The 142215-nt window shown below is 52.5% G+C and overlaps 1 protein-coding gene across 1 annotated transcript; it reads left to right on the top strand.

Annotated features, from left to right (window-relative positions):
- Positions 1 to 38934: 38934 nt before the first annotated feature.
- LOC123354734 (nectin-1-like) lies at positions 38935 to 136363 on the top strand. Its single transcript, XM_044996900.1, has 6 exons — positions 38935 to 39759; positions 101548 to 101898; positions 102517 to 102819; positions 103302 to 103419; positions 112052 to 112203; positions 127531 to 136363. Exons 1-6 carry the CDS (start codon positions 39678 to 39680, stop codon positions 128070 to 128072), a joined length of 1548 nt encoding a protein of 515 aa, XP_044852835.1. The 5' UTR covers positions 38935 to 39677; the 3' UTR covers positions 128073 to 136363.
- The last annotated feature ends 5852 nt before the right edge of the window (positions 136364 to 142215 follow it).

Below are 142215 nucleotides of genomic sequence, written 5' to 3'. Positions count from 1 at the left end.
AAAAAGATGGCCCTGATTCTGCTCTCACCTGCACCAGTATGAATCAGGAGTTACTCCAGCGAAGTCAATCAGCTTAGAACAGGGACAAATCAAGGACAGCTGGAGAAGACTCAGGGCAAATTAATATCCCTGCTTGTCTGTTGAGATGCCGTGTGCAGCTGGTCAGTTCAAGGGAGCAGGAGCTGAGGCCTTGTCTACACACCACAGTGAAAGGCAGGCTGCCTCCATGCTTGTCGCTGCGGTGTGTAGCTCCATGCAGCACTGAAAGGCTCTGGCAGTGGGGAAAGGCTCTGGAGGTGGGGAGCTGCCAGAGCTTTTCCCCACTGCATTCCCGCTACTGGAATCTTTCTCCAATGCCTCCCATACTACACATGGGGGGCATGGCTTGGGGATGTAGAGAGCTGTGCAGGGTATACCTTGGGGCTTCAGGCATGTGGGGCAGTCCACTCTACTCCCCTAAGCTGTGCCATTCAAACTGCTGTTCATACCCGTGCTAGGTGGGCATGCAGCAGCTGTATTCTACATGCCGCCATAAGGGTCAATATACCTTGAGTGACCACTGTGTGCTCTCTCTTTCCCAGCGCTGAGGAATTCTATTTGTTCGGGCTAGCTACGCTGTTGTTTTTCTTTCTGTCTCTGCTTGTTACTGAAAGGGCCTGCTTGGCTTTCTTGTGTGTGACAAATATGACAAGAGTATTTTGCATTTTCATGGCATCTTTTATCCAAGCATCACAAACATAAATACACAACCCAGGGGTCCTGGTTCCCACGCCCAATCCACGAGATCAGGCTGTCGGTCTCTCAAGGTGGGACTAGAACGCAGCAGTCCTGAAAGCTGTTCTAACCAATGTGTCTTCCCAGTGATAGGAATAGAAGCCAGGAGTCTAACCTACCACATTGCTGTTTTAACCCCAAGACCACACTACCTGGCAGCTATGTGAATAGATTTCAGGAGTCCTGGCTCCCAGGCCTCAGCTCTAACCATGAAATAGCACCCTCCCCCAGGGGAACTTTTTTTTTTCTGCAATCCCACACAGCATAACTTTCCAACATGACAAGGCAAAATATTGCCCATGGTCCTGGAAAGTACATGAGACCCTGCACAGCGGAGTCATCCTGAAGCGGAGTGGGGAGTGTGGCGGGAGGGGGTAGCGTGAAGTGGTGAAAGGTTCATTTCTCTAATCATAAATTCAGCCTCCCATAAATTCAATTCTGTGATGCAGTGTCTGTGACGTCAGTAAATCACAATCATACAGCGGCATGGCGGCGGCTGTGTGTAAGAGGAATGCAAATGCGACTGGGAAGCCAGGGCCATCACTCATAACGAGCTGCTGCTGAGCACAGCCTCCCGCCTGGCAGATGCAGTTTTGCACTGGGCTAAGCAGTAGCATTTCTAGGACTCCCAGTTCGGAGTTGACATGGAAAGGGTCAGGTCTGTGCATCATGAGGTCCTGTCCTGCAAGGGGCTAAGAGTCCTCTACTCCCATTGACCTTGCTGAGAGCACAGGGAACTCAGCACCCTGCAGGTGAAGGCAGCAGGAATGCAGCCCAGCCAGCCTGACTCAGCCGCATGTCCATTCGGGTTCCATACAGTTTGCCTTGTGATTTCCCGTTAGCCTTTAGAGCAAGGCTTTGTGCACTCTGTCATTCCCCATAACTGCTGATGTTTCCTTTGTGTCCTTGACCAAAGCGTCTCCCTGGCAGGCAGCGTTCATGTGCTCCGCTCCGTTGCCACCCACCACCCCCGAGAAGGACGCATTTCAGTGTCTGGCGGGCTGAGCGATCCTTAAAGTCGGTGGCAGATGAGCCTGCCCTTCAGAGAGTAACGCTGGGTCCGCAGCGTTTGGGTTGGGAGCAATTGTGGACATTTGGGGGATAATTTGCCAGTGATGGAGGCAGGGACCAGTGCAATGTGGGTCTGACCCTAGCATGGCCAGGAAGGTGCTGAGCATCCTCCAGCTTGCAGTGATTTGGCAGGCACCAAATGCTCCCCGCACTTTGTGGTGGTGCAGGATTGGGCTCTCTCCCCCTCTGTGCTGATGGACACTCATTTGAAGCATCCAATCCACCTTATGGCCACATAGTCTTACTGCTTCTACTCTACATAGCCACCTAGCTACCGTGCCCCTGGGAAGTGGCCCCAGATGGATCCATGGGGCTTTTCCACCATGAGGCAAGAGCCAGTCTTTCCATCCTTCCCACAATGCAACACATATGCGTGTGAAGCTCAGAGTGATGCTGGCCCTAGATTCCCTTCTGCGGAGACGCGCTCCATGCAGCAGAGAGGTGGCTCTGGCCAGCCTGGCCACCAACCCGACGGTGGCATGCAAAATGAGTCCTAGGGTACCTGTGATTAGCACGGACAGCCAAGCCTGCCCAGTAGGCAGTGCCACGCTCCGTGTCTTCATGGCTCCAGTCCCATCTCCCTCCAGCCCCTCGCACGCCCTCACTCCTGCTGCGCTCGGGAGTCAGCCCTGCTTGCATTTCTATGTTGTTTTTCCTCCTCCTCTTCTTCCTGGGGATGGCGCCGGGAGCCCCCTCAGCTGTCACGCCGAGAACGCCAGCCGCGGCCGCTCCGCTGGAAAGTGAGGCTAATGCAATGTGACATCTCACTCCGAGCATGTGACACGCTGAGGACAAGACCAGCTGAGGCTGCTCTCTGCGTCTCATCCTGGAAACTTTTCTCACCAGAGACCTAAGTCTCTGTAAGGAGCCTTTTGATTGCAGTGGTGGCTTTCGTAATGCCACTGGAGTGCGGGGGAAGCTTGCAGTTTACAGGCCTCTCCCTCCTCCTTTCACCCCAAAGCAGGGCCCCTGCGCTGCCGGCAGTGGATCACACCACAGGTTGCCTCCTGCTCTGGTCCCACTGAGCCCTGAGCTGCAAATGACCACTTGCTTTTTTGGTGGCTAAGGGTGGCCGACCCTGGCAGCTTCATGGGACCTCAGACAGGCACAGCGAAAACCACTCCCACGTCAACAAGGTTCGGCAGCAACAAACGAATGCAAAAGCTGCTGCGAGGCTGCGAGCCAGTGGAATCCTGCTGTTGATCCCCCAGAGTGGGGCTGACTTGTCCTCTGCTTTGTACAGAAGTTGCTGACAGGTGGGGAGACATTTCTAACCAGCACCTGCCCAGAAGCCAAGTTCTAGGTGTGTGCTCCTAAGTGCCCCTCCCTTTTAATGCTGGGTGCTCCCACCAAAAGTCCACCTTCCCTGCACCTCCAGTGACAAGCACGGAAAAAGAACCTCTATGGAATAGAACACAGAACATCTCCCAATCATCATGTGCTTCTGATTGACAGCTCCGGGGAAAGTGCCTGACTAATTACGTCCCCTGGACACATTAGACACAACCCGCCCCAAAGCATGCACTGATGGCTCTACAAACGGACGCCCTCATTCATACTGATTTACATTACAGTGCCACATCCAGCCTCATCAGCGTGGCTTGACCTACTTTCTATCCTGCGTAGGTCAATAACAACACAGCAAAGAGAGCTAATGAGAGGCTGAAGATGCACAGCTAATGTGGACTGTTCCAATCCCACTGGAACACCGGAAATCCGACCCCAGTGAGGAGCAAACAGATAAACCTCTCTGTGAAGAGCCAAAGGAAATCGTTTCATAGGAATTTCATGTTTTGCTAGGGAACGTCACCAGGTTTCTTCCTTTGCTCATGAACCCGCTCTCTATCTGATCCCTCCCTCCCCGGAATGAGTAAGAATTGGTCCCTTCTCTGCCATACACCCAGGAGCCGAGCAATCAAAAAGGGTATGAAGTCAAATGAAAAAAATTGAACGCCTGGCTCCAACATGCCCAAATGAATCCTGGGAAAGCGCCACCCTGCCTGAGTCACGGGCTGAAATGGGGCAAGGAGGCCCTCCTTCAATTGCCTGCATATTCAGGGGAATGGTGCCCACATTACAGACAAAATAACCCTGCATCACAGCACGGTGGCATTTAAAGAAACAACATATAAAGAGACAAGCCCGCAGATGACAGAGAGAGCTTAGAATGAGCAAACATTCATAACCAGATATATACATACAGACATACAAACAACATAAATGCACTTCAGACATACATGCACACACAAACATATCACACATTACACTAACACATGCATGCATTATTATTATTATTATTATTATTATAAATGCACAAATACACAGCACATACACATTTACAAACACTCACAGGGACAACATATGCACAACGCACATTATACACCTGCACATTCAGAATGCAAACTCAATCACATCCACACATGAACACATGCAAGAAAACACAGGAATGCATGAGGCATCCCCCCCCCCCCATATATAATATACAGGGGGATATTTATGTCAATCATATATGCACACATATTCATGCATGTTCATGTCTCATATACAGATCACATCTCCATACAGGTGACACAAACACATAGTCATACACATCCATAAACATATTGCAGGCAGACAGCTACACTTCACACGTGTATAGACACAGTAGGAACATAAGAACAGCCACACTGGGTCAGACCAAAGGTCCATCTAGCCCAGTATCCTGTCTTTAGACAGTGGCCAAAGCCAGGTGCCCCACAGGGAATGAACAGAACAAGTAATGATCAAATATTCATCCCCTAACGCCCATTCCCAGCTTCTGGCAAACAGAGGCTAGTGACACCATCCCTGCCCATCCTGGCTAATAGTACACAGGGCAAGACTCACATCATGCACATGTGCACACACACAAACACACGTTTGTCGCTCCCATACACAAGCCACCTACATGATCATCACACCTATGCCCAGTCATGCACATGCCTAAACACGTTACAGACCCACTCAAGCAGGCTTCTACATTACAAACACATGCACAGGAATACTGCAGTCACCTCACTCACTGCCATTAGTGATGTGTGCACACATAGCGCACACACAGATAGCAACACAAATGCATTGAAATCAAATCACTCCCGGGCATACACACATTACATATGTGCATAAACATCTGTAGTGAGGCAGTGGGATCCCCCACAGCCCCGCGGAGGGACGGGCCTCGGCCGAGCCCTTCTACACATCACATATACAATCTAGAGACACCTCAACTCAGGCAGGTGCGCACAGATATCATGTGAATGCACAATCACTGTTACATATCACCACTCAATGGTTCTCGCTTAGCAAAATACTTGTCCGGCCCCTATGCTGGGATGAATGGAACCTGCCCTGCCAAGGCTTCAAGCTTTCCTGATACCCAACTTTGCTTCAGAAAGCAGCCATGAGAATCAGCAGCAATTACAGCTGTGCTAACAAGGGACTCCACCTTTCCAGAATGCTGTAGAGCCCAGCTATGGAGGGGCCGCTCAGCAATCTGTGCCATCTGCCCCTCTCTGTTCCTTCCAAGCACTGCAAGCTTCATGCCATAAGTTCGTGAGCTCAGGTCTTAGCAATATTCTAAAGCAGTGGTCTGCCACCTGTGGTCTGTGGACCCTTGGGGATCTGCAGACTATATCTAAGATTTCCAAAGGGGTCCGTACCTCCATTTGAAATGTTTTTTTGGGGGGGGCACCAATGAAAAAACGGATGAAAACACTGTCCTAAAGGAGGCTATTGTACAAGATTGCTTGTGGATTATCTCTGGGCAGGGTGGCTGGCAAGTGAGCCCCATGGGAGGCAGCAGGGGGCTAGAGTTGAGATGAACAGCATTTATTTCCATATGAAAATTAATGGTCTCTTCACTCAGCAATGGACATGTGCAAATTCACGTTGCAGCACTGGAAAGGGACAGGATTTTACACCATTTCAGGGACTCCTTCCCCCAAACAGCCGCGGCCAAACCCTGCTGTCCCATCTGCAGCAGCTGCTGATAGTGCTGCTCAGTGCTTTGATGCTTTAATTTTAGGGCGTTTTGGAAGCTGCCTTGTCAGGGGCAAGCCATAGGTTCAAGGTCACACGTACCCAAGGCTGCATGCAAACAAGAGGCGGCAGCACGGAGATCCCGGGGGGAATAAAAAGCTGGAACTGAGAAAGCGAGTGCTGAGAATAACAGCCAGTCACTCACTGCTGCTGGATGAAGCTGCGACTTTAGATCCCGCCTGGAATTGCTCTGAGAAAGGACATCAGTCTCTTCAGACCCTGGGCAGCTGAAAGCTGGAAAGGGGGAGCAGCAGGAATCTCTGCAGGGGGGACAAAGTGACAGGCCAAGGAGAAAGAGGAGTAGGGACAACAAGAGGTGCTGGCACAGCCCTAGGAAGGGCTGCAGGGCACCAAAATGATGTGTTTGTCATATCACAGGGGAGGTGGCAGAGGGATGGCGAAACATCCCTGGGATGAGAGAAAGAAGGGCACTAACATGCACTGGACCGCAGGCCACAGCAGCATACACAAAGCAAGGACACAACCTGTGCACGCATGTGCACACACAGCCAGAGCACAGTGGGGTCCATTCACCACTATGGGCATCTGGCCTGGCAGGGGGAGATGTATAGTCCATGTCTGCAATTCCACCTGCAGGAGGAATACCACTGAACAGCACTGCAGGGCAGTGAGCAGTGCCTCTAGCTCGCAGCATCAGCTCACGTGTGCACACCCCTCCTAGCAGATGATTGTACTTTGGCAATAACGTCTGAATGTTTCCTGTCAAAAGTTAGTCCTGAGCAATTAGCCACAGGAGCCTGGTTAATGAAGTACATAGCACTGTGCTGAGATTCCACAGTGATATGCATAAGCAGTGAGAAAGAGCAGGAGATTATAGTGTTACTGTGTGTGCGTGTATGTGCTACTCCCATCTCTATCTGTGGGTGTGTGTATACACATCTCCTATGTCTATCCATGTGTGTGTGTATACTCTACTCCCATAGCTACTTGTGTATGTGTATATATACATATATACACGCTACTTCCATTTCTGTCTCCCTGGGAGTGCACTCTTCTTCAGGCTAGGCTCTGGGTTGCCCCTCCTAGCCTGGGTCCCTGGCTTCAGCACCTCTGTTTCTCACCAGCGCTCCTGCAGCAGGTCTAAAGAGCCCCCGTTAGAGACTGCCCCTCTTGGGAGCAATGCAACCAGCAGATGTTTGCAGCGACGTAGGACAGACTTTTCAAAACTGGGTCTCATTTATAAGCCAGCTGTAATACAGTGTTTAGGGTCATTAGGTTAGACTGGTAATGCAAAGCCTACGTGTATGCTTGCAGCACACACGTCTTGCCCCAAATGCCCAGGACTAACCCTCCTGCCCTGGTACAGCAGGATCTTATTGCAGCCTCCTCACACCTCTGTTCTTTGTCTCCAGTTCCCTTGTCCTGCTCCCCTGGGCCGACAGTCATTAAAGGTTAGTTGCTGGTCACTGGCCTCAACTGTATTTCAGGGTAGCTCCGTTCACACGTGGGCAGTTCCTGATAGACCATTTGTAACTCACCCACCCCATTCCCAACATGGCACTGCATCACCCGCTTGGTTATCCCCTGCCCCAGAAAAGACGTTAACCCCTTCAAACCCAGTGGGTAACAATACAAAAGTGAGTGGAGAAACTGAGGCAGGCATACTTTTCATAAAAATTCAACAGAAATTTCTCACGCTGTCCGCAACACTACTCCCACGTCTACCACAGTATGTAGTGTCTGTATGTACACTACTCCCATGTCTATCCATGTGTGTATAAACACTACTCCAATGTCTATCAATGCATACATGTGTTTGTATAGATATATACCATTCCCACGTCTACCAATGAATGAGTGTGAGTGTGTTGTGTGTGTGTGAACACTACATCTTGCCTATCGATGCATGACTGGCATCAATGTGTGTGTTTGTGTCATGCATGTCTGTGTCTCTGCTCCAGGTGAGCTTGCCTGGCTGCTGTGATGCTGGCAGGCCAGGTGCCAGCTCATGCCAAAGTCCCCATGTCTGAACTGGACACTGACAGATACATGGCTGGAATCTGCCTGGCTCACTTGTGGGTTAATAGTGATAAAATCGGTATTAGAATTATAAGAAACCATTTAGTGTTCCGACTCAATCAAAGGCTTGTGGGTTGCTGCCTGCATTAAACTCATTTGTCATACCTGTATTCCATACTGAAATGTAATATTTGAGCGGTTGTACACAAAAGAGGAGACCCATTGACTCCGGTTGGATTGTACAACCGGAAACTCCCCACATCTGGATTGAGAAACCATCAACACAAGGACAAAAGACAATTATTGTTGTTCTGCTCTCTGCCCTGTCATGCAAGCAAACTCCTCCCATCAGCTGAGTTTGCACATGGCAGGAGGGGGATAAAAAAGCCCAGACCAAAGGAACTAACCACTAGGTATCTCTATGTTGCTTTCCCTCTTGCGGGGTAGTGGGAAAGCAGAGCAAAGATAGTCCTAGGCATAAGCAAGAGATTCCTCAGCTGCTTAGCCCAGGTTAGCCCTAAAGGACAAATCGAGCTTGCTGATTACAGAACCGTATATTATCTTTTGAAACCTACGACTGTAACTCATTCATGTGTCTCTGTTTGCTTTCTTTAACCTTGTAAATAACTCCCCAATTTTCTTTCCCTATTTAACAAATCTTCATATCGTTTACTATAGGATTGTCTTTGGAGTGAGACCTAAAGTGCAATTGACCTGGGGTAAGTGAAAGTGACTGATCCGTTGGAAGTGGGAGTAACCTGAATATTATTATGATTCTTGGTGTAAGGAATGATCTATCACAGAGATATGCTCGCTTGGGTGGCAAGACAGTCTGGGATACCCAAGGGGACTGTCTGAAACTCCATGCTTAGGCAGTTATAGCACCTGAGGAGTTTGCACTTGGTGCAGTTGGTTGGTGAAATCTAAGTTTAGAACTCACAGCTACTTTGGGGTTTTGTGCCCTGGTTTTTAACAGTCTGCCCTGTGGTTGGCACTCACACTCTTGCGGCATGGTTGGGAGCATCACGGCTGCATATGGCAAGTGTGTGGTTGGGATCAATGTGTGTCGATTTCTCAGTCCACAGTTTGGTGCTGGATTGTGGGAATGTTTCAGCTGACATGGCCGAATAGTGGCAATTCCATTCAACGTTTCGCTGAGTTGGAGAGAGAGAATCTCTGCCTTCATGTTCCTGAAGACAAACAATGGGGAACAAGCACTCTAATGTTTCAGAAGCTGATCAGATGAACGGACAAGGAAGCTGGGAGAGAAGCCCATTCCCTGTGCAGTAGGCTGTGAGGTTTACATGTGTAATAATTAGATAATGAGGGAATGACTGCAGGTCCACGGGGCATTAGAGCTGAGGTTGGAGATCTCCCTGTTACAGCCACTCCTACCGCCGCTTATTATTCACTATTAAGAAATGTCCATGAGTTGTGGCAGCCAGTCATTTCCCCACCTCCAAGAGACCAGGCAGGAGATGTCCTATCCAGACAACTCCCTTCACTGCTGCCTTGTTGCTGGAGGCGCTTCATCTCCCCTGACAGGTCACTGACTCTATTGGTGGGAGCTCCAGAGCGCCTGCTGCAACGGCAGATATCAAAACTCACAGCGGCATTGACTGCCTCAAAGAGAAGGGAAGGACAGTGGGACTGGCATCCTAGACAGATATGGACTTTGTGACCTGGGTGGATTTTTCCTCTTTGTATCTACCTGGAAGGACTGAGGGAGATTTAAAGTCCAGCAAACTCTCCCAATCTCTAGTGGAGAGAAAGGATGGTCCTATGCTTAAGGACCCAGGAGATCTCAATTAAGTTCCCCTGATAGCCAATTTACTCACTGGTTACATCAGCCCTGAATGTAGTGTTGAGAGTTGCTTATGCTAAGGCTGAATTTGGCTTCACCAACTCTGACCCTCCACACCACCTCTAACCACTAGACTGTGCCACCTCTTGGGCAGGCCTCTGTGAAACAGAGCAGAAGCTCAGTGGTGGGGGAGCAGTCCCAGGTGGAGCGAGCCAATTGTCCTGCATTGGCTGACGCCAATGGCCGGGCCACATCCCGTGCTGGAGCACGGATGGGCTCAAAAAGGGCATTTGCCCAGGGGAAGCTGGGTCTCTCCTGGCATGCTGCCAGGGCTCCAGAGAAGAATCAATATTTTTGGAGCAGGCTTCCCCCCCCCCCGACCCCCAACACACACAGACACACACCCTGCAGTGTCCCTCTGAGTCTCCTGTGCTGGAGCATCAGTGTAATGTGATGTGACACCTTCCCCCACACTTTGTTATAAATATCATGCGTCACCGTAACTGTGTCTGACACTCCCTCCAAGGCATTTACTCACGCTTCCCGCGGAGATCTGGGCACGTGCCACCACTGCTGGTAAGCTCCTTCTCCGGTGGAGTGGGGCAGCTGGTAGTGCCCCCTGAACAGAGATAGGTTAGCCTCAAAGAGGTGTGGGCATTCCCATTCAGTCTTGTTCTCCAAGAAACAACATTGCTGGGTCACAGAAAGTTTCCTTTCTTCCTTCCTGCAGGTCACTTCAGCACCGATGAAGGGTCCAGGATCAATGCGCTCTGGTGACAAAAGTTCTCTATTTAGTCATAGAACAGGAACCATACCTCATCTGCCAACCCCATCTCTTCACTAAACCTGCTTCACCACTTAATATGGAGAGACCCATCTTTGCAACATGTGCTTGTAGTTAGATTAATCTGTCACCATGTGTCTCTAGGTGCCATATAGAGTGCTTGACAGGGACTGGCCCTTGGTAAACAAGAGACACAAAGCTGGAACATGGGTTGGGAGGAAACCTGTGTTTGTAATTGTGGTTACCTTTAATAAATGCCTTTTGGTTAAGGAGTGTGATTCCATATAGCATGGCAGCCCTCAAGCACAACAGGGGAATTCAATCTGTATAGTCCACTTCCAGGCCTTATGTGCTGAGATTGTCATCAAGGGGCCAAATTAATGCCCAGTGGAGTGGTGGTTTGATGTGTAGTCACAGTATCTTCCCATAAATTTGTTTCTCAGAGGAAGATACCTGATGGTGAATTCTTTCAGCCTCTAGCATTCTATTCTGGAATGGAGACTAGAGGTTTATGGCCCAGGAGATTTCTATTTCCCTCTCATTTTTAATTATTATTTTATGGTATCACAATGTGATAGGTGCTTTCCAGAGAAACAGGAAGGACGTTCAATCTGATTTCGGGTTATTTATTGGGGCTGGTCAAAATTTTTCTGTCAAAACTTTTTTTTTTAAACGGGAAGTTGGGTTTTTGACTCATCAAAAGTGTCCATGGAAATTGTCTGCTTTCCTGGAAAAATGTGGATGGTTTGTCAGCATACCAAAAACCCAAAAGCAAAATATTTTGGCCAAAATGTCTCATTTTTTGATAAAAAGATAAAATTTTCATCAGAAAAAAAAATTCAGATCAGCTCTGTTATTTATTTCTAGAGCTCTAAGGGGAAAAAATGGAATGTTCCTTTCAAGGGAAATGTTGATGTTTTAATATTATTTTCCATTCTGAATTGGCACAAAAAAGCAAAGAATCAAAGAAAACAATTCTGGAAATGAAAAAAGGTCAAGAAGCTTTGACATGGAAACATCAAAATGGAAAATTTCAGCATTTCCAATCAAGATGATACGTTAAAATGAAATTTTTCCCTTCACATTTCTAACCAAAACATTGTCTGATTCAAATATCAATAGGAAATGAGATTTTTCATTTCCATTCTCCCCACTGGAAAAATCTAAAAATTTCATCAAGTTCATGTTTTCCTTGTGGAAACTTTCAATTAAACCACATATTCCAATAGGGTATTTTTTTAAACTTCAACTCTGTTTATTTCTGCTGGTGAATTATGAAGAAGCTGACTGGCATCGATCCATGTATGATTTTTATTTAGCTCCCATTACTGTGGTATTTGAGCATCTCCTGATCTTTAATGTGTTTCTTTTCTCAATACCCCTATGAGCAAGGATAGACACCTCTGTTAGGACCAATCGAGCCCCATTCGTTAACTTTTTCCACACCACACACACCCCTTCACTGGCCAGTCTCAGCTCTAGTCTGGAAGGCTACTGGCTCCCACGCTGAGGAAGGAATTTGGTTTGAAACCTTCATCCAGCCCGGCAATTCCCCACCACAGAGCAAGGGACCAAAATTCAGATTCGGAGTGGGCAGAAGTGCTTTTTGCAGCTTGGACCTATGGGAGCTGAGGAGACCAAACTCAGTTTACCTCACACTTTCATCACCCACCCGTCAGAGCTGAATTCATCTCCCAGAGCTCTGGGACTGAGCTGGCCTCCTGGAGCTGCCAAATGTGAGAGTCAGTTCCCAGGACTGTGCAGTCCCTTCTCTCATGGCTTCCTCTCAACTCCATCTCCCTGTGCAATTCTTCAAGCAGCTGCAGACTGCTTTCCATTCCCCTCCACCAGGTTCCCTTTCTCCTTGACCCTGCAGAGGCCTCGCTGTTGCTGGGAGCTGCGTCCCCTGGTCTCAGCAGGAGAGATGAATCTGGCCTCACGGTGTTCACGACGCTTCCCAGCATAAATCACAGTGACAGGAGCCCTCAGTGGTTCCTTTGCCATTTATCATAAACCTAACCCCTGCTGCTCAAATGCCCTCAATTCCCTGGAGGGGATGGCAGCTCCGTAGGGTGACAGTCCCCTATGGAAGAGGGGGCAGCAGTGTTCCCGCAGACATGCTCCTTTCCCTGATAGGCTTCTCCCTTCAGCTTGCGGGAGGCTAACCTGGCAGAGGAGCAGCAGATGCTCTGGCTGCGGTGGGGCAAAGGGGTTCAGTGCCTCGCCGCAGAGCTGTGGGGGTTGGGTGGGGATAGAACCTTGCTGATCCCTCTTTGCTGACTCATCCTGGAGCCTGGGGGCAGAGGTCAAGTTGGTGAGTCAAGTTCACTCTCCCAAGTCTCATGGCTCCGCTCTTCCCACAAAACAATAGCTGCAGCGTTATGATTTCACCTCTTGGTAAATATTTCCCGCTGATGTAATGCAATTACTGTGAGAGCTGGTCAAAATGCCAGTTATTGTTCACGAGACAAGGTGAATGAGGTAATCTCTTTTATTGTACCAACTTCTGTTGGTGAGAGAGAGATACAGAGAAACAAAGGTATTACCTCACCCACCTTATCTCTCTAATATCCTGGGACCAACACCACATGCAAGTTATTTTTCAGGGAAATTTTGAGGGGGGAAAGTTGTTTTTTAAATTTTCCAACATCTTTTTTTTTTAATAAAAAAACTTCCCCAATCTCCTCAAAAATGTTTCTCCTAAAAAAAACAATTTTTTACCCAAATATCAAACAAACAAAAAGAAAAATTTAACCCAAACCTGAGTATTTTAAAACCAAAAAGTGATTTTTTTTCCTGTATCTACTGTTTTGGGGAAAGTTGAACCAAAGAGAAATTTTTCTGTAAAAAATTTTACTTTGTTCAAAAAGCCATTTTTAATCAGAAAAGTTTATGATTTTAAAGTTTCAACCAGTGTGATATTTGTAGAGTACTTCTCAACTCAAAGGAAGGTATAAACTATAAAAAGAATAGTCTTCTCCCAACGATGAAAGGCAGCCCCCTGTGGGGTGGAACAGGGCAGGTGTTATACAGCCACACAGCAATGCTGCAGAACAGTTAAGGACAGGAAGTGAAGGGGAAAGTACAATGTGGTAATTCATTCTAGTGCTTAGAGTAAAAAGCTGATTTGCTCCAGATTTAGGGCTTGGTCCTGCTCTTGTTTAAGTCAACGGAATGATTCCCAGTGGTTTGAATGGTGCAGGATCAGCTCTTTAGTGGAAGCGGCCAATACTGAACAAGTTTTCTTTACATATACAGTTAAACCCTGGACCAGGTATGCGGGGGCGGGCGGGGAAGCAGAGCCGGGCGACGCGGGTAACCGCGGGGCTGGGGAGCCGGGGAGCGGGCGGCTGGGGACACGGTGGGTCGGGGACGCGGGGAGCCGGGCGGCTGGGGACGCGGGAAGCGGGCGGCTGGGGAACCGCGCGGCTGGAGAGCCGGGGAGCCGGCGGCTGGGGACGCGGGAAGCGGGCGGCTGGGGAACCGCGCGGCTGGAGAGCCGGGGAGCCGGCGGCTGGGGACGCGGGAAGCGGGCGGCTGGGGAACCGCGCGGCTGGAGAGCCGGGGAGCCGGCGGCTGGGGACACGGTGGGTCGGGGACGGGCTCGAGATATTAGGGTTCGGCAAATCGACATAACGGATGAGAAACTCATAAGCCAAAAAGGGAGTCTGGCGGTTCCACTTGTAAACCGTCGACTTAACAGGATTGGCAAGTTAACCGAGGTCGACATAAATGGGTTCGACTGTACTTCTTGCTTCCAGGGTCCTTCCACAAATAGCGGAGCCTGGCTGCATTGAAATGGTGAGTGGAGATCACACTTAAACCACTGCAAACACCTATACTCTGATTTATTTCCCTTCCACTCTGTCGCTTCCGGGGTTAAAGTACAGGAAGGAGAAGAGCCCTTGTGGACCAGAATAGTATCAAATGCACTCGAAGTGAATCAAAACTCTCCGATCCAGGCCCCACTTTATCCGAACCCCCGAAGTTTGAGGGGGAGGCGGGCAGGAAAGGTATTCTAGATAAATGGCTCCCACCCAGTGAGCAACACACTACTAGTTTTCCACTTCTGTGCCTCTCCCGATTGGAAACTAGCAATCGGGATGAATTTATGCAGCAAATCACAATAATGCATTTAGCCTCATAGCAACCCTGAGAGGTAGGCAAAGATTGCAATAAAGTTGTGACAAACAGGAGTGTGGGCGAGAGACCCTCAGACTTTATTTCCTACCATCTGTCATCTAACACGGGACAGGGTTAAAGTGGGAGGGAGGAGTCAGAAGCATCCGAGGGAATGAGGAGCACAAACCCCATTGAAAGTTCCGACACTTTCTACCAGAAACGACATTGATTTGAAAATACAATTTTCTGTCAAAAATCATTTCAGCAGAAACTGATTGGCTCTGAGGCCTTCTCACTTGAGAACACCATGTACCCCATTTGCAGTGTCTCGCCCCTCCACCAATACATGTGAGTGCTGTTTTCCCGATTTCTGGCCCATCCTCCCTGAGTCAGGCTCGCCCCATCTTTTCTCTCACTTCACTCCCCCACTTCCTCCTGGAGCACGTCCTTCCTGCGTTCTTTTTAAACCACTTGCCCCTTAATGGGCCAATTAGCTCGATAACTTCCTAGCCGCAGTCTGGTCTAGTAATCAGGCACACCCCGGACCAGTTAGGCCTTCTCGGGCGAATCTCACTGGTGCTAATAATGACCAGAGCCCGGGCTCACGCGCCATCTCTCAGCACTTGGTCAAGTATTTCTCTAGCACCTTTCACCCCCTTTGCCCCCCAATCCAGAACAGCTCATGAACACTCACTGATGCAGACTCACCCCCTCTTCCTACCCCCAGGAAGCTCGCCCAGGGTCAGCTGGTCCCTAGGTCAGTATCATTACCCCCAATGCACGGCTGGCAGAAACAGAGGTGCAGCGCTTTATGCAAGTGCAGACAGCTACAGCAGGGGCAGATGCCTACTATTTCTTAGGACAGCATCTGTCCTAGAGGCCCTCAGCTGAGGCTGGAGCGGCACTCGGCTAGGTGGTGTACACACAGTCCCTACGCCAGAGCGCTTGCAGCCTACTCTGACGAGCTAAAGGATTGTTATCCTCCTTTTAAAGGTGGGGAGCTGCAGCCCAGAGAGATTAAGGGACTTGCCCAGGGTCACACATAGAGTCCATGGCAGTGCTGAGAATTGACCCTAGGTCTCCTGAGTCGCAGGACAGTGTTTCAACGGCACGACTGTCCTTCCGCTCTAGAGCAGAGAGCCCCTGCTCTCACTTCTGTAACCACAGTGCACGGGGAACTCGGGATAACGATCCCCATCCCGCTGACAGCTCTGATGGTACCCTCGTGATCCAGAATCAGACACGCTCTCCAGCCTGGGGGGCTCTCTGAGAAGCCCTCCCACTCTCTGTCACCCGCCGTCTTTTCTCCTCTCCCTCTGACTCACAAAAGAATTCAAATCATCCCCACTGCAGCCAAAAGCTTCTAACGAAGCCAGAGCTGTCCACAGTGGGACATCATCCCTGAATGTCAAATGGGTTTGACCCAATGTGCTGGTGCCAGAATTATCTAGGGACATAGTTCACATCTGGCCAGCCCGACACATCTACCCTCTCATACCCACCAGCTGCCTGGCGGACTGGGAGCACAGCTTGTGGGGCTTGGCAGTCCTTTGAGGAAAACATCTCACTCTGCCACAAGGTGCACTTTTAAGTGGCACTTAAAGAGGATGAGCTGAATATCCAGCCAGGGGAGAATCTGCTTCACTCAGTCTGAGAGAGACCAAGGAGCAGGATAAAAAAAAAACAGATGCAAGTTGGGGTCAGCATAGCCAGGATGTTTCTCTATGGGAATCAACCCTTCCCTGCTAGGGATGGGCGACTGTCATTTATTACGTATGTGTGGGATGCACTAGAGAGAGGCTGTAGGTGGGTGTGCCCACCCCATAGCAGCCATCGCTGGTCAAGCATGGCACAGCAGGGTGCTCCCTGCCTCAGTTTCCTTTCCTGAGGTGGCCCTCAACTCTCCCCGCACCAGTCTGCGATTGGAGATGTGGCTGAGCTATTCGGCCAACTCACAAACAAACCTAACCCCATCTGGGACAGCAAAAGTCGAACTAACAAAATCCAAACAAACAAAGAGGTCCTTCTGGGGCTTGTCTTCAGCCTGTTCTCTGGGCCCTGTCCCCAGCTCTTTCCTGAGCTACCTTTGAGAATCTCTTTCTCCGTTTGGGACTAGAGTACTGGCCCCAGGCTGGTTCCCCGGCAGACCCTGGCTCAGGGCCCTCTACATAAGTAGCTCCCAATGCTTCCAACACAGAATGACCTCAGGCTTAGTCCTTTTATAAGATCCAGGTGTCCATGAATCTATCACGTGATCTTCTTAGCCCTTCCCCCTCGGGCTGGGAAGCAGCTAATTAATTATGGCACAGGTGCATCTGGCCCCATCACCTCCCCCTTAAAGGGGCAGTCACCCTGTGACAGAGGCACACAAGTGAAGATGGATTCCCTGCCCCTGGGGACCTCAGCAGAAGGAGGGGGCAAACACAGGGAAGGGTGCAGGGAGGACTGAGCCAACCCTCAACTGGGGTAAATCAGCATAGCTCCATTGATCGTCTGATTTACACTAGCTGAGGATAGGGACCAAGATGGTCATGAGGTTGCTTGGGTGACATGAGAATTGACTCTGGAGAGCACCGTGGGGATGGGGCAGGCTGCACTGAATGGCAGGAGTGTTCCTTAGCGACGACACACACATCCTCCACGTTGCTCACACCCACTTTGCACCAGTGTAAGAGACCTGCACAAGATGTGGATGTGGGAGGAATCAGCCTTGAGAGCGTCATCTCATGGAGCAAGGTCCCAGAGGCCTGCAGCAACACCCTTAATCCTGCTCCATCCTTGTGCCATAAAACTACAGTGCTCCATCTGCAGGAGAGCCCTGCAAAGAAGGGGAGATTTAGCACTGGGTCTGACACAGAACCAGCTCCCCTTCTCTCCCTTCCGGTGTGTCTTTATAGCAGCGCCTCCCGGCTCCATTGCTGGGAGTGGAGAAGTGAGAGGGGCATCTGGGCCCGAATTAACATTCAGAACACACAATCTCCAGAAGGCATGTTAAGCTCAACGTGCACAGAGAGAAATTTCAAAATGCCACAGAGCTCAGAAGATATTGTGTTACTATCCAGCGACCCGGACATGAGCACAGAGACATCTTATACCAGGAGGTGTGAGCCAGCAGACTTCAATTAGCCCGAGAACCGAGTCAGGGTAGATATGGCAAACACCCTGTCCCTTAATGTGGCTGGCTACTCGAGCATCATAAACGATGCATGCATCGGATCAGCGTTTAAAGAGGTGGCAAGCAGCTGACTGCTGAGAAGATCATTTCTTCCCCTCCTCCTCCTTGCAGCACGTCTGGATACCTGGCTATGGAACAAAGGCTACCCAGCCAAAGTCTCCATGGCTGAGCTTTTGCTGGGACTAGAATGTGAGAGCAGCTGAGAATAATAGGAGGGGGTGGGGGATGGAGAAGAAAGAGACACACATAGGTATCTGGTGGCTGAGATCCTGGGATGTAATGAACATAAAGTCTTTGGGGACTTCAGAACTCCCCTTTGAAAAGTTCCCCTGGCTAGCATGTCAAGGAGCTCAGATCTACTTTCAAAAGGCTCTTCTCCCCTGCTCTCCCTTGTTCGCTTTATAATGGGCAGCTGTTTCTAATGATCTGTAAATGTTAAATGCTCCTTAATTCAATCCAAGCACTTGTTCTCAGATGGTAAATCCTTCATCTGTTCTGCTTTCAACTGGGCCTCAAGAACCATTGATACCTGCTCCCCAGAGAGGCCAGGTCGGGATTTGTAGGGGCATTTGCGGGTGCAAGGATAGAGGCGCTAACATCCTGAAATTGAGTAGTTCCAATGTATTTTATAAAGGTTCTTACCCCTTGCGCATCGCCATCATATCTGAGCAGCTTCCAGTTATGCCTTAGGCAACGTGACTAACACTAGCCGTGTGTGGTTAGTTCTTTCTCTCATTCTCTCTCTGGTGATTGGGGTCATGTAATATTCTGCCTCATGCCACATCAGAATGGACCAACGATCTGTTCAATCCAGAGCCCAGCTCCAATCACATTGGAGCAGATGAACAGTCCATTTAATCATCCAAGCTCCTGCCACATTGTAACTAACCAATGGCGCACCTAGTCCTGTATCCCAACTCATGCCAGATCTCCACACACCCATCTAGTCCTGTATCCCAGGTCTTCCTGTCCCACCAGAACAGATCCCGGGTCCAAGATCTAACCTCGTCACCCTTACTATGCCGGAATAAACTGATGGTCTTTCAGATCCCATCTCCATCCACTGCCTGTTTCGTATGTTTGAAAGGGAAGCGCAAAATTGATTGAACACACAGAACCATAGAAATGTCTTGCTGAAAGGGACCCTGAGAGGTCATCAAGTCCAACCCTCTTTGCTGATGCAGGGCCAAGTAAACCTAGATCAACCCTCACAGGTATTTATCCAACCTCCTCTTAAAATCCTCCAATGACGGGGATTCCACAACCTCCCTTGGAAGCCTATTCCAGAGCTTAACTACCCTCATATCTAACCTAAATCTCCCTTGCTGCCGATTAAGCCCATTATTTCTTGTCTTACCTTCAGTGGACCTGGAGAACAATTGATGACCCTCCTATTATCCACATCCAGTGGTACAATATAAAACCGCAAAGGAAGCAGCAGTGTTATCTCTCGACTCCTTCACATTCTCGTTTTACAAACTCATACAAGCATCACCCCCTATCCACTCACATCTTTACCCGTCACACACTCACAACCCCATGTTACCCAACCGCCTGGTCCCAGAAAGCACCATCACTGAAAAAGGACACACACGGGTATCCCATGGAGTTGGACTGAGACAACCACTTGGCTTCCATCTCTTCCATTGCTGCTGTTTGGGAAATTTCTGCGCAGACAGTCCAAGAACTAGAACCTCTGAGAAAACCCTAAACCAGGCATGCCCTCCCCATCAAATATCACTAGATTTTGCAATTTATACCAGACAGGCTGAATGGGGCGGAGGGGAGATTTTCTGTTTAAATCCATAGGAAACGCTCTCTCTCTCTCTGCCAACAATTCTTAATGATTTACTGAAGTATCAGCTCTTCCCCACAGACCTGGGACAGAGCCTTGCCTTCGATCAACCGGGTGACTCACCATCTGGAGTGAGGGTGATATACGACAAATGTGAGCTATTTCTGCACATGTAGGAAAAAATAGTCATCATCGTCGGGAGGGGTGGGCGGAAAACAAGCCACCCACAGGAAACGCCCAGGTTGGGCTGCTCCTCGGAGCTCTGCTGAGCCTTCTGCACCTGGGTGAAGAGCTCTGCTACCCGCAAACTGCTGCTTGTGGGGCGTGGGAGCAGAAGGAGTCCTAGATCTAGAACAAAGGGCACAATGCCAGCCTCGGAATAGAACGGATTGAGTTACAGTCTCCATGCGGCACAGCGGGGCTAGTCCTGCATCGCCCGTCTTCCATGCACAGCTGCAGGAGTGGGGTCAGGAAACATAGCCAAGGCAAGGGCAGTGCCCGTGTGATCGGCAGCCATGTGGAGCCAGCAGCCGCTAGCTCCTGCGCAACTGGGGATTAAGGGGGCATGGTGCATATTCTGCAGATGCTACCACATGCCTGAAACTGCAGGCACAAGAGTGGAGCAGCCCCAATGCTGTTCTGTGCCCTGGCCATAGGATCCTTATGCACCAAGCCCACTTTCCTGGGGTATCAGCAGTCAAGTGGTGGGTGGGGGTGGATTTGCCATTTTTAAACCAGGGGATTGAATTCCCCTCTCAGCCCAGCAAAAACCGGTTCCACCAGGTCAGCACGCCCCCCTCCCCCACAAGTGAGAAGCACATCCTTAACAGCAGGTGGTTTTGGAGGGTCACTGGTGGAGGCACATGGTAGGAAGCTGATCGCCGACTGAATCTAGAGGGCCTAATTCATATGGCTTCACTGGGTGACTATGGCCCAGGGGATGCATCCCTCTCAGGGAGGAGGTCAGTGACTGGGTGCAGTCTAGAGAGAAGCCGCTTTCCCTAGGGTGATGGTCTGCCCAGGGTGTGACACATGGCCCTGGCAGCACCTCTCACAGCTGGTGAGCAAGCCCAGAACGCATTGCAAGGAAGATCATTCTCGGCTGATATGCAGCATGTTTGTGTTCTCTCTGCTAAGGCAGCAGCTCCCCATAATTAACATTTCTGTCCCTAACCTCTCACCTACACATTTCATTCCTGTTCCTCTAACTGCCTTCAGCACAATGATAATTAACGATAGAGAATCTTGCTGCCCGCGCTTTCCTGCTGTCAAACTCTCCAGCAGCATCTCTTGGTCTCCTACTCCTACCCCCCCTCACCCCTTGCCAATCTAGCCTCTTCCTTCATTAGTTTTCTCTCCCTCTCTCTTTCTCTCAGCTGCTTGGGATTCTCTCATTCTGTCTCTCCCCACCCCTGGTATAGTTCCTTCCCTCCCTCATCTACCTCGTACATTTCATTTTGACTTTGCTTCCTCCAAGACAAAGTTAAGTGCTGGGATTAATCTTGGCACATAGATTTGCATCTAGGCTCGAAGAGGACGTGTGGAAAGGAAGCGCTGCAGATTAATGGTGATTGAAAGTCCAGTCGCTCCTTAAATGGATTCCTGGATAGTGAAATATGAGGGTAGGCGGCTTCAGGGAGAAAAATATTCTCTCCCATCCCCCGTCTGCTCCCCCAGCTGATCGTTCTTCCTCTAGGAACAGGACTGGGACTCAGGAGTTCGGGGTTCTATCCCCATCTCTTCTCTGTGACTCAGTTTCCTCTCATCATTTGTCTGTCATGTCTATTTAGCTCTTTAAGGCAGGGACTGGCTAGTACTATGTGTCTGTTCTCAGTTCAGGCACCCCGGTAATACAGACACTAATGAAATGACGATGAAGAATAGCAATCAACCAAGCAGGTGTTTGAGCTGCAGAGATACCAGGAGATGGATAGCCTGCAGGAGGACCATCCCCTAGCTGCATCCTGCCACTGAGATTCCTGGCAGCAGCAAGGAATGACACGAATGGAGCGGAGAGGACCCACCCCGGATTACACTGGCCACAGAAGAAGTGGGAAGGCAGACCCAGAAGGGGCTCGGGGAGTGAACGCTGATCCAGGGCCCCAGCCAACATATTAACTCCGCTGGCTTCAGCAGAATCACTGGGTACAGCTACACTGTAAAAACCAACCCAATCCACAGCAGTGTGTCTCGAAGCACAGGTCAATGGGCTCAGGCTTGCGCTAGGGGGCTAAAAACAGCAGTGCAGACGTTCCCGCTCAGGCTGGAGCCTGGGCTCTGAGGCCTCCCCCCACACACACCGGGTTTCAGAGCAGGAATGTCTATACTGCTGTTTTTAGCCCTGTGGTGGTGTAAGCCCCCAGTCAGTTGACGGGGCTCTGAGACTTGCTGTGTAGACGTACCCTCCATGGCTTGGCCCTCCTGTAACCCAGATCAGAATCTAGCCCATGGGTGGGACCTGTAAGAGCCCTCCCCGCTGTCCTAACTGCTCTCCCATTGAAGTCATTCCAACCCCTTCGAAAATCCCACCTCAGACAAGCCAAGGCAGAATTCCACCACGGATTGCACCAAACACTCCAGCCCCCAGGGCAGAACGCTGCCAGCTGAGGTGATGCATCATCGCATCAGGACTCTGCTCTCGGACGCTTCTAAGTCCCTCAGGGTGAGACTTTACAGCCTGCTCTGACATAAGCCAGGATCCCCTATGGTGGAACTCCTCCATGTCGTGTGTCCCAAACAGCGTCCGGTTCCAGGTCAGGAAACCGTTTCCAGGAAGCTGTTGCAAAAACCTCCAGAGGTCTGGATAGATGAGAGATGCCACTGCTCTTTGGTGCAAAGCCAAAGTTGCTTGGACATCCTTTAATTGTGGACATCCCCTTCACAAGGCCTCCAGCCCTCATCCCAGCCTCCTGACTCCTGCTCTTTGCAAAACACCGTTTCACCCAAGCCCCTTTTTCCTGCTTTCTGTGTTTGTCAGCTGCATTCGCCAACAGTGTCTGGACCACGATGCGAGACGCTCAGCTCAGCGAGCCCTGCAGAATCGCTGCTCCGTATCCCCCTGACAACTGTCTGAGGAGAGGAGAAGTCATTAAAGAGCCTCACCAAGCGCGCTGTGCTCTCTGAAACAATCTGCAGGAAGAAGCTTCGTGCCATACCTCAGGGGGCAAGAGGCTCAGCTGCTCCCAAGCAGCAATTGGCGAAGCCTCGTTAATGAAGCAGATTTCGGTGACTAGGGGCAAATGGAGAGAAAGAGCAGAGGCTTCATCAAATCATGCAGTGTGGGCACGCGGGGGCAGGACTTCAGCTGGTGTAAACTGGCATGGTGCCACCGCTGTACACCAGGGGAGGATGCGGCCAGCTCTCCTACCTACTGCTCCTTTGTAGCTCACCCCTAATTTCCTCCTGTAATGAACGCTGCAGCAGCAGGCAGGCAGTGACTCAGAACAAGGGCTTGTAAGGTAACTAGTCACTTCCCCAGGATTCTTAGGCCTCGGTGGGAATGCCAGAGCCGCAGTGCAGCACACAGAGGGAGCGGCCCAAGGATTGCCCCCCCCCTTACTTCATTTATTGGATAACCCAACATCCCGTGGCTCCGGTGCTCCCCTTCCCCACGCCAAGCAAGAGCAGGACCCTCCAGGCTGACCTGACACCAGATCCTCAGCAGGCACCAATCCACATAGCGAATCTCTGCAGGCAAGTGGCTTAACAAGGTGCTCATGGGGAGGTGGGTGTATATAACCAGGGGGCTGGAAGCAAATTACTATGGAGGACAGAGCGGTGTGATAAAGGAGCTAGTTAACCCAACCAAAGAGGCATTTGGGCCTGATGAGCGGACAATAATTTCCAATTGTTGCCAGAGGAATTTTCCAAAGAGTTCTAAAATTTGGGACAGGAAATTCATCCCCCAGCTATCCCTCTGCCTGCTATATTGGGTACCAGCCAGATTTTCTTTAGCACTGGATCCACACCTGGCCTTTTCCATTGTTGCTATTTGTATTATCAAATCATCTAGGAGTCCCGGTCAGGGTTCAAGCCCCATTGCGCTAGGCGCTGTGCAAACACAGAACACAAAGACGGTCCCTCCCGCAGACTCAGCTCACAATCTAGTCTTATAGAGTTTACAGTCTCCCCTACAGATCCCCTGGGACATCTGGACCACTGAGTGGGAACCTGCATTTTAGCGCATCCTGTAGCTTCTGTGCTGAGCTGCAGGGAAGGAAAGCAGGCTAAAGGGAGGGATAGGCGGGAGAGACAACAGAAAAAGCCTAGGGATGTTTCCAGCTTCTCTACAACCTCCCTTCAGTAATTACAGCCCCTCCACCCCCCTATTCATCACCACAACATCCATTTAGCTATTGCCTGGGACATGTGGCCCTCCTCTCACAGCCCTTCGTCACTCTGAATCGATTTCCAATAGTGACCGAACAGGCCCCGGCCATTAACGAGTTCATTTCCATCACTTAGATGCAGATGGATTCTCCTAGGAGTGGCAGGGTCACTGAAGTTTCATTAACAGACCCTGTAAAAGTATCTAAATAATGTTTTTTTTCAACATGACAAGCCAGCTGAGTGAATCCATCGTGCCTTCTCCTGTATGCTCTTAGATATGCCAGAGACACACAGAAGAACAGGAAAGCCCTTAAGGTTTGCCCCTGCCATTATGTGATTCATAGAGCCTCACCTGTAAAGGAGGATGGAGTTCCCACAGTGTTCCAGAGCCAAAACCCTCTGTCTACTACTCTGGCCCCCATCGTCCGAGTATCTGAGCACCTAATGGATGTTAGCAGCACCCCTCTTAGGCAGGAAAGTATTATCCTCCTTTTACAGATGTAAACTGAGGCACGGAGCGATCAGGTGACTTGTCACACAGGGAGTCTGTGGGAGAGCCAGGAGTTCAACCAGCTCTAGTCCTGTGCTCCATCCACTATAACATTACCCAGCTCTTTCCATCAGTTGATCTCAAAGCACTTTACTATCAGGGTGGGGAAACTGAGGCATGGAGAAATGATGTGACTTGCCCACAGTCATCCAGCAGGCCAGTGCCAAAGCTAGGAATAGAACCTAGGTTTTCTTAGTCCCATTCCTGAATCCGCTAGGCCACGCTGTCTCCCACTAGACCAACTTTCCTACTTTACAGGCATCGAATAAACTCCAAACTTACCCACTTCCCAAGGTTTGGTAACTTAAATACAAAAATTTATTAAGATGATGTTTAAAAAAAGTGAACAGCACAGAATTTAAGCATAGTAGTTTCTGGTTATCAGGGAATAATGTACAGATTATCAAGGGGTGAGAAATTCAGTTTAAGATTGGAAGGTGTAAGGATAATACTACATAATCTGCAATATCCCCAATTGGGGGTAAAAGCTTAATGGGTCAAAGTACAGACATTGAGATATGAGGGTATGTTGTTCATATAATGGCTGCGTTTGGGTGTGGAGTATAATGAGTGGATACAATGATGAGGATGGATTGACCCTCGTTTGGTGAGATTTAACGTTCAGTGAGCTTACGGTTCCAGTTCATATGGTCCAATGGACAAAGTCTCTCAGTCTCTTTCTCGTAGTCAATGCACGATGTTGTTCCAGCTCACGCCTCCTGGTACTGTCGGTGGCCAGTGATGTGTTCCGTGTAGATGTCCCTGGACTGTCAGATGGTGTTTGAGACCATGAGATGCCACATGAGCTGTGTGTAATATTGACCGATCCCGCAGGTCCACAGCACACTGTCGTTGCAGGAGTCCCAGGTGCCCAGGGCTCCGACAATGAAGGCGTCCATCTGCACCTCATAGCCCTTTGCTCTCAGGGTGTTGGCCAGGGGAGCATACTTTTCTAGCTTACGAGCTTGGGCTTCATGAAAGGCCGGGGTCCTGTTCTCAAAGGAGACCATTACGTCGACAAGGATGATCCTTTTTCTGGGCCTCGTTGGTGACAATAACGTCAAGTTGCAGCTGGCTGTGGGTACCGGGGATGGCACAGTTCACGGTGACCTCCCCCGGGCGCGGTGTGATGACTTTCACCAGGCGGTTCTCCACTGCCATAACATCAACTGCAGCCACAGTTTTCTCCCCAAGCTTGGCTGTACGCTGCTTTCAAGTTACAGCTGGCCAAGTTTTCTGAATTCTGCAAGTTCACTGAGAATTTCCGTGGCTACTTGCACCAGTTTCCACCAGTTGAGGGTCTGCCCCCAAAATCTTCCTGTTAAAAATCAGAAATCACAATTAGCCTCAACTGCCCCTCTAGCGAGCTCTAATTAGTCACAGGCCTTGCTGGTGAACTGGGTCTTGAGGAGGGATTTGTGGGAGAAGAGGGTTAGAGCCTGATGGATTAGTTCAGGGGCTGGTTCCATATGCCGGAATGGCATGGAAGCAAGTGGGAAGATGGCCCCCGAGGAAGCAGAGAGGGAATCAAGGCCGATATCGGGGTGATTAGAACTGAGAAGTGCATTAAAGGTGAGGACAAGAAGCTCATGTGAGAACTGCCATGTTGGCTAACAAACGGGATTGACCTGGGGACCTTCAGCACTAAAAGCACGAGCTTGAGCTAAAGAACCAGGCTGCCCCAGGTGGTCCTTTAACAGACGCATATCTTGCGTAGATCAGGCAGCAAGGTGGGATTTGTTACACACACTCCCCTGTACATTACCCTTGCAGTGGATATGGTGAAAGAGCAAGTGGAGGATTTCATTCAAGGAGGTGATGTGCAGGGAGCAAGACACGGTATTAGCAGCCTTTTGCACGCTGCGGAGGGAGGGAGCACCGGACAAGGACTGGAGAAGGGCACGTTGCAGCGATCCAGATGGGCGTGGAGGAGAGCTTTTTGCTACCAGAAGCGGGGATAAAGGGCAGACTTTAGCGATGCTGTGCAGGAAGCAGCAGCAGGATTTGGATATGAAGGGAAGGGGGGACAAAAGGAGGAATCAAAAGACACCCCTTGGCTAGGGGCCTGAGTGACAGGGAGGATGGTGGTGCTTTCAAAAGTGGCAGAGCAGGTGGGGAGTGGAGAGGGTTTGGGAGGAAAGCGCGGGGCATCGGTGTGTCGATGGTGAGAAACGCAGGAGGGGCTGGCCGCGAGCTGATCAGAACTGTGCATTCCTACACACATATCCCCGACTAACCCTCCATAACACAGCTCAGCAACCCCCTCCTTTGTGTTAGACTGAACAATTCCCTGCCCGCAGACTGCTGGGGAAGTTATAATGTGCCACAGCCCTGTGCTTAGCCATACCTTTGACTTGCCCTCTGTTTATGCCTCTCAATTACTCTGTTTACTTCCTTTATTTTTACTGCCTTTAAGCGCAGTGATGAATTTTATCGGCTGCTCCCCACAGAGCCGAGGGTTTCAGAGCATATGGGCCATTCAGGCTCCATTCTTCTCGGGTTTATTTTCTCTTTGCCTCCAGCCCAGCGTCTTCACATGTCTTCAGCGTGAATGGCGTCAGCCACTCTTGCCTTGTGAGTGCAGATTACGATGACGGTGGTGCAGAGAGAGCTCGGTGGAGATCAGGGCCCCATTGGGCCTGGCGCTGCACAGGAACAGAGGGAGAGTTCATCCTGCCTCTGAAAGCTCACGGACTAAAGAGACAAGGCAGAAAGCGAAGCAGAGGCAGAGGGAGGGAAAAAGGCTTGCCCAAAGACATGCAGCAAAGCCAGGAAGAGAATCCAGGTCTCCTGCTTCCCATTCTGATGCCCTATCCACTAGCTTTTCTGAAGGCTCACACTGCTCCACCCACTTCCCTAGCACCCTCCATCTAAAGCTCAGGAACAACTGCCCCCCACCCAGCCAGCAATAAGTTGAACCTGTGGGGGGGAAGGGAAGTAGTGTTCTCATCCCCGTTTTGCAGAGAAGGAAACGGAGGCGGAAAGGGGTAAATTGTGGTTTTGAGTCATAGTTGTCAGCAGGGCACAACACTTCCCTAGCGGGAGCTCTCAGGTGCCCCGGGAGAGACTCTGAAAATGATCCCTGCGTGCTCCCCCACCCTCAGCCAGCTGGCTGGTGTGCGGGGGACGATAGCCGTGCCATCACCCCCTCTAGAATTCCAAGCCCCACTGACCCCCTGAGCCTTGGGCAAAGGTCAAGCATCCTCCTGCAGAGGCAAAGGTGTCCTTGTGAGCCCAGAGGGGGTCAGGTGCTATCTGGCCTTGAACAACATGCTCAAGGTCGCACAGGAAATCTGCAGCAGAGCCGTGATTAGAGCCCAGGAGTCCAGCTGGACAAAATAACTGCCCAACCATCCTTCTGTCCCATTTTGAGGAGAGGAAGGGCCGTGCACACTCACAGCTGTCCACCCCACCCAGACCTGTTTTCAGCCAGTGCCAGCATTTCTTGGCTGCTAAGGGGGACATGCAGCTCCATGCAGAAGGGGCAGCACTTGTCAGTGGAGGGGAGTTTCTGAAGACCCTGCTTGTTATATGGTCAGCAGGGGAAGACATCGCCTCCAGCTGGGCTCCTGCTGGCGTTAGAGTAGGTAACTCCAGCTGCCAGTCATTCTTCCTGTTCCAGGGCTTGAGCCCATGTCCACTGAAGGCAGTGCAAAGTGTCCCCTTGACTTCACCGGCTCAGGCCTGGGGTGACTGACAAGCAAGCTCCATGCAAGTCCCAGTCCTCCTTCACTGCTTGCCCTCGGCAGCCGGAGTGGGGAGCAGGAGCCCTGGAGCAATCTTTTCTGTGTGCTCTGAAAATCACTGGTAACCATACAGCAGGGAGGCTTTGTGCACTGGCATCGGGCTGTGGCATGACTCAGCCTCCTGTGCGTGGAGCCTTCCCCCAGAGCAAGCACTGCCAACCAGCCACTCTTAAAAGCTTTCCCCAGAGCACCTATGCAAAAGAGAGCTACGGTTAACCCTTTGTTCTCTGGGGGCTCTATGCCTTGCCACAACACCCTACTAGGGCTTTTCCCTCTCTAACTTCCCTAGGCCAAGCCCTGAGGCTTTAGTCGCTTCTTGCTCAGGAAAACTCCTTGCTGAAGTCAATGAAGTCCTAAAAGGTGGAATGCACCCACCACTTCAGTGAGGGTTATTTATATCATGCACCTAGCAGCCCCAGCTGAGACCAAGACCCCGTTGAGGCAGGTGCTGGCCTAACCGACAGTAACTTGGCTCCTTGTCCCAAGAAGCTTACAGTCTAAACAGATAACACAGACAAAGGGCAAAAGGACGTGCCCAAGGTCACACCACAGGTCGGTGCGAGAGCCAGGAATAGTATCCAAGTTTGCGGGATCCTAGTCCAGTGCCCAATGGACTGGCCATCGCTGCTTCCCTATGGGAGTGGAAGATGCTCAGAACTTCTCAGAAGAACTTCTTCTTTGCTACAAGCTCTGTGAAAGCCACAACATCCCCCCAGATCAGGGTGTTTTGCAACCCAGAAATGTCACCTGTCACCCAACCTCCACCAAAAACACTCCTGCTGAAATCTCAGGCTTTCAAACAATTTTTGATCTGAGCTCATTTGAGTCGGGAATCAAATTTCACGTTCAAAAATTTGCAAAGGAAAATTTAATATGTTGTTTTTCTCCCTGCTTGTCACGAGGTGATTCATTAAGTCAGTCGATCTAAGGCTCCTGTCTGGCCCCCATGACTGAAGTCTCTCAACACATCACAGTCTTTAAGATATTTATCCATCACTCTCCCAGCCTCCCTGGGAGGTAGGGCAATTCTAGATTATAAACTCCTTGGAGGCACCGTCTTTTGGTTCTGTGTCTGTACAGCACCTAGCACAGTGGGGTCCTGGTCCATGGTGCAGCTCCCCAGTGCTACAAATAAATAATAATAATTATATTAGCTAAGTTCTACAGATGGAGAACTGAGACACAGAGACACTAAGGCCCAGATCCTCAAAGGTATTTAGGTGCTATTGATTTCCATGGGACTTAGGTGCCGACATACATTTGAGGATCTGAGTGACTTGTCCAAGGTCACACAGGAAGTCTGTGGCAGAGCAAGGAGCTAAACCTGGAGTTTTCCAATCCCAGGCTAATACCCTAACCATTGGGATAGCCTCCCTTCTCATGTATGGTCACTAACCACCCCTACTGGAGGTCGGAAGTCTGCAAATCTGAGACTTTCCTCCAGCAGAGGATCCAGTCCAATGGGTTTAACCATCATGCAAACGGCCACCATTTCGCCTTCGCTGCCCACAAAATCCTTCTCCATTCGGTCATCACAACTCTGCCCTTTCGCAAGCGCCGCTCTCTCCGCTGTGGCGAATTTGGTGGATTGCAGGTTGATTAGATGAAAAACCGAGTGTCTCATTCCCAACCCTCTGACTGTAAAACATCTTCATTAATTCTAGCCAAGCCACAAGGGGTGTGCCCCCTGCAGACGCAGGCCTGGGATGTCATCCTCTCTCTGCAGGGATTGGGCCAAATTCTGCTCCAGGCTATACCTGCACATGCCCATGGAAGTCACTTGGGAAGGTTGCACGGGATGCAAAGAGGGCAGAATCTGGATAATTGGCTGGTTGAATTGTCTTTGGAACCCCAGGTAGGTCAGGTAGGAACAGAACCATGGCTGAAGACAGCCACTGTCCCACTTGTGCCCCAGAGGAGGACAGCCCCCAGTCCTGCCAGTGCCTTAGAGATAAGAAGAGGAGCTCATTCACTACTTGTCAGAGGTGGAGAAGGAAGGTCGGCCCACCTACCAGCATCTCAGGGAGCGCAAGAGAAGCATAGATGGAGAAGGGAGATTCCCACTCGCCCTAGGGCCCCAGAGATGGGAAGGGAGACAGTCGGTGGGAGGCCTTTAATTTAGGGCCAGCTCAGCCTTTGTAGGCCCTTGAGATCTGTGGGGTCAGAGCCCTCACACACCTGAGGCTCGCCCCCTTGGTCCTTCCTCCCACAGACTCAGCGGAACACTCTCTGCTGTCAATGCAGCCCAGCAATGCCCACACGTGTCAGCACGGGGAGATTCATTAACTCCAGGGAGGAAAACTCAGGCCGGCTTATTAATATCTGTATTTATCAAGTATTCATGCTAACAGCCTAGAGGACGATAAGTCAGCCTCACTGGGGAGGGCTGTGCTTCCTCTGGTCGATCAAGGAGTTTGTGACGAGGAGGATGACACCTGGCTCTCAGAGGGAACTGGGTCTCCGGAGCTGGCTTCAGAGCGGCAGCTGGTTTGTGACAAATAGAAACTAATTATCTGTTTGAAAGAGGTGGGTGTGGGAAGCAGCGAGTGAAAGGAGGCAGCTCACTGGAGGTGGCTCTGTGATAAGTGGTAGCCAAATTACAGCGAGGCTGCCTGTACAGTAAGGGTGGTGATTTCAATGCACAGCACAGGTGAGGATTCTCCTCTCGCTTACCCCAGATCTGGAGGAAAGGCACTGACCCCACTGGAGTTACCTGAGAGTCACAGCAGTGACTCCACTGACCACCACCCCACCCGGAGTTACTCCAGATTCAGCAATGATTCCATTGGAGCTACTCCCGATTTACAGCAGTGACTCCACTGGCTGCACTGGAGTTATTCCAGAGTCTGAACAGTGAATCCATAGGAGTTACTCCAGAATGATCCCAGTCACTCCAATAACTTCACTGGAATTACTCTGGATTTACATCAGAGTTACACTAGACTTAAACCAATGACTGCAGTGGAGTTACTCCACATTTACCTCACTGACTGCCATGGGGTTACTCTAGATTTATACCAGTGATTCCACTGAGTTCAGTGAATCAGCAGATGAGCCAGGAATACAACTCCCTCCATCTGGTCCCACGATCCAGCCGCTCGACCACAGTTGTCCACAGCCCACAGAGCCTCTATGAGGGAACAAGACTGTTTTCACATCCGAGGCAAATACAAGGCTAATCATGATTCTGCAATAGGTATTCCAGTAAATTTCCAAGTGTAGACAAGCCCTCCGTTACTTTTCTCACAGGAGCGAGCACCCATGTGTTTCCAAAACTCCCACCCTGCAGGCTTTTTAGGGTACCACTTAGGGACTCTATGTCCTGTCCTTAAAGCCTCACAGGGTGTGCCACATCTCTCAGGAAGGCAGCGATAACAGTGGCTCTTAAATAATGTATAATACTTTCTAGTACAACCACCACTAAGTCTTGCGCACTCTCCAGATGAGAAGCACAGGCTTTGCAGAGCATGTGGGACTCACAGCGTCGTGTCTGGGGCTGTATCCTTTCAGGGAAGAAGGCTGTTTTTTCTTTGCAGCACCTTGTGAGCTACCCTGGGAATAGATGCCCTTTGAAATGAGGGGAGAGCTGCTTTTATTTGATTTCCTCTCTCTATATTTTCTCTGTCTGTCCCCCGTGCCTCCTTGGAAGCTGATGGTGTTCTCTGTCTAACATGAGTCTCACTCTCTCTCTCTCGCTCTGTGTGTGTGTCTGTGTGTGCGCATGCGTGTTTCCTGGGGTGCCAGCTCTGTCAACAGCAACCATAGCTCTTTGCATCAGGTGTTTAAACAACTTTCCCTGAGTAAAATTATTCTTTTGTCGTGTTTGAAAGCACACTTGGACAGAGAGAGCTGATATCCTCACAGGGAACATACACACCTCGGCACTTCCAAAAGCAAGTCACTTGGGGCTAAGCAGTGAGAAAACTCCTAGGGACGACAGGCCAGATCCTCAGCTGGTGGAAATCAGCCTGGCTCCATGATATTCTGGACATTTCCATTACCTGCCTCTCTATCCTCTTTCTCTCTGGCTGTCCCTGTGAACAGCAGCTCGTCCCCTGCTGTGATAAATGACTCCCTAGCCCTGAAATCCTTGCCTGGATGGGTGAATCCAGCAGCATAAATGCTGCCCTTCAGTCACTAGATGGCGTCAGACAGTTGTGCTTCTTGCAGCTGTTTTGTCACCTTCTCTCCCGAAAAATGTGGGGGAATTTTAGGGAGAGAGAAACCCCGGCTCTGCCCACCCTTTTCCTAGCCAACTGCTGGCTTCCTGAGGGCCCCTACTGCTCCATCAGAAACCATCCCATCCTCTGTGATGAAGATGTTTCCTTCAGAATCTACCCACCAATTTCCAGCTTATAGCTGGGTACCATCCAAATTAGGCTCCACTAGGGATGCCGGCCTCCAGCTACGTGTGCCCTGGGCAGGACTTAATTTGCCTTAGGCTTAGCAGTTCACAGCCCCGGCACCTCTGGGCTTGCCACGTAAGTTATGAAAGTAAAAAAAAAATGGTGTGTATCCCTGGCACCTCTTACAAATTAAGCTCTGGCCCTGGGAGAAGCAGGGTGCGGCACACATCCATTCACTCCCTGGGCACTATGAGAGGGAGGTGCCAGCCCTGGCCTGGGATAGAGGTACCCTGAAGAGGAGCTGTGATCAGGACAATGTCTGTCTCCTCCCTCCTGAGCTGGCTGTGTGCTGGCAAGGGCAGATCCTCCATCCCTTTCTGGGCCTGGCTCGGAGCCGTGGGAGGAGTCCCGAGAATGCAAAGACCATGTGGCAGGAATTCTTTGCCTCCCTGCAGCAAGGGCAGGGAGAGTCCATTCGGGTCAGAGATGGATGCATCTATACAACCAGCCCAGGAGAAAGCCTGGGACTGGAAGGCAGCTTGGCATAGCCAGCGATTGGGGAGTCCTGAATCTGCTGTGAGACTGGAGCAGAGACAAAATCCAGCCAAAATCGTTCCCTCATTTTGGATGCTGTACTCCAGACACCTGTGGGAGCCTGATTTTCTGAGGTGCTGAGATGTTGATTGGTGTGGTGGGTGCCCAACACCTCTGAAAATCAGCCCCAGCCATATGTCTCTTGCTGGGTCTCCAAAAACTGGGGACCCCAAGTCAACAGACATTGAAAATATGGGGTGAAATCCTGATCTCTTTGAAGCCAATGGCAAAGCTCCCTTCAGTAAGGCCAGGTTTGCCCCTAAGGGCTTTAATCTCCCTGGGCCTCTTTTCTCCTATATACAAGGGGGATTATACTAAAATTCCTTCCTCACCAGGGGTGCTGTGAGCTTTTCAGGGGCTAAGGTGCTCTGACAGCATTGCATAAACACCTAGACCCAGCTCATGTTTGCAGAGAGAGTAGAACATGTGTGAGCGCTGGTAACTGGGGGACAATGTCCCCTCTAATTCGGGGCTGCTTTTGGCTCCGTTAAATGGAGTCATCTAGAGATTCACAGGCTGGGAAGGAATATGGAGATTGAAATGCCCACTCCCTACAGGAGAGGTGGTACAGGAGATCTGGCTCTGTTGCTGGAGGGGTGTGTGTGTGTGTGAGAGAGAGAGAGAGAGAGACAGACAGAGAGGTTGCAATAGGCTAGCTCAGGACTGAAGCCAAGCGCAGAAGTATTTGCAGCTCTGATCCTTCACTGTTGAGTGCATCGCAGACACATTATGTGTGTTTACAGATGAAAAAGCAAAAATAAAGCCAATGCCATCTTAAACATTCTGTGCAGCGCTGCACTCTGCACTGATTCAAAATGTTTATAAACACGGAAGGTAATGTAATCAACTGCTGCAGCAAATACACCCCAGGTACGGGGCGGTGACAAGACTGTCAAATGCGCTCCCTATGTAGAGTGACAGGGCTCTGCTGCGGGCCGTTCACAGAACAAAAGAAGCTGCAAAAGCCCAGTGCAAAATGCTTTAAAGAGCAATTTCTTTTCTCCTTTCAGTCCCTCTGGCCATAATCATCAGCATAATATGACATCATCCATTTCTATAGTGCCGCTCATGTCACAGTGCTCTGCAAACTACATGCATAGGGAACTGCTGGAAAGCTGTCACCTCAAGAGTGGACAGTGGCCAAGCATCATCCAATGCAGGAGAGGAAATGTTGCCAAAAGGTGCCAGGATCGGGGAATTACCTGGTGAAATTCTCTGGCCTGTGTTAGGCAGGAGGCCAGAGTAGATGATCCTAAATGGTCCTTTTTGGCCTATAGTCAATTCAAGCCCATAGTTCTGCAGGCTTTGTAATGTCTGCCCAGAGCAGAAAAGGGGTTAGTGTGTACAAAGGCGTAGCTGAATGATTTCTCCCCTTCCCTCTCCCGTGCATGGATCCACGTTTCTCTGCTTCAGAGGGACAAACAGCTGATTCTATGATTCCAACCTGTGTTCCTGTGAAGCTGAGTCACAGAAAGTGCCCCTGCATGTGATGGAGGCCCAGACCAGTGCTGTCTTCACTGAGACCCGGCTCGATGCCCGTGCAGCAGTCCTCTGTGTTGCTGATTGGCTAAGAGATTGTTGATCTGTCATACCTGTAGGATTGTATGCAGCTGAGGTCTGTCCCTATTGTTTTGATAAACTTTGTCACTGGGCATTTGTAACATCCTCACCAGCTGTTTTCAGCCTATGATGTAGGCAGGGCCGGCTCCAGCGTTTTTGCCGCTCCAAGCAATGAAAAAAAAGCCGCTCTCTTGCCGCCACTTCATTCTTCGGCAGCAATTTGGCAGCAGATCCTTCCCTCTGAGAGGGACTGAGGGACCCGCCACCGAATTGCTGCTGAAGAGCTGGATGTGCCACCCCTTTCCGTTGGCCGCCCCAAGCACCTGCTTGCTGCGCTGGTGCCTGGAGCCAGCCCTGGATGTAGGGAAGGCCCCAAATGACCAGTCTTCAGGCACTTTGAATCCCTCTCTTTCTCTGTGTCTGGTCTCTTGCTAGAGCAGACCTTAGCCACTACCAAATGTGTCCTCCTCAGAGTGAACCATCTAAGCCACTGCATCTGCTCTCACCCTGGTAACTCGCTACGGATTCTGGGGGGGTGCACCAGATGGGATCTGGTTGCAAACGGCTGCCTATAGAGTCAGCGTCCATGAAAAAGTCCTGGATTAGTTTGATGCACCCTCAGCTGACGTGTGGCCAGTGATTCGTCACTGCACTGCAGGGAGCCCGTCCATTCCCAGCCAAATGTTGCATGCTTTAATTGCAATTTCAAGAACATTAGTTGCATGACAACTTATATAAGAGTGGGCCAAGTGACTATGGTATTACTAGTATCTGGGCTTAGGCCAGAGCCCACAAGGAAAGCGGAACTCGTGTCACAGGAAAAGCTCTGATTTGGTGAATGGCTCCCACCTAACATGAATGGCTCCTTTCTACCATCTCTTTAGAGTCCCTGTACATTCAGTGGCAAAGATCACTTCCAGGTGGGACTGGAGAGCTGTTTTCCTTGCTAGGTTTCAGGTCACTGATAACACAAATTCATTTTTCTCTTTGTCTTTAGTGAAATGTACCTAGAGCTATTTATTAATAGGGATGGAGCCTTTGAGGGTTATGAATACTAGTCTAGATGCTCCACAAATGATTGTTCTACAACACAAACAGTTATGATATACTCTAGCCTAAACTCTCGGGTCACCTCAGTCGGCTACATTGAAGTAAGAGGGGAGAGGGGAGATTAAACTGCATCTACATTAGGGAAAAGGCCCTAGTGAGATTGGGGCTAGCTAGCATGTGTTAACTAATTCTGACTGCCTTTTCTAATCTAGACAAACCATTTGCTATGGCTGTTCAGACCTTCACGGTGATAGAATTCACACCCTCCAGCTCCAAAATCACTTGAACTAAAGAAGAGCCATGACTGTCTACAGGCCTGTTAGCAGTATCGTAACTATGCCCCACAGTTAAGCAGTTCTGATTCCATGCCCGTAGGGGGCAGTGGCGCATAGACACACTCGCTAGTTCATTGCAATAAACAGTAGCCCCTCAGAGAAGTGTGCCTCATTTCTGTGCCTTTAACCTTAAAGCGTGATGGATGCTCTAAAAATACCTGGATGAATTAAAGAGCGTAGACAGACAGGGCATGATTTTCAAGGGTTCCGAGCACCTGTTGCACACACTGACTTCTACTGGAGTTGTGTGTGCTCAGTAGCTTTTGAGAACCAGGCCCATACTTGTGTTACTTGGGAATAAATCTTTCTTTCTTTCTTTCTTTCTTTCTTTCTTTCTTTCTTTCTTTCACAACTTTAAAAGCCCATACAGAAAGCTCTAAGTGCCTTACTAATTAATTTGACTTACAAATGATAAGCACCCAGCAGCAAAATAAAATTAAAAGATCTAAATTATGATGCTGTGAAATGTGAGGTGACGATCTCTACAAGTACCTATATGGGGAAACACGTTAAGAACATAAGAACAGCCACACTGGCTTAGACCAATGGTCCATCTAGCCCAGTATCCTGTCTTCTGACAGTGGCCAATGCCAGATGCTTCAGAGGGAATGAACAGAACAGGGCATTTTCAAGTGATCTATCCCTTGTTGTCCAGTCCCAGCTTCTGGCAGTCAGCAGTTTAAGGACACCCGGAGCATGGGGTTGCACCCTGATCATATTGGCTAATAGCCAATGATAGCCCTATGAACTTGACAGTAGATTGCTCTTTAATCTAACAGAAAAAGGCAAAATGAGATCCAATGGCTAAAAGATGAGGCTAGACAAATTCAAACTAAAATCAAGCTACACATTTTTAACAGTAGTTAACCACTGGAACAACTTACTATCACCTGTCCATCCACCACCACTTGTCTTTAAATCAGACTGGTTATGCTGTATGCTGTAGATCTGGCAGAAGACCTAGGCTTGGTGCAGAAATTACTGGATGACGTTTTCTAGCCGGTGCTACAGAGGAGGTCAGACGAGATGATCCTAATGGTCCCTTCAGGCCTTGAAATCCATGAATCTATTAGCTAAACCTCATTACTACGTAATAACCTTCATTATTTTCAAACAAACCTTGTATTTGGCTAATCCGCTTGGTAACAGCCCTGTCCAACCTTCCCTTGAATGGCAATTAGCTTCTCTGGGAAGAAAAAAAGGAAAGGGGTGTTGAAAGAGTCCTCAGAGGTATCTTTTTTTAGCTTCCGCCTTTCCACTCACCATTGTATGCAATATCCTTCCCTACTGATTCTGTCCTTTTCTGTTTGCCAAGCATTGATTTGTTCCTGTGTTGTTTCTAATGGAGCTTGAAATCAACATGACTTTGTTGTTGTTGTTGTTCATCACATCTTTGTTTGAGACTCAGCACCCTTGTAGATGCCAGTGAAGCTTGGGGTCTAGGGCTTGTTGGTTAAATACTGAGTTAGCGGAGGGACCTTTAAAAGCAGAAAAATATTGTTTTTCTCTAGGTCCTAAATACAAGGGTCATTTAAAAAAAGTACATACATGCAAAAAATGCTAATTCTGAATCAGCATGACTACATATAGATATTCACACAAACTATTTTCAAAGCATGGCCTTTGTTTACATTGCACATTGTCTAGGTCCTACACAAACAAGGGACATTTATAAAAGTATGTGTATGTATGTGTGTATATACATAAACCAATTATGAGGTGTGGTGGCCAGTGGCTTGACTGCCGTCTCAGAGGTTGTGGGTTTGAGTTTTGCTTAATCCCACACTAAATCTCACCTCCAGTTCACCCACCTGCAAAATAGGCACCTGATCCATTGGGTTAGGGAAGTCAAAAGCAATCAGATATGATGCCAGCTGTGCCGCTCCTTCTGTACCATTGGATATGGAAACGGTTGCAGCCTAAACTGCATCCCTCTGATGAGCTATCTCTGGCTGGGGGCAGACTTCTACTTGTTACCAATAGTAAGAGTTTGCCTTTATCATCCAAGTGCTTTGCAGACGTTAATGAAGTCTCACAACTGGGCCAAATGAAAGAAAGCTGGAAATTTAGATATGTCCCAGTCCCTCACCCCCACAGTGCAGCCCTACCCTCCACTGAGGTGACAGGGGCTATTATTTCAAGCTCAGACAGGCATATAATACTTGGTTCACATGTTCAGGCTTTCCTCTGTATCCATGAGGGCTAAAACCATAGTATTCTGATTTCATCCAGTGACTCCAGGAGCTGGGAACCTCGGCGTGTAGCCTTCATCCAGCCCCTTTGTGAAGCAAATCCTTATCATGGTTATCCCCTTTGTACAGGTAGATAAAATGGGGCCTAGGGACTCTCAGCCAGGAAAACCAGATCATTGTGTTTGTGTTGCTGGAAGAGGGAAATACAAGGGAAATGCTTGAGGTGAAGGCGGGCATGTGTGGGTGAACCCAGGAATCCTGATTCCCAGGCCCCTGGTCCCACTACTCAAGAGCACTGGAACCCACAGAATCCCAGTCCCATGGGATGACTTCAGGGATGAAATATGCCAAACCAGAACAAAGTAAGTAAGTGTGTGTGTGTGGGGGGGCGGTCTCCAGTTGAAACTAGTGGGCTAATGATGCCTTAGCAGGATCGGGCCCAGACTGGCTGAGTACTGGGCTGGGAGCATGTTAAATCTGCCTTTCCCGGAGGGAACAGCCACTGGAACTCGGGGAGCCCTAAAAAAACCGAGCCAGAGCCCGGTCTGCGAGTGAGGGTCGGTTGCAGGCCACGGCTGGGCGGCTGGGTGGGGCTGGAAAGGGTTAAGGCTGAGCCCTCCTCCTGCTTTACATGGGCTGACATCACGGCGGAGGAGCGGGGTTACGGATCCGGAGCCGCGCCAGTGTGTGCCTGCGCGTTCCATTGTTACAGATCGGAGACCAGAAGGGAGGGACCCGCTTTTCCCGTGCTGATGCTCCAAGGAGACTCCAGTTCTTCCCCGCAGCCGCCGCCGCCGCCGCAGCAAAATCTCGGTGCCAAAGAGTCCTCCGGCCGCCCGCCCGCTTTCTCCCGCTCTCGGTGCCCGGGGACTGCCTCCCCTCTGCTCCTGGAGGAGAGGAGCAAAGACATGGAGCTTGGCAACTTGCACCAAGCTGGGACCATCTGATCGCAGCGGCAACGTGGACTGGAAATTAACAAGCCCGTTCCCCCCTCTTTGCAAAGCCCGGCTGGGCGGCGGGGGAAGAGACCCAGCCTCCTGCGTGGTTGCATTGGGATTTGTTCCCCGGTGAAGGGCTCCGACCTGCCCCCAGGGTCCGGAGGGGGAGGCGGTGAAGGGGAGCATGACCTGCCCGCCGCCTGGTTCCAGGGAGCGGCGGTGCTAAAGGAGGGGACGCCAGGCGCCCGCCGGAGGAAGGAGGATTTGCAGCCCCAGAAAGGAGGCTGTCCGCGACCAGCGGGGGATTTTTAAGGGGCCCCTCCAGCTTTGTGCGGTGCAGCCGATATTTACTGCCCCGGCCTAGGCTGGGTTGGTATTTTCCTTTGGCAGGGGGTGGCGGGGTGCAGACCCCAGCCAGCCGCTCGCCTGAAGCCCCGCGCCGCTGCCGGACCGGCCGCTTTGACTCAGGAACTCTGATGGCTCCGCGGCGGCGGTCGAGATGCCCCGGGTGCTCGTGGACTCCTGGCGTGTGCTTGCTGGTGGCTTCCCTCTTCCCAGGTGAGCGGCGGTGCCCAGCCCCATCCTGCCACGGGCCCGGCTCCCTGCAGCGAGGCGGGGTCGGGGCTGCTGTGGGGCGAAGGGAAGTTGGAGGGGACTGGGGTGGGGGGTGCTGCTGGGGGAGGGGGGGGACCCTGCCTCTTTTTCTGCCGAGCTTTGGAGCCGAGGGGAAGGCAGCCGCGTGGGCTGGGGTACCGCCTGGGAGGGCGCCTGGCAGAACGGGCCGGTCTCCTCTTTGCCTGTATCACAACAACAGGAGGGTTTGTTTTGGCAGCAGCCGGGCCCCAGAGTCCCGGGCGCTGGGGCGGTTTGTTTGCGTGTTGGCTCTAGCGGCGGCTGGCGCTGCCCGGCTGCCCAGAAAAGGGCTGGGCGAGGCGCGCAGATGTTTGGGGCGCGCTCGCTCGCCCCCCCCCCCGCCACTTTTCTGAAAGGGGTCGGAAGCCCCAGCGGCGTTATCCCGCACCCAGGAGATGCTTTGGGGGTTCCGGTGCCGGAGGGAACTTCCCCCAGCTGCGCGGGTCACGGTTCCGAGCCTGATTCGGAGCCCGGGGCCAGCGGTGCCGAGCCAGAGCCAAGCGCTGGTGCAAGTGGGAGGAGAACCGACCCGTGGGCAGCGGTTTGCCAGGCGTGGCTTGGCTCTGCCCCGTTCTCCCCTGGCCTTTAGGGCAGTTCATAGGCTGACCCACTTTCCAGATGGCCCTGGCTGGGCTGCAGCACCAAACGGGTTAATGTAAATCCGGGGTCCTGCAAAGATGGGGCCGTGAGGGGCAGGGACAGTCCCGGTGCATTGTGCTGGAAAATGCGTTTGGGAGGCAACGCCACCAGAGTCCCTCTGTCAGGGCTTGACTCCTTGGGCCCGGGCCTGGGAGTGCAGGTGCCAGCGCCCTCACTGCCTGCCCTTCCCCAGGGGGGCGTGCTGCAGAGGGAGGGAACCTTGCAGCGGGGGAGGAGGCAGAGGAGCTGGATCAGAGGTGGGTGTTTTAAAAGGGGGGAAAGGCAGAGGGCCGGATCAGCAGCTGGCCACAAGCACCTGGGACCTGTCTCCACTGGAGAGCATCAGGGATGGGCAAACCCAGAGACAGGCCAGCTCAAGGGATGTGGGAGAGGGTGAGACTCTGCTGAAGGCCTGGTGCTGAAAGTCAGGAGTCCAGAGAGGATCTGCCAAGGGCGGAGAGTCCAGGGGAAAGGGAAGCCAGAGCTGGATCTGTCCCTCCTTATCCCCCTGCCTGGGAGGAAAAGGAGCTGGTTGTGCATTGCAGAGGAATAAGGTGATGGGTGAAAACAGCCTGGGGCTCTTATACAAGTCACTGTTCTCCACTATTCCTCCAGCCAGGTGGATCAGCTGTTTTAAGAGCTGCTCTGAGCTGTGGCTTCTTGCAGGAAACAAGCTCAAACTTTGCAGGAAATCATTTGCTGTGGATGCCCTTGGAGATTTTCCATTCAGGGCATTGGCTAGGTCACGCTCCCCACGCACAGCCAAGAGGTACTGGAGATGGAATGAGTCTGCAGGAGCAGAGGGATGAGTGGTTTGCTTTTGCAGCCACTGTGATTAATAATTTATTCCTCAAATCACCATTGAAGCATAGGAATTGCCTTAGCAAAACACAATTGCTCTTTCTGTTCGTTGCTTCGGTTCCTGTCCTGCCACCCCTACGCTAGAAGAGACTAGTGCTCCATCTAATCAGTATCCTGCTTCCTGCTATACTTAAGGGTCCATGGGAAGTCCCATCTCCTGCCATATTGCAATAGATCAGTGCTCTGTCTACTCTACTATCCCTCCTCCAGCTCTCCTGGAGCCTACCAGTGGCTAACCTAGTCTGGTAGCCTGGCTCTGATTTGCAGAGAGAAACGTACAGTCAATTCTGCAACACTTTAGCGATATAGTCCTTCCTGACCCCTGCTGGTGACTGCTTTGTGCCCTGAAGCATGGGTGGTTGATAGTTTCAGCTCTGGTAGCAGGTAGGAGTCCCAGCCAGAGATCAGGGCTCAAGTGTGCTAGATGCTGTACAGAAACAGAACAAAAAGATGGTCCCTGAGCCCAAGGAGCTTATGGATCTTACTAAACTGCTCATCTCAGCAACATCGGTTCACAGTGAGTTCTGCAAGGGAGTGAGATGTTACATTTAAAAGCTGGAGAGCGCGTGCATGAAGCTATCCATATATAGCCACTGAGAGCCAGAGAGGCAGAGGTGTCAGGGAAAAGACAGGGAGAGATGGAGAACACAGAATGAAGCTTTTTTTCACTCCTCTGGTAATAAAAAAATAAAAAAATCCCCCACTTTGCTGAAGAGAATGGTATGGGACCCAGTAAGGATGCAACAAGATCAGGAGTCAATTTTAATCTTCTCCCTGCATTCCTGTGCTTCTGTCAGACCTTTAATGCTCATTTGTTCAATGCAGAATTTTTTTCCCCTCTCTTGTGTCCATTTCCCTCCCCTTCCCCCTCTTCTTATAATGTTAGCTTTGTCTTATAAGGAGATAAAAGTTCCTTGCCATAAAAAGCCATAAGAAGTCCCTTATAAAAATCTGTTTCACAAATTGTCTTTAATGCAATCTGCTCAATCGCCCATAACGGATTCAATTCAGGGCTCCTGCAGTCTACCATGCAAATCTGCTTTCCTGTCCGTTTGGAGCCATTACCAGGTATCATGTCAGGCTGTGGTGTAGAGCTTCAAAGATGTTAATGGGAATTGGCCTTTTCAAAACCACAGGTAGCTGGAGAAGAAAGATCCTAAGCAGCTGATTTTCAGAGGCTGGGAACAGTTGTGGTTCAATTTATGTTTAAGAAGTACTAATGCGCTGTCTGTTTATCTGCCATGGAAATTGGTGGCGTTCCGGTCTTGTGCTTGATATGGGTGACTTGGCACCAGAAGATCTGGTTTCTATTCCCAGGCTTTCCTGTGGGACCCTGGGCAATTCCCTTCTCTTAAGTTGGGACAGTAATACTTCTTGGGTTCATAGTGGGACTGGTGTAGCTTGGTTTCTAAGGTGCTTTGAGATCCTCAGATGGGAGGTGCTATGGACATGCTTGATGGCAATTTGCAACTTCAAAGTATTTTGCTGATCACTGACTAAGTCACACCAAAGTTATAGTGTGGCCTGGAGGCCCTAGGTCAGATGTGAGACTTCACTGCAAGTCCAGGGGAAATTTCCTTTCCAAGGAGATCGCACAGCCTTCAGGAGAATCTGTCATCAGACCATTCACAATGCCCAAGCTGTATATCTGTGTTAGAAGCCAAAGGGGACTGGTCCATATTACGGTCTGAAGAGCAGCAATAATATCATGAAGCATCTGTTAAAAGGCTGACACTTGCAAACATCAAATTCATTGGTCAGATTTTTTTTCTTCTGTGCACTCCTGCAGCATGACAACAACTGGATCAGACTATTTTGGGAAGTGAGCGTGTGTGTTTTGCGGCTGTTTTCAGTAAATATCGCTATTGCACTGGAACCTACTGACCGAGATTTGGCCTGGAGTGAATTTATGGGCGTGTGTGTGTGTCACCAGGGTTGGGTGTTTCCAACTGGAATTGGAGCCGACCCAGCTGACCTGACTTCAACTAACCCAGCTATTCTGCGGTCACTGCATGGTGGGAACCACTTTTGACTACTGGTTAGAGCAGGGGGGACCAGGGAACAGGACTCCAGGGTTTTATTTCCAAGCTCTGCCTCTGAGTCTGCATGACTGTAGGGTGAGTCTCTTTACCTCCTTTTGCCTCTGTTGCCCTGATCTGGATAGTGGGGTTATAATAATCACCAGGGTGTTAAAATTAATGGGAAACCATTGGCAAACGCTGTGGGGGCTGCAAAGCAGGCTTAGGAAGAGAGGGCATGATGGGATACTCATCTCAGAACAATGCAAGGGGAATCGCTAGCCAGTGGTTAATAGCGTAAGTGGGCATTGGCAGGGTCCAGCAGGCTTTTCCTCATGGCTGGCTCTCCCTCAGGCTTGATTGTTCCAGCTGGCACCAGCCTAGTTTCCAGGGAAGCACTGGGTAGCTGAGAACCATCCTTCGGACACCTCTCGCTCCTGAGTTGAGTCACACCGGGAACCGGGCGAGCCAGCTCCAGTGAGCTGCTTCCCACCCCAGATGAGCAGGTGGTCCCCTCAGCGGCCTCCCTTTCGCTCTCTTGTTGGAGTGAGTGCATAATCACCACTGGGCGTGGTGTCTAAATCTAGACAGAGAGATGAGATAAAGAGGGAGGAGGTAGCTGGGGAGGAGCAGAAGCGACTGCCCCCTCCGCAGTGACATGTCCTTGCTGTAGCCTAGGGAAATTCACTCATCTCTAAATGCACTGTGTCATTAACAGGCATGGCTTCTGCAGGAGTGCAGCCAGCAGCAGCCAGGCCTGGGGGAAGGGGCCGCTATATAGTGAGGCACCCAGAACGGAGCAGAGAGAGAGCTGGCCCTCTGGGACACAGAGCAGTAGGAAGGAGGCTGTCCATGGAGCTTTGCAGGGATGAGTTTGCAAGTCCTCAGGTGGACACACAAGACCCCTTGACTTTCTCTAGCAAATGGCAGCTATGCATGCTTCCATCTTACTAAGTTGTTCCTCTTCGGTCAGAGCAGCTCTTCTTTGATCTCATTGGCCCAGTGAAGATTTCTGGCTTTAGCTGCCCCTGCCGTGGCTGTCTCTCCTGCTGTCCTGTGGTGGGAGTCCCCACATGGGCTTGTCCTGAGCCCCCACCATCCACTGGGAATTCTTTTGCCCTGATCAGGAGAGGATGTTTGGGAGAGTTTCCTTAAAGGGTGCCCACTCTGGGGTGATGAGATTTGGGCCAGTGTGTTGCTCAGATGAGCCAAAGCTGGTAATGAAAGCAGGCGAGGTGGTAGTGTGAATCCTGCAAATACCCCCCAATAGCTATCCCGGCCTCATATGCCAAAGTGCTTTTTACCAGCCCTGCAGCGGTGACCCCAGGAGAGTGGGTGCGCACACAGACAAGTGTCTATGTGTGTATGTGTATTTTCATGCTTGTGTGTATGCACATATGTACGTCTATGCAAGTGTGCGTACAGCGGTATGTGTGCATGCCCTGTGTGTGTGTGTGTGTATCCAGGGGTGTGGACATGTTCAGAGCTGTGTGCATGTGTGTACAAGAGGTGTGCGCTGGCATGTCTGTATGTCTTTCTGCACAGGCCAGTTGGGTCTGTTGGTACAAAGGGCATAGATGAAATCCAGGGAGGGGCAGATGGTTCCTAATCAAATAATGCCGTGAGAACTGTTCTCTTATTCAAATGTGTCAGCTCAGCTCTAACCAGTTCCCCAGCTCATTGGTGGTTTGGTGCCGGGAGCCAGCGTGCAGTTTGCATCCTCTCCCTCATCCCCTCTTAATGTCAGCTGAGAAACAGGTTTTGCTTGGTCACAGAGCCACGCATTCAGTCCCTGCCCTCCCAGGGTCTCTCCGGCTGCAGTGAAAGCTCTGTAGCCCATATCACCTTTTCAAGTGAAAACCCATCTAACTGAGGAAGGAAACCTCTGACAACTATTCCCCCCCACTTCTCCTTCAGCTGCTTTTAAGCCCAGTCCCCTCTCCTGATGTCCAGCTAAGATGCCCATTGGCCTGTCCTGGCAAAGGTTTTAGACCAGGTTAGGATGGGGCCTGCTCACTTTCACATTGCTGCTGGAATGAAGGGAACCTCTCAGCTCCGGAGCAGAAAAGAAACTCCAGCCTTAGCTGCCGTAGAGGGAGCAGTGAGCTCCTTCAGTCAGCAGGTGAGAGCGCACAGGGGCCAGTCAAACCTCCGTCCGTCCTTCCCCTGCCTCCCCAGTGGCTGAGTGACTCTTCCTGTGTTTTAAGGGCCTGGCTTCCAGCCCTCACAGCCACTAAATGCGCGCTTGTCCCAGACACAAACTGCGGGTGAAGCAGGGAGCAATGCTTGCACATGCGGAGCCCAGTGGGTACGTACCCTGCCGCTGCCCGTTTTACGTGCACCAATCTGCGTTATGGGCGCATGTGCCTGGCTCTGGGGCTGCATTGCAGGTGATCAGGGGGATGGAGTGTGGCAGTTTAACTCCTATACTTTCTTTGCAATTGCTTTTCCCCTCCTCTTCATCTCAGGGGCTGGGACAGCCTGTTGGCACAGGCTAGTCCCAGAGGGGTTGCAGCAACTGCTCTGCTCTGCTGCTACTGTAAGGCTTTTAAGCAGTGAGCAGTGAGTGACTCTGTGGGTAGGACAGGGGTGTCAGCCATCTCTCTCTTCTTCCCTCTTTCCCGATGCTCTGCCCTGGCGTGGCTGAAGCTCCCTGCTCTCTCTGTACCGCGAGGCAGTGGACTTTGGAACAGGGGCTCAGCCTCTGCTGTGAATGGGTTGCTTGACACCAGATGAGGATCTGGCTCATAGTTTCCTACCCTTCCAGATCCCACTGGGAGGGGAATTGTCTGTATCAGGGACACCTCCCCCTTACAAGACGTCCCTTCTGATGCTGGCACTCAGTGAGGAATATATTCCCCTCCATCCAGACAATATTTGGGTGGGGAACACTCTTGTTATCAGCTAGATCCAGGCAGAATGCAGATGAGCCTCATCCCACTCCAAGTGCACCCCGATCCTACACTCCATCACGGCTTGACATTCCATTCCTGGGCTCTCCAACACAGGTCTACCACCCCGGACCTACAGTGCCCATTGAGATTCCATCCTCCCCGCTTTCCACATGCTTGATGCTCCAGGACACAGCTCCAGTGCGGGGGCAGGGACAATGGTCTTTCTGCACCTTGTGCACTAGGCTCCGCCTCGCTCTCCCACTCTGCTCCAGACCTTCCCATTGCTCCTACCCTACACACCATGGCTTAGAGCCAGTCCCGGTCGGGGATGTTTTCAGTGGCTCTTTGAATTCTTGTCAGCCATATGGGTGGGTGGGAGAGATCTAGGGAAGGAGCAATCCACCTGGCAGCCTTGCCCGCTGAGAGAAAGGATCTGGGTCATTTTAAGAAGTAATTCCTGCTCTTGCCATGCCTTGCTTTGCCTTCCTCCTCCTGATAGGGGCTTACGCTGCAGGGGAGGCTGCTGCAGCCCGGGAAAGGAAATGGCTGGTGACCCCACTCTGCTGTGCTGGGATGTTGCACAAGGATCTCGAATCACATCATTGATTTGAAGCAGCAGCGTGTGCCATATAAGCCACCTATCTAGGCAACAGCAGGTGCCAGGAAGCCTCTGTATATTGAGGAGTGGCTGCATCTCTTCCTCTTTCTCCATCCTTTCTTCCCAGCCCCTCTTTACCTGGGTTTACGCATGTTATTGCAGTCCTCTTTCCTGGCCAGCCAAACCATTTAATCTTTCTTTCTTTCTTTCTTTCTTTCTTTCTTTCTTTCTTTCTTTCTTTCTTTCTTTCTTTCTTTCTTTCCAGGAGGTCAGCCACCCACCCTCTCACCCATTTGTTAAACACAGGTGGTTGCCCCATGGAGATGGAACCTTTGGGTCCCCTCCCCTGGTTGTTAGCTCAGGTGGACGTGGCTTTCTGTAGTTCAGTATGTCTGGTGCATATTTGACTCTCCGGACCTAGGGAATTTATTGTTCCCCAGTGAGGGTTCCGTTGTGCTTTTCTTTTCAAGCAGGCTGATTGGAGACACATCCTGGAGTGACAGACAGGTCCAGGGATCCTGCGGGTAGTGGCTAGCGTCCAGCGTTTCTTCTCTGGTAACAGGCGACGGCGGTACAAGATACAATGGGATGTCTGTTTGGGAGGCGAAGGGGCTGGAACCGAGCGCCATGTGGCCACCCAAATGCATAAACAGCCTTGTTTTCTAAGCGAGGCTGAAAACGCAGATCTCAGCCGCTGAGGGGGCAAAAGAGAACCCGTGGCTGTGTTGGGCAGATCCAGGCTGGGGCTCCGGTTACTGTCTCCAGTAGGTTTCTGTCTTGGCATTCTGTGTATTTGCTTTGAACCCCTCAGCTTTTCCCACAGGGATGGGGCACTTTGTGAGTCTGGCTTGGCAGCATCTCTGGGTTCAATCTTAATATTCTTTGCAAAATCCACTGGTGGGACCCCGTGTGGCTGGTGCTCTGTGGCCTAGATACCGTTAATGATGTGCCATCTAGTCACATGCCATCCATTACGCGTAGATGTGGCTCAGGGCAGGAGATGCAGGAGCCAGGACATCAGTCAAGGGGGCTCAATCCAGGGCTATTGGGTAGAAGAGACTAGTTAGTGGCTGTGTGACTTCAGGGTCTAAGCAGAGGCTGACTGGGCCAGGGTATCAGGCATAGAATGTAGGATCCCAGAGATAAGGCGCAGGTTATAATAGACACATAGGTGAGGGACAGAGGACGGAGCCTGGGGGATGAGCCACAAGATAGGGAGCACTGGCCAGTCTCCACAGGGCCTGGAGAACAAAGGGATACAGGCTAGAGAGTAAAGAGAGGCTAGAGAAGGGCATAAGGGATATAAGGGGCCAGCAAGCCCTAGGTACAGAGTAAGGGCATGGGGAATGCGGCTAGAGGGCCCCGGGGACATAGCAGGGGAAGAGGTCGGGCATCTGCAACCCTCTCCCCAGCTGTTCTGTGGACAAACAGAGGATTCCCATCTCCAGGGCAGTCAGTCCAGCACCTTTCACCAGCACTGAGCTCTCTGCGAGATAAACAGTGTCAGCGAGGAAAGAAACAAGGGGAGGAATGATCATAGCTCTGTCCTTGAGCAACCAAAACAAGCCACCCGACTGCTCCCGGGGCTTGGGACGGGTGAGTTATCAGCACATTGTGGAGTCATAACTGACCACCAAACCCAAACCTGCTGTGTACAAACAGCAACAGTGGAGCCATCTCCTGCCCTGAAATTTCTCTTCACCCTCCATTGGGGCTAGGCACTAAAGATCAGATTGTTATTCAGGAACCCCAGAGTAAGAATGGCCCCGAGCTGGCTCTCAGGTAAACTCACAGGGTGGATTTACTGATGTACAAGGGGTGCCGGGCACAGAGGAGGAGTAAGGAATGTATCACAGTGGTGCTTAGAGGCCCTAGCCAAGGTCGGTGCTACACAAAACGAAAAGGGCGTCCGCGCAGAGCTTATGGCTAAGGATGCGTTCTCTGGATCTCACTTCCCCAGTCTGTATAGCCTCATCCAGGGGAACAGGAGCTCAGCCATTTGACAGGTGAAGATGCTGGATGGTGCAGCTGGGCTGGAAGAGGATTTAATCCGCTGGACGTTTAACTGCAATGGAAACAACCGAACAAGCTGTTCATTGTCAGGCCAGAGCCCTCTTCTCTGCAGCCGCCACAGCATCCCATGACACTTTGCATAGCAGCCTTGGCATACTTGTCAAATGCTAACTCGTATCAACTACCACAATCTCCCCTGCAGTGTCCGTGGGATACAAGATCCCTTGTCACTTCCTCTTCCAAACTGTTTGGTAGCATTGCTGGGGGCTGTTAATCAGCTTATGCGCTCCACCCCAGAGCTGGATGAGTTTGAGCTGTGGTTGGAGTGATCTTCTCCCTGCCTCACGGGCTCTGTAAAAGTTGACTAATTCATGACTGTAAAGGGCTTGAGATCCTGGGGCAAAAGGCATTAAAGAAGGAGCAAAACCTTTGACAAATCCAAACCCCGGAGATCTATGATGGTTAGTGACACGGCTCCCAAGCCAGGGGCAGGGTTCCATGTGGCGTAGGGAAGAGGCACATACTTCCCTACAGGAGCCATTAGAAAAGCCCCAGGCTTTGCCCTTTGGGATATTGCTGGGGGAAAGGGAGTCTGTGTGGGTGTATGAGAGAGACAGTGCACAGACATAGCAGCATGCATATTTCTAAATACCACTTTTGTCTCCCTGTTTGCACATGTGCAGGCATGTTTGGGCCTGCTGCAGGCGTGTCGGTCTCCATGTTTGCATATCTTCAGGCATGTACACCCATGTTTCCCATGTGCTTGGCTCTGACTCCTTGCGTGTGTCTGTGCTGGTCCCCATAATTGCACGCATCTCCGTGTTTGTGTGTGTGCACTGCTGCACATCTGCAGCCACTGCTGTTCACACATGTCTATCTGCACATGCGAAGCCTACGGTTCTGCTCATCTCCATGGTCATCACGCTTTTGCTGTGTGCTATTAGAGCTTGTGACATCTGCAGCAGCCCTCTTCCCTCCCACGCCAGCTGCCATGCTCCAGCTGCAGGCAGGGATGTAACAAAACCATGGCCTTTCGGACAGAGGCAATGCAGTCTTTGTAGCAAGCACTGACTAAGGAGCATGTTCTGCTTAGTGAGAACGGGGGAGAGAGAGAGAGACTGCAAGATCCCTGAGTGTGAATTTCCTAGCGATGCTTTTACTGTCCACTAGTCATTAAGCAGAGCTTGCCCAACATGTGCGACTTGCGCTTGACTCCAGAGATGTGAATTAAAGGCACAGGGAAGACTTATCAGCATCTCCTTCCAAAGGGAGGGATCACAGTACACTGTGACTGTTAGAGACATATTGTTTGGGGGGTTGAGTGGTGCTGCGATGTCTGACGAGTTCCTTCGATTCACGGTGGGCAGGACACCGCAGTGGTGAGCATGGGATGGAGGCAAAGGGATAACACCACAGCACACACCATCCCACTTGCAAAGGGGACGGGAGAAGGGGTTCTTGGTGCACGAGGCTGGAGGGGAAATTAGAAATGGGACCACACTCAGGAGGAGAAAAATCTTTGGGATCTCCGGGGGGAACAGTGCTCTGGTTTTGACTGGCTTATCTCTCTCACGATGGGTTGCACATTATAGGAAGAGGAGCCTCTAGACGTCCTTGGCCTGTCTGGTGAGATAGCCAACCAGGGTGCTGAGCCTGGTGCTACATGCATGCACCTCCTTGTGCTGGGAGCTGGGCTGAGACCCACCCCTTCATTACACTCAGTGTGGTCTAGTGAATAGCGGTCCCGCCTAGCTGCTCAGAGACCTGGCTTCCATTCTTGGCTCTACCGCTGACTGTAGGCAGCTCACTTCTGCTCTGTTTCGCCTCCCACCTTTTGTCTGTCTTGCCTATTTTGATTGTAAGCCCCTCAGGGCAGAGACTGTCACGCACTACGTGTATGTACAGCACCTACTGCAACGGGCCTCAGTTTCATTTGGGCGTTCAGTGCATAGCACTACTAAGAACAAGGGTAATATGTAGGCTACCCACCCGCAGTCAGATGGTAACAACTTGCATTTGCTACTGACACAGACTGGAGTTGAATCAGCGATCTCAGTGAAAGTTCCCTAACCCTACCTGGTCTGACAAGGTCCCCATTTTTTCACTCCATTCCAGAGGGAGGCTGGTAGGAGTGGATTTCATGAGAGTAATATTTCCAAGGCATCTAACTGTAGAAGCTGATTTCTTTCTTTCTTTCTTTCTTTCTTTCTTTCTTTCTCAGCACTGCAGGAATGTATGATTTTTAAACACAAATTTTTGCCTGTGGTGTAAATACTAAAATGTGCTTTTCCTTCCTGGAGTTAAAAATATGGCTAGCCCAGGGAGGTGCATCTTTCAGTGCGATTTATAATAGTTGCTTTCAAGTGATGTGGAAAATAAGCTTCCCTCTGCACCCTCCAGCCTGGCACCATCCAAGGATTTATTCCCTTTATTTGTGGGAGCCTAGGAATAATTAGAAGCTGCATCTTGGCCTAAGCAGTCCAATTATTTGAGCTTTGTTTATGGCCAGTCTCTGGAGAGCTGAGTGGTCCAGGGCTGCTGAGCCTTCATTTGTCTTGGAAATTCAGCCCTGCGTAACTGCTATTTGGTAACAATCAGCAAATACCGGGCTCTGTGTCTATCACCTGCCAGGTATCACCCAACCAATGTAAATCGGCTGAGCCTCCTGGCAGCACAATATTGTGATACGGACAATGTTCTACTGGCACAAAGTTAAGACCAACAAACTCATTTCACTTGTGAGATGGAGCCTGGAGTTCTGGAGGTGAAAGGCTTATAAAGCTACAGTCCCGGGCCCCATAAGAAAAAAAAAAGGAAGGAAAAATCAATTGCACAACTACAAAATGAGGAATAAGTGGGTAGGTGGGAGCACTGCTGAAAAGGAGCTGCATGTTTGCAAGACACAGGTGATTGTCCCACTCTACTTGGCACTGGCGAGGTCTCACCTGGAGTACTGGGCCCAATTCCAGGTGCTGCACTTGAGGAAAGATGTGGACAATTTGGAGAGAGTGCAGAGGAGAGCAACAAAAATGATGAAAGGTTTAGAGAACCTGACCTACGAGGAAAGGTTAAAAAAACTGGGCATCTTTGGAAAGAAGACAGATGGGGCGGGGGGACCTGAGAACAGTCTTCAAATACGTGAAGGGCTGTTAGAAAGAGAATGTTAATCAATTGTTCTCCCATGTCGAAGGTAGAACAAGAAGTAATGGGCTCATTCTGCAACAAGGGAGATTTAGGTTAGATATTGGGAAAATGTTCTGCTCTTCAATGGGCTTCGAAGGGAGGCTGTGGAACCCTGTCATTGGAGGTTTTTAAGAACAGGTGGGACACACACCTGTTGGGGATGGTCTATGTTTACTTGGTCCTGCCTCAGTGCCAGGGGTTGGACTAGCTGACCTCTGAAGGTCCCTTCCAGCCCAACATTTCTACGATTCTGCGATAAGGAAGAATCCATGCGCTCTGGAAGCCGCACAGCTGCCGTAGCCTCTGCTCCCGTCACGCTCCATGATAAAGAGAGAGCAAGAGAGATTTTGATTACATTATGACAAGCAACAGAGAGTTGGAGCGAGAGCTGCAGTCTGCCTGTTGTAATACCAATTAGCAGGAACAGCGCAACCATAGCCTGACAACTGCATTGTTCCCACTTTTATATGGGCGATCCAATAACACCATCTCCAGAGGTCCCTGGAGCGTGGGGCTGAGAACGTGGACAGTTGAGGAGCTGGAGAGAGGTGGAAGGGCTTCTTTATATCTGCAACGCCCAGGAAGGGATGCTGCCCCCATGTATGTAGAAGTCACCCTCCTGGTTCAAATCCCGACCAGGGCATCGTGGTTGAGTTCTGTCCAAACACCACCCCTGAACTTTGGTGGCATTTGGATCCAGATGAGAGTTTGTGGCTCAGACCCATCTCCAGCTGTCACCGTAGAGAGCCTTTTCGGTGGCTTATGTGAACTGAGCGTGTCCGGCCACAGTTTGCTTTCCAATCAGTCTGTGTCCAGAGCCCAAACACAATTGCCTCCTGTGTTCAGGGCCCAGAGGCCAAATACAGAAGGGACCATGAGGGGGAGAGCTTCCCCTCATGCTTCATGGCAGCCCCTCAGTGAGGCGTGCAGGCAAGGGACCCTACTGGGAGGTTGTTTGCACAGATCTGTCTCAGCCGTACCCGCTCAGTTTGTAGTTTGCTCCAATTTGTAGTTTGCTGTGCTATTGATCTGAGCCCTTTCCCCAGCACTCCGGAAGTATGAAACTAACTGCCTTATTTTGAAGTATATTTTTCGTGCTTCTGACATCCAGCTGCTGCCCTCCCTGCAAAATGATTGCCTGGCATCCTAGTGCTCAATGTATTTGCAACGCCTTCTGCTCCACACCAGCTGGCATCATGCTTGAATCAACTTGTATTCAGAGTGGAAAGCTAGCCTTGTGGTTAAAGCCATGCCTTCGGACGCAGAAGATTTGGGTTTAATCCCTGCTTTGCTTGACTCCCTGTGTGAAATTGGACAAATTACTTACTCTGTCTGTCCCTCATCTGGGAATGGGTTGCTGATAAGAATCCTCCCCCACCCCCTTGTTGTTAGAAGCTTGTTGGGGCAGGAAGTCTTGCACACTTAGCACAAAAGGACCTTGATCTCAGTTGGTGCTAGTATAATACAAATGGGAGGAAATTTGTAAAGCATGGAGACAGGTGATTCTTTTCGGTACCACAAATAAGCTGCTAAAATAGTTTCTCTTTTGAGACATGCAAAGATCAGCCAGCTCACTGCAGAGGGAATTCCCAGGGTTGGAAGCTGTTTAGTGCAGGTAAATTTGCAAATGTTCTCAAACAGAGCAAATATTTCTTTCTGGTCTAACTCTACTGTCTTTGCGGGGGTTATGCCAGGGATGAACTTGGTCCATTATATTTCTCCTGTGTTTCATTGAAAAGGGTCTGTTGATTTTACACTCAATTGCTTTGCAGCCAGCTCATTTGTGGTTTAAAGTAAATATTTGATGGGAATTTTTAGGGCTGGCGAAAGGTACCAGCCGTTTAACCAAGGAACAGGCAGCAACAGGGCCAGCTTCTGCCAGCCGCCCACTGACCCTCAGCAGGAGAAACCACTTGGAGGGTTGAAGGGGGAGTTCATGTCCCATGCCCCACTCAATCCTGGGTCTCTCTGTTGAGAATGCCAAAGCAGGAAGGATGGCCTAGTGGTTAGGTTGCTAGCTGGAGAACTGGATTCAATTTCCTCCTCTGCCACAGACTTCCTGTGAGACCTTGGGCAAGTCGCTTAGCCTTTCTCAGCCTCAGTTTCCCACCTGGAAAATGGGGACAGTAGCCCTGCCCGACCTCCCAGGAGGGTTCTGAGGGTAAATGCATCAAATCTCATGCAGTGCCCAGCTGGTAATGGGGGCTAGCTCGTTACATAAGGGGAGCAAGTAGCACTGTAGGTGCCTGTCTGAGACCATTACCCTCAATGCATACGCAGGCGCTCAGCTGGTAAATGGTATCTGCTGCTGCAAGCTGGAATTGAGCTCACAGCGTGGTGGTGGAGGAAGGACTTGACATCCCATTGCCAGTGTGGAGCTGTGTTTGTGCCCGGGTCTTTGCAGCCTTCCAGGGGAAGGCAGGGTACGTAGAAGCTGGCAAACCCTTAGGAAAGCGTGTGCTTTGCAAAGCTGGGGTTGGAGCCATTTGCTTTCTGCCAGAGGGAGTCACAAATTGTTGTCAGGATGCACGGAAAGGATATTTGTGTCCTAGCTCCCCAGGAAGCTGGAATTAATACATCCAGGCTCAGTATTGGAGTAAAGAAGACGCAGCTTTATTGAATGCACCCTCCCTGGGTGGAGGTTTCCATAGGACTGCCTGCGCTGCTTAAATGTCCTGCCTCAGCATGCTGGGTGTCTCCTGGGAAATCTGGGATGGTATTGTTCCGAGCTGGTTATTGTGAAACCCTGGTGTGGAGATGGAGGGGAAGAGATTTAAGGTGCATTAAGAAAGGGACTTTTTTGAATGGTTGTTTCCTTTGTGAACTGGTTTCAAAGCATATTAGCCCCTGTCCTGGCCTTGCTGAGCTGTACAGGCCTTGCATTCTCCTCTCATTTCAGCCTTCCGTGGGATTAATAAAGACCTGCTGGAGAGTTTCTTATCTTCCAGCTGAATTATATTTGTAATACAGGGAGCAGAGGCAGCTTTGATCTAGGAGGAGCGATGGAGGGGAGAGTTAGCACAAACATGAAAGGAAAAGAGGAACATGAATGGGACAATGAAGAAGGAGGGGGGGTGGGTCAAACTGGGTTAATTTTCTGTGTGGGAAGCCTGCACTGCTGCTGTCCAGGCCGTTCCTGTGGCTGGAGGGCGTCAGTCTTCAGGGCCGGTCCCTTTCCCCAAGAAGGGAAATTTGCACTGGGGTCACTCCATTGGTGAGTTATGGGGGAAAAGACACTCGTGCCAGCCTGGATGTGCACTAGCGCAGTCCGTCTACATTTGGAGCGTGCCCTACAGCAATGCAAATTTCCCTAATCTAGACAAGCCCCAGGGGACGCTAGGATGTAACTTTATCTTCACAGGGAACCAGAAGTACAGCCAACATTTATTAACCGGGATGGTCTTGTGGTTAAGGCACTGCAGTGGGACCCAGGAACTGAGCTATGCTGCAAACCCGTGTATAACAGGGCTGAATGCTCCAGAGGAGCTAGGCTCCAAATGTCGATTGGTTTGAATAGACATTCGGAGCACTCGGCCCATAATCTCTCTGCCCCTCAGCTCCCCATGTGTAAAAGGGCAGGGGCCTTTCCCCAGCAGTGGAGGGGTGGTGAAGGCTATGGACTGGGACTCTGGAAGTCTGCTAACAACCGTGCGTTGGTTCGCCATGTGTGCCAGTGAGGTGTGACAAGTGTGAACCTGCATCATTGTACGAGAGTTTTCCTATTGGTATTGATCTGAGTAGGATCAGGCCCTGTAGAAACACTACCTAAAACAGCTGAGTTTAGAGAGAGGCTGGAGAGGTTTAAACCTGCGTAGGTGAGGGAGGTGCAGGCACGGGCAGCAGGCAATAGGGGAGGTGAGTAGGAGCAGCCCCATCTGCCAAGGGTTTGAATCGAGTTGGATCTGTTTTCCATGGCTCCCCTGTTAAGCAGCTGCTCTGGTCCAGGAGGATGCAAGTTGTTAGTTGCTGCAGCCTGAGAGCATCTTGCTTCGTTGCTCTCCTGGCTTCCAGCAGCACGGAGGGAGTTTGGCGAAGCCTGTCTGAGCTGCCTGCAGCAGCCTGGGGTGGGGAGGTGGATGGGAGCAAATGGAGAAGGACACGTCTGAGCATGAATCTGACAGGAGGCAGCGGGCCCGTTCTGGACGGATCCTCACCAGGATGCTCCAAGGTCAGAGTCTCCCATTCACACAGGGGCTGAAATGAATGAACCGTTCACTCCTCAGCCTCCACGCGCCCAGGTGCTGATAACGGGACTGTTGGAGAGCTCGACTGCAGTCCGAGCATGGTGGAAAATTACATGAGACAACCTCCTCCTAGCGAACAAATGAGGGTGGAGGGGGAGGAGGAACTGCTAATAATAACCCATAATCAAAAGCCAGAGGTGGCAATTCTTGGAAGGCTCTTCCTGGACTCCCATGGGGCAGCCAGCCCCTGTGGTACATGTCATTGTACAGCTCCTGGTTTCCTCCTCCTGAACATGAAGGTCGTTGGCTCCAAGCTGGCTTTCAAACCCCCCTCGACAGGAGCTTGCAGGGCAAGAGAGACAGCTGGGAGGCTGGGACCAGCTTTTGCTGTTCATGTGGGGCGTGAAATGGCTGGGCCGCCTGGTGCCCTGAGGGCGTCATCTTTGTGTTCACTGGGCCAGAGATGAGGGAACAGCTCCAGCGGCGGGGAAAGATGAGAAGAGGGAGATGGGTCAAGTCCCATTAGCTCCCATTCCCCATTCCAGCCCTTGGGCCCTGTGGCACCCTGTGCAGTGCTTGCTCCCGACTAGGGTTAAACGCCCCCAGGACATTGCAAGTGCAGCTGTGTGCTTGGTGCAGAGGAGGAGACTGGCTGCAGAACTTGGCTGCACTCTGGAGATGAGCTGGATGCTGCTGGATGATGATGAGCCACTCCAGGGTATGGCTACACTGCCATCAGGAGGTGTGATTGTCACGTGTGCAGCTATACCGCAGCAAGCTTTGAGCTAACTCCTAGGTTCTCAAACTTTTGTACTGGTGACCCCTTTCGCATCCCAAGCCTCTGAGTGCGACCCCCCTTATGAATGAAAAACACTTTAAAACGTATTTAACATCATTATAAATGCTGGAGGCAAAGTGGGGTTTGGGGTGGAGGCTGACCGCTCACAACCCCCCTATGTAATAACCTCGCGACCCCCTGAGGGGTCCCAACCCCCAGTTTGAGATCGCCTGACTAGATCAAGGCTAGCTTGAGTGACAGCAATGGAGCAGCAGCTAGATCAAAGCTACCTTGAACATCTGCACACGATGCAGCCACGCCTTCTGACTGCAGGGTAGGCGTCCCCCTGGAGCTGGCTCTGGAAAGAGATTGTTGCCCCAATTTGTTTTGGAGAAAATGGATCCGCATATCCAAGGGATCCCCATTGTCCAGTGTTTGAAATTAAGATGGATAATGAAAAGTCAGCATTTTTTTTCTTTTTTTTTCTTTCCTGAAACAATGGCCCTTTGAGGCTTTACTGTCAGGGTTGATCATTTACCTTTATATATATGATGCTTTGCAATGCACGGGAGCCTGGGAGGCTTTATAGACGTTAGGAAACTGATTATGTGCTGTAAATATACATGAGCACCACTTTTGTCCACCCCTGAAATGCAGCCATTTCTGGAACGTAGCAGCTGTTAACAGCCACACAGCCACTGTTGCAAATCCGATTAGGCCCGGATGTGCGGAAGAATCCCATGTCTGACTGACACTGCGCTCTCTGAAAGAAATGTGGCAGGCCCTGCAATATCGGTTCCAGCCCTGAATACTTGCTGCGGTTTGTGTGAGTCTCAGAGACGTTTTGCTGCTTCTTCCCCGTCTCTTCTCTGATCCAAAACACTACCCTGGGGCCCCCCACCGACTGGGCTAGCAGCTAATCCATGAGGAGATTAGTGACCTGGTTTTCCTCCCCCCTCCGGCCCCCCATCTGCTCTGATGAATCCATTTGAGGCAGGCGCCTGTCTCCCCTGCTGACAAGCGGTGATCACTGCACTGCCGACCTGGGTCTCAGGGATTGCCTACAGGCTGGGCTGTCTGGTCCCCAGCCCCTCCCCCCCAGTATGAGGAAGACCCAGCTGCACCAGCATGCAGTCACCCCAGAAGCTGGAGGGGACAAGCTTTGGTTCAGGGAGACATGAGAATTGTCTACACATTGAAGGAATTCTTGGCTTGCCCAACACACCTCACCCAGGCCTGGGCAGTTCCCTGCCAGATCATGGAGATCAGATAAATTCAAGATACTCCTTTGGCATCCTTCCTGGCAGAGTCCCCACCGGGTTAAAGAGATTGGGAAGGTTTTCCATTAATTGTTTCGGGGGCGGGGGCAGGGAGGAGGAGGCTAGTCCTTCTGCTGACAGTAGGGTTGCCAAGCGTCCGGTTTTCAACCAGAACGCTCAGTCAAAAAGGGACCCTGCTGGCGGCTCCAGTCAGCACCACTGACCAGGCCGTTAAAAGTCCAGTTGGCGGCACAGCGGGGCTAAGATAGACTCCCTGCTTGCTCTGGCTCCACGCGGCTCCCACAAGCAGCGGCATGTCCCTGCAGCCCCTAGGTGAAGGGTGGCCAGGGAGGCTCTGCATGCTGCCCCCCCACCCCGAGCGCCGGCTCTGTAGCTTACATTGGCTGGGAACCACGCCCAATAGGAGCTGCGAGGGTGGGGCCTGAGTCATCTGGCTGCGCCTCCACCTAGGGACCTCAGGGACATGCCACTGCTTCCAGGAGCTGCCTGAAGTAAGTGCCGCCCGGAGCCTGCACCCCGAACCCGCTCCCACACCCCAATCCCCTGTCCTGAGCCCCCTCCCACACCCAAACTCCCTCCCAGAGCCCGCACCCCTGCCCACACCCCAGCTCTCTGTCTCAGCCAGAGCTCCCTCCTGCACCTCAAACCTCTCATCCCCGGCCCGAAGCCCCCTTCTGCAGCCCGAACCCCTCATCCCTGGCCCCACCCCAGAGCCTGCACCCCCAGTAGGAAGCCTCACTCCCTCCTGCACCCCAGCCCTATGCCCCAGCCCAGAGCCCCCTTCCACACCCTGAACCCCTCAGCCCCACCCTCCAGCCCGGAGCCACCTCCTGCACCCCACAGACCTCATCCCCGGCCCCATCCCAGAGCTTGCACCCCCAGCCGGACCCCTCACCCCCTTGCCCCATCCTGGTGACAATGAGCAAGGATGGTGCAGAGCAAGTGAGTGAGGGGGGAATGGAATGAGTGGGGGCGGGGCCTTGGAAAAGGGGCAGAGCCTCAGGGGAAGGGCTGGGGGTGGGGCAAGGGTGTTCGGTTTTCTGCAATCAGAAAGTTGGCAATCCTAGCTGACAACCTCCATTCCCCTGGTCTGTTTGGCGTCCCTGCTCCCAGGGATGCACTGAAGGCCCCACAGTTGTGGGGTGGGCGCCGTGGGCGTCAATGGGAGTGTAACCACCTGTGGTGGGAGGAGGAAGGCGGGCTCTGCCCATGTCTCTGTGCGTGTCTTACCCGTGGGTGTGATGTCAGTGTGTATATAAGTGCCTCTGTCTCTCTGGGTGTCTGTGCTGTGCTGCTGCCCATGGCTGTGTGTCTGTGTGGGCCTCTTTCTTCGTTTGCATCCGACGAAGTGGGTATTCACCCACGAAAGCTCATGCTGCAAAACGTCTGTTAATCTATAAGGTGCCACAGGATTCTTTGCTGCTTTTCCAGTCGGCTCGTGTATCTGTCTCTCTCCCCGTGGCAGGGTGTGTCGGGCACCCGTTTTTGTGCCCTCCTCGCCATGAGACCCTTTGGGCCTTCCCCCGAGCCCAGGGATCACTCTATGCCTCTTGAGTCTCCTCCTTCGCTGAGGGGGGCCAGGGAGCTGCTGGCCCTGCTGGGATGACGCCGCATGCTCGGCTGGGCGTGGGGCGATGGCCGGGACGGGGTGTCTGTGTCACCGAGCATTTCACAACTCCCCCTCTCCAGCCAGCGCCTCCCCACTCCCCTCCTCCCTCTTTAACTGGAATTTGGCTCATTGAGACCATCTGTTCCTTTTCGCCCCGTTGTCATGGCGATGGAGTGGCTTGAGACAGAGGTTTAGCGAGTGGTGGCCTGGGGAATGCTGGGAAAACTCGGCGGAAAGGCATGGGAGAGGGAGGGATCCTGTGTGGGGTGGGACCTTCCTGCCCCGTCTCATTCCTCCCTGCCCAGCCTTGCTTCTCCCTTCCCCTCCTGCTTTCCCTTCTGTCTCTCCCCTTCGCTCGCTCTGTCTCCTGTTGGTTTCATTCTCTCTCTCACACCCACCTACCCACTGCTGGGTCACGGCTTGGAAACCCTGAGCTGCACTCCGAGTGCAATGGAGTGCAGCAGGGATTCGCCCCCTGCTCCCCACGGACCATGCTCGGAGGCATCCTGCACTGAGGCGGGCGGGGGCGGTGCTAGAAGGCATGGCTACAATACTTCCTTTAAGGAGGTGCTGTTAGCAACACCCTCGTCCCCACCCACCCGCACCCCCTCTGGGCTCTGCACCAACTCCGGCTAAGCTAAAGCTCCCCCACATCTTGCCTGAAAGGCTCATGAGGAGCAGGATTCTGGGTGTCCCCCCAGCTAGATTCCCACTTGTACCCACTCCCCCGTCCTGTGCTCCTGTACATACAGAGAGTATGGACTGAAATCCCCAGCCCCCTGCCCTCAGCAGAGAGCCCAGACAGCACAGGAGAAACTGGAGCAATCTCAGTGACCTGCCGGTGCATAACCCAAAGCAGAATCCAGGCCAGTTTGTTTGTTCTTCCCTCTGTTTGTTTTTATTTAAAGAGTCACTTGTCAGGCAAAGCTAGGCCCACGTCCTATTTCTATTCAAAACAAGCCTGTAATGAATACTCAGGCCAGTAGAAATGGTTCCCTGCTATTTGTATTTTCTATTTCCAGTGGAAGCCGTTGAAAAAACAAACAAACAAACATAGGAGAGAGAAACAAATAACGGTGTGCCTGCAGTCTTTGCAACCTCCACATCGCAGCTTTGTGCTAGTGCATGAGAATCAGAAACTGAAACCAGCCAGAAAACGACTTGTTTAAAAAATCGAGCAGTCTGTCATTGCCACACAGAGAATCTACCTATCACCATACATACCTGTTGATTTAGTATTGTGTTTATTTCTGTGTCCTGCGTTAGCCCCCAAAAGCCCCGATCCCTTTTGGAGCCGCACTGTGCTAGACACTCTCTCTGTCGCAAGAGCTTACAATCTCATGCCCTGCTCCTGCCTTGGAAATTGCTAACTCTGTATCTGTGCCCCTGGTGGAGAGCGAATCCGAGGCGTGCCAGGGTGTGGGTGAGTGCACTGCCCTGCAGCTATTCTCTGCTTCTTAAGACCCAAATTGGGCCGTGGGAAGCAACGTGTGAATTCAAGCAACGCTGAGACTGCTCTGACTTACACTGGGGGCTGGGTTAGGCCCATCTGAATGGCCCATGGGAGCACCAAGATAGCTTAAAGCTCTCTCTGTCCCTTTGCCTCTGTCACACCATTAAGTGCAGGAAGAGAGTAAATGCAGTCAGACATCTTGTGTTCAGAGATGCACGCGTCTTGAGCTGGAGCCCTTATCTCGGTTCCTGCTTGCAAAGAAAATGTTATTTTCGTAATGACCCTAAATCCCAGCCCCACTGAATTGCCATCACTGGTTTGTTTCGTTTTGAGGCTTGCTCCAGCTCACGTTTCTTGGGAGCAGGGCCCGTCTGTTCGGATGTAGATTTTAAATGCCTGTTTTAGCTCTGCCTATGTCAGAGCCCAGCACAAGAATGGCAAACCGAACCCAAAACGTCATTGATGAGGTAAGCCAAAAAACAAAACAAAAAATCATCCAGAAAGATTTTTTTTTTTTGGCAGATGTGTTTTTTGCCAAAGCAGACAGGAAGCCAAAATGTTTTGAGAAAGATTGATTCGATTTTAATGTAGCTCATCGATAGCACTTAAATAGAGCAATTTCTCCTTGCCAAAACCAATAACAACAACAAAAGCGACCCAAACATTTATGTCAGATCCTTGTTCCCCTTGAAAAGCCAAGTTCTTTAATTGGCTTTTCATTCGGGAAGCCAAGCGCTGTTTTGGTGTTTGCATTGAATGGTGCTAGGGGATAATATCTTTCCTTTCAGTGATAGGTTATTTGATCTCTGCATGTCAGGAAACCTGCCGTGCCTGAGAGTTGGGGAGGGAGGGATTGGCGCTGGCTCTCAGGCCAAACAGGAGCACAGCTACTTTCTTATTCCCAGTAATAATTAGAAATAAGATGAGGAACAAGCATCTTTTGTCTCTGTGCTCCGGGCTATCCTGTGACTCTACAATCCTCAGGAAAAGCCTTCAGAGATGGCATCTAGTGTACAAGGATGTTAACATTTTGTATCCAGTTAACATAACAAGCCGGCACCAATGCTACAGGCCAGTATGCCTAAGCATGAATTTAGTTAGGCCACAATTTGGCAAATCACTTAAGTATGTGCTTAACTTGAAGCATATGAATAAGCTCATCCCTGTTCAGCAAAGCATATAAACAGGTGCTTAATGTGAACCATGTGATTGAAGGCAAGGGGACTACACGGGTGCTTAAGGGTAAAACACCTGCATGCGTGTTTTACTGTATGGGGGCCAAAGCACAGAGTAGAACTAGGTTAAATAAAGCAATGAGCTTAAACTAATTTAGCTAAACCGACACAACTTTGAGTGTGGACTCTTTTACATCAGTTTAAACCTGTCTGCTATCAGTTTAGCTTGCCCCGAAGCCAGGTTTAAAACAACGGCGCCACGCACAAATTTGCACCAGTTGTACCAACTCAGTGTAATGCCGCACCTGGAGTGAAACTGGTGCATCTTCAGGATGGAATTTAAGCCTTATATTGAAGAGGCTGATCATGTGGCCCTTTGTGCAGGAGGCGAGAAGTCCTGAGTTCAGTTTCCCACACTGCCACAGAACCTCCCTCAATCCTGTGTGAGCTTGAGCAAGTCACTCAGGCCAGAGTTTTCAAAAGAGCTCAGAATGTTACAGGCTGATCTTCGATAATCTTGGACAATCAGGCCCTGAGTCTCTCTATGCCTCAGTTCCACCTTGATCAGAACAGGAATAACCACATTTCCTTTGTCTACCTTGTCTCATTAGACGGTAAGCTCTTGGGGCAGAGACCATCTCTAAGGGCTTGTCTACACTGGCACTTTACAGCGCTGCAACTTTCTCGCTCAGGGGTGTGAAAAAACACACCCCTGAGCATAGCAAGTTTCAGCGCTGTAATGTGCCAGTATTGACAGTGCATCAGTGCTGGGAGTCGCGCCCCTCGCGAAGGTGGTGTCGTGATGACACAAGCCATGTTAAAGCATTGCTGCTAAATTAAAGCTAGCCAAGGTATGTCTACACATGCTGCAGTCATGCCTCCTATTGCAGAGTAGATATCCCCTTCGGTGGCCAGAGATTTGTTACACTGGGACTGGACATCAAAGCATCGTTGTATTAAGCTAACTGGTGGCATCGCGGGGCTCTCTCTGGATCCATTCAGGCCCGTTTACACACCAAAGGATGATTTGTCTCCGTGCCGGTGCCATGGACATGTTAATCCTTGCAGGAGAGTTGACTTCCTCGTGGCTGGGAATGGCGTAGCAGGCTCTCCTGTCTAGTGACCCTGCTGACGGCCGCTGCTCCCCGGTGTTGGTCTGCCTCTTCTCATGACCTGGCCAGGACACGTCTAGTCCTGTTCCTTCTGGGGCACCAGAAAGTCCAACATGGACACATACCCGGTCCTTCCACACTCAATGTCCCTTTTTCTCCGGGCTCCCAGGAGTCCACATCCCCTTCTCAAGGGCTACCTTCACCTTCCCTGTCTTCTACAGCAGGTTCCAGCCCAGGGAATCTAGGACAGGTGGTCAAGGTTCACCCCGCCAGACTCTGTGCTGCCACCTCCCTGGACTTCTTCCTACCCATGCCTGTCGGCAGGCCTCTCCCACAGCCTGCCTAAGTTCACCCTTCTTGAGGCCACAGAGCTCCTCCCTGGAATTCCCCACTAAGTCCCCAGCCAAAAGTATAAACGTAACCCAACTCCTGCCATCCTCAGTCTTGACTGTTCATCCCTCTCTGGTCCTCAGCTGAATGCTTCCCAGGGCTCTCTCCCTGGAAAGCCAGATCCTGCCTTACAATCAGGGCTCATCACCAGAGTTTGGTGCACCCCCAGTGACTGCTCCATGTCTCTCCTTGCCAGACTTTGCTACGCAGGAGGATCCCAGGGCTGACTCTCAGGCAGTCTCTCCGCTCTCTAGTCCCAGAGAGTGATTGCAGAGATCTTCTCTCTTTCTCTCCCTGCAGCCCCTTTCTGCTCCAGACCCCCTGCCTTTTCAGAAACCACCCAGCTCCTCTCCCAAGTGGGACTCACTTTCATTGGGGCTGGCCCACCTTCCAGATGGGTTAATTGGCCTCTCAGGCCCACAGTAAAGCTTTTAAAGCAAGATGGGGAATATACCCCGTTACAGCTGGCTTTAAAACAACAGCTAAGCCACCTGAGTCATTACCCAGGGTCCCGGGTGGGCTTGTACAGCCTGCCCTGAAACCTGCTCTGTCACAGCATCACTGCCACTGCGACCTGAGCAAGCTTTAATTTATCGGTGACGGAATGTGAAAGTGTCATTTATGTTCAGATAACTAGTGAGGTCGTGGGGCTCTCTCGGGATCCATTCAACCCTGTTTACACATCACCAAGTGATTTATGCTGCAGCCCTGTTGATCCAAACAGGATCTGAAAGGGTTCTGCATTTGGCGCTTAGCAGGAGAGGCATGAGGCAAATGAGGGACCAGTTCACCTTCCCATAGCTATATTGGCTCTGCGAGCATCACAGGTATATTGGAACCTGGCCTCAAAGCCGTTGAAGTCAGGACTATATTGACTTGGTGAGCTGTGGGGCAGACCCTTGGCCAGTTATGTGAGCAGATCTTGTCATGTTCTACAGGCCAGAGCAAGTGCCGCAGAGAGGCACATGTGTTGACAGCAGCGGTATACAGACAGCACTGCTCTGAGAACGGGGAGACCTGTGAAGTGCACTCTGTAAGTGTCTCCCAGAACAGATCTGACACAGACACAGACTTGATGAATAAGTTGGCACTGTGTGTCCCTGATTATTTTTCTGCCTGCAATTCCACTTTGAGCAATAAATAGTAGCAGAGCTTGCCTGTGGTCTGTACAGAGGAGTTAATAGTTAATCAGGGGCCTGCAATGGATTTACTTTGGCTGGTAAATATCTGTCTTCCTATTTTAAGAGCTGGCCAAGTGGGGCCAGATTTCCCAAAGAGCTCAGGGTCACATTTTCAAGGTTTCAACACCCACAGTTGGGGCCAGGTTTTCGAAAGAGCTTAGCTCCCACTGAGGCACCTGCATCAGGGCCAGGCTGTCAAAAGTGCTCCGCTCCCAGCGGGCGCCCAGCGTGCAGAGCTCTTTAGAAAATGCCGTGCGCGACGTGAACATTTTCCACCCAGGTGCATTAGAAATGTGTGATGCGACTGGCCCAGCTCGTTCTGCTCCCCCGTTGGGTTCTCCTTCCACAAATGTTCATGCGCTTGGGTTCAACCAAGCTCCAAGGATTGCAGGAGGCAAATCTAATATCCCATCCTGCAGAAGCTTCCAAACTTCTGGGAATGGCCCCACTTGTGGCTTTCTCCACAGTGGGGATTTGCCCTGATGTAGTTACCCCAATGCAAACTCCAAGGCGAAGCTTCAGCTTTCCCCAGTGCAGGTTAGCCCAGCGTCAAGCAGGGATAAGCTGCCCCAATGCAAATAGTGTCTTGGAGCAGCTTCGCTTTGTCTGCCCTGTCCCCAGCGTGGCCAAGCCCTGAGCCTCAGGACAATTGTTTCATGTTTCCCCAGTGATGAGGCTGGAAGTTTTAAAATCTGAACTGCACGAAGGATCTTATTAGTATTATTATTTTCTAATGATTTGTCATATTATAGCACCTAGGAGCCCCCGTCATGGACTGCTAGACGCTGCACAAAGAGCAAAAATATGGGCCCACAGGAGACAACAGGTGTATACAGACAGACGGGGGAGTACAAGGAAACAATGAGATGATATTGGTCGATAAGCCTTGGTATCGGCACATCGGGGTCATAGTAGTTGTCAGGTCTCCCTGTTGTCTGTGCAGTGCAAGGTCTCTGGTCTGGTATCCCAAGAGAACAAGCAGTGGAATGGCCAGCTGGAGTTGTGAGTACGTGTGTAGAAAGGGGGTGGTTTATTGTCAAGATGGATCAAGCAGCAGCATGTCAATTCCATTTCCAAGTGATTAGAAATTTACGCCTGCTTGAAATCAGCTCCTGTATTAGAGGGTCGAGTCCACTACCCCAGGGGCTGGCGTCTTGGCCAGATTTGTTTTACAAGGGGCAGGAGTTAACATGCTGCCCTGCTGCAGGACTGATCGAGGTGTCAGGAGACCTGGATTCTAGTTCCATGTGGCATAGACTCACTGCATAACAGTCCCTCCACCTTGCAGTTTCCCCAGTTCTCCGTCTCTACAATGGGGCTGACAATGTGTGCAAATAACCCTTTGGAAATTGCTTTGAGACCCGTGGGTGAAAAGTGCTGTGCAAGCAGAAAGTGTTTATAATGAGCCGGACTGGAACTGCAAAGGAGCTGTGAGGCCAGGACTGTGCAAAGAGGGACCTCAGGCTAGAGAAGGGGCTTTTAAAATAGGCCTAGGGGTGTTAGTCCAGTTTGACTTTCAGTGAGTGCTTAACTCCCTTAGGTCCCATTGAAAATACCAGCCCAGGCATCTTTGATGGGGAGGGGAGTAGCCAGGGGAAAAGCATGCTAGAGGCCTTCTAGCAAGGGTGACCAAAGCTTGGCCCGTAGCCACCCTGGCCTTCTATAGGAGTTTCAGCCCAGAGAGACCACAGTGCTCCATCTTGATTTAAATGAGGGAGCAAGACAGAGCACTGCACATAGGGAACATGTGTTTGTAGAGGCAGTACATGCAGGCAAGGAAGATGTTTGCAACCGTCTCCGTTTCTGGCAGATATGGCTCCGATGCCCCGGCGAATTGCCACCGTAGCCTTTGGGTTGGGCAAAATGCGAGCATTGTGGATAGATTTGGATCTTCATTCGTAAATGTTAGCGGCCCTCTGTCCCGTCTGAAAACCAGTGCAAAGACTTATCCAATATTATAAGAATCAGGATATACAGCGATAACAAAAGAAGGCTGGAACGTATTTCTGGGGGGCTATTAAGTGCGTGTGGAGCTGATTCTCGGTGCATGGCCCCTTGTATTGTCATTTAAATCTGGGTAACATGGGTGGAAAGCGTGACCTGGTCAAAATGGTAGCATGGCGTACGCACATGGCACAGGTAGGAAGGACGGCACGATATGGGTGGATCATCTGGCTCAGTGCATTTTCATGGCTCTCCCCAGGAATTCTTCCTTCTCTGATGGTTCAGAAACAGAGTCGGAAGGCCTGGGAGTATTGGGAAATATTACGATTGCACTTTTCTGGATGCTGCTTCTGAAACGCGACAGCTGCACCATTGGAAGGGATGCCAGTGGGAGCTGGCTCCCGCAGGAACATAAGTCGATTCAAAATAAACCTCGGGGCTCAGTATCAACATTGGGATCCAGCCCCATTCTGTGGGCGGAAAGGTTGCCTCCGTCTCCGCCTAGAGTTTCCGCTCTGACTTGCTATGGGATTGCAGGGGGCGCCACAGGGGCAGGATCTAGTATTTATTTAGCTAGAAATGTCTCTAGCTACACTCCAGAGCTCTGAGATCCATAGCTTTGTTTTACCCTGAGGGACAAGCAGTAATCAAACCTTCCCCCTACCCTCCAATCACAGGCTGGCAGTGAACAGCTGTGTAGAGAATGGCTCCCTGGGCCATTCATCTTTTTCCTGGGTCTCATTGTGCGCCTTGGGCTGAGCTGGAAGCTGGAGTATGCAGTGGGCGGGTGGAGCTGGGGAGGAGGATCCCTTTATCCTCCTGCAGTTCAGCACTCCCCGTGACCAGGGCAACGAGGCATTAGCGGTGACCACCTGTGTGGATTATACAATGGACAGCATGCATAGGGGGGAGGAACGGGGAGGCGGGGTTTGGGTTATTCGGCTTTTCCTCTGAATGTGGTCGTTGGGTGTTTTTTTTTTCTCATGGCAGCCTGAGCTTCACCAGGACGGCAATGGTTCAAACAGCAAGAGAAGTCTTAGGGCTGCAAACCTGCCCTTTGACCATAGCCGGTAGTGAGGGAAGGCAAGGCAGAATGGTGTACTGGTAGGGCACAGGAGTGGACATTCAGACCTGGGTTCTCTTCCTGGTTCTGCCGATGACACCGCCCCCCCCCCCACACCTTTGTTACCCATCTACCTTGTCTATTTAAGTTATAAGCAATTCGGGGCAGGGGCTGTCTCTGACTCTAGGTCCGTCTAGCGTCTCAGCTGGGAGGCTATTGTAATATCAGTCAGATTGGAAAAGATCTGCTGGAGTGGTGAGTCCAAGGGGAATGACCAAGCCCCCCAATTAAATAGATGGTCCGCTTGAGCGGTTTTGTCTGCTAGCAGGGTACCCATCCCCAGTGCTTCAAGAGCTCATGCAGGTAGCCGAGCAGCACTAATCCCCTTCCTACCATAAATACAGCTGCAGCTGAGATGCCGTGGTACACATCCTTCGGTCGCAGAGCTCACCAGGGCCACGCATCGCTTTACAAGGCCTGGATTGAGTGCCAGGCCGAAGCGCCTCGTCTTTCAGGGATGAGCCAGAAACTGGATCCTTGGGCAGCATCAGCTTTCATGGTGGGGGATGGGGGAGGGAAGGTGGGGAGAATCCAAGGTAAAGACTTAGCTAGGAATAAATATCCTCCAACAGGGCTCTGGAGAAGAGAGCTTTGCCGTTCACCTGGTGCTACTTTCCATAAGTGACCCGTGACTCTGGGCGCCCAATTTGAGGCCTCTTACAGGGCGGTGCTTTTCAGAAAGCAGGTGCTCAGCTTCCCTTCGCGGTGTCTCAGGTTCAGCAGCACCCAGAACCACTGTGTTCCTCCTTTCACTGGTCCAGTGAGTGGTTGAGGCTTCTTGTCTGGCAGACGGCCACAGCCATCCTTGTCTGGATAGACTTCAGTCCCTGGTTCTGTGGCTTCTGAAGACAGATTGCCTGGCAGAAGGCATTCTATCCCCACAGCCTGGCATGCTTTACGCCCAAGTTGCTAAATGCGTCTTCTCTTGTAGAAAGTCGTCCGTGTCTGTGCCATGGCAGAATGTGGCCCCATGTTCCATGACTGATGAGGGCTTTTGTCTGGTAGAAGGCCCATATCTGGGCGTAATGTTGCCCGTGATTCCATGGCTGGTGGAGGCAGGTGTCTCAGTTTCTCTGACCCAGTGACTGGAGTTCACGTTGGCTCTGTACTTTTCCATCAGGATCTCTCTGTGAAGGGTGGCTGTGGTGCCAGTCTAGTCCCTGTCACCCATCCTGCCCTGAGGCGCCGAGGGAGATCATTGGGAGTGGTTTTGATGGCTTTGCATCTGAAGTTCCGTTTCCTGGAAATGCTAACAGGGTGTGCGGGGCAGGGGTTGACGGCTTGCTTGACAGTCCACTCCCCCCCTCCCTTTTTTTCCCCTCCAACATTCCTGACGGCGTGCGGTGTGACAGGGAAATAAAACACAAGGGAAGGAAATTAGATCTGGAGGATAAATGAGGGCTTCCCCTCCCCCAATGTTATTAATTTGTCAGAACTAATTAAGGTCTCGCCAAGATTTGTCTCCTTCCTTGGTCCCCTGTGACTCACTGACATCGCCCCCAAGGGCTCCGTTACTCTGTGACTCAGAGAGGCTGAGGATGGCTTTCTGGGGAGCTGGGAATGAGATGGAGCTGGCTCAAGGTGAATGTAAACCCTGGTGCTGTGGTGTTGCACACCGTAAAAAGGCTTAAGGTAGTAGCTAGAAGAAGGACACAGTGAACAAGAGCCAAGCCATGACCCCCCTCTGCCCCTGGCAGCTTCTGCTCACCAGATGAAATCAACTGCATGAGGCCTGTAAGTGGGATTTAAGTGGTAGCTAGGCCAGCTTTGGGCCTTTGTGGTGAATTTCAGAGTGACGCGAGTGCACTGCACGAAGGGAGCCCAAGGAGCAGCTGCACAGAAGGCATGCGGGCACCAGGGTGGCATTGGCTACAGAATTATGATCAAGAAGCTAAGCTTGCAAAGAAAACGTTAAACTTGGGAATTGGCTACAAACGGATGCCTGAATCTGCAGACAGCCTGAGCCAATAGCCCCGAGAGGTGTGAGCGGCCCCCTTCCCCTCAATTGCACGTTAACTCTGAAACTTAATGATGGAATTACAAATGTCAGCACTGTTATCTCTTTCACTGCTGATTTTGATAACATTGATTATTTAATATTTGTATAGTAGAAGTGCCCAGAAGCCCCATCCAGCTAGTGCAGTTATCTCACAATCCCAGCCTGCCTCTCTCACCCTACCAGATGCCAAAAGTCCTAGCTGTCCCCTACTCAGTGGCTGAATCCTCCAGCTTCAGCCTCTGACAACAGTCATGCATTTTCACTGAAAAATTCTGCAGCTCTCAGAAAGTTAAAAATGGAAGGGCAGCATTCAGTGAATGGTATTGAACATCCAGTTAAATAACTGAGGGTTTACTCTGTCGTGATTGGTTAACTCAGCTGTATACGTGAAACAATACACATCTCCATGGTTTTGATTCATCTGCCATGGGATCACCAACCTGCTGCACTGTAAAGCTGGGGAATGCAGGGCTCTTCCCACAGAAGTCAGGTCAAGCTTGACACAGAGCCCCTGGGTTACCCTGCCAATGCTGTGGAGGGTAGGGGAGCCCAGGAAGGAATATGGGTGATCCAAGCTTGCAGGAAATGGCTCATGGTACATAGAAACTGCCAGACTGGATCAGAGCAGGGTTTCATATAGTCCAGTCTGTCACTGACATTAGCCAGCACCAGCTGCTTCAGAAGAAGATGCAAAAAAACAACAACTGTAGTACATGGTTATGTAAAAAAAACCCGCCACCGGGGGAAATGTCCTGACCCCTAACAGTTAAAGATAGCATTACATCCTGAACCAGGAGCTTTCAGTCCCTTTTAAAGCTCCTGTTTTCTTTTCCTCCTTATTTTTATAACTCTGGATAGTCTTGCTATCCATATAAATGTCTGCTCCTCTGTTTTTCACCCATCTGAGCACTTGGTCTTGAGCATACCTTGTGGTGGTGAGTTCCACAGGCTAACTATGTGACTTTCCAGCACATCCAGCCTCAAAGAGGAGAATATGCAGTGGCTTTCTGCACTCTGTGTAACTGGGGGCGGGGGGGCAGAGGGAGAGGGCTATCCTCACTTTCTGCCCCTTTATTAGAAACCATGGGCTGCGACTGGAACCTCAGATCTAAAATCTTCCTCCCCAGCAAACTATGGGGAAGTCTGGATCAGAGCCTTCCTTGGTGCCCAGTCCAAGCAGCAGTAGCAGAGAAGAGGAGCGAGAGCTGTGGTGTCCTTGCTGTGCTGCAGATGGAAATTGCTCACACGGTGCCTTCAGCTGTTGGAAATCACTGGGCTTGAAGTCTGTTTGATTAAGTACAGATGTTTCGAGGTGGGGTCGGCAGGAAAAGTTCCTACAGCGAGTGGGGTCAGGTAATCTTCCCCCCACCCCTGCTCCTGCTTTCCGAGGCTGGCATGCCGGAGCGCATCGGGTCTCTCAGCAGCGCCGGGAAAACCGCAGCAATCAGCGCAGGTGGCTGCGTGCTGCTGCAGAGATGGCAGAAGGGGAGAACGAAAGCAAGAGGGTAAACAAGAGGGCGATGGAAAGAATGAGAGACTGGAAACGGTGAAGGAGAAGTAGGAATAGGGGAGAACTGAACAGAGGCGCAAACAGGTGTCTCCAGCCCTTTAACAAGTGGGTAACAGAATCCAGATTGGTGTTGCCAATTGCATGCATGCAGTTGCGAACATGCACTCAGTGCAGTGCTTTGCACCGCCCTTCCCCGACTGCGGCAGTACTGTGAGCTCCCTGGAGTCCCTGCGCAGGTCCAGCCTTGATTTCCAGGGTGTTTGAAATCCAGTTATTAGGCTTGGGCCCACCTCTAGCTTTAGGTGAATCCAGTTGGCTGCCCCTCAGTCTAGCTGCTGATGGACAAACAAACGATAACATAGGAATAACCATATCGTTGGACTGTTGTTCCATGAAGCCCAGCATCGTGTCTCCAGCTGTGAGTGTAGCTGCACCAGAGGATGATACTTATTCATCAACATGCCCAGCAGTGGTAGTTTCTTCCTGACCCATGATTGGCTTATGCCCTGAAGCATGAGGGCTGAGATCCCTGACACATGTTCATCCCAGCTAGTGTGGCTGTGGATGGAAGATCTAAACTGAGCGATCCCCTACTGGTGGTGAATGTTGTTCTCTGGGGATCAGTCAGCAGCAGTCAGAGAGTTTGAAACTCTACCCCCATTTGAGCCAAGCTGCCCCCCCCAGGCATGGGAGAAATGGGAGGGGGTAACTGGAAACAGTAACCGGCCATAGGGTGGATAATTCCTCCCCAAAGCTTGTCCCTTCATCTTCCTTTGGGCTGCAAAGCAGGGAGGTAGAGTGCAGTGCCCTGTTGTACGTGCAGAGAGATCTCGCTCTGGAGCTGGATGGTGGGACCAGCATGACCCAAGTGCTGGCTGCGGAGCTGCACTCCGTGCAGGCCCCCAAGGAGTTTGTGCTTAAAGCCAGAGTCCTGCGATGCTCAGTGACCATGCTGCCTCCAGATCATGCCGCCTACTGGGTGCCCTCTGGGAAGGGGCAATGCTGGCTTTGCAGTGTCCAGTGGTGCAGGAAAGGATTCAGTCGCGGGTGAGGGGAGATGGGAGTGTGTTTCCAGTGGTGCATATGCCCCTTGAGACAAGCACTGTCTTGTTTGTATAGTGCCTAACACTGTGGGGTTCTGGCCATGATTGGGGCTCCTCAACCCCATTGCAATACCAACAATAAATTACAGTGCTGGCAGCGTGCCTCTTGGGGAAAACCGTCTCCTTGCTAGAGAAATGTCCCCTCCCTCAGCCCTTGTTGTTGCTCTCCTCCCCAGAGGTGGCTGCGTTTCAGCAGTGGGATAAGGTGCTCTGGCCTGTGAACTGTCTGCGAAGGGATTTGGATCCTTCAGGACAAGAGGCAACAAATGATGCTGGTTTTGAAATGTCCCTTAGGGTTTGGGCAGGTGATACCTGTCGGGCTCCCAGCACCTGCCTGGCCTCTGGTGCTGTGGTTAAAGAGCAAATCTCTGCTCCATCACCAGCACACGGCCCTCAGGAAGATTTAGACCCTGCTGTAATTGCTGTAATAAACCGACCCGGCCCTCCTCTGCCTGTCTGGCACATGCATGGGGAGGAATGTCGCAAGGATTTATTTCATTTACTTTTTTTCATTGGTTTCAAGGAGGGAACAATGATGCAAACAAACAGCCCTGATCTAGGAGGTGGGCCCAATCCTGCGGGGCTCCGAGCATCTGTTGCTCCTGCTGGGATCAGCTCCGTAGTTCTCAGGATCAGTCCCCCAGAGAAGGGGATGCAGCGCCAGACCCTGAGGCTGTCGAAGTTAGGAGGAGCAGTTTCAACATTGACTGCAGTGGTTGCAGGGTTAGGCCGTGTCCTTCATGTGTGATCTGTTACAGCTGAATAGATCATGGTAGACAGATCCCAAGTGTCAGCTTCACCCCCTAGTACCCCACACACATACCCATGCCCCTCTCCTGCCTTCCCATTCACTTAAGGATCGAGTTGTAAACTGCTCTCTATGGACTTGCTTGAGGCAGCTTCCCTGACCTACCTCGGTCTCCACTCCCTTGCACCGTCCCTTTGCTCATCTAGCACTGCCTTCCTCCATGCCCTGCCGCCTAGTCTCAGCCCGTTTGGTGCAAGAGCCTCTTCCTGTGCAGCTCCCCAGCATAGGGAGCCTCCTCTCCAGCTCTTTTCAAATCCCAGCTGAGGATCTCTCTCTGCTCCCTGGTTCGTGCCTCTTCGTTTCTCTCTCCGCTGGCCATTCAGTATTATTTAAGGGTCAGATTTGCAAAGGTGTTTAGGCGCCTAAAGATGCAGATAGGCGCCTAGTGGGATTTTCATAAGCTCTTAGGCTCCCAACTCACTAGGCGGCTATCTGAATCTGTAAGGACCTAAATACATTGAAAAATCTGGCTCCAGCTCCATAACTATAACTTAGCTTGGTGCAAACAAAGCAAATAGGGTGAGAGCATATACCAAAGGCCCCGTATGGAGCAAAGAGCTGGCAAATATTCGCTTGACTGTAAGAGTCTTTTCCCAAAGCCCTGGGGCGAGCACCTAAGTTGGTAAAGGAGTTATGACGGGCGCAACAAGGTGAAACTTGCCTGGTTGTACAGCTTGTCTCAAAGGGGGATGGGGATGATCCCCAGACCCTGGGAAAGTCAGGAGCCGGAACTGAATTTGGCAATGAGCCGCTGTCGCTATCATGGATCAGACTAAATGCTGAGGATGTGAGGGAAAGGCAGGTCCAAGCTGATCCAGGATCAGATGGTGAACTTTACACCCCGCCCTTATCTCTGTAGTAGATGGAAGCAAAAACCCGGTTCCGGGCTACCCAGGACTTGGGGAAAGTTTGGATCTGAACTTCCTGGCGCGGGCCCAGTTCTACTTGCAAACTCGAAACTCAGACCCAGCTCAGCAGAGGTTTCTCTGCGGTTTGCAAGCCCGTCAAGCTCATCTGGGCTCACTTTGAAATGAACCTGGGACTGATTCATGGAGCTAGCATAAAATCGGGTGCCATCCAGTGGTTTCAGTAGCATTTGGGGGTTTGCACAAATGCAAAACATCAGCCAAAGCTTGGGAGGTGAGGGGAGGAGAACCCAGCAGTATGGAAACTGGAGGGGAAGTTCCCTCAATAGAGAAACCCAAACGAGCCCCTGGAACCTGGGTGATGTTCAGCTCCCAATTTCACAGCTGACTTTTACCTCTACGGTGGGCTGACTGGGATCCCCTAATCCAACCCCCTTCGCCACCAAGCCCAGCTCAGGCCCCTCTGTAGCTTGCCTTGAACTTGGGTGAGTTCTCATGCTATGGCGCTCCCTCCGCATGAGTCGGGGGCTGAGTCAGGGGCAGCTGGCACCAAAGCTGCCATTGTGTTGAGCGTGTCCAGTGTTGGCGAGAGGCAGGGAGGAGAGGCAGAGGGCACAGTGGTTCTCTACCAACTGGTGAATGTTAAACCAACCCTCGTCATCTGGTCTAGGCGCTGGAGCACATTCCTCAGCAAGCCAGAACAGACCCTCCTCCCGCCTGACACGCAACCCCCTTGTTTACCAAGGACCTTATCTGGAAGGCCTCAAAGCACCGGGCCTGATTCACATTTCCCAGCCGCTGCTTTCACGCCGACATTTCTGATTGCAGCTGTGTTTCTGGGGCAAGTCGGAGCAGGAAAGCCAATTACTGGTTGGACTAGCTTTGTTCCTGCTCTGGGGAGAGAGAGACAGAGAGATGCTGGCTGCAGATCTTGGCTGGGAGGGGAGCTGCATCCGTGTAGCCTGGGAGAGAGGGGATGTGTTGCAACCTGCTTCCCCCATGCCTGGGGCTTGAACATTGGAAACAGCCAGAGAAGGAAGAGGCAAATGCTCCCGGAGCATGGTCTGTTGGCCATAGGTTTCCCCTTGGGAAGGAGGTGGTAGGAGGAGAAATACTTGGGAGCTGTTACCCTGCTTCTCTGCGCAATACTAGCCTGCTGACCAAGGTCCAAGCAATGTCTGTAAATGCCCCTTCCCCATTTACTCTCCAGGGCCTGGACGGGCTGGGCGTGGAAGCCACAAATCCTGGGCCAGGTTTTCAGAAGAGCTCAGCTCCCATTTTAGGCACCGTGAAAAGGGCCCAGGTTTTCCAAAGAGCTCAGCGCGTTGGATATGAAAACCTAGCCCCTGGCGACTGTATCAGCCTGAGCCCACTGCCTCTGGTGTCTTGAGCAGGGTCTGTACCAAGTCACGACCGAACTTAGGGCTATTGGTGTGTCTGCCACCCGGCTATACCAAGTAGGGATTGGATCCCGGGCTCTCATGTCTTGTCTCTCGGATCTGGGGATTGACTCCACACCCCTGGCCTTGTTATCTGCGACTTTATCCGCTGACAGCTCTGCACACCCTGCCAGGCTCTCTCAGCCAAAGCTGTACACATCAAACAGCGGTGCTGAGGCCACCACTGGCCTTCCTGTAACAGGGCTGGGGAGAGAGCCAGGCGGAGGGCTTGCGGGGAGAGGCGGGATGATGGAAGGAGGCAGCACCTTCCCCTGGAAAGCTCTGCTGGGAGACTGGACTGATCACTGGAGAATGGGATGAAAAAACAAAATCTGGATCGATTCCCAGTGGGCCGAGCTGCCAGTGAGCGTTTACAGGGGCATGATGGTCTCTGAGGGATTAGGGGTCATCCAGTAGATGCCCTGCTAAGAGGCCATTTAACTTCCCATTCCACTGAACCTTTCCTGCCCTGTGCAGATGAGTCTAGAATGGGCTGGACTGAGAATAGATTCATAGATTCCAAGGCCAGAAGGGGACATTGTCATCAGCAAGTTTGACCTCTGGTATAGCACGGGCCAGAGACCAGCCCCAAATAATTCCCAGAGCAGAGCTTTTAGAAAAACATCCCATCTGGATTTAAAAATGGCCAGTGATGGAGAATCCACCCTGACCCTTGGCAAATTGTTCCAGTGGTTAGTTATCCTCACTGTTAAAATTTACACCCTATTTCTAGTCTGAATTTCTCTCACTTCAACTTCCAGCCATCGGCTCGTGTTCTACCTTCCTCTGCTAGATTGGAGAGCCTGTTATTAAATATCTGTTCCCCGTGTAGATATTTTTAGACTGTAATCAATTCACCCCTTAACCTGCTCTCTCTTAAACTACATAGATTGAGCTCTTTCAATCTGTCATGATAAGGCAGGTTTTCTAATCCTTTAATCATTCTTGTGGCTCTTCTCGGAACCTTGTTCAGTTTATCAACATCCTTCTTGAACTGTGAGCACCAGAACTGGACACAGGATTCCAGCAGTGGTCGCACTAGTGCCAAATACAGAGGTATAACCTCTCTACTCCCACTCGAGATTCCCCTGTTTATGCATCCGAGGATCAGGGTGGGATGGGATGGCTGTCTCTCTGCCTCCTTCCTTTGCTCTTTCCCGCTCCTTCTCCAATTCCTCTTTCACGCTCCTCTTTTCTCTTCCATTCTCTTTTTCAACCTTGTTTCTTTCATCTCTTTCTCTCTCATCCTTTGTTTTTTCCACCACTCTCTCTTCCATTTACTCTTTCATCTGTTTTTTCTCTCTCTCTCTCTTTCATCCCTCTTTATCCGTGTCTGCAGGATGCCTCTGCCCAGGCTAGAGACACGACAGGCGCAGTGGGGCATGCCCAGAGCCCTGTTTCAAGCATCTCCATTTTGCTCGATGATCATTAATTACCTTGGCCATTAAATACAATTTAAGATCCGGGAGACCTTTCTGCTATCAGAGCCATTAGCCGGGATGGGTTTTGGAACCTTCACTGGCAGTAAAACAAAAGCTGGAGACGGACCGGTAAATCAGGGAATCCCAATTACAATCCAGATTTAGCTCATTAACCTAATTACAGCCTCTGCTCCAGTTGGGAGAGGTGGTGGGGGAAGGCGAGTTACCCATGCACTGGCCAGTGCGGGGAGGAGGCAGGTAATTTCTGGCTGGCTGGTTTCACGTCTTTGGCTTTGAAGGGTGAATTTCCTTCCTAGCTGTCAGCTCCAGGAGACTATTGAGGGGGATCAAGACAAGACAGTGAATAGTTGCAGGGGGGCATGTCTCCGATCCCCCCAGCAGCTGCACTGATGATCGATCACTTGTGCATGCTGCGAAACCTGCATGAGCCCCCACCAGCATGGGAGAAGAGCAGGGAGCTGCTATTGCCTGTCGCTGGTTAGAAGCTGGGCAGGGTGCTACAGGCTTCCCCACAGAAGTGGCAGGGCACTCTCTCCATTCAGGCAGGGGCCCTCGGTCAGCTGATGCACGTGAAAAATAGGGAGAGGTATGGGGCCGAAATCGGAGGAGCTAAGTAATCCCTGGAGAAAGGGGGAGAGACTCTGAAGACAAGAGAACATGAGCATTGGGGAGGGGGCACATGGGGGAGGAGGGGATATAGGGCGGAGGGGAGGGAGGGCTGAGGGAGGAGTCGGGGGATCAGAAGGGAGCCCTTCCCCAGACGGTGCACAGGACAGTGACTCTCTGTTCATGAGCTGGGGCTCGAAGGGGAAGTCTGATGAAAGCCGGTTGCATCTGGTCCCATGGGCTTGGATCGTGTCTGTGCAAGGAGCCATTATTGCTCCCTGATCTAGTCATCTGCTCGTGAGGCTATCCCTGCTCCCCAGCACCCTGCCTCCCTTCCCTGTGCTGCATGTGGGGAAGGCGGCAGGCATGGGTGTCCGGCCACCTCCCCCAGCGATGCAGGCCTCTGGGAAGACAGCCACACAGACAGCGCCGCAACCATTGCTGGAGTATCCGGAGCCGCTGCTCCCGCCGGCCCAGCCGCTAGCGGCCACTTTCACCTTTTTGCCCTCTGCTCCAGAGTCCCATCCCCAGAGCATGGCAAAGACCAGTGGCTGCCCCGCAGGAGCCCAGTTCTGGCACCCTGGAGCCCAGTTCTCCCAGAGACGTCAGTGGGGGAGGAACCACGGGGAGCCGTCCCTTGGGGCTAACCCAGAAGAGCCTGTGCCCTGGGACCCTGGCTGTAGAGAGGAGGTGTGGGGCAGAGGAGGACGTGGCTATTCCGGGCCCAAGAAACAAGGTGACTCACAGGTTGTGGGGAGTGGGGAGGATTAGTGGTCCGAGGGCTGGCTCCTGCGTGTGCAGCTGCGCTTGACACACCTCACCGGCTCTGTGTCTCTGTTCAAAGGGAAGGCGAGGAAGAGGCGGCAGGCCCCAGCTTGTTCTGCCCTGACCCAGCCAGGATCGGAAAGCGGGCAAGTCAGAGCTGGAAGGGGCAGGGTGCGGCTTCCCACAGCGGGAACCAGAAGGGGTGGAGGGGGTGGGGAGAGGGAGACGCGGGAGCGTGCTAGAGACCCCAGGTCCCGTGGGACCAAATCTGTGACTCTCCTGGTGCCTGAGGGAAAGGAGGGAGGAGGAGCCGGGGTGGAGGAGGAGAGCGAGCCCTGGGGGCCTGCTGCTCTCAGAAAGGTAGCCCTACATGGGGCCCACCCGACGTGGCCTGTTCTAGCCGGCCTGGGGAAGGTGACCGTAGGCAGGAGGGGTTAGTCGCGGGGTCACCACTGGCAACGACGAAGCTCAGTGTGCTGGGACTTAGGGTACGTCTGCACTTGGAGCTGGGGGGAGGGGGGCTCATTCCCAGCTGGAGGGGGCGTCCCCACGCTAGTTCCCGCTGAGCTACATGGCAGCCACCCCGAGTGTGTACCTAGCACCTCAGACAGGATTGTTCTCCGGGTCGTTAGCCCCTCCTGCTGCTAGCTCCGCTCTCGTTTTAGGGCAGTAGCTGACGAGGAGCGCCAACAGGTCTGTCTCCTCGAGCTAGTCGTCAAACCCCAGCTTGAAGCCAGACGTCCCCTTAGGGAATGGCTGAGATCTGAGCGAACAGCCATGGAGCAAGGTGGGAGAATCGGGGGGCACGTCCAGCCTCCCACTGACCCTTTGACTGCCTCCTGCAGGCCCCAGGACTCTGCCCGTGAGACTTGGGGAGCTGCCATAACCTTATATGGGGACCCTGACTGCCAGCGCTGCGGGGAACTGCCAGTCCTACTGTTTCATCTTAGCACTGGCTCAGATCTTGGCTTCTTGGGAGATGTGGCCTCCCCATGGTTCTCTCTCACCGGGAAAGCGGGAGGGAATGACAGTGTGTTGTGAGCTGGGTGATCCGTGGGGATTCAGGGTGGGGCAGGGTGTGGGTGGGCACAGGGAAAGTTTGGTGGGGCTGTTTTGGTGGCCCCAGTGCCCCGTGGCGGTGCCAGTCCCAGCTGGAACTGTCCCCTCATTTGTCCAATTGTCCATGGTAATTGGAAGCCTGTTAATTAGTCTGTTGTGCTCCATGGAGTGATGATGGAGAAGCCCTTGGCAGAGCCCGTGTCTTGCAGGGATGTAGCAAGCCCCGGCCTAGCTCCCTGGGTGCATTTCCCTTCCGGCGAGTGCTCTCTGCCGGGCTGGGGGTTCACGAGGGATGAGCAGCAAGTCTGGCTTCTGTGTCCCCGGGGGGATCCTAGACACACTCTCGCCATGACACGAGTCCCCTTACATGCGGGGTTCCCTCGAGGCAGCGACTGGAGATGAGGGAATGATACTGTCACGCTGGGATGGATCTGTCCGCAAGGGTTGCTTAACCCAGGCGGTTTCGGTGTGGTGCGGTGCGAAGCTCCGTAGGGCTGGATCGCAAGGGGTTGTGTGATCTAGAGATAGGCTCAAGCTAGAGAATTCTCATCCAGGTGCAGGTTTCAAAGGCTCTCAAGTCGGGGGGTGTTCGGATGTGGGGGTTTGGCTTGAGAAAACAGGAGCCATTTGCAGAACCCACCTCTGAATTTGCATTCAGATCTTGAGCAACATCTGTGTCTGGGTGGTTGGACTAAAGAGAGTTTAGCTTGGACCCCGTCTGTATGATAACAGCTATATTTTTATGATGGTATCGTGGCGCCTCCGCTCCTGGTGCCAGGCCAAACCTGGGACTGGGGAGGCAGCAAGGAGAAATAAAGGGGAAAAGGTAAACAGGATCCTTTTAACCTTCAAGAAAAAAAAGTTTGGGGGGAGGGAGGGATTCAACCTGTGTCTCTGATTCTGGCTGATGATTTTGTGTCTGTACAGAGTTTCAGAACCAGAAAGCTCCATCGACGTGCTGAGGATCAGCCATTATGGAGGTACCGTGCTACTTCAGCCGATTCACCCCGGCCTCTGTTCTGCCCCCTGGCAGTCATTGTGCTCACCTGGGTATAATGTAGAGTTAGCCCAGATCTCCTCTCCTGAAACTCTGGGGGGGTCGGGGAGTTCGGATCTGAATCTAGTTCTGTCACTGCTGAAGCCAAAATCGCCGCCCCATTCTCAGTGCCCCTGGTTTTGCAGAGGGATTTGAAATCCAGACCTGAACGTTGCAGCTCAGAACCCTGACTGGTAAACAGGCTCTGCCGTGGGCCCAGCGATGGGCTCTAAGGGTCTCAGATAAGTTCTCCCCATTGGCGTGTTGCTGCAGGTCAGAGACTCCCTTGCTCTCATGTAAGAATTTAATCAAACACAAAATCAGCAGGCAGCTTTTAGTGAGATATCCCAGCCCTGCCGAGGCAGCTGGGGTTGCTTTAAACACTGACCATTATTCCACGGGCTCTCTGCTTCCAGGTGATTAAAAGGGCTTAATAGCCACATAACCCAAACAGCTGCCTCCAGATAACGTGTCTGTACCCAGGGGTCCTTTAGCTCATGGTCCTGTCTGGAGATTCCCATTGTTAGCAAGAAGAACACAATCTGGGAGTCAAAGCTGGGTGTGGGGGGGCAGTATTTCTTTGAAATGTCGAGGGATATGAGTGGCAGTTAGTTGGGGAATGCAAGGGTTTGTGGGAAATAGTGAGAGACAGGGTGTGTTTGTGTGGCAGAGAGATTCAAACACCCAGTTTTTAGAGTGGCGAAAAGAAGGGGACAGGCTAGAAAAGCGAAGAGGCTAGCCAGCTCCTGGAAAAGGGGAAGGAGAGAGTATGATTTTGAGATCTTAGAATGGCGGCGGGGGGAGGGGGGGAAGAGATCAAGATCCAGATCTCAGCTACGTGGGGGTAAATCTGGAGTAACCCTGCTGAAGTCAGTGGAGTTACTCTGGGTTTACACTGGAGTAAGTGAATCAGGTGTTAGTTTTCAGGTGTAAGGTGCAGAATTCCCAAAGCCCCTCCCGGGGCTGTATATAACCCATCCCCGTCTCCTAGCACTCATGGCAGCAATGAGAGGAAGGAGCTGCCTTCACACTTCTGGTGGCGACTGGAAACTACACTTCCCTTTTGGGCTTCCTATTGGTTTCCCATCTGTTTCCTTTGCCTGAAGAGCTCTGAAGGTCGGAGCCAAAACTGCCCTGAGCAAGACACTCCCCACCCCCAGGTTTGAAACAGGCTGGGGGAGAAGTTCCTTAGCCTTTGAGGCTGGGTTTCACCTAACAGAGGAGATGGAAATATTGTCCCTCTAGGGGTGGCTGTGTCTTGCTGGTCGGATCTTTCCCTGCGTGAGGCACCTTCACTTTCCCACTGGCTGTGTCATTCTCATCAGTGCAGGATTTTCCTCACATGGCTGAGTGTTTGGTATGTCTGATATATTTCACTAGATATAGGCTTTGGGCTGATGTCACATTCAGTGCCCACTGGCTTTGCATTCCTGGAATGTTGGTTTAAAGTTTGGGCTGATGCTAATCCAGTGAGATGAATGCAAACCCCATAACAAAGCCAGTGAATTTTGTTAGACCCTTGCATGGGCTTATGGGGTCGTGCTGTTTGTTCAGGGGAGACCTGTTACTGCCCCAGCTATTGCGAGTTTTGTGCTGAAACAAAACCAAAACCACGAGACTTGCTCTGTGCTTGTCTAGAGAGAGCAAGAAATTTCACTTGGCATTTCAAAGAAATATTTTCCCCCAAGGTTTGACCCCCCGATTGTTCTGTTCTTCTTGTTAATGCATGGAGATCTTGTTTCTCTTCTCCACTTTGCATTCACCTAAGAGCATGCAAACCAGAGCCTGCTCCCAGCGGCAGCGGGCAGCTCTCTGTTCTGATCAGCCATCCCTGAACTGCTCGGTGAAGGGTGACCCTTCGCCTCTCCAATTCACTCAATGATAGCAGTGAATCCTGTTGATGTATGTACACGTCCGGCCCCCATCACCAGTGTCTGAGCATCTTGCAACCAGGCAGGGAAGCATTATCCCCATTTTACAGATGCAGCATTTAGCCACCCAGAGGTTAAGTGATTTCCTTGTCTGTAGGTGGAGCTTTTCTTTCCAAGTCAGCACTGAACCAAACACCCCTGCACCGGGTTTGCAGGTCCTGCAGATGAGATCTCCAGTCAATGTCCTGAATGTCCTAAAGATATTTCAGTATGGCTGGTTTTCAAATACATCTACCTCTAGATCTAATCTCTGAGGTGCTCAGCCGTCTAGCTATGGTATTTCTCAGGAGCCTGTCACCTTGGTATCTCAGCAATGAGTAGGGAAGCTTCTAAACTGTTGAGCAGCATCACCATGTACAGTGGCTGCATTCCGCCTTAGAGGTGGCCGCACTTCAGTGGCAGGTAAAGACTGTGTTTAGGCTGCATAGTCTGTGGAGTGCTTCTGCTGCAGTGTCCCTTTGGGTAAGGGTGCTAGGGGAAGGGTCATTTTTATTAGCACCTCTGATCGCTTCTAGTTTAGAGGGAAATGACTGGCGACACACCGCATAGCCATGGGGCAAAACTCCAGCTCACTTCGGAGACCTTGATAACACGCCCGATGCCAAGCAAGGGAGGCCGGGTGACCTGCTTTTGCTCCTCTGAATCCTGAGCAGTGGAATTAATTCAGGCAAAGCTTTTCCCTCTTGGGGCTGATTAGCCTGGTTGCTAAATCAACACTTGTAAATAGCTTTTTTTCAAAAATAAATATTTATTGCCTGATCAAATGTTTTTGTCATAATTAGGCACTGCCGCGTGGAATGTAGAGACTAATTAGCCAGCCCCATGCCCAGCCCCCTGCCAGGTGCGGGGCAGAGAACAACCTGGATCACACCTGCTGGGAGCAGGCAGCTGCCAGGGTAGGTGGCGGGAGGGCCTGCCTTGCTGGGAATTCTGTGGTGACTGCCTGAGTGTAATGTATTAAGCACAGTGGTGGTGCACTGGGCATGGAGCCCTGTGGGTTTTGGCCCTGTCGTTGGCAGGGGAGTGCCAGGGAAGGGGCGTTCACTAGCTGTTGGGTGGCATGGGATGGGGCCATTAATATACTTAGAAGGCACTGGGCATGATATAGGGAAAGGGACATGCCATGTGCATGGGGGATGCCATGGGATGGAATCACCCAGGCAAGAGATTGTCCTTGGGCATAAGATGCGGCTTCAGAGGGATGGGGACATCAGCAGGCAGGGAGGATGCCACAGGTTGGGAGCATGTGGGAAGAGGGTGATGTGGAGTAAGGGGACCGCATTGCACATGGGGTGACATGGGGTTGGAGTGACATAGGTAGGAAATGCTGGGGGATGAGGGTGCCCTGGGCATAGTGGTGCCAGGGATAGAGACCACTAGGTGCTGAGGTTTTCAGAGTAAAGTGGAGAGATGCCATGGGCACTGTGGTATTGGTGTTCCAGGGGCAGGGAGTGATAGGCAGTGCGTAGGCCAAGGTATGACAATGCTCACCCTCAGCCGTGCCAGGAGAAAGACAGAGAGACCTGCACCACTTGTACCTTTAACAGGGAAGTAAGTGTCACTAATTAAGCACAAACACTTTGCTAATGCATCAAACACATGGGGTGGATTCCACTTAAGCAGGAGACAAGTGAGGTGCAAATCTGGCTGAATCCACAGTGCTGTGTCAGCATCAGGCTGTATCACAAACCCTCTGTATTAGATACTTATCCGCTCTACCTTGGAAAGCAGCTGCCTCACTCTCTGTCCAGGCACTTTTAGAGGCCCCTGGTGAGAGTGTGGTATAGATCCCCTGCTGTGCCTGATCCGCAGAGGAGATGAGTCTGTTACAGCACCCGCCAGGGAGGTGTGTCTCTTCAGCTCAAACTGGAGTAGCTTGTGTTTTTAGCTCTGGAGATCCCACTTCAATCCCCGGTGGGTCAGCCCAGATGGCAGCTGTCACAGTAGCATCCCTGCTCTTGGGATCGGACTTCCCTTTCGGTCATGCTGAGGGTTCTTTGTCGGCTTCCTCTTGAGAGCTGAGAACTTATTGCACGGCTGTGCTGTGATGCGTGGGGCCGGCTGTTCTGGCATTGGAGTGGAGGGATGTGACAGTATATGCAGCTTGCTTTTGTAACAGGGCACTGCTGTGAGGCAGCTCACAGTGCTGGAATCCTGTCTGGCACTGGGGGCACTGCTCTGAGGAAGCTCGCAGTGCCGTAATATTGGCTAGCTGGAAGCTCACAGCTGCCTGCCTGAGAGCAGATGCTGTGTGTTGTGGCCAAACACACAGCCTCTAGACTACACAGCCAGGTGCTGAGAGATTTCATCCAGCCGCACGCAGCTTTTAAAAAAGTTCTCCTGGAAACGTGAAGAACCCTTTCCCTTCCTCATTTCCTCACCGCTGTGGGAGCTGGCTGAAATTTCCTTGGGTAAAGCTGATCATTAAAAATGCAGAATTGCTGCAGGAATCGAGTCCATATTGCAGTTTCTGCTAAAAAATGTAACAGTTTGGTTTGTTCTTTTTTTAATCAGCAAAGAACATGAGTTCTTTTAAACAGCCTCCGTGTACCAGTTACCGCTAAGAAAGAAGCAAACAACAGACGGAGGGGAATGGGGGCTCGCTAACCAGGTGGGTGGGAAGAGCAGAACCTTCTGTACAGAAAGAGGGAAAGACAGGGACCCTTCTGGAGGGCAGACAGCTGGAGGTTGAGAACACTTCAGAGCCAGAATCTAATGGCTGGATAACCGTACTCAGAGAGTAGTTATTAATGGTCCCCAATCCTGCTGGAAAGGTATAACAAGTGGGGTTCCGCAGGGGTCTGTTTTGGGACTGGCTCTGTTTAATATCTTCATCAACAACTTAGATATTGGTATAGAAAGTACGCTTATTAAGTTTGCAGTTGATACCGAACTGGGAGGGATTGCAACTGCTTTGGAGGATGGGGTCAAAATTCAAAATGATCTGGACAAAATGGAGAAATGGTCTGAGATAAACAGGATGAAGTTTAATAAAGACAAATGCAAAGTGCTCCACTTAGGAAGGAACAATCAGTTTCACACATACAGAATGGGAAGAGACTGTCTAGGAAGGAGTATGGCAGAAAGGGATCTAGGGGTTATAATGGACCACAAGCTAAATATGAGTCAACGGTGTGATGCTGTTGCAAAAAAAGCAAATGTGATTCTGGGATGCATTAACAGGTGTGTTGTGAGCAAGACACGAGAAGTCATTCTTCTGCTCTACTCTGCGCTGGTCAGGCCTCAGCTGGAATATTGTGTCCAGTTCTGGGCACTGCATTTCAAGAAAGATGTGGAGAAATTGGAGAAGGTCCAGAGAAGAGCAACAAGAATGATTAAAGGTCTAGAGAACATGACCTACGAAGGAAGGCTGAAAGAATTGGGTTTGTTTAGTTTGGAAAAGAGAAGACTGAGAGGGGACATGACAGCAGTTTTCAGGTATCTAAAAGGGTGTCATAAGGAGGTGAGAGAAAACTTGTTCACCTTAGTCTCTAAGGATAGAACAAGAAGCAATGGGCTTAAACTGCAGCAAGCGAGGCTGAGGTTGGACATTAGGAAAAAGTTCCTAACTGTCAGGGTGGTTAAACACTGGAATAAACTGGCTAGAGAGGCTGTGGAATCTCCATCCCTGGAGATATTTAAGAGTAGGTTAGATAAATGTCTATCAGGGATGGTCTAGACAGTGTTTGATCCTGCCATGAGGGCAGGGGACTGGACTCGATGACCTCTCGAGGTCCCTTCCAGTCCTAGAGTCTATGAATCTAATCCACTTTGCGGCTGCACAGGCATGCCATGGGCTAGCTCTTGTGGCTACTACTCTACCTGACCCGGCACCCATCCAGAATGGGGAGGTGTGATCTAAGGGGAGGGCATGGGGATGGGCCAGCTGGTTCGGCTGAAAGGAGGACAGATAAGAATGGAACCCAGGAGTTCTGTAGTTACATAATACAATGATGGAAAATTCTAACAGGGATGGATAGATAGATAGATAGATAGATAGAAGGTGTATGTCGGATTCAATAGATGGAGAGGTACACAGAAGGCATTCTCTGTGTGTGTTGTATAGATTAAATATAAAAGGTTAATATATATTTTTAACACACCTTCCATTTTTGTGGCAGCCTCTTTCCCAGTTTCCGTGGGGACTGAACATGCAGAGATCCCAGGCTGAGGTCATGATGTTTTGACGCTGGGAGGAATCACCTCCAGACACCCTGTTCTGGGATTCCTTGCCCAGCTTTGCAGTTTGCCCAAAGTTTCAGAGCCTGGCCGAGGAGTTTACTTTTCCCATCCCATCCCCAAACCTTCCCAGCATCGCTCATTGCTGTGCGAAAGGGAAATATGGAGCCAGATCCTGAGTTGGTGTAAATCAGCATCGTTCCATTGAAGTCAAAGAGATACACCAATTTGCACTAGCTGAGCATCTGACCCTGTATCTGTGGACCCATTTCTCCAATGTGGGCCCTGAACTGGGACAGTGGATTTGACTCTGTTCCGTTGGCTGATCATTAAGGAAGTTGAGATCTGAATGTCCTGACTATGGCCCATCTATGTAATGCAAAATGGTTGGAAAATATAAGGGAAGGTCACAAATATTTGAATGACAACTTTTTTTGGCTAAAATGTTAATTTTTTAAAACCCTCCTGGCCTCTCTAAGGGACCCTGCCTCCAGACCTCGCCTGCTTCTGGGCAGCTGGGGTTTGGAGCCAATTCCAGATCTGACCTTTGTTACTTTGCCTACGTATCATGACTCAGACTGGGCCACCAGCTGCCAATGGCCTCCTGGTGTTGGAGACCTTTGGATCTGGATCCAGATCCGAGCTTCATGGATCCAAACGCAACTGGTCTTTGGGGATGGTCAGATTCCAGATCCAAACTTTGTGCCTCGGGTCTGCCTCCCTGGAACATCCCGGGCCTGTCGCTGCATGGTCTGATCAAGGCTTCAGCTACGAGGCGGGTATTTGTGATCCTACCTACCCACTCAAGCATCCTGAGATGGGATCTGGAGGCCATGGTGAGTCTCCCATGGTTGAAAATTGGGCTCCTCGGTCCAGATGCTTGAAGGTATTTAGGCACCTGACTCCTATTGCTTTCAATGGGAGTTAGGTGCCAAAATATCTTCAAGGATCTGAACCCCCATGACTATTCAGTACTGGATTTCTCCACTGCTGGTACGTAACCTTGGGAGGCACCACTGGACTCTCCCACCAGACCCTGGGAATCAGTGGCTGCATGACAGTGTAGATGGTGGATGGTTATTCTCGTGGAGGACCGATGCTATGGTGCACTGCGTGTCTGGCAGGCATCCCACCTATTGTGTGTTGTTGCACAAAACCCAAGCTAGCGCCTTACCTGGGCAATAATGTGCCTGTTGAGTCACACTGTGCAACCTGTAATTCCAGCCCTAAGTGCTGGTCTGGGTGATGTTTAGCATCAGATCCCCCTTGCGTTTTGTTTGCTGTGTCTCACCTGCCGTCTCCCTCTGGGCTCCAGACTGCCTGGGAGTGTGAAGACGCCTGTCTGATGAAGGGACCGTGGGTCACAGGGAGGTTCCCGTCTCCCCTCATAGCTTTCCAGGCCTGCTCCCTGCCTGCTCACAGCCTCTTAAACGCTAGGCATGCAAATCCCCTTAGCCTAACCCCACATTATCTGCATTTGCCAATTTTCCTCACCTCAAAATGAGGGCTTGTGCCCACTGCAGGCGTCTCGAAGGGCAAGTGGGCACAATTCGCTGCCTGGCCTGGGCTGCTGGGAGGACCGGGCATTAAATCCCTGCGTGGAACAGAAGCCTCGTTATTGCACCTTGTTGCAGCAGAGCTGCTGTGCTCTCTCCCTCCCAGGCAGCCAGCTGAGTGCCTCAGTGTCCCATCAGACCATGGGCCCCGAGGTGGGGCTTGCGGGGAGCACCTAGCAGGCTGGAGAAAGGGGTTTCGATTTCTTTTCCTCGGCGTCTAGAGGGGAGGAGACTCGTCCCTCCTTTTTCTCCTTTTCTCTCTCTCTCCTTCCCCCTCTTTTGTTTGCTCTGCCTCCCTGCTCTGTTTGTACAAAAGCATGGCATGGGCCCCAGCTCCAATGTTCTGGATCCACATCCAGATCTAGACTGCTCCCCCCCGCCCCCCCCCCCCGCACCTTCCCAACCACATCGGGAACTGTTTGGATCTGGGGAGTTGGTTCTGGTCCCTCTTGACACCCCAGGGCCAAGCAGAACCAGAATGTTCAACACCCAGGAGCTCCCGTTAAGACCAATGGAGAATCCCTCCCTCCCACCTCCCCACACCCCATTGAGAAGAATGGGAGCTGCTGGGTGCTGGGCACTTCATATACATGCCTGGCTGGGCGCTGAGCAATCTGACCCCTGGATTGTACCCCCGTCCCCAGGGGCAAATCATCTTTCCCTTTGCTGGAGAGAAAGACCTCCCCACCCGACCCCTCCCACCTTGCAGCCTGTGTCTGGGAGGAGCGTTTCTGGGTTGGGACATCTTTGCCTTTTCGGTCCTTTTCAGGCAATCAGCTGGGAGGGATGAAGCAGACAGACCCCTGCCCTTCAGCTCCAGTAGACATGGGGGTTGAGCTGAGTGGATCATAGCGACTCTTGTTCTGAGTGGATCAGTGACTCCCAACGGCAAAGCCGCGTTCCCACCCAGCCCAGGGCCGCGTCTGTACCAGACAGGACAAGGCGGGCCCCTCAGCCAGGCTGCGCCCCTCACTCGGCTCCTCCCCCGAGACTCACTGTGTGATTAGGGCCATTGCAAGGATCCTGTAGTGGGTGGTCCCCTGGCTTGTTTACAGTCCTGAGTCTTAGGAGCACGGCAGGCTCCCTTAAGCCCCCATCTGTGCAGCTGCCTCCTAGCCCAGCGCTCATTCCAGCCACGGCCTGGCCCTGGTGGAGGCTGGGAGCTGATTAGACAAAAGAGCAGAGCAGCACCTCCGTGCAGGGTCGGGCAGCATGCATGGAACGAGGGGATCCTCTCCCTGCTCAGAGCTTGGGACAAATCCGGCTCTGATCTCAGCTGTTAAGTTCTGTGGCGTTTCAATTGCTTGGACCAGAGCTGAACTGGGACCTTGATCTTTAACTTCCGGGGGGGACCCCTTTATTCCCAGATAGCTCTCTGGGGACCCTCCCTCTGGACTCAGCTTCCCTCAGGAGCCCCCAGATTGTCCATCTCGGTGGGATTCTTCTAGCCGAGCTCCCCAGAGCCACTCAGCGGCGAGACAACGGCTCATGCTGGTGAGGTGGAGAGGCTCAAGGGAGCCAGAGGGTCTGTTCACAGTTCTCCGCCCTCCCAAACAGCAGCTGATTTGGAGTCAGCTGATCAGGCCAGGGATTGGTGGAACCATTTGTCAGAACCCCATTTGTGTCCGTCCCTAGTCACAGAGGGGTCTAGTGCTGAATGCTGGGAGTCGGGAGACCTGGGTTCTCTTCCCAATGTGACCTTGCACAAGTCGCGTCCCGTCTCGGTGCCTCGTTCTCCCCATCGGTAGCATGGGGATGACACTTACTGCACAGCAGTGGGGACTGTTGGGCTTAGTCCATCCATGTCTGTAAGTGCTTCCTTGGACGCAAAGTGCCAGTATCATGTCTGAGCCCTGAGCTTGGGATCAGAAAACATGTCAAACAGCAGCCTCAGGTTAGAGCGAGGGGACACAGACGTTGTTCTCCCACTGACTCCCTGGGTGGCCATGGGCAAGTTACTTCACCTCTATGTGTCTCCGAGTTCCCCATCTGTGAAACCGGGACAACAATTCTCACAGGCTGTTGGGAGGAGGAATTAGTGTCAAGCCCTTTGAAGATGTAAAGCTCTGTCTAAACACAAAGTATTATTCTTACAGGTGGGGCCAAGGTAGGAGGGATAGGTAGTGTCACTCGGTGCCTTAGACTCGGCCAGTCTGTGCCCAGAGGAAGAGGAGGAGTTTGTGAAGCTCTGAGTCTAGATTAGATGAAGGCTGAGCAGGAGGCTGGGAAGCAGGCAGGGGGGTAGCAGACTTGTTTCTGGTGCACACACTCATGCAAAGGCACATGCTCCCCTTTGCAGCCTGTTTTTCCATGAGCAGGAATTTTATAAACAGCCCTGGTGGCTCCAGGGTTGTGGAGATGCAAAGATACGTATCACCTTTCCTGGAGTGACTATCCCTCCAGCTAGAGAAGGCGAGTTACATTTGGAGAGGGGGAGGCACCAGTGAAGAGTATCTTTCTTTCTCAGTCACTTGCCCCACTCCCCCATCCATATTCATGTGCCCTCTTTCTTTCTGACCAGGGGAGTTTGCAGGTGCTTACAGGTTCCTCAGAGAGTTTCCAGCCTCCATCTGTAGTGAGCTATCAAACTTGAAAGCGACCTCATTCTGCTTGCAATCATGCATTCTCCCTCTTCTCCCTGCTTGACGGACAGAATTTTAGCTGTTGGTATCTTGGGAAGGATTAGCAAGCAATGCCTTGTATCATCGAAGGGTTCAGAATCCCAGCTCTCAAAAGGCACGGAGCATCCGTGAGAGATTAGTTGGTACATTCATTCCAGGACCACAGCTGGTGTAGGACGGGACGGAAGCAAGACTGTAATCAGAATGACATGAGGTTAGAATCTGCCATCTTGCAATCCGACCACATTACTATAAGGCACAGCAAAGCAGGGGCCCCGAGTGATCTAATGGCACAAAGATATCAGCTCTGGTTGATGAGATGTCCGTTGGGGCTGGCATTGATTGGTTTGTTTTGACACTCGTCTGGTTTCCCATCCAGAACATAACACCAGGTGACTCTCTAATCCCTTGTGATTCCATATGCCTGGCCAGCTGCCCCTTTGGTGACAGTGTGTCTAGAAGAGGCCAGGTTTAACTGCCCCGCTGGGATCAGGAGGGGTGGGGACATGGAGATGGCAGCCATTAACCCGGTCTGCTGGCGCTGAGCTCAGAGCTGAGTCAGCAGAGTTTCGGCTTTTGTCATGTCCCCATTGTGCTGCTGGGTGAGTCATCTCCCCAGGCCGGGCACTCCACACTCTCTGCTTCCTGCTCCTACTTTAATCCGACAGCTCGGGGGATATTTTTTCCATCGGGTTTATTTGTGTTTTCATTGAAGCTGTTAGGTCTCGGATTCCTGTTTCGGAAACGAGACGGTCTCACGGATTGATCCCCCCCGAATGCCTCGCTGACCCTCTCCTGCACAGAACTCCCCGAGCTACCTCCAGAGGTGACCTTGGAGAAGGTGGGTAGGAGGGAGGCTCCCATACATTCAGGGGGATGCCCGGCAAAATAAGCTACCGTCACTCCCAGCACCCTTTATCTTTCAGCTGTACTGTTCTCTTCCACCCAGTGCTCTCCTGCACCCACGCAAATATCTGCTCTGAATCTGGCCCCTGCTCTCAGCCTCCGGGAGGGATGTTCCCACAGAGGTGATAGCAGGGGCGTGTCAAGGGTGATGTTCTACCCAGTAGGGGGTGCTCTTACCAGACCCCGTGTTTGCTCATCTGCATTGCCTTCCCTGCATCATCATGGCCGATGGAATCATAACGGAGGGCATCTCGCTTCAGCTCACCTGCCCAGACTCCACCATCCCCTCCTGCGTGCAGTTCAGTGGAGAGCTGTCAAGAGAGCGATCCCCGTGAGCAGCTCATCGGTAGGCCCAGGGGACGACCCCACCTGAGCCCGGGTGCTACCTCTTCCCTGGCCCTTGTCCACACGTGACCCGGTTTCCTTGGCAAAGACAGCTCCTCGAATAGAGTTCTGGCTCCTCTGCACCGCTGGGATCCCGCTACCCAGCCACGCTCCCTGGTAATAATTATGCCTCAGAGGAAATGACCCCTGGAGATGGGTCGGGGAAACTGAGGGGACAAGGTGTGGCGCTAGAGACGGGAATACGCCAGAGGAGAATGGGAGGGGGGTGAGGGGTACAGGGCTGGTTGAGGGTTTGAGGGGTGAGGGATACAGGTCAGTGGAAGGGAAATGTGTCAGTGTCAGTCTGAGGGGCACCTTTCAGAGGAAGCCTGGGGCTGCTGTGGGGGGCGAGGAGAGACAGAAGGGTTGGGTAAACATGCGGGATATGGAGTCTGGGGAGGGCAGAGGCAGCACGTCAGCGCTGAGGGGTGCAGTTCGTGTGGCATGAAGGGGTGCAGCAGGGGAGTGAGACGAAGAGGCTGAGTGGGAACTGGTAGATGCCGGGCACAGGAAGCCCCGGGCAGCGGGGTTGGGTCGAGCGGTGACGCTCAGCACGGGTCAGGCAGAGGCAAGGGGCAGAGCTGCTACCCGCTGTGGGGTGGGAACTGGCAGAACTAGCTGAGGGATTAGCTGGCATGCTCGCGGGGCGGGGCCGGCGCTGGGAGCGGGAGCGCGGACTGAGGAGCCTTTGTGCTTTGCTGCTGAGCTTTGGCTTTCGTAGCTTTATTGCAGGAAGGCCCGTCCCAGTGCTGCGTCAGCACTTTCACCTGGAGCCCTGCTCTGCCAGCCTTCCTGCTTCTGCCCGAGGGAGCATTCGTCTCCCATTCACACTGGGCGATGCGGCTGCTCTGAAGTCAGTGGACCCAGAGCAGGGGAAAAGCCATGGGAGTGGGCAGAGAATCACTATAGTGAGTCTAGTCTGCAGTTCATTTTCTAGCGGGATGCCTTTTGCCATTCACAGAAATATGAACCCTGAGAGGCTATGTGGCCTAGTGGATAGGGCTGGTTCTCAGGAGACCTTGGGCGTGTTTCTAACTCTGCCACTGACCTATTGTGTGGTCTTGGGCAAATCACATCCCCTCTCCCTTTGTCTGTTTCCATCCTGTATATTTAGCCTGTAAGCTCTTGGGGACGGGGGCTGTCTCTTACTGTGTGTCTGTGCAGCGCCCAGCACAACGGAGCACTGATCTCGGGCAGGTCTGTAGGCGCTACCATCAGACCAGTCATCATAATAGTGCCAGGAAAGTTATTATAAAGCCTTGAGGGGAATTAGTGGGAAAATCAAAAATGGTCCAGGGCAGATCTTCCTTTCTGGATTCAGTGTTGACTGATGGCATCCGGGCGGAGATTGAAGTTTAGCCACCAGGCTGGGCCAGCCTGGGCAAGCTTCCTCTCCATTGTACCTCAATCTGGGTCTCTTTCCATTATCCGCTACCATTAGACTGCCAACAAAGGGGCCAGACGTGGGACACTCCTTGGAACTAGACAGAGAACTACCAAAAAAATTCACTTCACTACAGGCCGCTGGCCAGCCATCAGCTGGTGACATCTCTGTCGTCACTACGGATCTACTCTGGCTATGAACTGGTGACCTCGAGTGAAAGGGGCTGTGTATCCCATTAGCAATCCCAAGCCAAGATTGGTCTTTCTTTTCTGAGAGGGATTTGAACTGAAGCCAGAGGCGGCATTGTAAGCCATGCCACTGAATCCCCAGCGCCTTGATGTCATATAGCTGTGGGAGGGGATGCCTTAGCTTGCAATTTTCTTGACTTGTCCCTGCCATGATCTTAATGTTATTTCAACCCAGTCTGGACATTTTGCATTTGTATGCCACTGTGTCACCTTCAGTGGCAATCTTGCCACACTATCTCACTAGCTATCTCTCTGTCTTATTACTAATGCGCCTCTTGCATGGCTGTCTAAGCACTACTATCTAATCCCTCTGGTATCTGAGCTCACATGCTAAGCAGGGTTGAGGCAGATCAGTATTTGAATAAAAGACCTCCAACGAAGGGCTGGTGTGCTGCAGGAAGTGGTGCATTGGTGATTCATTAGGGAGCACTCTCCTTTCTCAGCCAGCAACCAGCTAGTGACTAAGCATGGCGTGGTGAGAGCGGTGCCTCTCAGAAGAGATGTAGAATGAAGTTTCTAATGCCTAGTGATCAGTTAAAATCTCTTGGGCGTTTTTTTTGGGTACTTTTTTTGCAAGAGGAAGGGTGTTAATCCCAGCGTTTGGCCATGTCCCAGCTCAGGTAATTACACCCTGCCTCTCAAAATTCCCCACATGGTTTCAGCTGGATTCAAGATTCTTTATTACTTCCCATCTTCCCTAGACCATGTGCAGTGTTGCTGTGGGCTGTTAAATGCCTCTTGCGTTCTGCTCCAGAGGTGGCTGCATTTCAGTGCCAAGTGACTTGATCTTTGTGTATATATAGGACAAGATCTACTGAAGTCAATGGGAACTGTGTACAGAGCCTCTCAGGAGCGGATACTAGAGAAAAGTAAAAAATTAATGCATTATAAATAAACATAGACTGTAGTGTAGACATAGCCTGAGACACAAGGGCTTTTGCATCTCTGACCTATTACAGCATTTGTGTCAGCAAGGTACACAGCGATATTGCCACACCATAGGGGAGTCTCACCAGGCTGATGCCAAGGGCTGTTTCAATGCCTTCGGGGCAGGAAGGATATCTGGGAACGGGCGGGAGAAATCCATGGTGGGTTGGGCCAATGTGAAGTTGTGCAAAGCAGCGTGGAGTTCACATGGTTCTTACTAAGAAAGAGCGATCGATTGGGTACACGACGGTGCAGCAGAATGTCAATCTGCTGTCTCCAGCGATTGCTGGATCGTCTACAGCCGTGGTTCCCAAACTTGTTCTGCCACTCGTGCAGGTAAAGCCCCTGGCAGGCTGGGCCGGTTTGTTTACCTGCCGCGTCTGCAGGTCTAGCTGATCGCGGCTCCCAGTGGCCACAGTTCACTGCTCCAGGCCAGTGGGAGCTGCTGGAAGCGGCGCAGGCCCAGGGACGTACTGGCCGCCACTTCCCACAGCCCCCATTGGGCTGGAGCAGCGAATCGCGGCCACTGGGAGCAGCGATCGGCCGAACCTGCGGACGCGGCAGGTAAACAAACCGGCCCAGCCTGCCAGGGGCTTTCCCAGCACAAGCAGCGGAACAAGTTTGGGAACCACTGGTCTACAGAGCTCTCTGAGTGGGAGGCAAGACTCCTGAGGGGCAGGACGTTAGGCAGCCATGTCCGTAAAGCACCGTGCTATCCCTTTCGTTCAAGTGGGAGATGCTCTTGTTCTTAGCAATGACAAGCCCAGGTTCCAGGTGACCGTGCAGGGCTTGGCAGGCACCAGAGAGCAGTGCTGGTGTCTGCTAAGAGAGATGTCTCGTGGGAGGGGCTGGGGGAGGAAGGAGTCCCTTGGTTAGAGGGTGGAGGTCTTGGTGCAGCAGAGGGATGGGGGTAGTTCAGTGGGTCTCTTAGAGCCTGTTCTTCTATCCTAGCCCAACACTCAGGGGCCTCATGAGGCCAGATCCAGCCAATGCCTGGGCTTCGTGTCCCAATCCGAGACGCAGGGGAAGTATGAGCCAGGGGACACCTGCCCACATCCTCCTCCCGCCACGCCCCTCCTAGCTCCCTGCCCATGCCGCAGGGTGCAGCCGGCTCTGTGCTGAGCACAGCTGCCAGAGCGCTGGAGCCTCACACGGCCCAGTGCGTGTCTGGAGTGAGGAGCCGGGAGAAAAGGCTCCACACGAAGCACTTTGGAAGCCAGGGCGGAGAAGTGGGGCTGAGGTCTCCGCTAATGAAGTCAGGGCACCGGCATGTCTCCAGCACTCAGCTGGGGCTTTCTGGCCCTAGAACTAGGCAGGAAGGTGCAACTGGGCACGCTCTGATGTACAGAGCTAATGCTGCTCAGCGCTCTGGCTAGCTAGCTGGCTGCCTCCCGGGCAGAGGCAGGGACAGGTCAACGGGCTCTTGGCGATCTGGCACGGGAGCAGCGGAGCTGGACATGGGCCCACCCATCTGGCTCCCGCATCACACACACTCTGGGCTCTTCCAGGCCTCTCCAGAGGCTGATTGGGGGCTTTATCTTCTCTCCTGCGTGCGCGCACGCTCTGATTCCCATCAATAATTTGTGCATTGGCCCTGATGAATTATTGAGTGTGCACTGGGCCAAGGGGAGAGAAGCCATCAAGTCTCAGTCACCTTGCAAGCAAACGCCCTCGAGGGCAGCCGGCTGCTCCGTGACAGCCAATCTACACTCTGGCTGCAGGTTGAGGCTGGGGAGCTGAGGGAGGTCGCTCATGTTCGCTGGTAACTTGCAAAAAGCCTTGGCTCCGTCTGACCTCGTTCTCAGTGATGTGAGCTGGGATTTGGTGTCATGGCTTGGAGGTGGGGGTGGGGTTGTTTCCCCACACGGGATCTGGGGCGCTGCAAGCCAGGAGGGGTCATCAGAGGTTTATCCCCTCTCCCAAAGCAGCCACCAGCGTTCAGAAACCTTGGGAGGAAACATGATTTCCGTGTGCTCGTTGTTTTCTTGTTATATTTTTTCCCCCTGCAGCCTCAAAAAGTTAGGAATGTGGGTTTTTTAAGCAGCTGCATGTAGAAGCCTGACTTCCAGCCGGGCACGGTGCCTGGCCGGATCCTCAGCTGGCCTCAGTCAGGGTGGCTTCTTTGGCGTGGCCACACTGCTTTCCGCCAGCCGTGGATCCAGCCCTCCGTGTCTGGGAGGTGAGGGGCCCCCCTGTCACGGGGGATCTGGCGGCTGCTTCTTGTTTTACACACGTTGGAGATCAGGATCAAATTTAACATTATCCAGGTCTCCGTCACCTTGCTGGGCATGTGTGCAGCCATCATGTTCCATGTCCCTCTGCCCTACCCCCTGGTTCTCTGCGGCCTGCTACACCATATCCCTGTATCCTAGGACCTCATGCTCCATGACCCTGATTCCCAGCCACTCCAGCTCCATTTCCATGTATCCCAGCCCTTGCACTCTGCCCAGTGCTGTTTCCCTTTATCCCAGCGCTCCTTCTGCTCTGTTTGCATGTCTCTGCGTCTGTTCCACTGCCATGTGCCCGGGACCTTGCTGCTGTCTCTCCATGACCCCAGGCTTGGAAAGATCCGGGCAGGGGAGAGAAGGCTATTTTCCGGGGCAGAATAGCAAGCCAGGCTGAATGCCCCGGCCTGGGGTAAAAGCGGGAAGTGTACTGCAGTTCCAGCTCTTCGAAGAACCTGACCAGTTTTATAAGGATCCTTAATTAGTTTCCTCGGACATTGCCGGGAACAGAGCTCGGGGTAATGGAATGGAATTAACATAGGGAACATTGAAGCTGAATATAAAGAAAAACTTCCTGAAGGTATCAGCCTGTCTGTCTGTCTATCCTATTCCTCATCATTATCATCATCCCAATGATATTTCTAAGGTGCCTGTCACCTTAGCATCTGGCCTGTGGAAAAGCATCTCTTGGCAGTGATGGAAACTCCGTTTCTTTAGGCCACCCATCCCCTTGCCATTGGGACATCGCTCCTCTCCCTGTAACTGCATTGGCAGGGCGGTGCCCCAGAGAACCCCGGAGGGTTCTTCTGTCTCTGACTTCCAGGATTCTCTGGCCAATCACTCGCTTTTCTGGCCCTCGTGGTAAGGAGTCCAGCCTCGGCAAGGAGCGGGGTTTTCTGCTGTCCATTCGCTGAACTGAAAGTGAACACGGCCTCTTCCTCTTCCTCTTCCTCTTCTATTGGCCTTTGTAAAGCTGGGCTCCTGGGGAACAGCTGAAGCCTGTAGGGTCACAGAGCTTATGTGGAGCCGGAGCCAGCTGCACCATCGCCCAAGCCCCGGAGCCAACAGCTCACTTTGAGAACCAGAGCTTGTTGAGGGAGGTTTCTCACTGGTGGCTGAGCCTGCCTGCCTGTGCTGGCAGCACTTCAGAAGAAGGTGGGGCTGGGGCTGATGAATCCATCCTCCCCAGGCCTTGGGAGAGAGAGGGAGTGCTTAGCACACCTACATGGAGGCAGCAGTGAGCCGTGCAGGCGTCTGTTCCCAGGAGCTTTGCTACGTGACTGTCTCTGCTAGCCGGCAAGCTCTCACATGCTCTCCGGGGCTGTAAACACTTCAGAGCTGGGGTGCTTGGCAAGGCTCTGGCTCACCTCTGCAGGTGCAGCCAGTTCTGCAAGAGGCTTTCTCACCTGCAGGGCAACAGGATCCTAGCATGCAGCTCGACGAGTTGAATGCGCCGCATTTCCCCCTCTCTCGAATCCCGGCCTGGTATTAGGAAGCACGGTGTTGCTCCTTGCCCTCTTAGCGTGCTCCGTCACCCAGTGCTCCTTGTGCTGCTAAGGGAGCCGCTGTTCGTAACAGGTCCCAGATCTCTGCCCCCTCTTAGGGGGTGCTGTGCTGAGAGCTTCATTGCCCAGACATGCTTCATCCATCTCAGTCCTGCTGCCGTTCCCTTCCTGACTCAGGCTGGTCCTGTCTGTCATTGCCCCAGCATGGCATCGGGAGGTGCCGTGCTGCTGGGGGTGCTCTGCTCGACATCAGCTGGCTCCGTCTCCTCCCACACCAAAGGGCTGCTGGGCTGCTCCCAAACTAAAGCGACATTTGCAGTGCTGCTCTGCGGGGTCATTAGCTGCAGCTAAAGGCCAAGGGGTGCGCGGTGGCACCTCACGTCACCAGTGCCTGGTGCTCCCCAGCTGCACACTCCCAGTGCCTTTCAGTGACTATTAGCCGAGCATTAGGCAAGCACCTGTTCCCTGGCGGTGCTGAGTGACTGGCCGGGGCACGAAGCCTGGCTGAAGGAGAGAGCCCGTACTCAGCCCAGAGGAAGGGTATTGAGGCTTCGTTGTTGCCCTGCTGTGGTCTACGGGTGAAGTGTCAGTGCTGGGCAGGTTTTGTTAGGATCCCTTCTGGGCTCAGCTGGGCCGCGGCGAGGGCTGCAGACTGCAGGAGGGAAGCAAGTGCAGCAGCCTTTAAACAAAATGCTGGGAGTGAGCCCGTGCCTGAGTGAGGACGTGTGTGTGGATGTGTGTTTGAGAGGGGGAACGCGTGTGCACCCCTGTCTGAGGATGTGTGTGTGTGTGTGTGCCTGCGTGTGAGAGAGGAGACGTGTGTGCCTGAGTGAGGGTGTGTATGTGGGAGATTGGAAATGTGCGAGTGAACATGTGTGTGACAGAGGACACGTGTCCATGCGGGATTGTATGTGGAGGGATAGATGTGTGTCTGAGGACGTGAGTGAGAATATGTCTGAGAGGACACTGGGTGAATGTACACGTGTGTGTACTTGGGGTGGGGGCCCGTGAGGAGCTAATTCAGGTTTGCACTCACTTGGGCCTAGCTGGCCATTAGAGGAGCGGGAGCACAGAGGCCAGACTGTTTCTAGCCTTGGCTCTGACAGCAACAGTATTGATGCCCGTGCACTTAGCAGCAATGGCTTTGAATGGCTGTGTGCGCTGACCATGAAGATACTCTGTCTCCATTTCCCCTACATCCCTCCCTCTCTGTCTCCTGACCCTCCCTTCCTCTCCGTCACCCTTTCTTGTCCTCCTCCTACCTTTTCTCTCTTTCCCTGGGCTCCCTCTCTCACACTCTGCACACATGCGTTTCAGCCTCCTCCGTAAGGGAGTGAGCAGAACCAGCTTTTCCAGTTCTCAGCACCTTGCTCTTCCAATACATTTGTAATATAAATACCAGCTGTATAATTATTGGAGCGTTATCTCTAAACACACAGATGTGGCACCAGCCATAGATGAATTTAAATGTTGATCTTGTGAGAGACTTTATTTCCCACTCTGTAGAGGGAGGAATCACCTGGGACAGAAGAATAACTATTAAGAATATGCTACCCTTCTGCTGAGCGCTTTTCATCTCTGTGTTACAGAGCCTGTGTCTAGGAATGGCTTCATCTGCCTCTAAAATGCAGCCACCTCTGGGGTGGAACGAGGCATCTGATTGCCATCCGACAGCAACAATGCACAACAGGAAAGGAAAGGTCAGGAAGTGAAAAATAGAGTATCTGGATGGAGCAGCCTGTGTGTTCTCATAACCCTGTTCTTCAGATTTGCTCTGAAAATCACAGTCTAGGCCTCAGCGCGCGCGCGTGTGTGTGTCTTTGTGCACACACACGTGCACGTATGTGTCAGTTTGCTAGTGTCTTTTGCACCCTTGAGATGTATCAAATGCTGCCAACAAATCCTCCCCCTTGCTTTCAGTGAGCCACCTGCAATGTCCTGAGAGCGGAGTTTGGCCAAGCGTGTAGCTGCGTGCGCCCATGTAAGTTCATGTGTGTACAGCGGGTGCCTGGTGATGTGGTTCCCTGCGTGCCTAGAACAGTCAACGTGTCGGTGCGTGTGTGTGATGGCGCAGGGTGTGTGGATGTGGATGTGTGCATATGTGTGCTTATATAGCCACATGTGTGCTGTATATTTGCAGTAATGACTTCAGTAGCATGTGATATATTTCTCAAGTGTAAAAGCATTAGGCCGTCAGGGGATGGTCACAGGGCACCACGTTGGCCATTGGGCACTAGACCTTACTCAGTGGCTCCGGGGGGGAAGGGAGCAGCAGACCTCAGTGGCCGGCATGGCTGGGGGGTTTCTCAGCCCTTATCAAACGGCTGTTGTAGGTGGGGTTGCAGTTTGTTATACAACAGCAGTGGAGCTGGCTCCCCCAGAGGCTGACGTGGGTCCCAGCCAGCCCTGGCTGAAGCGGGCTCCATGGCGTTACATTGGGGTGGATTTGGCCCGGAGAGTTTTGTTATGTGACGCTGTGACCTGCGCTGGGGACGGACCTCTGGGGTCCGAGAGCTCTTGGCTAACTGGAAGGCAGGCAGCAGGGACCATAAGCCCCCAACATCCATAGGGCGGTGCGCTCTGCAATCAAATGCTGTATCGACTGCCTGACAAATTCCTGGGGCAGCTGAAATTCAGGGGGTGGTCGCGGAATTTCAGCTCCTTGCCTGCTATGCACCAGATGCGGCTGTGGTGCGGGGGTTCCAGAGACCAGGATCCCTTCATTCCTCTCTCTCACTTTCTCAATCTCATCCACGTCTTCCCTGCTCTGTCGTTGCAGGGCTCCGGGCTCAGACCGTCCTGGTCAATGACACAGTCTCGGGGTTCATCGGGACGGACGTGGTCCTTCACTGTAGCTTCACCAACCCACTCCCCAGTGTGAAGATCACGCAGGTCACGTGGCAGAAGGCCACCAATGGCTCCAAGCAGAATGTGGCCATCTACAACCCCGCCATGGGGGTCTCCATCCTTTCCCCCTACAAGGAGCGCGTGACCTTCCGTAACCCCTCCTTTAAGGATGGCACCATCCAGCTATCCCGGCTGGAGCTGGAGGATGAGGGCGTCTACATCTGCGAATTTGCCACCTTCCCAACCGGCAACCGGGAAAGCCAGCTGAACCTCACCGTGCTGGGTAAGATATAGCCATTGCCTTGGGCCAGATGCTCAGCCCGTTTCACTGCCCTGGGTCAGAGTCACCCACCGAGCACCCACTGGAACCTGGGACCAGCCACCTAGGACTCTCTGAGGCTCTGGTGGGGGGAATCCCTTGGTTTAAATTGCACCCACGATGCTCTTTCTCCATAATCTGACATTGCCAGGAGCATGGGGAGGCTGAACTAGTTTGCAAAGTGGCTTGAGCGTCCCAGATGAAAGACACTAGAGCGATACAAAGCATTAGTAGGGTTCCTCCCTGGAGCTCTCTTAGCCTGGGTTTGTGGGTAGAGAGACCTTGGCTTAGGATTCCCCCACAAGGCTCTCTCTAGCCTGGGCTTTTCAGGGAAGGAGAGAATTCAACTGTCCATCCAATGTATCACCACCCTTCTTCATGACCTGCAGCCTGGAGGGCTGGATCCCCAGTGGCTGAGGTTCAGAGTAGCTCTGCTGAGACTGCAGGAAATTTGCTCGAGCTCTGGATCAGGCCAGGGAGAGCCCAGCTATGGGGCTGCACTGCTGGCTGTCCCGGGGGTTGGGAGCCGTGGGGATTGGTGGTGATTTTATAACCTCTCCCTGCTCTGCTGTCTCTTTGTAGCCAAGCCCACCAACCGGATGGAGGGCACCACCCGGCCCCTCGTAGCCAGATCCGGCAAGATGGAAAAGATCCTGGTAGCCACCTGCATGTCCTCCAATGGGAAGCCGCCCAGCACCGTCACCTGGGACACCAAGCTCAAAGGGGAGGCGGAGTTCCAGGAGATCAAGAACAGCAACGGCACCATCACGGTGATCAGCCGGTACCGCCTAGTGCCGAGCCGGGAGGCCCACCGGCAGCAGCTCATGTGCGTGGTCAATTACCAGCTGGACCGTTTCACCGACAGCATGACCCTCAACGTGCAGTGTAAGTGAGAGAGCAGTGGGGCCAGGCCAGCTGCCAAGGCCTGGGGTCTTGATTGAACATCCCCAGGGCAGGGAGGGTCACCAGCTTGCTGCCAGGGTGGAGACCAGTGCCGCGCCCTCCTTGGGGTAGACGAGAACAGAGTGATCTCTTGGAATAACCACTCACCCTCCCTCCCTCTCTCACCCACTCCTTCCTTTTGCCTGTTCTTTCTCTCCCTTTCCACCTCTCCCTTCTTCCTGTCTTCCTCTCCGCCTTCTCTACTCCTCTCTAATGTTCTCTGTCCCCATCTCTCATCCTCCTCCATTCCCACTGCTCCTCCATCCTTCTTTTCTTTCTTTTCACCCCCATCTGTCTCCTTTTTCCTCCTTTTCCCTTCCTCTCCCATTTCCTTCCCCCCTCCTTTCTCCATCTCTCTCTCTCTCTCTCTTCTGCCACCCCCCACCCCCGGCCCTGTTTCTTGCCTTCCCTTTCTCCCCTGACAGATGAGCCAGAAGTCACCATCGAGGGCTTTGACAGCAACTGGTTTTTGAACCGGAAGGATGTGAAACTGACGTGCAAATCCGATGCCAACCCCCCCGCTACCACCTACCAATGGAGGCTGTAAGTACCCCCCAAGGCATCCGGCCCTGTAGCAGCACACACCACTTCCCACGAGAGCCAGGGAGCCCTCTTTGGAGAGCTAGAAGACTCCTACCAACTGGTACTTGGACTCCGTAAGGCCTGGCTGCAGAGACACAGGGCCTGGCTCTGCTCTCACTGATGCTGCTGTGAATCCGGAGTAACTCCATTGCCGTCAGTGGGGTTGCACTGGGGTAAAACCTCTGCTCTTGAGAGGAGAAATGGGGCCTGAGGGTCACTAGAGACCGAAACCATTTTCCCACGGGGAGTTCAGGCGGCAGAGAGAAATCTCTCCTTCTGTGGGGGCTAAATGGGCTGTGTATAGAAATCCTGACTCAGCCGGGATTGAAACTAGCTTTCTACAGGGGACTCAGGCCTGCACCTGTATGGGGCAGCTCCTACACCAGCTGGGGAGCACGTCTATAAATCCTGCCTCTCTATGGATTGCCTCTACGTAGAACTCTGGTGCCCATATAGAAGGGTCTATCCATCGGGACTGAAACCAGCTTTCTGGGGTGGGGCGTCTCGCCGACATTTCAGGGGGTCTGGCGTCGCTTCTGTCCAGGACCCTGACCTTTTCAGCTCCCCCCCACCCCCCATGGAGCCTGGCCTGTCAGACGCAGAGCAACCTGCTTCCTCTGCCAGCCGTGCCTGCAGGACAGCCTGCGGGGGCGCGGCTGCAGACCGCGCTGGCGGGGGAGGCACCGGAGCGTTCCAGGCGGCTGGGGACAGCAGTGCCTTTCCGGGCAGATGGACTCACGTGGCCTGTCAGCTGAGATGACACGGATGGGGCTGGGGTTTGGTCTGAGCTCCAGCGCGTCTGCCTGGCATGGGCAAAGGCTTCCAGGTCTGCTCACAGCTCTGCTAACAGGCTCTGTGGGGGATGGGGCACGGTGGGGAGCTGGAAAGGTCACGGTCCCCTTCTTAGGGGACCATGATCCCCTTCCCCCAGGATTACGTCCCCTCCCTGCTCTCTCGGGTTATTCTCCTGCCCACGGCCTCCTCCAGGCTCAGCACGTGCCACGGGGAAGAGAATTCAGACCCAGTGGGCCCTGCCATCTCCGATGGAGGGGATCAGGCAACAGGCAAGGAGCTAGCAGCTCCCTCCCGCCCCTCTTGGCCCCAGTTTGCATTAATTAGGCAGCATTGCAGGTCAATCTGACAAGGACCCGAGAGCGGGGAGAGCTGGGCTGCGAGGGCCGTTGAGCTGAGGCAGCAGGAGGATCCCTTGATGCACAGGAGAAGAGCAGAAAATGCCGCTGCCCTGCCCATGCTGTGTTCATGGTGGCTGGGAGATTGAGCCCAGCACAATGAGCCGTGCAAGCTGCACCCGGTAGTGAAGGGCTGCAGGTGAGCACGCTCCCCCAGCAAACCTGGGTGCATGGTGCCAGCTGCAGGTTCCATTGGGGCATGAAGACTCCATCTGCCAGCCCCTTTCCAGTGCGGCCCTGCCTCGGAGACGGAGCGTAGCTGTGACGTGTCCAGACGCACACAGACATGCTCTCCAGGGCCCCAGGAGGAGAGACGCCCTTTGTTGCGTGGAGGTCGAGCAGGTGGTGGGACACACATAACTCCATGGCTTCCCCTCAATCTTGGAGGCTCTAGCTCCATCACTGGACCTGACAGAGTAACCCAGCTGTTACTCCATAACCTCTGAGTGTGCATATACGGCAGTGGCCCTTATACAGACCTTCGGATCTCCAGGAAGCTGGACAGACATCCAATAATCCTCCCAACTCTCCTATAAGGAGGGTGAGTATTATTCGTCCTGTGCTGCAAGTGGGGAAACTGAGGCACGGAGTGGCATAGTGACTTGCCCAAGCTCACTCAGCGAGTCAGTAGCAGAGCCGGAAAAAGAACCCAGGAGTTTGGCAGTGGTGCAGGGGATTGTCATGTGTGCCTAAAGGGATTAAAGAGTTCTGTTGACTTTATGCACCTTTGAAAATCTCTCCCTGCAATGAACCCCATTCTAAACAACCTCCCTTTGGCGCACCCTTCCCCACATTTCAGTCATTAAATGGAAGCAATTCAGCCTCCTCCGAGTTGTCAGCTTTGGGCTGAATGCCCTAAAGGGAAGGAGGAGTGAGCCGGAGCCGTTGGGGGCTTAGATGAACATTGACGGAACCTGGAGTGGTTATTTCTTTTTGCATTCACGGAGCTTAAAAACCGATCAAACGGCGCTTGTCATTGGGAAAGCAGCTCTCAAAATGTCTTTGCAGGGAGCCGGAGTTATTCTCTCTCATGTCGCTTCCCGCATCAGGCTGCTTGGCTTACAAGCCTGAAGAGGATTCTTCTGTCACCGCTGCCAGTTCTTCCCCTGTAAACTCCATGTGCCTCTTGGCACCTCCTGCACCATCACCCAGAGCAGCGCAGAGAGAGGGTTTCACGCATGATACAGGAGGCTCCAGCACCCCCTGAAGAGTGGCGTTGACTCCCCTTTGGGCAGTAAGGCCAGCTTCCTGGTGTCAAAGGTGGCCCTGTGGAACAAGGACTGGCCAAGAACACAGGAGACCAGGGATCAATTCCTGCCTCTGTCCCAGGCTTTGTCTGTCACATTGGGCAAGTCACGTGATCTCCCCATGCCTCAGTTCCTCCTGTGTAAGGTGGAGACAATAATACTCCCTTGGCCTGTTTAAATTATAAGCTCTTCAGGGGCGGGCTATCCCTTACTATGCATGCGTACAGCACCTTGCGCAGTGGGGCCCTGATCTCAGCGTGGGGCCTCCAGCTGCTGCTGTAACGCTAGAGAGAGGCAGACAGCCATGGTGTGAGTAGGACGGGGCCATTTTTTCTCAGCCCGGTGAGATTTCCTAGCCCAGGCCAGGTGGGAGGGGCAGTTATGGGATGCAGGGTTCCACACACTCTGCCTGCTGCGTTTTCCTCAGCAGGACCATTCAGGCGGCGTATTGGTTGGCAACTGGCATAAGCGCTCCCAACTCCCAGAAGGAGGCAGCGCCCTGGAGAATTGTATCCCCCGATGCCAGGCCTGGAGTTAGCCCTCTGTGGCCATGCGTTTCGTTTCAGTTTTAAAATCTAGAAAGACTAAGGATTCTCCTATCGTCCGTGTGTGTGTGTATCTGTGGCCCCCGGTCACGAGGGGACCATGGGTTATGACTCAGCCACTGGGGGCACAGGCTCGTTGGCTGCAGAAGGAGCCGGGGAGAGGAGAAGGGAGACAGAGAGAGCAGGCTACTGCGATCCTGTCCTCAGCACTCCCTTCCCAGAGGCCGTACTGGTCCGTGAGGTTTGCGTATAGGTTTGGTAAACGGAGAGGCAGTGCTACAGGGGGAGGAAGGGAAGGGAAAGAACAGAGAAGTAGTGAAGATAGAGGGAGGGGCACAGAACGGAGAACAGGGAGATAGGAGGGACGAGACGGGCAAAAGCAGCTGTTTGCTTTCTCTTTCTCTTCCTCCTTGCCACAGACTCTGCTTCCCCGTCAGCTCAGGGCTGCCTATGAGCCTGTTCCCCTGGGAGAGACACAGGCCAAAGGCTGGGGTTGGAGCTCGCGAGCTAACTCTGCTCTTCCCCAGCAGCCAGGCCCTGGGAGCCGTGTGTGCACGGCAGGAGGGATGGGGATGGTGAGTGATGGGGACAGGGCCACATTGCCAGCGGAGCAGCAGCGCTGGAAAGAAATTCACTCTGACGTGTCCCCCCCCCCCGTGCTGCTGATTAACATAGAACTGATTCCCTGCTCCCACGTCAGAGCCCAGCCGGACAGGCTGAGGAATCTCTTCCCAGGCCTTTCGTTAACCTGCGAGTCGCATTTGCCTGCTTCTGTTCCTGAAGGAGAGGCAGCAAATTACTGGTGGTGACACCGCAGCCCTTCCTGGAATGGCAAATCAGCCCCTCCCCTTCCCTCGCTTTTGTGCGGCGGAGAGCGGCTGCTGATTCCCTCACTTGCTCGTTACAGTAATCAGCACAGGCTTGACCCTGCAAGGGGAGCCCATCAACTCAGCGGGCCCCTTGCCTGGAGACCAGGAGGTGCTTAGCCTCGGCCCCACCAGGTTCAAGAAGCCAAACCTTTCCTTTCGTAGCAAGGCTGTCCTCCATCGGGCTGGCACTGCTTACTGGCTCTTACCCTCCCAGGACCGCCGGTGGGACCATCACCCTAACAGCAACACCCACCGTATGTCACCTCCCAAGCAGCGCATGAACACTGAGCCCTCTGAGACATTTTTATCCCTGTTCTACCAGAGAGAGCCGGCCACATGGAGGCCAGGTCTCGGGGAATCCGTCTGACCATTTCTGGGACACTCTGCAAATCTGAATTACGTTCTCCATCTGTATCCCCCTATAATTGCCACCCTTTTCTTCCTATCCAACTAGATTAAATTGGAGTGGAAGTACCGTCAGCTCTAGGGCAGCCCGTTCCTTGTATTAGGGATAGAAAAGCCTCCCTCCCTGCAATGCTGCATGCAGCGACTCGAGAGCACGAGTACCAGGCTCAGAGCAGACAGTTCAACACCAGCATATAAACCCCAAACTGGCTGGGAATACTTAGATTTCACCAACCAAGTATCAAGTGTCAATTCCTCAGGCACTGTAACAGCCTTTACACGGAATCACAGACAGTCCCCTGGGGTGCTCTGATCTATCTCGCCGTCCAGGTGAGCCTACCTTTGTGATAGCTGGTCCCTTACACCAGGAGTAATATTCAGGTTACTCCCAGTCCCAAAGGACCATCACTTACACCCAAGTCAGTTGCACCTTGGATCCCACACCAAAGACAACACTTGTAGCCAATCCTATAATAAAACATTTACAAATTTATAAAATAGGACAAGGGAGTTATATACAAGGTTAAAGCAGGTGAACATACACACACAAATGAGTTACAATCTTAAGTTTTAAAAGGTAATAGAAGCTTTTATAATAAGCAAACTCTTCATGCCCTTTAGGGCTAACCCAGGCTATGCAGCTGGGGATCTCTTGCTTATTCCTAGAAACCCTTGTCCCCCAGAGTCTAAGCAGCACAGAGATACAGTATCTTCTTGTTAGGGGTTTTTTTTATTCACCTCCTGCCTTATGCTCTGAGCTGCAAACTCAGCTGATGGGAGAATCCACTTGCATGGCTCCTCTTCATGGGGAGGGGAGGGTAGACCAACCAATGCCTTGTGTCCTGTTTAACGTTGCCCACTAGTCCATCTGGTGTTGATGGACTTTCCCTGTCGGGCAGGATGTAATGCTTTCTGTTGGAGAACAGCACTTCACAATAGTTAATGTCTCTCTCCTCTCTGGCGAGTTACACAGTCACAGAGGCTCACCATGCAAGCACTCAAATATTACCTTACAGTATGGGATACAGAAGGTGAAAGTTGGAGACTAATGCATGCAGCAGCTCACAAGCATTCAATACAGTCTAAACTCTGAACATATTCTTATAACTCTAATACCCCTGTTAACAAGACTAACACACAAAGGGGCCAGACCGATCCCAGTCATGTGTTTGTCAGTGTTCCATTGAGACAAGGGGACCTTGGCATGTGCTGGCCCCTGGTTTGCCAGCCTCACACTCACCAGCTCTGCTGGCAGAAGTGTTTATTTTTTCACTGGGATCTTTTCTCCTGCATTGCAAACCCAGTCTCACTGGGTCTCAGCCCCACAACTGGGTTTGGAATTAGGCCACATTGAATTAGCCCAGCCCTGGTTTTAACAGATGTGGGAAACTGAGGCATAGAAATAGTAACATCCTGCCAGAGAGTCTGCATGAGGGCTGAGACTTTGGGAGCCAGGGCACAAGCCTCTCTTTGAGCTGCTGTAGCAGAACCCCCGGATAGTACTTCAGGATGCTAGGCTCGAAAGACTGGGAATGGGGGGCGGGGAAGTGACTAAGCAGGCACACCTGAGCAGGGATCAGCTGATTCCCCTATAAAGAGCAGCAGGACGCTGCAGAAAGGGGATTCTCAGAGAGCCCTAGCAGGAGTACGGAGGCTGCTGGGAGTGACAAGCCCCAGCAGTGAAAGCTGGGACTTGGGGAGCAAGGTACAGGCAGGCAAGGCCTGGGAGTGAGCCGATAAGAGGCTAAATAGATTTGAGAACTTTATTTTGGATGCTGCTAATTGAATAAACCAGAATTTGAGAAGGTCTGTGAATGGGATAATGGGGGTGTGAGTGATTGAAGAAGCCCCATGCAGGAGCTCACTGAGGCAGGGGGTTCAGGGCTGGCCTGAGGCCATGAGGGGATGAGTGAGAGTGGCCCCCTGACACCAATACCCAGCCCTTTATCCAGATTCTTCCTAATGCCCCATTCATCTCTTTGCCCATATTCATGAGGGATTCTGTGTTACACCAGAGCTGACCATTGCACCAATCAGCAGCCTCCCTCCAGCAGTGACCCAGGGGGATGCTGAAGTAAAAGGTGGGAACCCTGCATTATGGGTCTGGTCGGTTGTGCAGCGCTCCCCATTGTGGGGCTGGAGGAGATGGACAGGACTGTCCTGCCAAGCTCTGCAGGAATCAGCTGACACCCTGGAGTAGTTCTCTATCTGTTCCATGGGGATAATAGCACTTCCCTGCCGCCTCCTGGGCTTCTGAGGGGTGCCAGGGTGACTGGCCCCTTTAAGAGGGAGGGGGATCCAGTGCACCAGAGTCTTGTTACCAGCCTGGCATCTACTCCCGTCTCCCTGCGGCCCAGCTGGGCAGCAGGAAATCAGTCACAGGTGCACTGGACCTGGCGCCCTCTGAACGGGGCTGGTCACCCCTGAGGATAAATGTATTCAAGTTGGAGGCGTTTGGATCTTCCTGTAACAGGGGCCACGGGGAGGCTGGCTTCGGTGGGCGCAGGATTAGGCCAGTGCTGAGCGCTTGGGGAAATGCCACCTTTGGGGTGCAGATTTCCAGCTCCCAGGGCCAGGGTCCCATTTGGACCCACAGGCATCAAGGTCGTTGCTGGGTTCTTCTGGGCCCACATAAAGGCTGAGAGGCCGAATGGCTGCCAGGCTTGAGGGAGTGGGTTTCCTGCCGGGACTGACTCATGATTACATAGGATGAGCCAGGAAATGGCAAGTTGAGGAGATGGAGGGTCCTCAGCAGGCATAAACCAGTGCAGCAGCTCCACTGAAATCAACAGAGTGTGGCGGGTTTACCCCAGTGCGGGGGCTGGCCCAGGGTGTCTGTTGGAAGTAGACCGGGATTCCCCCCCCAAGGTGCCAGCCCATTGGGAGTTGGCTGCATGACTGCCTTCGCATCCCTGCTGCAATGCTAACAGTGCAGGCCACCCACCGGGCCCAATGCCTCTGCTGCTCAGTGCCTGGCAGAGCGGGGCCCTGATGCACCCAGTGGCACTGGACCAGCAGCAGGCCTGTGTATCCGCCACTTAAGTGGCACATAGCCCATTCGCTGGCTCTCTGCAAAGGGATGAATTTCACCCTTCCTGACTAATGCATTCTCTTTATTAATGGTATTCATGGTCACCCCTTGCCTTATAGATATTGTTATTTATATCCATTTCCTATACTAATGCAACCAAGGCACCACTTCGTTCCTCTTTTCTACTAAGGATTACTTACAGTTAATGCATTTTTTGTAGGGGGGCGAGATTACTTAGTAAATGTAATTGCTTAATAAAAGTAATTGCTTTACTTTGTAGCGGTAATTAAGAGTGACTGGGATGTGTATTTCTTTCCTCGGCGTATGGATTTTTGGGGGTTGTTTGTTTCACGGCTTTTCCGAAACTTGGTGCCTGACTCAGTGCTGTTGTTCCAGTTTCACATCAGTGGGTGAGATCCTTTGCTGGTGTATATCGGCAGAGCTCCACGGAGGTCAGCATTGTTGTGCTGATTGTCACCAGCTGAAGATCTGCCCAGTGGGGTTACACTGGCATGAAAAAGGAATCATGCAGTAGCGAATCAGTATCCTTGTGTCTGTTAGTTGCATTGAATGGAAGGCGAGGGGGGTGTAAGTGGGTCGAAGGCCTGCTAGAGATGAGTCTATGAGATAAAATGAAAATCTAACTGCACCCACCCTCAAACCTAACCACTCCCCCCCACCACCACCAAATCGGCACCTATTTCCAGAACCACACTGGAAACTGATCTGTTTTAGGCTCTGAAATATTTTGCTGATTCTCCACCCACCCCCACCTTCTGGTGTCTGGCTGGAACTGGGAGTGCCCCAAATAAGGATGGTCTAGAAAGATTTGCAGACCCAAGAGGTTTGTCTATGATAGCTCAGCAACCAGGTGGTCAGATCCAGCAATAACATAAACGGGGGGTAAGTTCATGCAAAGGGCTCGATTCTGATATCACAATGGTTTTACCCAGGCGTAGCTCCATTAACTCCTGATTTATGCCAGTCTGATCCAAAGCAAGTCTTCCAGCTAACTCTCTTCGGCTTGGGGAGCCCTAGGTGAGATGGGAATCCGTGCTCCAAGCAGGTCGGGGGACAGGTGGTAGTGACAGAGGAGGGTAACTCACGCCCATTTGCTGTGTTTGCAGATGGAGAGGGATAGACATGCAGAGGTGGTGGAAGGGAGTTGGTGAACGCTGCTCCCCCTCCCACTCACACCAGGGGCTCTGTTGAAGTCAGTGGAGTTATCTAGGCATTCATGAGGGCAGCAGCCTTGCCTGAGCACCGCAAGACCCTGGGAACCAACCCCAATGCTCTTCCCCCGTAGGCTGAACGGCTCGCTGCCCGAGAACGTAGAAGTCCAGAACAACACCCTGTTCTTCAAAGGGCCCGTCTCCTACAGCCTGGCAGGGACGTACATCTGTGAGGCCACCAACACCATCGGCACACGGTCAGGGCTCGTGGAAGTCAATGTAACAGGTAGGAAAAACTCAGCCTATCCGCAAAGGGGCAGATTGGGGAGACCTAACCTGGTGGCGAACAACCAGCCACATGCTCTTCTGTCGTTTTTTCTAGAGCTAGACTCTCTCTCTCTCTCGGGGTATAACCGATAAAGCAAACAGGATCTCCGCTTTGCTCTGCGCTCACGGGGTTTGTTTTCTGAGTGATTTGGGCTTGGATTTCATTTCATGTTTTCTTGGTCTCGCTTCCTTTTATACACGGTGGCTTGTTTGATCTCACCTCCCTTTGTTTTCCTTTCCGCTTCTGATTCAAAGCAAGAGTTGAAGCTGGGATGTGTGGTGAGAAGTGTTGAAGGAGAGGCTTTCTGAGGGGGTGGGAAAGAGGAGTGCCTCCCAACAAGGCAGTGGTCCGACAGCTGCAGGCGACTGTTTGTTTCCCGGGCTAGTCAGTTTGAAGCAACTCAGCAATTTTTTCCAGTTGTGCTGCTCCATACAGCCGCTAACCCTACCATCGCACACGAGGCTGAGGAGACAAGCTGTAGGGAGAGGGGCCACTTTCTCTAGGCTCCAGGAGGGAGTGACATCAGAGGGCCAGGAGTTAAGGTGGTGATGTCATACAGTGTCATATGAGAAATCAGGCTAGCCACTGAGAGAGGAAGTGGCGTCTGGAGATGTTGGGTTAACATCAAGAGACGAGATGACATCAGGAGGCGTCATGATGATGTCAAAGGGAGGAAATGGCATCGTGTGGCAGTAGATTAACGAGGGAGGAGAAATGACATCAGAAGTTGTTGGTCTGACATCAGGGAGAAGTAACCTCTGGCAGTGACAGGCGAATGGCAGATTAAGGAAGTATCATCGTCCAGCACTGAGCTAAGGGTTCGGGCGGTAGGCAGAGCATCTGATTGCTCTCGGGTCTTGGTGGAGATAGCAAGGAGTGGCTGCCTGACAAGCAGCCCTGAGGGCCTGGGGTATGTTGCGCTGCTGATGGTGTGTGGTTGTGCTTGTGACGTGTGTTCCTCTGGTGGCCGATCTCCATCTCGGATCAACTCAGTCCATGGTGGTTATAAAAAGACAAATGACCCAGTGTTGTTCCCAGCATCTGCGAGGAGACCATGTGGCACCCGGTGCCCTGGAGACAAACCTGCTTAGCTACCAGGATGAGAATAATGGTATGAACATCTAGATAGGCAGAGCCCAGCCTAATCTCTCTCAGCTGGCTTAATACAATGGCTGGATGCCTCTTGCCCTGGGTTTAATCTTTTCCACAATGCAGGGGCACTCTGAGGTTTTCCCCACCCAGTGACCAGGCTGCAACGCTGCTGGGACAGAGAGAACTGGGAGAGTATACTAAACCATGCCACAACCTAAATATGACCCAAGATGCCCAGCACTCTAAGCCCTGGGCTTAGCAGGGCATTGGTTCTGTCACCACGTGCCATAGCTGCCCAGCTGCTTGGTCTCTCAGCTTGCCTGGTTTCCATCTCCACTGGGGAATTTCCAGGCAGTGAAAAACTCTATCCGAGGGACTGCTGCCAATTGGCCCTGCAGAATGAGGCAGAGGACTGATCTGCAGAGGGCTACTTCTCAGGCTCTCCTATGACAGGGGACACTGGAGACTTGTTTTCCAGTCCCTGAAGCAGGCATGACTCCCTGGTGGGGATGGGTGGGGAGACAAGCTCCTGGGGCCAAGGCGGCTGCTGTCAGGCAGGTTGGGGAACCATCGTGCAGTCTCCTTTCTCTGACCAAAGTCCCAAGCGCTGCCATATTGTTCCCTCTGAGGCACACGGCTAATGAGACGCCCTGCAGGCTGCGGGAGCTTCCAGGGCACAGGATGTTCGGAGCACAAGTGGAGAGCGGGGACGGGGCCTCCTGCACTCGTTGGGCTAGACAAGGGGCTGCGTGGAGTCGGGACACCGGGGTCCCATTCCCAGAGCTGCCACAGACTCATTGTGGGACCGTGGGCACTTACGGGCAGATTGTCAGCAGGGGCCACTGTCCGAGGGCAGGGCTGGGAGCCCCAAGGGTGCAGGGTTCTGGTTCCCGCCCTGCCAGCCCCTAGCGAGATGGCTCAAATCATTCTCAAAAGAGGGCCACTCTTTCCGGATGCCTCATTCTTTGGGGAGGTGCCCGACTTGAGACATCTCAGGCCTGATTTGAAGAGGTGCTGAGCACCCCTGGCCTCCATTGATGCCCATTGCAGCTTGTGGGTGCTCAGCAGCTCTGAGAACTGGACCCAGGGTGCCTCAAACTGAAATCAGTGATAATGTTGCTCTGGGCACCTCCCCCCCCCCCGTGCCTCAGTTTCCCCCGGCTAGCACGTGGGGACAGTCATGTTAACTTTCCCTTGTGAAGCGTGTGGAGGTCTGTGGGTGAAACAGTGATGCTACGTGTCATTCACTAATTTGCTGTTGGGGTGAACCTGTGGTGCAAACGATTTACTTTGCCTCTATCTGTTGAGCCGGGACTGGTTTCTGTTTCCCTTTGTGGAATATTTTACTGGTGAAAGGAGCTGGCATCCTGGCAGCCTGAGCAACTGGGGAGCTCTGCCTACAGGCGAGATACAGCCTGGGCAGCTGGGGGGCGAGTAGCCCTGACTCAGCGTTGACCCGGGATCATGTCTAGGGGCCAGAGAGATGAGCATCTCCGAGATCCCTTCAGCCACATTTGTGAGTACCACCAAGAGGGCTGATCAATTCCAGCCACTGTGCTCCTTTGGCAACGTGGGCAACTGCCCTCTAGCAACCGGGCTGAGACCCTCTGCATCTTATTTCATGTAGGCCCAAAGCCATCAAATGGTAACGACCAGTAATCTGGACCAGACCGGGAGGTGGAAAGCTCCCTGTTCCCAGCACAGGAGAGTAGATTCACAACACACACAAGGGAAGAGTTTGGGGGAGACAGGGTTTCTTCATAGCGTGTTTCATTCTAATCTCAGATCTCTCAACCGTTACTGTGTCGCAGTCGAAATATGCCCCAAGATGTCCGGTGCTGCGAGGCCTGTAATAGTGAGGCCCTGTTTCTGCTCCCATGTCTCTCAGCCGGCCATGCGCAATTGCACAACCATGTACAATGACACACGCACATCTGCCTATCTAAGGGGCTTACGCTGCCGCCCATCATCACCGTACCCGGGTACCTTCCCTAGCAATAGTGACGTCTCTAGTGGATTTCCTGGCGTCTCCAGCACACTAGGGTGTGGGGCTCATTGGGCAGATGGTGGCAGGGTTGTGAGTGTGGTTCTTCTAGTGGAAAGGAACCACGAACCCATGGGAGTTAGGTGCCCACTCTCATTGACTTCCAGGGGGAGTTGGGTGCCTAAGTGCTCTTTGTGCCTAGGTGGATGGTCCCTTAGCCCATGGAGTGAGCCATCCGGAGGGAATGGAGAACAGAGCATGGGAGGGAAAGGGAGGGAAGGGGCGTGTGTCGAGCAGGGGGAAGCAGAAATGGGGATAGCAGGAAAAGCTTTTGGGAATTGCTGTTTACCAGGCAGCTGGGGCCCAGGGGACGATTAGCACCGAGGGCAGGGGAAAGCCATCGTTAAAATCAGGGGTGTTGGGATAGGGCATCAGTGATAGTGCTGGGGAATGAGGGCTGGTACTGCCCTGGATGCCAGATGCATAAATCTGGAGTCACACCCCACACCCTGTTCTCAGTGGAGTGACTCCAGATTTACACCCGCATGGCGGAGATCAGAATCTGGACCCTGAGGTGCCAGCGTGTAGAACAGTATCCATGGTGAGGTGACCAGCTGCAGCAGGCATGGGGGGGTAAGAGCATGCACTGAAGGGGGCCGCGTTCGAGCCGATTAGCAGCTGACTCGTTAGACCAGGGATACACAAAGTAATACCCTTTTAATAATTCATGGGATCTGAATATGTTTATCCAGCTCTCCCCAAGGGCTGATTAGGTCGGCGCTGGAGAGGGCTCAGCCGGCCTCGCTCGGCTATTACAGGTACATTTGTTTGGGGCTTGCAGGCAATTTAGGGATTGTCAGCAGACCACGAAGCCTCTTTCAAGAGCCGTGCGCAATAAATGGTGCTCAGTCGAGTGAGCTGCTAGCCTTGGGTAAAATAGAGAGGAGCCCAGTGCGGAGCCAACCCAGCCCAGCTCCCCACTCACTCACACACGCGCCTGTCCCCCTCTCCTGCCATCACGGCAGCCTGCTGTTAGCCCACTCCAGACCTGAACGAGGAGGGGAATCACCTGGCTAGTTTGGTCTCCCTCCTGAGCGAACCGGGGATTTGTTCTGGGGAAAGGCTGAAAGCTGCTATTAGAGTTATAGCACATTAAAAAGATTGATAAGTGGAAATTTAATATTTTATCCCTGCAATCTGTTCACGTAATAGCTTCTCCTGCCTTGCAGGACGTTTGTCAGTTGAGGCAAATCCATGTAGTGAGGCATGTAACTATTTATTACAGCTGGTTGTGGGAAATAATAAGGGACTCTTATTATAGACTCACTGTGTCTGCACATGTGTCCCTGCGTGTCTAAGTGGGCTCTAGGGCAGGCAGGCTTCCCTGCAGGGGAGCACGCTCCATCATGCATGCACACGCTCACGTGCACTGAGGCTCAAAGGCACATTTGTGTACAGTCAGGCACATGCCGATTCGGGCACAATTGCACATTCGTGAGCAGTTGTGCACACGCATCTCTGTACGATTGTACCTTCAGACACAGCCAGGCACAATTGAGCATCCATGTACAGTCACACACGTGCCCACCCATTTGGCCCCCCTGTGCATACACACACGCTCGGACACGCCCATACACCGTCACCAGCATGTGTACACAAATGCACCAACCTGCGCGCACAGACATCCCTGCATGCAGAAGCACACAAACATGCCTATGCGCATGTAGGCACAGTCGTCCCTGCGTGCCCATCTTCAGACACACGCAGCCTGTGCACATGGATCCCCAGCCTAGTGCATGCACACGTTATAATGTGCAAGGGCAGGCGTGTATATTCACAACTCCCTGCGCCCACCCACCTGCACACTCATGCAGAGGGCGTACACACTCCCATTGGAAACGGCAGGGAGGGAGCTGAGGAGATGTGGTGGAGAAGGAGGCTTAGAATCCTCTCTGAACCCCGCTCAATGGCAGCTGCATTTCGCAGAGGCTCCAAGGAGAAGCGGTCGTCATTCGGGCTCGGCTTGTTGTTTGGTCCAGAAGGTCTCAGCTGGGCTCCGCCTCTGCATGCAGGATGGGTTGCTCCGCACATAGTCTGGCAGTGTGTGGGTATCTATAGCAGTTCTCTCTGCACCCCACGGGGCTGGAGCAACGCAGCTGCAGGAGAGGAGTGAGTCTTTGTGGGGGAGAAGCAGGGAGGCCGGAGACCGTGTGTATTGGCTTCGCTCAGCGCAGGCACAGGGTGAGAGACCTCATTAAAACAAACCCTGCACAGGCCTGTGAGCTCCGGGCACACTTAATCAGAGCTAGTGGAGATTAGCAGAGCGCTGGGAGAGCCTGGCAGCCCTCTCCCCATGTCTCTTTCTCCCGCGCGGCAGGGCCAGCACGGGGGCGCTCCCTATGCCGCTCTCCCCGGAAAATCCCTCCTTCGCCCAGCCCTGACTGCTGTGACTCCCGAAGGAGGAGCTCGTGAAGCAGTGCCTGGCCCTAAGGAAACATGGTTCATCCCAGAGGCCAGGCCGTGTACTCAGCACGTGCAATGACCCGCGAAGGCTAAAGAGGATGGGGAGTGGGGTGGCAATGCTGAGACGGGACAGGGATGAGAGAGGATGGGGACCCGGAGGGAAAGAGGGAGAAAGGCAAGAGAAGGAGCCAAGCTCCAGAGAGGTCATCAGCCACAGCCAGGGCAGATTTAAATTTGTCCCAGTCCCTGACTGTGCTGGGTCAGTCCAGCTGTTCCACCGCAGGAGGACCTGGCAGGGCAACCCTGCTCTCTGCAGGAAGAAAGAGGCACGGGAAGGAGGGACAGGCTCCCCTAGCAGCTGCTGAGCTGTCACGCATCTCCCTCGGGGTCTGTATGTGAGGGCACCTCCCTGGAGGTCAAAGCCTGCTGCCCAGCGGGAAGGAGCCAGGAGAGCATGGGGACATCTCTGTTGCGCTTGACTTTCTGGGGAAGGCGCTCAGATACCACAATGAGGGGCAGCAGGATAAAATGGGCTGGTGGATGGAGAAAGGAAGCTGTCCCCTGCTCCACCACCCCCTCCCTGTGTGACCCTCAGTAAATCGATAAATTGAACATCTTCCAAAACTGCCACTAAACTGGGGCCTCTTGTTTTTATTTGTTTTGGGGGGTGTCTGCCTGAGATGCCTCAGGCCTGGCTTCCCTGGGTGCAGAGCACCCGCCAATCCCGCTGATCGCAAAGGAGGTTGAGGTGCTCAGCATCTCTGAAAACCCAACCCACGGGTGTCTCAAATCAGAGGCCTCCAAAACCAACGGCCCCTCTGGAGAACGTCGACCTCGTCCTTCTCCATGGAGTGGGAGGAACTGGTAACCTCGGTGAGGGGCTCTGTGAGTGCCAGAGGAAGGGATGTGCTCCAGAAGGGTGGAGCTCGGGTGCCCAGTGTTAACTCCACACCCCTGCCTACTGGGGGCTCAGTCCATCTCCCGGTGGCTACCCCATCACAGTGGGGCTTTTCCTCGTCTCTCCTGTCACTGGTTGAATTTCACCCTGCCCTGCCCTGCCCTGCCCTGTCCTGCAGTTCGTGCCCAGCAGATTCATGCCCCCAGTGCATTGGCGCTCCTGTGCATCCCTGAGACGTCCCCCGAGCCCCTATCAATTTGTAAGTGGCCGATGGCGTTTGATAAATGTGCCGTTCTGCCATTGGCTTCTGGCCTCTCCTCCGCGGTGAGAGGGGCCGTGGCTCAGCAACACGGGCGGGAGGGGAGCAAGCGGAGACGAGAGGGGTCCCTGGTTTGCTGTGCTACCTGGAGAGTTATTTACTCACCCACCGTGATCTCATCCCAGCAAGGTCACTGCAAACAGACTGAGCACGGCCTTGTGTGCAGGTGAGAGCGCAGGAGAGAGGCCTTTCCAGCAAGCGTTTAACTGCAGCTGAGGAGCTTGGGGGCTGTGCACCCGGAGCCTTGTGGGCTGATGGTGCATCGCTCACGTCTGTGCAAACCACTTGGGCTCTGAACCCAGGGCAGTGGGCTAAAGGGGGCTCAGAACAGGTGCAACTGGGGGACCTGGTGCTGTAACCTGGCCGCTGGATTCTCTGCCAGAGACCTGCTGCAGGGTAGTCTTTGATTGACAAGCAGTAGGTGACCTGGCAGAGAGATTAGAACCTAAGAGACGTTTGGCTTCTGTCCTAAAAGCCGTCACATTCTGAAATGCCAGCAGCAGCTGCTGAACTCCTGGATTAGCTTCCAGTGGTTTCCTTCCCACCCCTGCACCCCCCTCCAGCACGAAGAGCAGGGAACGATGGAAAGGGGCGGCCAGATCCTCCGCTGGGGTAAAGTGCCATTGAAGGCTTTGGGTCCTCACTGACTTACACCGGATGAGGATCTGCCTTGTATTTTCTAGACAGCTACCACGACTGGCTTCATCTCCCGTCCCAGCTCTGTGCTGCTCTGCTGGGATCCTATTGTCAGCAGCCACAGGGTACGTGGGTGGATGTTTCACTGCGAATGGGCAGGGGCAGGCCAAGTGTTCTGGAGAGAATAAGAGTTTCTAAAATCAAAGCCCTTTACAGAGGGTCTGGACTAGAATGCACCGGTCCACCCGACCCCGATGGGGGTATCCAAATGGAGGTCTAAGCTCAGAATTTCCCAGTGCACACAGTGAAATCTCAGGGGATTCTGGCCCAAGATGACATATCATCTGAGTGGGGTTTGGTTTGGTTTGGGTTTTTTGCCACTCAGGGAGAGAAATCTCATGGGAACAGCTCACCAGATCTGGGCTCTATCCAACCCTGAAGCCCAATCCAGATCCCAGGCCAAATGGGCTATCTCCTTGGGACGTGCCTGGAGCAAAGAAGAACCAAACTCAATCATAGGAAAACTGACCCAAACTCTAAGCAGAACATTTTTGTTATAAAAAACCAGCCCGCCCACCCCTGACACACACACGCTTTCAGTACAGCCAACCAAGACATTTGGAAATTTGGACTAAATTTTTTCATGAAAATAGGTCAGTTTTTTCCACTGGGTCTAACTTTTTTTTTTCTTTTTAAAGCATGATTGTCTCTGTGCTCACAGAGTCCCGCTGGAAGCTGCCAACCCCCAGAAGGCAGCCAGCTCTTGCAGTATTCCCAACCTTCAGCAGGAGCTGGGGGTAACAGGAATCTCATGAGTTTCATTGACCCTGCCAGTTTCCCAGCCTGGTTTTGCAGACCCCAGTGGTTTGTTAGGCTCAGCAGCTGAACTTCATCCAAACAGAATAACCAGGATATTGAAGACCTGCCAGTTGCTAGGAAAACATTAGCTGAGCTCCAACCCCTTGCCTGGCATCTTGTGTCTTTATTTACTCCTCTTGTGCAAAGCTAATGCACAGTGGGTGTGAAGTGCTCCACCAACTCATTTCACTCCTGTTTTGCACAGATCTATATGGCAATGCAACATGCCACGCACTGGGAAGCAGGGGTGGCTAGATTTATCTCCATCAGTTTCCTCAGGGATCAGCTTGGCCAGAGACTTCCCTCGGGGTCTGCTTCTCCTTTGTCATGCTAGCTGGTGGGGTTTTTTTTCCTTAAAGCCCCAGAACCTGGAGTCAGGTGATTGCTTGAGAATCTTGGCTTTTGTTTTAAAAATGGAGCAAGTTTCTAGTCCGTGTGGTTGCAAAGAAAAGCTTGGAAAGGTGAATCCTAAAGACTGAAAGACCAGAAGGAGGAAAAAACAGAACCCGGAAAGTTGTGTTTTGTTTTTAATCTCATGATTGGCTTGAAAAAGATCCTGATTTGCAGGCGCCTCACTCCTGATATGGGAAAGCCTGAGACTGTTAAGGCCTCGGTGGGGTTATTCCTGATCTCCCCCAGAGTGGCAGCCCTCAGAGCCATTCATTCCCATGCACTTTCCCATGCTGTGAGTCAGCAACAGGTGAAACCTGCCATGAGATGTCTGGCTCCCTCCACCCTGGATCTGGGGAAATGTGCTCCAGGCTGGCTACCCAGCCAAGCCTTTCCAAGAGGGGAAGAAAGCGCCCCAGAGGCCAGAGCTCCCTGCAGATGGGGCCGGATTGTCCTTTTCTTTGGCGGGATCAAAGGGAAACTGGGCTTGGCTTCATTCCAGGGCGAAACCCAGAGCGACCCCTCATCTCTCTCTCTGCTCCCAGCTGCTGCCCCAAGAGGCCTGGCTCTTGGCACAGGGACAGGAAGCCGTGGCTGAATGCAACAGCTGGCAGAGAACAGGAGGGGGAGAGTGGGGAGATAGTGTTGCTCCTTTAACTCCTATGCATACAGCGCGCTCTGTTTCACTGGGGCTGGAGCGGGAGGAAGAATGTGTTACACTGTAGTAAAAGCTCAACTTATCCCTCCCCCCATCTCCCATTTCTCTGCTGCTCCCCTTTCCACGGTAGCTTTAATTCTCTCCAGACTCTTCCTAATGGATTTTACACATGGGGCCCAGCATGCTCCGCTCCGGGCAGTGGGATTCTCGGTTTCCAGGACCCTCACGGGCACCGGGGTGCGGGGGAGGAGACAGGCCGCAGGATTCCACAAGCACCCAGGGCTGTCATTTGGTGCGTTTCATCCTGCCCGTGGAACTCAGGATTGTTCAACGGCCAGTACTCGGAGCCAGATCCTCAGCTGGTGTGAATCAGCGTCGCTCCATTACCCACAACACATCCATCAATGGCAATGGATCCATGCCAAGTTTCGCCAGCAGAGGATCCGGCCCATCCTAAGTCATTAGTTCGCTTCAGAGTTGAACGGTTGGGGCAGTGGAGGGAGAGGAGACGCTGAGGCTGGTGCTTAACTCTCAGCCTCGCTCTCCCAGCTGCTGCCAGGCGTGCCCTAGAAACGCCCAGGTAACAGCCACTGTGTGAGCCCAGCTCCCAGGCGATTAGAGACCACGCCGACAGCCGCCAGGTGCAGCAGCCCCGGTGGGGTGAGGGGGCAGGGGATTGTTTGCACTGAGCGCTTGGCGATAAAGCAGGGCGTGGCTGGGCTGGGTGGCTCTTGGAGAGGAGAGGGAGAGAAGCCGGCTCACCAGGAAAGAGCCCTGCTCTGGGTAGGGATGGAAGCTGAGATGGGCTGGCTGACGCCTTATCCCCACTGCTGTTGGAAGAGGCTTGGTGCTGGGAGTTCAAGTGGAACAGGTCCAAAGAAGCCCTGGGGCCAAGCTGCCCCGCCCAGCCCCCTCCCTTCAGTCCTGAGCCCGTATGGCCAGGCAGGAGCTGGTAGGAGGAAAGCAGGCAGTGAGGAGCAAGGTCTAGGGTCACAGCAGGGCCTAGGAGTTGGCACTCGACAGTTTTGTTCCTGGCTCTGCTCTGTGCCTCGGTTTCCCAGTCTGTCTCTCAGTGGGGATAATCCCCTTTCCCTGCCTTTTGGAAAGTGCTCCAAGCCCCTGACAGGGAATGGGTGATCCAAGGGATCTCTGTGCGGTAGATCCGCCCACAAGGCACAGCTCTGAGGTGGAAATAAAGACCAGGCCTTTCATCTCACCCCGCTACGTCTGTTCTTCATCTGCTGGGGATGGGCCAGGGCCCTGCCAGCATTACTCTCCCCCTGCCAGGCATGTGGGGGGCACCCAGAGAGTGGCAGTGATGGGGAGCGTGGGGTACCATGCTGGGGCAGCAGTGAGTTTGCAGGTCTCTGCTGAGCGAAGGCACTAAGGGGTGCAAGAGGCCGTGTTTGGGGCAGCCGTCCCTGGGAACCCCCAGTCGCCCTGCTTGGCAAGAGGAGGGGCTGCTGGGTCGCTCCTGTGAGCAGTGGTGGGAGGGGATGGGGGGAAGGGGTGCAAATAGCCGCCGCAGTAGGTCACTAGCCCTGCTCCCCTCCAATCCTCTGGAGGACAGAAGTGGTCTCTCCCGCCACCCAGTGGCAGTGCTGGGAACGGCCTCATTCTTGGCTTCCCAGTGAGCCCTGTTCCCCTTCTCTGCTGTGTCACTGGGTTTCCTTCTCTTGATCCCGCTGCCATTCCGCAATCCCCCTTCTCTCCTCTCTCTCTGTCTCTCCTCTTCCCTTCCCTGTATCTTCCCCGTCTCTCTCGCTCTCCCTGGCTGACCAGTGGCAGGGGAAATTTCAGTGCTTTACCTGCTGATTCGCAGTCACGCCTGGTTTTACATCAGAACTGGCTTTGGGGAGGGAACAGGGCTTATGTTTGAGTGAAATCATTTCCTCCATGTGCAAGGTGCGAAATCTGACACTCTGACAAGTTAGTTTTTGTGTCCAAAGTGTTGGGGGGGGGGGTGAGGAGGTTGATGAAACGTCTCAGAAACGTGACATCTGGGGACTGGAGGAGAGGAACCGAACATCAGGAGATCTTGCAGGGTGGGAGGGTGAAGGAGAATATCCCATTTCCTGCCTTTGAATCACGGGGCTAACAAGACCGTTGGCGAGGAGACAGGCGCCAAACTCCCCTTTGCTGCTCGACACAGAACCACAGTCTCTCCACCCCCTGGAGCCAAGAAGAGGGAGGAATCTGTAGAACCCCAGAGGTTGTTTCACCTCCTCACGCGGTACCATTCTAGCTGACTTCAGTGGGCAGCTCCAGGGGGAGAATTGAGCTCCCATGTTCCACCAGCTGCTTGGGCCTGAAAACACCTTATGACATCACTGAGCAGGAAAGAGAGGCACCAATTCTGAACTGCAGCCAAGCTGAGTTTAGGACTGGGAGGGTGGGGGCAAAGATCCAGCCCCCAGGTTCTGGCATTGGCTGGCAACCAGTCTGGTCAACTAGCATCAGCTAGAGCCGCTGGAGGGCTGCTCTGTCTTATACTCAGCTGCCAGAGCCCCCTAATTAGCCATTCCCGCCTCTGAGAACAGTCCGAGATCAGCAGCATTCCAGCCGCATCCAGCCGGAAGCTGTGAGGGGAGAAGAGGGTGGTGTAGAGCATCACACCAGCTTTGTACCCCCTAAAGATTCACCAGCGTTGGGGTTACTCCCAGGGACTGGCCCCACCAGCTGAATGGGGCCATGGAAGAGGCTAGAACGTGCGTGCGTGTGAGAGAGAGAAGCTGAGCCATCAGCAGCTAGCATTATCCAGTTTCCATTAGGGATAGATGTCGCATTTTTAGCAGTTGAGCCGAGAGGTTTTTAGTTTCGTCTGGCTGGCTTTTCTGGACGGACACACACACGCAGAGGCTTCTAAACTGGCCGCCTTTTAATGTAGCATGTCCGTTTTTCCTCTGCCTTGTGCTGGAAGGAGCAAATCGCCCCCAGCTGCGTGCACCTGTCCCATTCCGGCTGGCATTTTTCACTGCAAAACCCTCTGCTACGATCAGTTTCATTGCCCTCCGCTAACAACACTCCTAATGCGAAAGAGTCGGCAGTGTCGGTCTGGGACAGTGCAAAGCAGGAGCAATTTTTGAGGAAAGGATGGAGATTTTAAATGTCTCGTTCAACAGCACAAACAAAACCTCTATCTCAGGGGCTGGGGAGGGTTTAAAATGTGGGACTAGGCCCCCTTGGGTACATGGGAATAGCTGCACTGGTGCTCCATCCAGCCCAGTATCCTCTCACCAGCTGCTTCGAGGAAAATTGCTACATCTGGGATAACCTGCCCCCAAGGAAAGTTTCCTTCTGAGCTTGAGGTTGGGTTAAGCCCTGAAGCATCAGGATTCCTGTCTCTTCCCAATCTCTAGTTTGTTTGATGTTTCCTACAATCACTCATAAATGCCTGATCCTCCTTTGCCACCCTGCTAAGCGCTTGGCCTCTTGTGGCCATGAGTTCCACAAGCTCATCATGATTGGTGTTGGGGCGGGGCGGCGGGGGGGGAGGCATTGCCTTCTATCTGTTTTTGCTTTGCAACCATTCAGTGATGGAAATCGTCCATCATTCGGCTGGTTCTCTGCCCATAGTCCTGGCTTCTATTTGAGAGGGAAGTTTGGTGTTTGATTGGCAGCTTCATGCAGCAGGAGATGGGAAGGCAGCTGCAGAGCTATTCAGCAGTGAGGAGCAGCCCCAAATCTCCATGCTGGGGAGGCAAGGCAAGAGAGGGGCTGCTCCAGTGTGTGGCCTGGTCGCCTCATAGTGGGAGATGCTTAGCACCGGAGGGGTCAGACCGGCTGGCGAGGAGAGAGCGTGGAAGCCAGCAGGCCTGAGAGCAAGGGCAATGCAGCTGAGTGTGGAGGGGAGCGAGGCAGTGCTGGGGGGGAGCAGCAGCCTTGGGAGCATGCACAGGCAATGCTCTGCTGCGGGAACAGTGGTATAACGTCTTGCTTCTTTCCTCAGAAGATCAGCGAGGCTGGATTCGGCTCTCGGCTTGGCCGGTGTAAATCCAGAACAATGCCACTGTAGTCCGTAAAGTTGCTCTGGATTTTCCCCAGCTCCCCAAGAGCGTGTTGTGAGTGTTCGCGTGGAAGGAATGTATCTTGACGTGTTTCCAGACGGCTGGCTGGTGTGTGCGTGTCCTTTCCTGATGGGACATTGCTGGATGTGTTCTGAGCCTGGCAGCGCCAGGAGAGAAGAGGGGCTGCTCCCCTGCACTCTCTCTCTCTTTCTCTCCTCTGTCGAAGGCACTACTAGACGATGGTTAAAGCAGGGAGCTGGGAGTCAGGACACCTGGGTTCTATTCGCTGCTTTGCTACCGCCCTGCTGTTTGACCTTGGGCAAGTCCAGTCCGCCGCTGCATGCCTCAGTTTCCCCATCTCTCAGATGAGACTGGGGATAATGGTACTGACCTGCAGCGGAGCAGCGGGTTTGGAAGTCTTGTTAGTAATTAGCTCATTTGATTAACGAGTTCCTTGGATTGGAGGCTCTATAGAAGGGCATCAGATGACCCTCCCTCCCTCCCGCTCTTGTGAACCCTGGAGCAAAGAGTAGGCACACAGTACCGAGTCCACAGGAGGCGAGGCCGCCCCGAGGCAGTATCATGGCCAAGGCGCAGCCGGGACCGCTGGGGAAAGCTGGCCCAGCCTGGCATTCCCCTTCCCATGTGCATTGAGGGCCCAATCCTGCATCGTGCTAAGTACCTCCAACTCCCATGGGCTCCACAAGAGGTGGAGCGTGACCAGCCCCTTGCAGGATTGGCCCTTAGGGGCTACCCTTGGCAAAGTGCCCAGGATTTCCAGGTGAGCATTAACCCCGTCAGTGCACCACCCACGCCAAGGGCATTCCAGAGCCTTTGCCAAGGACACAGGCACATTCCAGGCAGATGGCTGTTGGCCCAGTGACAGGCTGGGGAAGGAAGGATACAGACCCAGCTTTACTATGGCACTACCCTGCAGGCACCCATGGGACTGGCATTCCATTGAGGGGAGGGCTAGCTTTTTGCTAGGGGATTTTATTGAGCCTAGGGGCCTAGCAGCTCGTCCTGCTCTCTCTTGGCCCCAAACCGCTGTCTGTGGTAATATATAAAATAAACACGGTGACAAGGAAAATAACTTTGTTTTGATTTTCTTTTTCTTGAACTAGGCCAGGACCTGTGTGTGAACAGGATTAGCAACTGCAGTGCCACTGTACCCGCCAGAATAAAAAAATAGAGGTTATCTATCCTCATGCTTCAGAGTGTAAACCGATCAGCAGCTGGGGTCAGGCAGGAGATGGCTCCATTGGATGGCATTGAATTACACAGATGCACCATAGGGTTTTCCATCTTCCTCTGAAGCATCAGACACTGTTGAGCAGTGTCTGAGACAGAGGGTTGGATGGGCTGCATTTGATACAGCAGGGAGGAGGGATATCAGGTTAGATGGCTCATTGGTCTGATCCAATACCAGTAGATGGCCGGCTGGTCTGCTCCAGTGCAGTGCAAATTTCTGTGGCCACACTTTTGCAAAGCAGCCTCCCCGGTTTGTCTGCCTCTGTTTTCAGTCGCCCGACCGGACATGCCTCAGGCCTGATTCTTGAGGAGCACTGAGCACCTGGAGTTTGTCACCAGGAGCCCATCCCAAAAATCATGCTCGAGGCATCTCCAGGTGGGCAGCCGAAGCACAGAGGTGGCCTGAATCTGGGGCCAACTTTTGGAAAGCTGGGTGTAGACGCTGCCGGTGAAGGGGGCTGAGGTCTGTCGCCTGCTGGGCTCCTGCATGCTGCTGCTGGTGGCGGCTTAACCTGGAAAGCTTGCAATGGTGCGCGGTCCGCCTGTGACTAACACCTAGACCCCGAGCGCTAACCCTGTGTCGCGGCCGCCGTACGTAGGCTCCTCCCCTTCCCCGATTTTTCCCTTCCTTGTTCCTTACCCTCATCTTCCAACCAATAACCAATTGAAATGCAAGCCCGGAACATGGATTGACACTGTTCCCCCTTCCATCTGTCTTTTCCTACCCAGAATTCCCCTCCACCCCGCCTCCAAACGATGACCGCAAATCAGTGGCGCAGCCGAACATCCCCACGGCCGTGATTGGGGGCGTGGTGGGCGGAGTCTCGCTGGTCCTGGTGGTGGCCGTGGTGCTCTTTGTGTTGCTCCGCCGCCGGCGTCACACCTTCAAGGGCGACTACAGCACCAAGAAACACGTGTACGGCAATGGGTACAGCAAGGCCGGCGTCCCGCAGCACCACCCCCCCATGGCCCAGAACCTGCAGTACCCCGACGACTCGGACGACGAGAAGAAGCCGGGCCCGCTCGGGGGCAGCAGCTACGAGGACGAAGAGGAGGACGCCGGAGGCGAGCGCAAGCTGGGCCTCGCCAACAAGTACGAGGACGACTCCAAGCGGCCTTACTTCACGGTGGACGAGGTCGGGGCCCATCCGGAGCCCTACGGCGAAAGGACACTCGGCTTCCAGTACGACCCCGAGCAGCTGGACCTGGCTGAGAACATGGTCTCCCAGAACGACGGATCTTTTATTTCCAAAAAAGAGTGGTACGTGTAGCTCGCTCCCTCTCCAGACCCCCACTCACGCTCCCCCCCCCGCCCTCCAGACCCCTGCCGAGGGCCGTTCGCACACGCATCGCACACGCGCGCTCACATCCATGCACGTCCACTGCTGCCCGGCCCAAGGACAAGACTTGAGACACCTGCCACTCACTCGGAGGCGACGGGGGCGGGGAGGGAGGGGCTGGTAGCTTTGCTTATGGATCGTTTTTTGGGGGGGGGAGGTTGTTTTGGTTGGTTTGTTTGTTTTTTTTAATTTCTCCCACCGACTTTGTCCCCTTCTGTGGTGTTTGTATTGATCAGTGGCTTCGGTGTGACTATTTGCTTTAACTACTACTGCCCACCCCTGTATAATATGCCTCGTTTGTGTCTTAGTGTCTCGAATCATCCTTCCCCAAAGATCCCTCCCACTCCATGCCCCCCGAAACACTGGAATTTGTTTGTATGTTGTCTTATTTGGGGGTGAGGGGAGTCCATGGGAGGGCAAAAAAAAAGGAGGACCAAGGAGGGGAAAAGCACAAAGCAATGAAGACCTAGATGCCATAGCGGATGATTTTTTTTCCCTTTTGTTTGGTTTTTTGGGGTGTTTCCGTTCCCCACAATGTGCCTGTGACGAGCGAGTCTCAGTGTTAAGCGTGTAAGGAACAAATAAGAATCAAAGGAAACTAAGCAAAATCCAAGGCCCATGAGGCTGTTATTGGCACAGGGAAATGGAGCTGCCGTATTCCTCCTACCATTTATTATCCTTTTACAGTATTTAAAAACAAACCAACAAAAAGAAAAGGAAAAGAGAGGGCCATGGTGATGCCGCTGGTCACTGCTGGGGTGTCCATATTGTTTAAAGACGTGAGGGGTTTTTCGTGTCAGCCAAGGAGCAGTTAATTTCACCCTGTTTCTGACACGCGCCGTGTCCTCTGCACGTGCCACAGTGACGGGGAGGGTTCCATGAGACACCCCTGTGCCCTGCCTGCAGACATGCTGCTGGTTGGCATGGTGCCACCCAGCCCAGTGGGCGGTTTCTGTAGGGGAGCTCCAACGCCCTTTGCGTTGACTTCAATGGGCATCAGGCCGGGCCCTTTGTATTTAAACTGCTAGGTCTTCGCAGTCATCAGTTTACATCCTTCCCCTTTGTGAGAGTGTTGCCAGCCACGTCTCCCGTAGTAATGACCCTGGCCCTTATGGCCACTGATAGCCTGCATCGAATGGCCCCTTCGGAGGCTGATAGGCCAAGGACTGATTGAGCCGTGTGCTGATCTCCTCTCCCCCCCTTGAGATGTGATGGGGAGCTTGGAGGGAAGCTTGGATTGCTGCTACCCCTGCTGTTCTGTGGCTAACTAAGATTTCAGTCTCCAAGGCTGTCGGTCTGACACTGAGGCAGGATTCACTAGGTGTTTGGTTTTTCTGTTCCTTTACCAAATGGCTAAATGAATGAAAAAGAGATCTCCGTTTTCAGAGGTGTATTGTAATGGGTTTAATTCTCCCCCGGTGCCATACACGTGTTTCATACCATAGACCTAGCCATACAGCTGGGCAGCAGAATGGAGGCTCAGACCCTTTATAATAATCCACACCAAAATCTCACATCCAGCTTCAGCCAGACTCTGTTCCAAAGCCCCGCCCCATGGTTTCTGGCTTGAGCCAGGTACAGTTGGACTTGAAACCCAGACCATTCCCTTGGCTGATTGATTTTGTTCCTGCTGTGGGGATGGGAAATCAGATAACTCGGTTGTAATTAGGGTGACCAGATGAGAGGAAAAAAATATCGGGACACATGGGAGGGGGGGTTCCGCTGGTGGAGAAAAAAAAAATAAAAAAGCCGAGTGCTGCCGGCGGAGCGACCAAAGATCGGTGGGGACGCAGGACAAACACCTAAATATCGGGACAGTCCCGATTTTATTGGGAAGTCTGGTCACCCTAGTTGTAATTGTTCTGGCTTTTCCTGGTGTTTTTTGTGTTTCCTGGTGGAAACACCCTAAGAGTGGCTGTTCTTGGGGTGCTGCTGTCTCTATCGAAAGCAGGATGTCCTGGAGATCTCGAGAGAGACTCTCTCCAGAGGTCCGGCTCAAGGGGTTCAGAGAAGCCAGTAAACTTTAGGGGGCCCGTCCATCGCTGTCAGGTGAATCCATACCCAGGGAGACCGAATTCTACTCTCACTTCAAGATAGGGATTTGGGGATCTTGGTTTTCTCTTTTCGTACTACTGAGCACATGCCCCATCGAAGGAGATGAAATCCCCAGCATCCCTCTGATTCGGTACCGATTAAAGGGGCTTTGTAAACCCGCAAACCCAAAGGGAGTCAAGGCCTCAGCCGGTCCTGCCTAGGGATAGCAACACAGATCGGATGAAGGCGCACCACCGTGATATGGGACTCCCAGCATGTGGTGGACACATGGGGTCCTGGGATAAAGACAGAGCAGAGGAAGTAACATTATATTCCTGCTGGATCTCAGTCAGTCACTTACCCTCCTGCAACCTTGCTGTCACCTTGGGTGGTCTGGTGGTTCTGTACTCTGCGGTGCATCAGACATTAGAGATGGGCCCTAGCCAAGTTCCCACTCCTAAACATATGGGCTTTTGGAGCCAAATCTGACTCCAAAAAGGGCCAAACCAAAATCCCAGGCCCATGCTAACCCCAAACTCCGGGACATCCAAACTCCAGCTGCAGCTGTGAATTCGGTGAATTTGGCCCACCTCTGAATGTACCTGCCCACACGGGCGAGCCAGAGCTTCATGCAAAACGCCCAGGCCCAGTTGAGCTGCCCTTGTGTCCTGGATTAACAACCCCAAGCAGCAGGAGCCCCCAATCCACGGTCTGGCAAATTCTCTCACTGCAGAATGCTGCAGAGTTGCCTCAGGGTAATCCCAGCTCATTCTCATGTGTTGCTTATCAGCAATACACCCTGTTTGCAGAATCTCTGATGCAGTGAATCCCCAGTCATCCTGTTTCCTTCCCTTGTTCCCTTCCTGATCGGTTTTCCCGGCTCTCTAGAGCGGGTTGGCGTTCGTCCCTTGTCCTGCTGAGGAGATCTCTGTTTATAGCCAGAGGGAACATGGATACAAATTCTCAGTGCTGAGAGGCAGGAGGTTCAGTAGGGTGCATGGAGCCAGAGCCAGGGCAGCAGGGTTTGATTCCTCTTTGTAATGGTTTGTTTGCCCGTATTTGAAAGTGATACGTCCCCTGTTTCCCAATGACATGGGGATGGGATGGAATGTTCCTTTTGCACGTGGCGTGCAAATGTGAAGTGAGGAGATGTGCCCAAACTTCCATTTGTACGCTCATGTGTGAAAGCAAATTAAGTCACCACAACAGTGCATGCATCCTTTTTTAGACTTGCGTGTAAATGTGAACTGACCAGACGCAGGAGGGTGTCTCGTTTGCACACTTGCAGGCGGGAGGTGAGGTGTGGTGTGATGCAGGGAGCTCCCATTTGCACACTTAGACGGGAATCCTGCCCTCTCGTTAATGATCCAGAGTGTGTGTTTGTGCAAGACTCTTGCACCCATAGGCAAATCAAGGGTGTTTTACAGCTAGGGAGACAGACACATGGCGATCCAGTGTAATGAGGAGCAAGTTTACAACCTTGGGCAGATCGAGCAGGCTGGCTCAAGGAGAGGATAGGGAAGTAAATGTGATAGATCGTAGACAGGTGGGTGGCCATGGGGGAGCAGGGGCTCAGGGCAGACACCATGGTCATTGGTAACACCACTGTAGTGCCACACCACCTCCCCGGGGTTAATGGCTCACTCACCCACACACCCCCTGCAGGGTGTGATTCATAGATTCCAAGACCAGCAGGGACCACTGGGATCATCTAGTCTGACCTCCGGTGTATCACAGGGCAGAGACCTGTCCCTAAAGACGTTCCAGAGCAGATCTTTTAGGAAAACATGGCCACCGTCACCCTGGGTAAATGGTTCCCATGGCTGATTACTCTGACTATTAAATATCTACGCCTTATGCCCAGTCTGAATTTGTCTAGCTTCAACTTCCAGCCATTGGGTCATGTTAGACCTGTTGTCTCTGTGACTACACCAGGGCCAGTAGAAAAGAGGAATGGGGAAAACATATGCATTGCCACCCCAAACCGGGGCTCTGCCTGCTCGGCTAGCAGCACTCCTCCCCTCTGAACCCCTCCCCTTGCCATCAGCACGTCCGGTTTGGGAGCGACACCTCAAAGCTGCTCATTCCACAGCGTGAGGTGGTCCCAGGCACCCCCCTGACTTGACCTGTCCCCATAGCGCATCACCGGGGGCAGGCCTGGGCTCTACGGCCATGGAAAAACCCAGGGCACCTAGCTCCATCCCCCTCCTTCTCAGAAGAAGGATGCGTCTGGCTCTCGTTACTGAAAGGGTGACCGTTTATGGGGTCAGTTAATTGGACAAGATTCCCTCATGGGACCTTAATTAGCGAGCCTAAACGATTCGCCGTTAATCTATAGCGAGGAATAAGTTGCCTCATGAAATATTATGGATTGACAATTTGTCTGAGAGCTGCTGGGATACAATAACGAGATCCATTCCCTCTCTGGGATTAATCTCCAGCCCTTCTTCTTGTGTTGGCGAGGGGGCACTCTCCCACCTAATTAGGTCGAAGGTGGCTGTCGCGGCAGGAAGGTTGTGAAGGGGAGATGCGTAGGGGACTAAACTGAGGACGCTGTTTGTTGTGCGTCCCGGAGCTGCATGGGAGCTAATGGTTTAGGACTCGAGCGACCCACAGACCCAGCGACTCGAGCCCCACAGCCCAGCGAGGTGAGCCTGCCCACGAGACACACCAGAGCTTAGGGGTCTGTTACAGGAGTGGCTGGGGGAGGTTCTGTGACCTGCCATGTGCAGGAAGACAGACCAGGTGATCACGATGGTCCTTAAAGTCTATCAGTCTGTGAGCTTTTCAAAATGCCAGTGGGATTCCGTCGCCCAATTCCCATTCCTTTTAATGGGAGCTCAGCGTCCAAATCCCCTAGACAGCTTTGCTGATCCCAGCCAAGGCCTCTCTCCTTCCTGAGACATGGCGCCCTCATGCTAGAATCTGAGGAGACTCTTCAGAGCAGCGATCTCCCCATGGCTGCCAAAGGGCCCTCTCCTGCTGGTCCTCTGTGGCCAGGCACAGGCTCTGCTCCTGAGGCAGGAGCAGGCCATGCTGCTAATGGGTCCGTCTCTGGCAGCGCCTCCTCCCTTATTTAGTGAGGGCTATCGGAGCTGCTTCCCAGACCCCCAGGAGGGATTTTCCCAGATGAGAACCCAGGCTTCTTACCCCTGGAGAAGGCAAGGAAGATACATTGGGGTGGCCTCCACTGCTGAGTATTACTGAGGGAGGGGGTCTATTTCCAGTGGGAGATCCAGGGCTAGCTGCCCTTATGGCCATGGGGAATGAGTTCCTAGGGGACCGTTTGCAGATCCAGGGTTTAACACTCCAATACAGTCCCCTTTCGAACCTTCCTCTCTGTTAACCAGGCAAAAGAGCACAGATTTCCATGGAGGCAGGAGACAAGCAGAGCCGCTCTGCCCCTTCCCTTACAGCTTCCTTTCATGTGTGTTCCTCCTTCCCCTTCCATCCACAGCCCCTTTGACTTACCCCCAGGGCAGACTGTTGTGCACTAGTGCAGAGGGACTCAGAAACTGCATTTCTGCTGCTCAGGGGGAGCCCATTGGCCAAAGGGGGGCAGGAGGCCTTGCTCAGGCGTTTGCCTGTGGCACTGATTATGCATGGTTTCCACTTCTCCATGGCACTGGCTGATGGCACGGGTAACTCTATGCATCAGAGCCACCCTGCCCCTAAGAGCAGGGCACAGAAAAGAAAGCCCGCCTAGGGAGCATGGGGGAGAGGCACACTGGAAGGGACCTTTGGGGTATGTGCATAGAACCCCGATCCTTGCACATCATATTGCTCAAGTCTCTGCCCATGGGGAAATCCCAGAGCTTGCTAAAGATATCTGGGCAGCCCTAGCCAGCCCCGTGTAAGCAGTGGTCCATGGGAAGTCCAACGGGAGAAGGGATTGTTAGTGCCAGGCAAGGATATGGGCACAGAGGTTACAGACAAGCAGCCCGGCCCTGACATGGTAGCCCAGGAATTATTCTCCAGGCAGTTGCCATAGAGAAAGAGACAAGTGGGGAGAGACAAAGCATCTGGGACCCAGTATCACAATGAGAAGGTGAGGACAGCAGGACAGGTAAAGAAAGGCCTCATTATATGGCTCGCGGGTCAGGAGATGGCCTGTTGGGGAAATGAAGGTGAATTTGGTCTGAGCTATATGCCAGCGTCCCTTTCCCTCCCACAGTGAGCTGCACACAGGCAGACGTGTCTCCTCCTACAAACTAAATTGAGTCTGTATTATTCGTATGAAAACGCCCCAGCTGTTTTCCTGCTGGGGCTTATGTCTGGGATTATCCATCACAATTCACCCCAGTGATGTTATTTTCCCTGATTTAATTACAAGATTGTTTGGTGGTTTGTTCCTGTGTTTTTGTAAATCATTTTTATTCAAGCCAGAAAAAACAAAACACAAAACTCCATCTGAAGTTTTCTTTGGGAAAAAAACAAACAAACAAACAAACACAAACAAAAACCCAAATGTTAGAGCTGAATTGATTGCAGAGACAGCAGGGACAGAGGAGCCTTTCCTGGCTCAGCGTCGAAAGAAACTCGACGACTGTTCAGCACAGTTCGCTGAGCGGGAGAGGGAGAGAGACAGTATAGCAGATACCGACGGGAGCATGATTAGAAGAAGGGGCCACTGGCTCCTTCGATCTCACACACCCATGCAATGAGTCTCCCAGTCTCAGCTTGCTGGAGAAGGAGGGCTGAGAGAAAGGGGGTGCGGTCTCCAATGAGTTTTGTAGGTGGGCAGATCTGTAGCATGCCAGCAGGGCTTCCCAAACAAAGCGCTGCTCGGAGTTTGCTGTGAAGAAGTGGGGGCTGGGATCTACTCCAGTCCCAGTTTCTTTTTCCCAACGGGAAGCAGTGCAGGGCATGGTGTGGAAGTGCTGGCTGGAGAGATGCTTCGAGCTACTCCAGGCCAAGCAGTAGGAAATGCTGTGGAAACACTGGCCGGTAGAGAAATGGAGAGTTCTGCAGTCCCAGCCCACTCCAACAGCTGCTGGAAGAGTAGAGAGTAGCGGGGCAGTGGGGAATGCTCTAGGAACATTGAATGTGCAGCGCTCATGGCTACCCCAGTCCCTGCCTCTCCCAGCAGGAGGCGCTGTGGGGAACGCTGCCAGCACTGTGTGCACTGAAGCCTCTCCGTATTCCAGGTGGCTTATGATAGCACTTTACCCCTCCCCTGGTTTGTGACTTTCTTTTTCTATTTTGACATGATCCGTAGCGAATTAGAGTGACTCGCTTTGCGTACGAATGCGCTTCCCTGCAGAGCACCCCCTTCCACCGAGAGAGGCAGGGAATGCGGGGGGGGGGGGGAGAGGATGAGGCTGGGTCAACTTGCTCCCATCCAAATCCTGCCTCCGACCGTCATTCCTAGAACTGGCCCCCCTCTCTCCAAAGGGCCAACCTTGCAGCCGTTACTCATCGGAACGAGCCCCGTTGAAGGCGATGGCACAGGCTGAGATTCACCGCCGTGCCGAAGAGCCAGCACCAGTCCAGGTGCCATGTCATCCCTTAAAACAGGGTTTAAGTAGGATGTAAGCGGAGACGGCCCAGATCCTCAGTGGTATTTAGGCACCAAACTGCCATTGAGCTGAGGATCTGGGCTGAAATGTCTTGGGCTGGTCCTCTGCACGGGGTGAATTCCATCCATGAGCAAAGGTTGCAAGATGAAGCCCTACAGAAGGGGCTTGTTCCATACATTTGCACAGCGCGGCATTCCATATGTGATCTACTTAAGGGTGAATGTAAATGTAATGAATATAAGGGGCCAGATCCTCAGCTGGTGTAAATGGGCATCCATGGAGAGCTGCTGCAGCTGATCTGACTCGCTCTTTCTTTTCTTTCCAAACATGGTCCCTTAACTCCAGTGACTTTTTTTTTTCTTGCTGTAATTATCATTGTGGAATAAAAAACAACCCTAAAAAAAAAAAACCCCTTGCATTTTTTTGTAATCTGTGTTGTAAGTGCTTTTGTAAAAAAAATAATAATAATGTAACAGACTGAATTTGCTTTTATGATTTTTTGTTTTGTTTTCCATCCTTTGTAATAATTTTTGGTTGGGGGGGGGAACGTTTTCATGGTTCTGATTGGGGGGGTGTTGCTTCACCCTCCCTTTTACTTGTATAAAAAAAAATAGTGGCTCAGCTGTGGAAAGAAATGTACTTTTTTATAAATAAAGAATTTTAAAAGAAGCAGCGCTTTTCCTTTTTGACTGCGACGCGCGGCTGGATGCAACAAAATCCGGAGAAGCTGCACCTTTCCAGTTGCCTTAATCTCTTCTGTGATATACGGTGCTTTGAAAGGGGATGGCTTGCAATCCAAAGGGGAAGAAGCCAACCCAGAACCCATGACTGTCACAGGACAAGCTTGGAGAGATCAATACACTGCAGCCAGTAAAGGGTGCCTTGCTAGACAATACCCCGGAGGCTACATCACTATGGGCCTATTGATTGATCTCTCCATAGGGAAAAACCTGATCTTTGCCTTCCATTGTCTGTCTGCCTGCCTACAAACAGCTTGCCAAGGAGTCCTTGTTCCTCGGCTCACGCAGAGCCTCCTGTCTTTGGAGAGAGAGAGAGAGATTTAGCTATAAAGTGACATACAATAGATGATGATCAAATAGAGCAGATTTGTTCTTACATCCACTGAAGTCAATGGGAGTTTTGCCATTGATACCCATAGAGCGGACCCCTATTAGAGAGCTCAGTAAGCATGTGGGGAAACCAACTGGAATCTTGCAACTGACTCTAGTGCATGTAGTGCCTGGCTCATAGCGATCTCCCTAGATTGCACTGAACGGCTTTGCTCAAAAGCCCTGACCACAGTGGGACAAGGAACACACTGTTCTGGCTACTGGTTCTCAGCAGCCAAATCTCAGCACAGTTTCCTCCATTGGTGGAAGGCAGCACTTGCTTTCTTTTCTGACTGCCTATCGCTGTTTAATGAGAGATGAACTTGAACCAAAACCCGGGGTCCCAGCACCCCAGAGAGACTGGGAGTGGGATCCTGATCCAAATCTGAACTCAGCCAGATCCAGATCTCAACTCAGCTGATTCGTGCTGCAGTACGGAATTGTTCTACAGACAAGCTGTGTTGGGCTGTGTGGGTGGGTGGGTGGGGTGGAGAGTTAGTCTGCATCGCACAGCTCAGCTCACACGGTTCGTTCCCCATCTGCAATGAAGCACGCTGGCAGCTGGCACCCGTCTGGTCTCAGTGCAACAGGGCCTATGGGGAGGTTACATCAGAACCAGGAATGCAGTTTGCAAAGCACTGGCCTGACTGGGGGATTGTCTCGTTTCTTCCCTAGATGGCTTGACCTAGAGCTGGGGCTCCCCTTAAAGCCATGGGCAGTGCTGGATTTAATCCTTCATACCCCAAGATAGCTGCCTCTCTTTAGCCTCAGATCTAGTCTGACCCAGGGGTTCTCAGCCTGGAGGTCACAGACACGAGTCAGAGGGTTATGACCACCCTGCCCTTCTCGTATTGTGTATGGGGACGGGGGTGAGCAGGGATGGGAGGATTATATGGAAGAGGGGTTGCAGTTTGGAAAAGGTGGAGAAGTCCTGGGTGATTGCGTATAGATGTGGGGCCTGGGCCATTCCCATTGACTTCATCTAGATGGTCAACATAACCCAGGGATTAACTTTGTCCGGCAGGATCAGTCTCTCACCCAGACTGGGAACTCACCTTGGCCTGTCGCTGGTCAGTAGCATGCTCCGTAGCTTGCTGGGCCCGGGGCATCCCACATTCCCAGGAGCCCCCTGAACCCAAGGGCTGGGACTCAGTCTGAAGGTACGTGTATGATTGGTAGCTGCAGCTTTATGGCCTGTGCACAGCTCAGGGACTGAGCCCTTCCACCCTGCACGGGGCTCAGAGTAAAGCCCAGGGGGGATCTTTCGGGGGTGGGCGGTTGGAAAGATGCTCTCCTTTAGGCGTTCTAAGGACCTGGCAGGAATTTGGAGAGGGATGCTAATCTGGGAGGTTTTAAGGGAGGGATGAGCCAAAGGAATCCCAAGCAGTATTTGTGCAGCAAATTCAGTCCTGCCCCACCCTCCCCTTCCCTGGCTGCTCGGGGACCAGACATTAATATCCAGAAGGCAGCCCCTGAGCCCCTAGTGGGGTGAGCCGCTGGCTCAGCTGGGGTATGAATGCCACAGACCTAAGAGCGGGGAATCTTAGTGGCTTGAGGCTAATCAGGGCTTCGGTGGCAGTTAAATTCTGATCGATGGCTCGCTTGTAAGGCTGAGGGCGACCCCTCCGGATCGGGGCTGGGAGGGGCCAGCATGCACTGTGCTGCCAGTGTTCATCAAAGGCACCCTACTGGGGCTGGCACAGGAGAAGAGGGCACGCCAGCACCAGAGGCCAGCTCAAGATGATAACTATCATCTCCCCGCTGCAAATGTGCATGCCCTCGCCTCACTGCCGATGCACCGATAGGTTCCCCTCCCAGCAACAGGAGCAGCGACGGGTGCTTCTGAACGTCAGCCGGGGTCCTGTTGGTGCAGATCACCTCCAGGCAAGTTGGGGGGCAGCTAGGGAAATCTGTCTGTCCGTACTGATTTGGCGGGAGGTGGTCTTGCAAACGTGCATGGGAAGGAAAAGGTCAGCAAGTGGCCCGAGGGCTGCAGGGAGGCCATGGGGCAGTGCCAGCCCCCAAGTCGGGTGCCCGTCTCTTTATTCCATTGTTTGCCGGCTCTTCTCCTCTGACCTTCCCTCGCCTGGGAACAGCAGATGTCTGCAAAGCAGCATCACTTCAGCTGCAATCATTCAAGTCAGCAGCACCAACAGAGACTAATACGCTGACGTATGGGGCATCGGCATATATCACAGGATTCCTAACAGCTGGTTCAGCAGAGCCAGCCAAGTTCAGCGGGAGATAAGGGAGCACAGATTGGGCTGCGAGCTGGAAAGAAGGCAGGGATGGAGGGTGGGGGCCTGCTGCTCTTGTGCATGGTAGTGACCACTCCAGGGAAGTACTGTCCTCATTTCCAGGCCATGGCTTCCAGTTGAGCGATGATGGATAAAGCCCAGAGCATGGGGCTGCTTCTCTGCTTGGGCTGCAGGGAGCTGTGCTCAATAGAAGCCGGAGCTCCTGTCTTGTGCCCTGAAGTGTTTTGTTTCTCTGGAACAAACTAAAAACACGGTGGTGAGTGGAATCCTCTGTGTGTGTGTGTGTGTGTGTGTGTGTGTGTGTGTGTACGCGCACACAGCTTGGGGAAAGATGGCGGGCAGGCGGGGCAGCTTGGATGTATTCCTAAAGCTACATCTTTGCAAGCTATAGGCTGGCACAGCTGGCGGCAAGGGCTACATTCAGAGCCCGGCTGGTGGGCAAGAGTGCTGGTGAGGAACCAGCGAACCAGCTGATGTGAAGGAGGCTAGATCTGGCTGCAGAAGCCAAGGGACAGATTCTGATCTCGGTGTAAATCTGGAGCCAGTAGAGTGACTCCAGATTTACATCAGTGGAGCTGAGAGATGAATGGGAATGAACGATCGATTCTCCCTCCCCTGGGCTGGTTCCTCTAGGCCAAGCTGCAGGGTGCCAAACGTCCACGCAGGCTGAGTTCTCCCTGCCATCTGGGACAGGGTGATCGCTGCAGGGTAAGGTCAGGGTGGCACGGATGGCCCCACGGGTGGGGAGCCCAGGCCTGGATGGCCATGCAGCGTGAATTCCTCCATCTGGAGAGCGCGATGCCGCCAGGTCGAGGGAGCGAATCCATCAGTGCAGCAGATGGCCGGGGAGGAAGCTAAGCGAACCTCTGGTTCCCGTACTGTGTGCCCTGGGCTACAGTCCCTGCCCATTAAAGAAGCTTCCCTGGCATCAGTCCATCAAAAGCACTCCGTGCCGCATGCAAAGGCCTTGCAGAGCTCACTGCACCCGTAGAATGCTCCCTGCCCAGCTCAGCTTCCCTATTCACTGCCAGGCACAGCCTGTCCTCCTACCAGCGCTGCCAAGCCCAGCACTAGCAACGTTCTGGTTCCTTTCATCAGTGCTTCCTTCAGAGGTCTCTGTCTCAGGGCGAAGGCAGGCGGCCTGGAACTGCTCCACGGAGCAGAGCGAGTGCTGGAGCAGCTGTGAAGGGTTGGCCTGAGTGCAGGAGCTGCTGTGGCTGGGAGCTTTAATTTTAGGCCTGGAGCAATAGGCTTGAAGGTCTAGATGGTATCCCCTGAACGACCAGGCAGCCCTATGGGTGGGTCCTGTCTGCGATATGAGCCTCCAATCAGGGTAAATCAGGCGTCACCCCACTGAAGTCAGTAGTGTTACACCCCTGTCAGCATGGGGTTAGGGAGGGGAGAATCTGGCCCTGTCAAAGTCGCCTCTGTTTAGCTTTGTCTGGCCAGCTTCAGCGCATGGCCCCATTGAAGGGAATGAGCCAGACTCACAGCCGGTGTAAGCACGTCCAGCCCTGTTGGCTTTGATGGCATTGCCTGCCTTTTCCCCTGGGTTGAATTTGGGCTGCCTGGTGAGTGAGTGTGGAATTCTGCTCAGTGCAAGCAGGGAACCTGCCTGCCCTGCGGTTTGGTGCATTGGAGCTCTGGGGAGGGAGTTCTCCTCCATGATGTTCCTAACCCTCACCTCTTGGACAACACTCGGTATCAAGGAGATCCCCAAGGATCCATTTGTGCTGCAGGCTCAGCAAAGCCAGTGTTGGAGGAGTTACTGGAACTTTAGCCATGTCTATAGGAGAGTGCGCTCAGGCAGAGTAAAGGCTGGAGGTCGATTCCACTGACACAGAGTCCATCTAGATCAGTGTAAACCCAGGGCTAAACTGATATTTAGACCCTACGGTGAGAGATGCCCCAAAAAGACCACAATCAGCTCAGATTTAGACAGGATCAATGCAGGGGTACTCCACAGTCAGCTCAGCTTGACCCTTGCTATGGTTAAAGATCCCATGGAGAAGCAGGGCCACCCAGAGGGGGAGGCAAATGGGGCAATTTGCCCCAGGCCCCGGACCCCACAGGGGCCCCCGAGCCCTGGCCCGGCGGCGGGCCAGGTCTTCGGCCCGCATTTCAGCGGCGGGGAGCCCTTCAGTGCTGCTGAAGACGCGGAGCGACTGAAGGGCCCCCCGCCACCGAAATGCCGCCAAAGACCCAGACCGCCGCTGTCTGAGTACAAGCGTCACAGCTCCCCAACTTTGCCCCCGGCCCCCTGAATCCTCTGGGCGGCCCTGTGGAGAAGCTGGAAAGAGTCCGATGTTTAGCTACAAATTCCTGTGTGGGTGATTGAGTTTTGCCTCCCTACATTCCCAGGGGAGTTTCGACCCAATGCAGGATTCCCCTTGTTTTCCCATCCTGTTGTGCGCTGTTGAATAGCTGCTGTGTTCCTTCCCAGCTGTCCCCTGTCAGAGGGGAGAAAAGTGATTCTCTGGGCATCCTGTCTGCATGTGCATTTGTGAAAGTCTTTGGGATTCTTTCCGGTGAAAATACCACTATGTAGGTTTAATGTTTTCAGGAAGAGCTAGTCCAGCATCTAGTCCAGAGACAGTCCAGAACAGGGCTGATCCAGAGCTCATCCATAATCAATCCAGACTAAGGTGAACCCAGTGGTAATCTAATCAATCCGGGGGAGTGTCACCCTAGAGGTAGGCCAGTGTCAGGAGAAGAGACAATCCAGAATTAGTCCAGAGTCAAATCAGAACAGGGAAAATGCAGTCAGACCAGGTCAATCAGTCTTGTAGTGCTAATCCAGAGTCAAGGGAGACCAATATCAGTCTAAACAGAAATGGGTGAATTATTTGTAGTGAAAAATGTATTTGATGAATTTCCCTTTTTGTCTGTTCTCAGATTATCTGCAAAGCAGAGTTTGATTTGTATGAAAGTATTTGTTATAGGAAATTTGCTTTATGCCATCCAGCCTAGGGCCCCCTGCACTGAGATTGTGAGGTAGTGTGGCCCTTTGAGGAGTCCTGCACAGGCTGGAATTCCCTTCGTTAGTGACGGTTACAATGAGGCAGGAGAAAGTGTGTGTATCTGAGGGATGGGGAGCTGTCACACTGTCCCAGCATGCAGCGGATCTCATTGCAATGAAGCATTTAGTGACCCA

This window comes from Mauremys mutica, chromosome 22 (genome assembly GCF_020497125.1).
Source record: "Mauremys mutica isolate MM-2020 ecotype Southern chromosome 22, ASM2049712v1, whole genome shotgun sequence".
Lineage (NCBI taxonomy): Eukaryota > Metazoa > Chordata > Testudines > Geoemydidae > Mauremys > Mauremys mutica.
The sequence above is the reverse complement of the archived record's forward strand: the minus strand, read 5'-3'. Positions and strand labels throughout refer to the sequence as shown.

Excerpts from the sequence above, each read along its gene's own strand:
- LOC123354734 (XM_044996900.1), top strand. The coding sequence starts at position 39,678 with ATGGCTCCGCGGCGGCGGTCGAGATGCCCCGGGTGCTCGTGGACTCCT. Across the intron at positions 39,760-101,547 it reads GGTGGCTTCCCTCTTCCCAG|GGCTCCGGGCTCAGACCGTC; the intron begins GTGAGCGGCGGT and ends CTGTCGTTGCAG. Across the intron at positions 112,204-127,530 it reads CGTGGAAGTCAATGTAACAG|AATTCCCCTCCACCCCGCCT; the intron begins GTAGGAAAAACT and ends TTTCCTACCCAG.